Consider the following 144,179-nt stretch of genomic DNA (forward strand, 5'->3'; position numbering starts at 1 on the left):
TATTATATACTATACATGAAATATCAAAGTACACCAAGTATATATTAAACACAGCACATAAAATATCAAAGCACACCAAATATATATTATATATTTTACATAAAATATCAAAATACACCAAAAATATATTATATACTGTACACAAAATATCCAAGTACACCAAATATATATTATATACAGTACAGAAAATGTCAAAATATACCAACTATTTATTTTATACTGTACATAAAATATCAAAGTATACCTAATATATATTATATACTGTACAGAAAATAACAAAGTATGCCTGATATACATTATATACTGTACATAAAATATCAAAGCATATCAAATATTTATTATATACTGTACATAATATATCAAAATATTCTGAATATTTATTATATAGTGTACCTAAAATTGCAAAGTAAACAAAATATATATTATACACTGCACATAAAATATCAAAGCACACCAAATATATTCTATATACTGAACATAAAATATAAAGTACACCAAAAATATATTATATACTGTACATAAAATATCAAAGTAAACCAAATATACATTAAATACTGTAGATAAAATTTAAAAGTACACCAAAGATATATTATATACTGTACGTAATATATCAAAGTATACCTAATATATATTACATACTGTACACGAAATATCAAAGAATACCAAATATTTATTATAAACTGTACATAAAATATCAAAGTACACCAAATATATATTATACACTGCACATAAATTATCAAAGCACACCAAATATGTATTATATACTGTACTTAAAATATCAAAGTACACCAAATATATATTATGTACTGTACATAAAATCTCAAAGTACATCACACATATATTATATACTGTACATAAAATATCAAAGTACACCAAAAATCTATTATATACAGTACATAATATACAGTACAGTCCATTCCATTCGATTCCATTCGATTCCATTCCATTCCATTCCATTCCATTCCATTCCATTCCATTCTATTCTATCGAATTCCATTCCATTCCATTCCACTCCATTCCATTCCATTCCATTCCAATCCATTCCATTCTACTCGGGTTGATTGCATTCCATTCCATTCCATTCCATTCCATTCCATTCCATTCCATTCCATTCCATTCCAATCCATTCCATTCTACTCTGGTCGATTCCATTCCATTCCATTACATTCCATTCCATTCCCTTCCTTTCCATTCCCTTCGGTTCCATTCGATTCCATTCGAATCCATTCCATTTCACTCCATTCCATTCCATTCCGTTCCATTCCGTTCGAATCCATTCCATTCCATTCCATTCTACTCGGGTTGATTCAATTCCATTCCATTCCATTCCATTTGATTCCCTTCGTTTCCATTCGATTCCATTCCATTCCATTCCATTCCATTCCATTCCATTCCATTCCAATCCATTCCATTCTACTCGGGTTGATTCCATTTCATTCCATTCCATTCCATTCCATTCCCTTCCATTCCATTCCATTCGATTCCATTCGATTCCATTCGATTCCATTCCATTTCACTCCATTCCATTCCATTCCGTTCCATTCCGTTCCGTTCCGTTCCATTCTATTCGGGTTGATTCCATTCCATTCCATTCCATTCCATTCCATTCCATTCCATTCCCTTCCATTCCATTCCATTCCATTTCATTCGATTCCATTCGATTCCATTCGATTCCATTCCATTCCATTCCATTCCATTCCATTCCATTCCAATCCATTCGATTCTACTCGGGTTCATTCCATTCCATTCCATTGCATTCCATTCCATTCCATTCCATTCCATTCCATTCCCTTCCATTGCATTCCATTCTGTTCCATTCGATTCCATTCGATTCCATTCCATTTCACTGCATTCCATTCCATTCTGTTGCGTTCCGTTCCGTTCCATTCCGTTCCGTTCTATTCGGGTTCATTCCATTCTATTCCACTCCATTCCATTCGATTCCATTCGATTCCATTCCATTCCATTCCATTCCATTCCATTCCATTCCTTTCCATTCCATTCTATTCTATTGAATTCCATTCCATTCCATTCCATTCCATTCGATTCCAATCCATTCCATTCTACTCGGGTTGATTCCATTCCATTCCGTTCCATTCCATTCCATTCCATTCCATTCCATTCCATTCCATTCCATTCCATTCCAATCCATTCCATTCCACTCGGGTTCATTCCATTCCATTCCATTCCATTCCATTCCATTCCATTACATTCCATTCCGTTCTACTCGGGTTGATTCCATTCCATTCCATTCCATTCCATTCCATTCGATTCCATTCGATTCCATTCGAATCCATTCCTTTCCATTCCATTCCATTCCATTCCATTCCATTCCAATCCATTCCGTTCTACTCGGGTTGATTCCATTCCATTCCATTCCATTCCATTCAATTCCATTCCCTTCCATTCCATTCCATTCGGTTCCATTCGATTCCATTCGATTCCATTCCATTTCACTCCATTCCATTCCATTCCGTTCCGTTCCGATCCGTTCCGTTCCGTTCCCTTCTATTCGGGTTGATTCCATTCTATTCCACTCCATTCCATTTGATTCCATTCGATTCCATTCCATTCCATTCCATTCCATTCCGTTCCTTTCCATTCCATTCTATTCTATTGAATTCCATTCCATTCCATTCCATTCCATTCCAATCCATTCCATTCTACTCGGGTTGATTCCATTCCATTCCATTCCATTCCATTCCATTCCATTCCATTCCATTCCATTCCATTCCATTCCATTCCATTCCATTCCATTCCATTCCATTCCACTCGGGTTCATTCCATTCCATTCCATTCCATTCCATTCCATTCCATTCCATTCCATTCCATTCCAATCCATTCCATTCTACTCAGGTTGATTCCATTCCATTCCATTCCATTCCATTCCATTCCATTCCATTCGATTCCATTCCATTCCATTCCATTCCTTTCCATTCCATTCCATTCCAATCCATTCCATTCTACTCAGGTTGATTCCATTCCATTCCATTCCATTCCATTCCATTCTATTCTTTGAATTCCATTCCATTCCATTCCATTCCATTCCATTCCATTCCATTCCATTCCATTCCATTCCATTCCATTCCATTCCGTTCTACTCGGGTTGATTCCATTCCATTCCATTCCATTCCATTCCATTTCATTCGATTCCATTCGATTCCATTCCATTCCATTCCATTCCGTTCCATTCCATTCCAATCCATTCCATTCTACTCGGGTTGATTCCATTCCATTCCATTCCATTCCATTCTACTCGGGTTAATTGCATTCCATTCCATTCCATTCCATTCGATTCCTTTCGACTCCATTCGATTCCATTCCATTCCATTCCATTCCATTCCATTCCATTCCAATCCATTCCATTCTACTCGGGTTGACTCCATTTCATTCCATTCCATTCCATTCCATTCCCTTCCATTCCATTCCATTCGGTTCCATTCGATTCCATTCGATTCCATTCCATTTCACTCCATTCCATTCAATTCCGTTCCATTCCGTTCCGTTCCATTCCATTCTATTCGGGTTGATTCCATTCCATTCCATTCCATTCCAATCCATTCCATTCCATTCCCTTCCATTCCGTTCCATTCGGTTTCAGTCGATTCCATTCGATTCCATTCCATTTCACTCCATTCCATTCCATTCCATTCCATTCCCTTCCGTTCCATTCCGTTCCCTTCTATTCGGGTTGATTCCATTCTATTCCACTCCATTCCATTCGATTCCATTCGATTCCATTCGATTCCATTCCATTCCATTCCATTCCATTCCATTCCTTTCCATTCTATTCTATTGAATTCCATTCCATTCCATTCCATTCCATTCCAATCCATTCCATTCTACTCGGGTTGATTCCATTCCATTCCATTCCATTCCATTCCATTCCATTTCATTCCATTCCATTCCAATCCATTCCACTCGGGTTCAATCCATTGCATTCCATTCCATTCCATTCTATTCCATGGAATTCCATTCCATTCCATTCCATTACATTCCATTCCATTCCACTCCATTCCATTCCATTCCATTCCATTCCGTTCTACCCGGGTTGATTCCATTCCATTCCATTCCATTCCATTCCATTTCATTCGATTCCATTCGATTCCATTCCATTCCATTCCATTCCGTTCCATTCCATTCCAATCCATTCCATTCTACTCGGGTTGATTCCATTCCATTCCATTCCATTCCATTCTACTCGGGTTGATTCCATTCCATTGCATTCCATTCCATTCGATTCCTTTCGACTCCATTCGATTCCATTCCATTCCATTCCATTCCATTCCATTCCATTCCATTCCAATCCATTCCATTCTACTCGGGTTGACTCCATTTCATTCCATTCCATTCCATTCCATTCCCTTCCATTCCATTCCATTCGGTTCCATTCGATTCCATTCGATTCCATTCCATTTCACTCCATTCCATTCCATTCCGTTCCATTCCGTTCCGTTCCATTCCATTCTATTCGGGTTGATTCCATTCCATTCCATTCCATTCCATTCCATTCCAATCCATTCCATTCCATTCCCTTCCATTCCGTTCCATTCGGTTCCAGTCGATTCCATTCGATTCCATTCCATTTCACTCCATTCCATTCCATTCCCTTCCGTTCCATTCCGTTCCCTTCTATTCGGGTTGATTCCATTCTATTCCACTCCATTCCATTCGATTCCATTCGATTCCATTCGATTCCATTCCATTCCATTCCATTCCATTCCATTCCTTTCCATTCTATTCTATTGAATTCCATTCCATTCCATTCCATTCCATTCCAATCCATTCCATTCTACTCGGGTTGATTCCATTCCATTCCATTCCATTCCATTTCATTCCATTCCATTCCATTCCATTCCACTCGGGTTCAATCCATTCCATTCCTTTCCATTCCATTCTATTCCATGGAATTCCATTCCATTCCATTCCATTACATTCCATTCCATTCCACTCCATTCCATTCCATTCCATTCCATTCCCTTCTACTCGGGTTGATTCCATTCCATTCCATTCCATTCCATTCCATTTCATTCGATTCCATTCGATTCCATTCGATTCCATTCTATTCCTTTCCATTCCATTCCATTCCAATCCATTCCATTCTACTCGGGTTGATTCCATTCCATTCCATTCCATTCCATTCCATTCCATTCCCTTCCATTCCATTCCATTCCATTCCATTCCATACCCTTCCATTCCATTCCATTCTGTTCCATTCGATTCCATACGATTCCATTCCATTTCACTCCATTCCATTCCATTCTGCTGCATTCCGTTCCGTTCCATTCTGTTCCGTTCTATTCGGGTTGATTCCATTCTATTCCACTCCATTCCATTCGATTCCATTCGATTCCATTCCATTCCATTCCATTCCGTTCTACTCGGGTTGATTCCATTCCATTCCATTCCATTCCATTCCATACCAATCCACTCCATTCCACTCGGGTTCATTCCATTCCATTCCATTCCATTCCATTCCATTCCATTCCCTTCTACCCGGGTTGATTCCATTCCATTCCATTCCATTCCATTCCATTCCATTCCATTCGAATCCATTCCTTTCCATTCCATTCCATTCCATTCCATTCAAATCCATTCCGTTCTACTCGGGTTGATTCCATTCCATTCCATTCCATTCCATTCCATTCCATTCCATTCCATTGGCTTCCATTCCATTCCATTCTGTTCCACTCGATTCCATTCGATTCCATTCCATTTCACTCCATTCCATTCCATTCCGTTCCGTTCTGTTCCGTTCTGTTCCGTTCTATTCGGGTTGATTCCATTCTATTCCACTCCATTCCATTTGATTCCATTCGATTCCATTCGATTCCATTCAATTCCATTCCATTCCCTTCCATTCTATTCAATTGAATTCCATTCCATTCCATTCCATTCCATTCCAATCCATTCCATTCTACTCGGGTTGATTCCATTCCATTCCATTCCATTGCATTCCATTCCATTCCATTCCATTCCATTCCATTCCATTCCATTCCATTCCATTCCATTCCATTCCAGTCTATTCCATTGAATTCCATTCCATTCCATTCCATTCCATTCCATTCCAATCCTTTCCATTCTACTCGGGTTGATTCCATTCCATTCCATTTCACTCCATTCCATTCCGTTCCATTCCATTCCGTTCCATTCCGTTCCGTTCTACTCGGGTTCATTCCATTCCATTCCATTCCATTCCGATCTATTCGTGTTGATTCCATTCTATTCCCCTCCATCCCATTCGATTCCATTCAATTCCATTCGATTCCATTCCATTCCATTCCATTCCATTCCATTCCATTCCATTCCATTCCATTCCATTCCCTTCCATTCCATTCCATTCCATTCCGTTCTACTCGGGTCCATTCCATTCCATTCCATTTCATTCCATTCCATTCCATTCCATTCCATTCCATTCGATTCCATTCCATTCCATTCCAATCCATTCCATTCTACTCGTGTTGATTCCATTCCATTCCATTCCATTCCAGTCCATTCCATTCCATTCCTTTCCATTCTATTCTATTGAATTCCATTCCATTCCATTCCATTCCATTCCAATCCATTCCATTCTACTCGGGTTGATTCCATTCCATTCCATTCCATTCCATTCCATTCCATTTCATTCCATTCCATTCCAATCCATTCCACTCGGGTTCAATCCATTCCATTCCATTCCATTCCATTCTATTCCATGGAATTCCATTCCATTCCATTCCATTACATTCCATTCCATTCCACTCCATTCCATTCCATTCCATTCCATTCCCTTCTACTCGGGTTGATTCCATTCCATTCCATTCCATTCCATTCCATTTCATTCGATTCCATTCGATTCCATTCGATTCCATTCTATTCCTTTCCATTCCATTCCATTCCAATCCATTCCATTCTACTCGGGTTGATTCCATTCCATTCCATTCCATTCCATTCCATTCCATTCCATTCCATCCCCTTCCATTCCATTCCATTCTGTTCCATTCGATTCCATACGATTCCATTCCATTTCACTCCATTCCATTCCATTCTGCTGCATTCCGTTCCGTTCCATTCTGTTCCGTTCTATTCGGGTTGATTCCATTCTATTCCACTCCATTCCATTCGATTCCATTCGATTCCATTCCATTCCATTCCATTCCGTTCTACTCGGGTTGATTCCATTCCATTCCATTCCATTCCATTCCATACCAATCCACTCCATTCCACTCGGGTTCATTCCATTCCATTCCATTCCATTCCATTCCATTCCATTCCATTCCGTTCTACCCGGGTTGATTCCATTCCATTCCATTCCATTCCATTCCATTTCATTCGATTCCATTCGATTCCATTCCATTCCATTCCATTCCGTTCCATTCCATTCCAATCCATTCCATTCTACTCGGGTTGATTCCATTCCATTCCATTCCATTCCATTCTACTCGGGTTGATTCCATTCCATTGCATTCCATTCCATTCGATTCCTTTCGACTCCATTCGATTCCATTCCATTCCATTCCATTCCATTCCATTCCATTCCAATCCATTCCATTCTACTCGGGTTGACTCCATTTCATTCCATTCCATTCCATTCCATTCCCTTCCATTCCATTCCATTCGGTTCCATTCGATTCCATTCGATTCCATTCCATTTCACTCCATTCCATTCCATTCCGTTCCATTCCGTTCCGTTCCATTCCATTCTATTCGGGTTGATTCCATTCCATTCCATTCCATTCCATTCCATTCCAATCCATTCCATTCCATTCCCTTCCATTCCGTTCCATTCGGTTCCAGTCGATTCCATTCGATTCCATTCCATTTCACTCCATTCCATTCCATTCCCTTCCGTTCCATTCCGTTCCCTTCTATTCGGGTTGATTCCATTCTATTCCACTCCATTCCATTCGATTCCATTCGATTCCATTCGATTCCATTCCATTCCATTCCATTCCATTCCATTCCTTTCCATTCTATTCTATTGAATTCCATTCCATTCCATTCCATTCCATTCCATTCCAATCCATTCCATTCTACTCGGGTTGATTCCATTCCATTCCATTCCATTCCATTCCATTCCATTTCATTCCATTCCATTCCATTCCATTCCACTCGGGTTCAATCCATTCCATTCCTTTCCATTCCATTCTATTCCATGGAATTCCATTCCATTCCATTCCATTACATTCCATTCCATTCCACTCCATTCCATTCCATTCCATTCCATTCCCTTCTACTCGGGTTGATTCCATTCCATTCCATTCCATTCCATTCCATTTCATTCGATTCCATTCGATTCCATTCGATTCCATTCTATTCCATTCTATTCCTTTCCATTCCATTCCATTCCAATCCATTCCATTCTACTCGGGTTGATTCCATTCCATTCCATTCCATTCCATTCCATTCCATTCCATTCCATTCCATTCCATACCCTTCCATTCCATTCCATTCTGTTCCATTCGATTCCATACGATTCCATTCCATTTCACTCCATTCCATTCCATTCTGCTGCATTCCGTTCCGTTCCATTCTGTTCCGTTCTATTCGGGTTGATTCCATTCTATTCCACTCCATTCCATTCGATTCCATTCGATTCCATTCCATTCCATTCCATTCCGTTCTACTCGGGTTGATTCCATTCCATTCCATTCCATTCCATTCCATACCAATCCACTCCATTCCACTCGGGTTCATTCCATTCCATTCCATTCCATTCCATTCCATTCCATTCCGTTCTACCCGGGTTGATTCCATTCCATTCCATTCCATTCCATTCCATTCCATTCCATTCCATTCGAATCCATTCCTTTCCATTCCATTCCATTCCATTCCATTCAAATCCATTCCGTTCTACTCGGGTTGATTCCATTCCATTCCATTCCATTCCATTCCATTCCATTCCATTCCATTCCATTCCATTGGCTTCCATTCCATTCCATTCTGTTCCATTCGATTCCATTCGATTCCATTCCATTTCACTCCATTCCATTCCATTCCGTTCCGTTCCGTTCCGTTACGTTCCGTTCTATTCGGGTTGATTCCATTCTATTCCACTCCATTCCATTTGATTCCATTCGATTCCATTCGATTCCATTCAATTCCATTCCATTCCCTTCCATTCTATTCAATTGAATTCCATTCCATTCCATTCCATTCCATTCCAATCCATTCCATTCTACTCGGGTTGATTCCATTCCATTCCATTCCATTGCATTCCATTCCATTCCATTCCATTCCATTCCATTCCATTCCATTCCATTCCATTCCATTCCATTCCATTCCAGTCTATTCCATTGAATTCCATTCCATTCCATTCCATTCCATTCCATTCCAATCCTTTCCATTCTACTCGGGTTGATTCCATTCCATTCCATTTCACTCCATTCCATTCCGTTCCATTCCGTTCCGTTCCATTCCGTTCCGTTCTACTCGGGTTCATTCCATTCCATTCCATTCCATTCCGATCTATTCGTGTTGATTCCATTCTATTCCCCTCCATCCCATTCGATTCCATTCAATTCCATTCGATTCCATTCCATTCCATTCCATTCCATTCCATTCCATTCCATTCCATTCCCTTCCATTCCATTCCATTCCATTCCGTTCTACTCGGGTCCATTCCATTCCATTCCATTTCATTCCATTCCATTCCATTCCATTCGAATCAACTCCATTCCATTCCATTTCATTGCATTCCATTCCATTCCATTCCATTCCATTCCATTCCGTTCCGTTCCATTCTATTCGGGTTGATTCCATTCCATTCCATTCCATTCCATTCCATTCCATTCAATTCCATTCCATTCCATTCCATTCCGTTCCATTCGATTCCATACGATTCCATTCCATTTCACTCCATTCCATTCCATTCTGTTGCATTCCGTTCCGTTCCATTCCGTTCCGTTCTATTCGGGTTGATTCCATTCTATTCCACTCCATTCCATTCGATTCCATTCGATTCCATTCCATTCCATTCCATTCCATTCCATTCCATTCCATTCCATTCCATTACATTCCATTCCATTCCTTTCCATTCCATTCTATTCTATTGAATTCCATTCCATTCCATTCCATTCCATTCAAATCCATTCCATTCTACTCGGGTTGATTCCATTCCATTCCATTCCATTCCATTCCATTCCATTCCAATCCATTCCATTCCACTCGGGTTCATTCCATTCCATTCCATTCCATTCCATTCCATTCCATTCCATTCCGTTCTACTCGGGTTGATTCCATTCAATTCCATTCCATTCCATTCCATTCCATTCCATTCCATTCCATTCGATTCCATTCGAATCCATTCCTTTCCATTCCATTCCATTCCATTCCATTCCATTCCAATCCATTACGTTCTACTCGGGTTGATTCCATTCCATTCCATTCCATTACATTCCATTCCCTTCCATTCCATTCCATTCGGTTCCATTCGATTCCATTCGATTCCATTCCATTTCACTCCATTCCATTCCATTCCGTTCCGTTCCGTTCCGTTCCGTTCCGTTCCATTCTATTCGGGTTGATTCCATTCTATTCCACTCCATTCCATTCGATTCCATTCGATTCCATTCGATTCCATTCCATTCCATTCCATTCCATTCCATTCTATTCTATTGAATTCCATTCCATTCCATTCCATTCCAATCCATTCCATTCTACTCGGGTTGATTCCATTCCATTCCATTCCATTCCATTCCATTCCATTCCATTCCATTCCATTCCATTCCATTCCATTCCATTCCAGTCTATTCCATTGAATTCCATTCCATTCCATTCCATTCCATTCGAATCCTTTCCATTCTACTCGGGTTGATTCCACTCCATTCCATTTCACTCCATTCCATTCCGTTCCGTTCCGTACCGTTCCGTTCCGTTCCGTTCTACTCAGGTTCATTCCATTCCATTCCATTCCATTCCGTTCTATTCGGGTTGATTCCATTCTATTCCCCTCCATCCCATTCGATTCCATTCAATTCCATTCGATTCCATTCCATTCCATTCCATTCCATTCCATTCCATTCCATTCTATTCTATTGAATTCCATTCCATTCCATTCCTTTCCATTGCTATCCATTCCATTCTACTCGGGTTGATTCCATTCCATTCCATTCCATTCCATTCCATTCCATTCCATTCCATTCCATTCCATTCCATTCCATTCCATTCCGTTCTACTCGGGTCCATTCCATTCCATTCCATTCCATTCGATTCCATTCCATTCCATTCGATTCCATTCCATTCCATTCCAATCCATTCCATTCTACTCGGGTTGATTCCATTCCATTCCATTCCATTCCGTTCCAGTCCATTCCATTCGAATCAACTCCATTCCATTCCATTTCATTGCATTCCATTCCATTCCATTCCATTCCATTCCATTCCATTCCATTCCATTCCATTCCATTCCATTCCATTCCATTCCATTCCATTCCGTTCTACTCGGGTTGATTCCATTCTATTCCATTCCATTCCATTCCATTCCATTCGATTCTATTCGATTCCATTCCATTCCATTCGATTCCATTTGATTCCATTCGAGTCCATTCCATTCCATTCCATTCCATTCCATTCCATTCCATTCCATTCCATTCCATTCCATTCCTTTCCGTTCTACTCGGGTTGTTTCCATTCTATTCCATTCCATTCCATTCGATTCCATTCGATTCCATTCCATTCCATTCCATTCCATTCCATTCCATTCCATTCCATTCCATTCCATTCCATTCCATTCTATTCCATTGAACTCCATTCCATTCCATTCCATTCCATTCCATTCCATTCCATTCCATTCCATTCCATTCCGTTCTACTCGGGTTGATTCCATTCCATTCCAATCCATTCCATTCTATTCCATTCCATTCCATTCCATTCGATTCCACTCGATTCCATTCCATTCCATTCCATTCCATTCCATTCCAATCCATTCCATTCTACTCGGGTTGATTCCTTTCCATTCCATTCCATTCCATTCCATTCCATTCCATCCCATCCCATCCCATCCCATCCCATCACATCCCATCCCACCCCACCCCACCCCACCCCACCCCACCCCTCCCCAACCCACCCCAACCCACCCCACCCCACCCCACTCCACTCCACTCGGGTTGATTCCATTCCATTCCATTCCATTCCATTCCATTCCATTCCATTCCATTCCATTCCATTCCATTCGATTCCATTCGATTCCATTCCATTCCATTCCATTCCATCCCATTCCATTCCGTTCCATTCCATTCCGTTCTACTCGGGTTCATTCCATTCCATTCCATTCCATTCCATTCTATTCCATTGAATTCCATTCCATTCCATTCCATTCCATTCCATTCCATTCCGTTCCATTCCATTCCGTTCTACTCGGGTTGATTCCATTCCATTCCATACCATTGCATTCTATTGCATTCCATTCGATTCCATTCGATTCCATTCGATTCCATTCCATTCCATTCCATTCCATTCCATTCCATTCCATTCCATTCCAATCCATTCCATTCTACTCGGGTTGATTCCATTCCATTGCATTCCATTCCATTCCATTCCATGCCATTCCCTTCCATTCCATTCCATTCGGTTCCATTCGATTCCATTCGATTCCATTCCATTTCACTCCATTCAATTCCGTTCCGTTCCGTTCCGTTCCGTTCTATTCGGGTTGATTCCATTCTATTCCACTCCATTCGATTCCATTCCATTCCATTCCATTCCATTCCATTCCATTCCATTCCATTCCATTCCATTCCATTCCCTTCCATTCTATGCTATTGAATTCCATTCCATTCCATTCCATTCCATTCCTATCCATTCCATTCTACTCGGGTTGATTCCATTCCATTCCATTCCATTCCGTTCCAGTCCATTCCATTCGAATCAACTCCATTCCATTCCATTTCATTGCATTCCATTCCATTCCATTCCATTCCATTCCATTCCATTCCATTCCATTCCATTCCATTCCATTCCATTCCATTCCATTCCATTCCGTTCTACTCGGGTTGATTCCATTCTATTCCATTCCATTCCATTCCATTCCATTCGATTCTATTCGATTCCATTCCATTCCATTCGATTCCATTTGATTCCATTCGAGTCCATTCCATTCCATTCCATTCCATTCCATTCCATTCCATTCCATTCCATTCCATTCCATTCCTTTCCGTTCTACTCGGGTTGTTTCCATTCTATTCCATTCCATTCCATTCGATTCCATTCGATTCCATTCCATTCCATTCCATTCCATTCCATTCCATTCCATTCCATTCCATTCCATTCCATTCTATTCCATTGAACTCCATTCCATTCCATTCCATTCCATTCCATTCCATTCCATTCCATTCCATTCCATTCCGTTCTACTCGGGTTGATTCCATTCCATTCCAATCCATTCCATTCTATTCCATTCCATTCCATTCCATTCGATTCCACTCGATTCCATTCCATTCCATTCCATTCCATTCCATTCCAATCCATTCCATTCTACTCGGGTTGATTCCTTTCCATTCCATTCCATTCCATTCCATTCCATTCCATCCCATCCCATCCCATCCCATCCCATCACATCCCATCCCACCCCACCCCACCCCACCCCACCCCACCCCTCCCCAACCCACCCCAACCCACCCCACCCCACCCCACTCCACTCCACTCGGGTTGATTCCATTCCATTCCATTCCATTCCATTCCATTCCATTCCATTCCATTCCATTCCATTCCATTCCATTCGATTCCATTCGATTCCATTCCATTCCATTCCATTCCATCCCATTCCATTCCGTTCCATTCCATTCCGTTCTACTCGGGTTCATTCCATTCCATTCCATTCCATTCCATTCTATTCCATTGAATTCCATTCCATTCCATTCCATTCCATTCCATTCCATTCCGTTCCATTCCATTCCGTTCTACTCGGGTTGATTCCATTCCATTCCATACCATTGCATTCTATTGCATTCCATTCGATTCCATTCGATTCCATTCGATTCCATTCCATTCCATTCCATTCCCTTCCATTCTATGCTATTGAATTCCATTCCATTCCATTCCATTCCATTCCTATCCATTCCATTCTACTCGGGTTGATTCCATTCCATTCCATTCCATTCCATTCCATTCCATTCCATTCCATTCCATTCCATTCCATTCCATTCCATTCCGCTCCACTCAGGTTCATTCCATTCCATTCCATTCCATTCCATTCCATTCCATTCCATTCCGCTCCACTCAGGTTCATTCCATTCCATTCCATTCCATTCCATTCCATTCCATTCCATTCCATTCCATTCCGTTCTACTCGGGCTGATTCCATTCCATTCCATTCCATTCCATTCCATTCCATTCCATTCCATTCCATTCCATTCCATTTGATTCCATTCGAATCCATTCCTTTCCATTCCATTCCATTCCATTCCATTCCAATCCATTCCGTTCTACTCGGCTTGATTCCATTCCATTCAATTCCATTCCGTTCCGTTCAGTTCCGTTCCGTTCCGTTCCGTTCTATTCGTGTTGATTCCATTCTATTCCACTCCATTCCATTCGATTCCATTCGATTCCATTCGATTCCATTCCATTCCATTCCATTCCATTCCATTCCATTCCATTCCATTCCATTCCATTCCATTCCAGAGTATTCCATTGGATTCCATACCATTCCATTCCATTCCATTCCAATCCTTTCCATTCTACTCGGGTTGATTCCATTCCATTCCATTTCACTCCATTCCATTCCGTTCCGTTCCTTTCCGTTCCGTTCCGTTCTACTCGGGTTCATTCCATTCCATTCCATTCCATTCCATTCTATTCGGGTTGATTCCATTCTATTCCCCCCCATTCCATTCGATTCCATTCGATTCCATTCGATTCCATTCCATTCCATTCCATTCCATTCCATTCCATTCCATTCCATTCTATTCTATTGAATTCCATTCCATTCCATTCCATTCTATTCTATTGAATTCCATTCCATTCCATTCCATTCCATTCCTATCCATTCCATTCTACTCGGGTTGATTCCATTCCATTCCATTGCACTCCGTTCTACTCGGGTCCATTCCATTCCATTCCATTCCATTCGATTCCGTTCCATTCCATTCGATTCCATTCCATTCCATTCCAATCCATTCCATTCTACTCGGGTTGATTCCATTCCATTCCATTCCATTCCATTCCATTCCAGTCCATTCCATTCGATTCAACTCCTTTCCATTCCATTTCATTGCATTCCATTCCATTCCATTCCATTCGATTCCATTCCATTCCATTCCATTCCATTCCATTCCATTCCATTCCATTCCATTCCATTCCATTCCGTTCTACTCGGGTTGATTCCATTCTATTCAATTCCATTCCATTCCATTCCATTTGATTCCATTCGATTCCATTCGATTCCATTCCATTCCATTCCATTCCATTCCATTCCATTCCATTCCATTTCGTTCTACTCGGGTTGATTCCATTCTATTCCATTCCATTCCATTCGATTCCATTCGATTCCATTGAATTCCATTCCATTCCATTCCATTCCATTCCATTCCATTCCATTCCATTCCATTCCATTCCATTCTATTCCATTGAATTCCATTCCATTCCATTCCATTCCATTCCATTCCATTCCATTCCGTTCCATTCCATTCCGTTCTACTCGGGTTGATTCCATTCCATTCCATACCATTGCATTCTATTGCATTCCATTCGATTCCATTCGATTCCATTCGATTCCATTCCATTCCATTCCATTCCATTCCATTCCAATCCATTCCATTCTACTCGGGTTGATTCCATTCCATTGCATTCCATTCCATTCCATTCCATGCCATTCCCTTCCATTCCATTCCATTCGGTTCCATTCGATTCCATTCGATTCCATTCCATTTCACTCCATTCAATTCCGTTCCGTTCCGTTCCGTTCCGTTCTATTCGGGTTGAGTCCATTCTATTCCACTCCATTCCATTCAATTCCATTCGATTCCATTCCATTCCATTCCATTCCATTCCATTCCATTCCATTCCATTCCATTCCATTCTATGCTATTGAATTCCATTCCATTCCATTCCATTCCATTCCTATCCATTCCATTCTACTCGGGTTGATTCCATTCCATTCCATTCCATTCCATTCCATTCCATTCCATTCCATTCCATTCCATTCCATTCCATTCCATTCCGCTCCACTCAGGTTCATTCCATTCCATTCCATTCCATTCCATTCCATTCCATTCCATTCCATTCCATTCCATTCCATTCCATTCCATTCCATTCCGTTCTACTCGGGCTGATTCCATTCCATTCCATTCCATTCCATTCCATTCCATTCCATTCCATTCCATTCCATTTGATTCCATTCGAATCCATTCCTTTCCATTCCATTCCATTCCATTCCATTCCAATCCATTCCGTTCTACTCGGCTTGATTCCATTCCATTCAATTCCATTCCGTTCCGTTCAGTTCCGTTCCGTTCCGTTCCGTTCTATTCGTGTTGATTCCATTCTATTCCACTCCATTCCATTCGATTCCATTCGATTCCATTCGATTCCATTCCATTCCATTCCATTCCATTCCATTCCATTCCATTCCATTCCATTCCATTCCATTCCAGAGTATTCCATTGGATTCCATACCATTCCATTCCATTCCATTCCAATCCTTTCCATTCTACTCGGGTTGATTCCATTCCATTCCATTTCACTCCATTCCATTCCGTTCCGTTCCTTTCCGTTCCGTTCCGTTCTACTCGGGTTCATTCCATTCCATTCCATTCCATTCCATTCCATTCTATTCGGGTTGATTCCATTCTATTCCCCCCCATTCCATTCGATTCCATTCGATTCCATTCGATTCCATTCCATTCCATTCCATTCCATTCCATTCCATTCCATTCCATTCTATTCTATTGAATTCCATTCCATTCCATTCCATTCTATTCTATTGAATTCCATTCCATTCCATTCCATTCCATTCCTATCCATTCCATTCTACTCGGGTTGATTCCATTCCATTCCATTGCACTCCGTTCTACTCGGGTCCATTCCATTCCATTCCATTCCATTCGATTCCGTTCCATTCCATTCGATTCCATTCCATTCCATTCCAATCCATTCCATTCTACTCGGGTTGATTCCATTCCATTCCATTCCATTCCATTCCATTCCAGTCCATTCCATTCGATTCAACTCCTTTCCATTCCATTTCATTGCATTCCATTCCATTCCATTCCATTCGATTCCATTCCATTCCATTCCATTCCATTCCATTCCATTCCATTCCATTCCATTCCATTCCATTCCGTTCTACTCGGGTTGATTCCATTCTATTCAATTCCATTCCATTCCATTCCATTTGATTCCATTCGATTCCATTCCATTCCATTCCATTCCATTCCATTCCATTCCATTCCATTCCATTCCATTCCATTCCATTCCATTTCGTTCTACTCGGGTTGATTCCATTCTATTCCATTCCATTCCATTCGATTCCATTCGATTCCATTGAATTCCATTCCATTCCATTCCATTCCATTCCATTCCATTCCATTCCATTCCATTCCATTCCATTCCATTCCATTCCATTCCGTTCTACTCGGGTTGATTCCATTCCATTCCATACCATTCCATTCCATTCCATTCCATTCCATTCCATTCTATTCCATTCCCTTCCATTCCATTCGATTCCACTCGATTCCATTCCATTCCATTCCATTCCATTCCAATCCATTCCATTATACTCAGGTTGATTCCTTTCCATTCCATTCCATTCCATTCCATTCCATCCCATCCCATCCCATCCCATCCCATCCCAACCCACCCCACCCAACCCCAACCCACCCCACCCCACCCAACCCCACCCCACCCCACTCCACTCCACTCGGGTTGATTCCATTCCATTCCATTCCATTCCATTCCATTCCATTCCATTCCATTCCATTCCATTCCATACCATTCCATTCCATTCCATTCCATTCCATTCCATTCCATTCCATTCCATTCCATTGGATTCCATTCCATTCCATTCCATTCCATTCCATTCCATTCCATTCCATTCCATTCCATTCCATTCCGTTCTACTCGTGTTCATTCCATTCCATTCCATTCCATTCCATTCTATTCCATTGAATTCCATTCCATTCCATTCCATTCCATTCCATTCCGTTCCATTCCAATCCGTTCTACTCGGGTTGATTCCATTCCATTCCATACCATTCCATTCCATTCCATTCCATTCGATTCCATTCGATTCCATTCGATTCCATTCCATTCCATTCCATTCCATTCTAATCCATTCCATTCTACTTGGGTTGATTCCATTCCATTCCATTCCATTCCATTCCTTTCCATTCCATTCCATTCCATTCCATTCCATTCCATTCCGTTCCATTCGGTTCCGTTCGATTCCATTCGATTCCATTCCATTTCACTCCGTTCCATTCCGTTCCGTTCCGTTCCGTTCCGTTCCGTTCTATTCGGGTTGATTCCATTCTATTCCACTCCATTCCATTCGATTCCATTCGATTCCATTCCATTCCATTCCATTCCATTCCATTCCATTCCCTTCCATTCTATGCTATTGAATTCCATTCCATTCCATTCCATTCCTTTCCTATCCATTCAATTCTACTCGGGTTGATTCCATTCCATTCCATTCCATTCCATTCCATTCCATACCGCTTTACTCGGGTTCATTCCATTCCATTCCATTCCATTCCATTCCATTCCATTCCATTCCATTCCATTCCATTCCATTCCGTTCTACTCGGGTCCTTTCCATTCCATTCCATTCCATTCGATTCCCTCCCATTCCATTCTATTCAATTCCATTCCATTCCAATCCATTCCATTCTACTCGGGTTGATTCCATTCCATTCCATTCCATTCCATTCCATTCCATTCCATTCCATTCCATTCCGTTCTACTCGGGTCCATTCCATTCAATTCCATTCCATTCGATTCCATTCCATTCCATTCGATTCCATTCCATTCCATTCCAATCCATTCCATTCTACTCGGTTTGATTCCATTCCATTCCATTGCATTCCATTCCTGTCCATTCCATTCGATTCAACTCCATTCCATTCCATTTCATTGCATTCCATTCCATTCCATTCCATTCCATTCCATTCCATTCCATTCCATTCCATTCCATTCCATTCCATTCCATTCCATTCCATTCCATTCCATTCCGTTCTACTCGGGTTGATTCCATTCTATTCCATTCCATTCCATTCCATTCCATTCCATTCCATTTGATTCCATTCGATTCCATTCGATTCCATTCCATTCCATTCCATTCCATTCCATTCCATTCCATTCCATTCCGTTCTACTCGGGTTGATTCCATTCTATTCCATTCCATTCCATTCGATTCCATTCGATTCCATTCGATTCCATTCCATTCCATTCCATTCCATTCCATTCCATTCCATTCCATTCTATTCCATTGAATTCCATTCCATTCCATTCCATTCCATTCCATTCCATTCCATTCCATTCCATTCCGTTCTACTCGGGTTGATTCCATTCCATTCCATTCCATTCCATTCCATTCCATCGTATTCCATTCCATTCCATTCCATTCGATTCCACTCGATTCCATTCCATTCCATTCCATTCCATTCCATTCCATTCCATTCCAATCCATTCCACTATACTCGGGTTGACTCCTTTCCATTCCATTCCATTCCATTCCATTCCATCCCATCCCATCCCATCCCATCCCATCCCAACCCACCCCACCCCACCCCACCCCACCCCACCCCACCCCACCCCACTCCACTCCACTCGGGTTGATTCCATTCCATTTCATAAAATTCCATTCCATTCCATTCCATTCCATTCAATTCAATTCCATTCCATTCCATTCCATACCATTCCATTCCATTCCATTCCATTCCATTCCATTCCATTCGATTCCATTCGATTCCATTCCATTCCCTTCCATTCCATTCCATTCCATTCCATTCCATTCCATTCCATTCCGTTCTACTCGGGTTCATTCCATTCCATTCCATTCCATTCCATTCTATTCCATTGAATTCCATTCCATTCCATTCCATTCCATTCCATTACTTTCCGTTCCATTCCATTCCGTTCTACTCGGGTTGATTCCATTCCATTCCATACCATTCCATTCCATTCCATTCCATTCCATTCCATTCCATTCCATCCCATTCCATTCCATTCCATTCCATTCCATTCGGTTCCATACGATTCCATTCGATTCCATTCCATTTCACTCCATTCCGTTCCGTTCCGTTCCGTTCCGTTCCGTTCCGTTCCGTTCTATTCAGGTTGATTCCATTCTATTCCACTCCATTCCATTCGATTCCATTCGATTCCATTCCATTCCATTCCATTCCATTCCATTCCATTCCCATCCATTCTATGCTATTGAATTCCATTCCATTCCATTCCATTCCATTCCATTCCATTCCTACCAATTCAGTTCTACTCGGGTTGATTCCATTCCATTCCATTCCATTCCATTCCATTCCATACCGCTCTACTCGGGTTCATTCCATTCCATTCCATTCCATTCCATTCCATTCCATTCCATTCCATTCCGTTCTACTCGAGTCCATTCCATTCCATTCCATTCCATTCCATTCGATTCCCTCCCATTCCATTCGATTCAATTCCATTCCATTCCAATCTATTCCATTCTACTCGGGTTGATTCCATTCCATTCCTTTCCATTCCATTCCATTCCATTCCATTCCATTCCATTCCATTCCAATCCTTTCCATTCTACTCGGGTTGATTCCATTCCATTCCATTTCACTCCATTCCATTCCGTTCCGTTCCGTTACGTTCCGTTCCGTTCCGTTCTACTCGGGTTCATTCCATTCCATTCCATTCCATTCCGTTCTATTCGGGTTGATTCCATTCTACTCCCCTCCATCCCATTCGATTCCATTCAATTCCATTCGATTCCATTCCATTCCTTTCCATTCCATTCCATTCCATTCCCTTCCATTCTATTCTATTGAATTCCATTCCATTCCATTCCATTCCATTCCATTCCATTCCTATCCATTCCATTCTACTCGGGTTGATTCCATTCCATTCCATTCCATTCCATTCCATTCCATTCGATTCCATTCGATTCCATTCCATTCCATTCCATTCCGTTCTACTCGGGTTCATTCCATTCGATTCCATTCCATTCCATTCCATTCCATTCCATTCCATTCCATTCCATTCCATTCCATTCCATTCCGTTCTACTCGGGTCCATTCCATTCCATTCCATTCCATTCGATTCCATTCCATTCCATTCGATTCCATTCCATTCCATTCCAATCCATTCCATTCTACTCGGGTTGATTCCATTCCATTCCATTCCATTACATTCCAGTCCATTCCATTCGAATAAACTCCATTCCATTCCATTTCATTGCATTCCATTCCATTCCATTCCATTCCATTCCATTCCATTCCATTCCATTCCATTCCATTCCGTTCTACTCGGGTTGATTCCATTCTATTCCATTCCATACCATTCGATTCCATTCGATTCCATTCGATTCCATTCCATTCCATTCCATTCTATTCCATTGAACTCCATTCCATTCCATTCCATTCCGTTCCATTTCATTCCATTCCATTCCATTCCATTCCGTTCTACTCGGGTTGATTCCATTCCATTCCATTCCATTCCATTCCATTCCATTCCATTCCATTCTATTCCTTTCCATTCCATTCCATTCGATTCCACTCGATTCCATTCCATTCCATTCCATTCCATTCCATTCCAATCCATTCCATTCTACTCGGGTTGATTCCTTTCCATTCCATTCCATTCCATTCCATTCCATTCCATTCCATCCCATCCCATCCCATCCCATCACATCCCATCCCACCCCACCCCACCCCACCCCACACCACCCCACCCCACCCCACCCCACCCCACTCCACTCCACTCGGGTTGATTCCATTCCATTCCATTCCATTCCATTCCATTCCATTCCATTCCATTCCATTCCATTCCATTCCATTCCATTCCATTCCATTTGATTCCATTCCATTCCATTCCATTCCATTCCGTTCTACTCGGGTTGTTTCCATTCCATTCCATTCCATTCCATTCCATTCTATTCGATTCCATTCGATTCCATTCGATTCCATTCCATTCCATTCCATTCCATTCCATTCCATTCCAATCCATTCCATTCTACTCGTGTTGATTCCATTCCATTCCATTCCATTCCATTCCATTCCATTCCATTCCATTCCATTCCATTCCATTCCATTCCATTCCATTCCATTCTGTTCCATTCGATTCCATACGATTCCATTCCATTTCACTCCATTCCATTCCATTCTGTTGCATTCCGTTCCATTCCATTCCATTCCATTCCTTTCCATTCCATTCTATTCTATTGAATTCCATTCCATTCCATTCCATTCCATTCAAATCCATTCCATTCTACTCGGGTTGATTCCATTCCATTCCATTCCATTCCATTCGATTCCATTCCATTCCATTCCATTCCGTTCTACTCGGGTTGATTCCATTCCATTCCATTCCATTCCATTCCATTACATTCCAATCCATTCCATTCCACTCGGGTTAATTCCATTCCATTCCATTCCATTCCATTCCATTCCATTCCATTCCATTCCATTCCATTCCATTCTACTTGGGTTGATTCCATTCCATTCCATTCCATTCCATTCCATTCCATTCTACTCGGGTTGATTCCATTCCATTCCATTCCATTCCATTCCATTCCATTCCATTCCATTCCATTCCATTCCATTCCATTCGATTCCATTCGAATCCATTCCTTTCCATTCCATTCCATTCCATTCCATTCCATTCCAATCCATTCCGTTATACTCGGGTTGATTCCATTCATTCCATTCCATTCCATTGCATTCCATTCCCTTCCATTCCATTCCATTCGGTTCCATTCGATTCCATTCGATTCCATTCCATTTCACTCCATTCCATTCCATTCCGTTCCGTTCCGTTCTGTTCCATTCCGTTCCGTTCTATTCGGGTTGATTCCATTCTATTCCACTCCATTCCATTCGATTCCATTCGATTCCATTCGATTCCATTCCATTCCATTCCATTCCCTTCCATTCTATTCTGTTGAATTCCATTCCATTCCATTCCATTCCATTACAATCCATTCCATTCTACTCGGGTTGATTCCATTCCATTCCATTCCATTCCATTCCATTCCATTCCATTCCATTCCATTCCATTCCGTTCCAGTCTATTCCATTGAATTCCATTCCATTCCATTCCATTCCATTCCAATCCTTTCCATTCTACTCGGGTTGATTCCATTCCATTCCATTTCACTCCATTCCATTCCGTTCCTTTCCGTTCCGTTCCGTTCCCTTCTACTCGGGTTCATTCCATTCCATTCCGTTCTATTCGGTTTGATTCCATTCTATTAACCTCCATTCCATTCGATTCCATTCAATTCCATTCGATTCCATTCCATTCCATTCCATTCCATTCCATTCCATTCCATTCCATTCCCTTCCATTCTATTCTATTGAATTCCATTCCATTCCATTCCATTCCTTTCCTATCCATTCCATTCTACTCGGGTTGATTCCATTCCACTCGGGTTGATTCCATTCCATTCCATTCCATTCCATTCCATTCCATTCCATTTCTTTCCATTCCATTCCGTTCTACTCGGGTTCATTCCATTCCATTCCATTCCATTCCATTCCATTCCATTCCATTCCATTCCATTCCATTCCAATCCGTTCTACTCGGGTCCATTCCATTCCATTCCATTCCATTAGATTCCATTCCATTCCATTCGATTCCATTCCATTCCATTCCAATCCATTCCATTCTACTCGTGTTGATTCCATTCCATTCCATTCCATTCCATTCCATTCCAGTCCATTCCATTTGAATCAACTCCATTACATTCCATTTCATTGCATTCCATTCCATTCCATTCCATTCCATTCCGTTCCGTTCCGTTCCATTCTATTCGGGTTAAGTCCATTCCATTCCATTCCGTTCCGTTCCGTTCCATTCTATTCGGGTTGATTCCATTCCATTCCATTCCATTCCATTCCATTCCATTCCATTCCATTCCATTCCATTCCATTCCATTCCATTCCATTCCATTTCATTCAGTTCCATTCGATTCCATTCGATTCCATTCCATTTCACTCCATTCCATTCCATTCCATTCCATTCCGTTCCGTTCCATTCCGTTCCCTTCTATTCGGGTTGATTCCATTCTATTCCACTCCATTCCATTTGATTCCATTCGATTCCATTCGATTCCATTCCATTCCATTCCATTCCATTCCATTCCAATCCATTCCATTCTACTCGGGTTGATTCCATTCCATTCCATTCCATTCCATTCTATTCCATTCCATTCCATTCCATTCCATTCCATTCCATTCCACTCGGGTTCATTCCATTCCATTCCATTCCATTCCATTCTATTCCATGGAATTCCATTCCATTCCATTCCATTCCATTCCATTCCATTCCATTCCATTCCATTCCATTCCATTCCATTCCATGGAATTCCATTCCATTCCATTCCATTCCATTCCATTCCATTCCATTCCATTCCATTCCATTCCATTCCATTCCATTCCGTTCTACTCGGGTTCATTCCATTCCATTCCATTCCATTCCATTCCATTCCATTCTATTCCATTGAATTCCATTCCATTCCATTCCATTCCATTCCATTACTTTCCGTTCCATTCCATTCCGTTCTACTCGGGTTGATTCCATTCCATTCCATACCATTCCATTCCATTCCATTCCATTCCATTCCATTCCATTCCATTCCATTCCATTCCATTCCATCCCATTCCATTCCATTCCATTCCGTTCCATTCGGTTCCATTCAATTCCATTCGATTCCATTCCATTTCACTCCATTCCATTCCGTTCCGTTCCGTTCCGTTCAGTTCCGTTCCGTTACGTTCTATTCGTGTTGATTCCATTCTATTCCACTCCATTCCATTCGATTCCATTCGATTCCATTCCATTCCATTCCATTCCATTCCATTCCATTCCATTCCCATCCATTCTATGCTATTGAATTCCATTCCATTCCATTCCATTCCATTCCTACCAATTCAGTTCTACTCGGGTTGATTCCATTCCATTCCACTCCATTCCATTCCATTCCATACCGCTCTACTCGGGTTCATTCCATTCCATTCCATTCCATTCCATTCCATTATATTCCATTCCATTCCATTCCATTCCGTTCTACTCGAGTCCATTCCATTCCATTCCATTCCATTCCATTCGATTCCCTCCCATTCCATTCGATTCAATTCCATTCCATTCCAATCCATTCCATTCTACTCGGGTTGATTCCATTCCATTCCTTTCCATTCCATTCCATTCCATTCCATTCCATTCCATTCCATTCCAATCCTTTCAATTCTACTCGGGTTGATTCCATTCCATTCCATTTCACTCCATTCCATTCCGTTCCGTTCCGTTACGTTCCGTTCCGTTCCGTTCTACTCGGGTTCATTCCATTCCATTCCATTCCATTCCGTTCTATTCGGGTTGATTCCATTCTATTCCCCTCCATCCCATTCGATTCCATTCAATTCCATTCGATTCCATTCCATTCCTTTCCATTCCATTCCATTCCATTCCCTTCCATTCTATTCTATTGAATTCCATTCCATTCCATTCCATTCCATTCCATTCCATTCCATTCCATTCCTATCCATTCCATTCTACACGGGTTGATTCCATTCCATTCCATTCCATTCCATTCCATTCCATTCCATTCCATTCCATTCCATTCCATTCCATTCCGTTCTACTCGGGTTCATTCCATTCCATTCCATTCCATTCCATTCCATTCCATTCCATTCCATTCCATTCCATTCCATTCCATTCCATTCCATTCTGTTCTACTCGGGTCCATTCCATTCCATTCCATTCCATTCGATTCCATTCCATTCCATTCGATTCCATTCCATTCCATTCCAATCCATTCCATTCTACTCGGGTTGATTCCATTCCATTCCATTCCATTACATTCCAGTCCATTCCATTCGAATCAACTCCATTCCATTCCATTTCATTGCATTCCATTCCATTCCATTCCATTCCATTCCATTCCATTCCATTCCATTCCATTCCATTCCATTCCATTCCATTCCATTCCATTCCATTCCATTCCATTCCATTCCTTTCTACTCGGGTTGATTCCATTCTATTCCATTCCATTCCATTCGATTCCATTCGATTCCATTCGATTCCATTCCATTCCATTCGATTCCATTTGATTCCATTCGATTCCATTCCATTCCATTCCATTCCATTCCATTCCATTCCATTCCATTCCATTCCATTCCATTCCATTCCATTCCATTCCATTCCATTCCATTCTCCTCGGGTTGATTCCATTCTATTCCATTCCATTCCATTCGATTCCATTCGATTCCATTCGATTCCATTCCATTCCATTCCATTCCATTCCATTCCATTCCATTCCATTCCATTCTATTCCATTGAACTCCATTCCATTCCATTCCATTCCATTCCATTTCATTACATTCCATTCCATTCCATTCCGTTCTACTCGGGTTGATTCCATTCCATTCCATTCCATTCCATTCCATTCCATTCCATTCTATTCCTTTCCATTCCATTCCATTCGATTCCACTCGATTCCATTCCTTTCCCTTCCATTCCATTCCATTCCAATCCATTCCATTCTACTCGGGTTGATTCCTTTCCATTCCATTCCATTCCATTCCATTCCATCCCATCCCATCCCATCCCATCCCATCACATCCCATCCCACCCCACCCCACCCCACCCCACACCACCCCACCCCACCCCACCCCACCCCACTCCACTCCACTCGGGTTGATTCCATTCCATTCCATTCCATTCCATTCCATTCCATTCCATTCCATACCATTCCATTCCATTCCATTCCATTCCATTCGTTTCCATTCGATTCCATTCGATTCCATTCGATTCCATTCCAATCCATTCCATTCCATTCCATGCCATTCCAATCCATTCCATTCTACTCGGGTTGATTCCATTCCATTCCATTCCATTCCATTCCATTCCATTCCATTCCCTTCCATTCCATTCCATTTGGTTCCATTCGATTCCATTCGATTCCATTCCATTTCACTCCAATCCATTCCGTTCTGTTCCGTTCCGTTCCGTTCCGTTCCGTTCTATTCGGGTTGATTCCATTCTATTCCACTCCATTCCATTCGATTCCATTCGATTCCATTCCATTCCATTCCATTCCATTCCATTCCATTCCATTTAATTCCATTCCATTCCATTCTGTTGCGTTCCGTTCCGTTCCATTCCGTTCCGTTCTATTCGGGTTCATTCCATTCTATTCCACTCCATTCCATTCGATTCCATTCGATTCCATTCCATTCCATTCCATTCCATTCCATTCCATTCCATTCCTTTCCATTCCATTCTATTCTATTGAATTCCATTCCATTCCTTTCCATTCCATTCCATTCCAATCCATTCCATTCTACTCGGGTTGATTCCATTCCATTCCATTCCATTCCATTCCTTTCCATTCCATTCCATTCCATAACAATCCATTCCATTCCACTCGGGTTCATTCCATTCCATTCCATTCCATTCCATTCCATTCCGTTCTACTCGGGTTGATTCCATTCCATTCCATTCCATTCCATTCCATTCCATTCCATTCCATTCGATTCCATTCGATTCCATTCGAAACCATTCCTTTCCATTCCATTCCATTCCATTCCATTCCATTCCAATCCATTCCGTTCTACTCGGGTTGATTCCATTCCATTCCATTCCATTCCCTTCCATTCCATTCCATTCCATTCGGTTCCATTCGATTCCATTCGATTCCATTCCATTTCACTCCATTCCATTCCATTCCGTTCCGTTCCGTTTCGTTCCGTTCCGTTCCGTTCTATTCGGGTTGATTCCATTCTATTCCACTCCATTCCATTCGATTCCATTCGATTCCATTCCATTCCATTCGATTCCATTCCGTTCCTTTCCATTCCATTATATTCTATTGAATTCCATTCCATTCCATTCCATTCCAATCCAATCCATTCCATTCTACTCGGGTTGATTCCATTCCATTCCATTCCATTCCATTCCATTCCATTCCATTCCATTCCATTCCATTCCATTCCATTCCATTCCATTCCATTCCATTCCATTCCATTCGATTCCATTTGATTCCATTCCATTCCATTCCATTCCATTCCATTCCATTCCATTCCATTCCTTTCCATTCCATTCTATTCTATTGAATTCCATTCCATTCCATTCCATTCCATTCAAATCCATTCCATTCTACTCAGGTTGATTATATTCCATTCCATTCAATTCCATTCGATTCCATTCCATTTCTTTCCATTCCAATCCATTCCATTCCACTCGGGTTCATTCCATTCCATTCCATTCCATTCCATTCCATTCCATTCCGTTCTACTCGGGTTGATTCCATTCCATTCCATTCCATTCCATTCCATTCCATTCCATTCCAATCCATTCCATTCCAGTCGGGTTCATTCAATTCCATTCCATTCCAATCCATTCCATTCCAGTCGGGTTCATTCCATTCCATTCCATTCCATTCCATTCCAATCCATTCCGTTCTACTCGGGTTGATTCCATTCCATTCCATTCCATTCCATTCCATTCCATTCCATTCCATTCCATTCCATTCCATTCCATTCCATTCCAATCCATTCCGTTCTACTCGGGTTGATTCCATTCCATTCCATTCCATTCCATTCCATTCCATTCCCTTCCATTCCATTCCATTCGGTTCCATTCGATTCCATTCGATTCCATTCCATTTCACTCCATTCCATTCCATTCCTTTCCGTTCCGTTCCGTTCCATTCCGTTCCGTTCTATTCGGGTTGATTCCATTCTATTCCACTCCATTCCATTCGATTCCATTCGATTCCATTCGATTCCATTCCATTCCATTCCATTCCCTTCCATTCTATTCTATTGAATTCCATTCCATTCCATTCCATTCCATTCCAATCCATTCCATTCTACTCGGGTTGATTCCATTCCATTCCATTCCATTCCATTCCATTCCATTCCATTCCATTCCATTCCATTCCAGTCTATTCCATTGAATTCCATTCCATTCCATTCCATTCCATTCCATTCCAGTCCTTTCCATTCTACTCGGGTTGATTCCATTCCATTCCATTTCACTCCATTCCATTCCGTTCCTTTCCGTTCCGTTCCGTTCCGTTCTACTCGGGTTCATTCCATTCCATTCCATTCCATTCCGTTCTATTCGGTTTGATTCCATTCTATTCCCCTCCATTCCATTCTATTCCATTCAATTCCGTTCGATTCCATTCCATTCCATTCCATTCAATTCCATTCCATTCCATTCCCTTCCATTCTATTCTATTGAATTCCATTCCATTCCATTCCATTCCATTCCATTCCTATCCATTCCATTCTACTCGGGTTGATTCCATTCCACTCGGGTTGATTCCATTCCATTCCATTCCATTCCATTCCATTCCATTCCATTCCTTTCCATTCCATTCCGTTCTACTCGGGTTCATTCTATTCCATTCCATTCCATTCCATTCCATTCCATTCCATTCCGTTCTACTCGGGTCCATTCTATTCCATTCCATTCCATTCCATTCCATTCCATTCCATTCCATTCCATTCCATTCCATTCCATTCGATTCCATTCCATTCCATTCCAATCCATTCCATTCTACTCGTGTTGATTCCATTCCATTCCATTCCATTCCATTCCAGTCCATTCCATTCGAATCAACTCCATTCCATTCCATTTCATTGCATTCCATTCCATTCCATTCCATTCCATTCCGTTCCGTTCCGTTCCATTCTATTCGGGTTGATTCCATTCCATTGTATTCCATTCTATTCCATTCCATTCCATTCCATTCCATTCCATTCCATTCCATTCCATTCCATTCCATTCGGTCCCATTCGATTCTATTCGATTCCATTCCATTTCACTCCATTCCATTCCATTCCATTCCATTCCGTTCCGTTCCATTCCGTTCCCTTCTATTCGTGTTGATTCCATTCTATTCCACTCCATTCCATTCGATTCCTTTTGACTCCATTCGATTCCATTCAATTCCATTCCATTCCATTCCATTCCAATCCATTCCATTCTACTCGGGTCGATTCCATTCCATTCCATTCCATTCCATTCCATTCCATTCCCTTCCTTTCCATTCCCTTCGGTTCCATTCGATTCCATTCGATTCCATTCCATTTCATTCCATTCCATTCCATTCCGTTCCATTCCGTTCCAATCCATTCCATTCCATTCCATTCCATTCTACTCGGGTTGATTCCATTCCATTCCATTAAATTCCATTCGATTCCTTTCGACTCCATTCGATTCCATTCCATTCCATTCCATTCCATTCCATTCCATTCCAATCCATTCCATTGTACTCGGGTTGACTCCATTTCATTCCATTCCATTCCATTCCATTCCCTTCCATTCCGTTCCATTCGGTTCCATTCGATTCCATTCGATTCCATTCCATTTCACTCCATTCCATTCCATTCCGTTCCATTCCGTTCCGTTCAGTTCCATTCTATTCGGGTTGATTCCACTCCATTCCATTCCATTCCATTCCATTCCATTCCATTCCATTCCATTCCATTCCATTCCATTCCATTCGGTTCCATTCGATTCCATTCGATTCCATTCCATTTCACTCCATTCCATTCCATTCCATTCCATTCTGTTCCGTTCCATTCCGTTCCCTTCTATTCGGGTTGATTCCATTCTATTCCACTCCATTCCATTCGATTCCATTCGATTCCATTCGATTCCATTCCATTCCATTCCATTCCATTCCATTCCATTCCATTCCATTCCATTCCTTTCCATTCTATTCTATTGAACTCCATTCCATTCCATTCCATTCCATTCCAATCCATTCCATTCTACTCGGGTTGATTCCATTCCATTCCATTCCGTTCCATTCCGTTCCATTCCATTCCATTCCATTCCATTCCATTCCATTCCATTCCATTCCATTCCATTCCACTCGGGTTCATTCCATTCCATTCCATTCCATTCCATTCCATTCTATTCCATGGAATTCCATTCCACTCCATTCCATTCCATTCCATTCCATTCCATTCCATTCCATTCCATTCCATTCCATTCCATTCCATTCCATTCCTTTCCGTTCTACTCGGGTTGTTCCATTCCATTCCATTCCATTCCATTCCATTCCATTCGATTCCATTCGATTCCATTCGATTCCATTCCATTCCATTCCATTCCATTCCATTCCATTCCAATCCATTCCATTCTACTCGGGTTGATTCCATTCCATTCCATTCCATTCCATTCCATTCCATTCCATTCCATTCCATTCCATTCCCTTCTATTCCATTCCATTCTGTTCCATTCGATTCCATACGATTCCATTCCATTTCACTCCATTCCATTCCATTCTGTTGCATTCCATTCCATTCCATTCCATTCCATTCCTTTCCATTCCATTCAATTCTACTGAATTCCATTCCATTCCATTCCATTCCATTCAAATCCATTCCATTCTACTCGGGTTGATTCCATTCCATTCCATTCCATTCCATTCGATTCCATTCCATTCCATCCCATTCCGTTCTACTCGGGTTGATTCCATTCCATTCCATTCCATTCCATTCCATTCCATTCCAATCCATTCCATTCCACTCGGGTTAATTCCATTCCATTCCATTCCATTCCATTCCATTCCATTCCATTCCATTCCATTCCATTCCATTCTACTCAGGTTGATTCCATTCCATTCCATTCCATTCCGTTCCATTCCATTCCATTCCATTCCATTCCATTCCATTCGAATCCATTCCTTTTCATTCCATTCCATTCCATTCCATTCCATTCCAATCCATTCCGTTATACTCGGGTTGATTCCATTACATTCCATTCCATTCCATTCCATTCCATTCCCTTCCATTCCATTCCATTCGGTTCCATTCGATTCCATTCGATTCCATTCCATTTCACTCCATTCCATTCCATTCCGTTCCGTTCCGTTCTGTTCCATTCCGTTCCGTTCTATTCGGGTTGATTCCATTCTATTCCACTCCATTCCATTCGATTCCATTCGATTCCATTCCATTCCATTCCATTCCATTCCATTCCCTTCCATTCTATTCTATTGAATTCCATTCCATTCCATTCCATTCCATTACAATCCATTCCATTCTACTCGGGTTGATTCCATTCCATTCCATTCCATTCCATTCCATTCCATTCCATTCCATTCCATTCCATTCCATTCCATTCCATTCCAGTCTATTCCATTGAATTCCATTCCATTCCATTCCATTCCATTCCAATCCTTTCCATTCTACTCGGGTTGATTCCATTCCGTTCCATTTCACTCCATTCCATTCCGTTCCTTTCCGTTCCGTTCCGTTCCGTTCTACTCGGGTTCATTCCATTCCATTCCATTCCATTCCGTTCTATTCGGTTTGATTCCATTCTATTCCCCTCCATTCCATTCGATTCCATTCAATTCCATTAGATTCCATTCCATTCCATTCCATTCCATTCCATTCCATTCCATTCCATTCCATTCCCTTCCATTCTATTCTATTGAATTCCATTCCATTCCATTCCATTCCATTCCTATCCATTCCATTCTACTCGGGTTGATTCCATTCCACTCGGGTTGATTCCATTCCATTCCATTCCATTCCATTCCATTCCATTTCTTTCCATTCCATTCCGTTCTACTCGGGTTCATTCCATTCCATTCCATTCCATTCCATTCCATTCCATTCCATTCCATTCCATTCCATTCCATTCCATTCCCTTCCTTTCCATTCCCTTCGGTTCCATTCGATTCCATTCGATTCCATTCCATTTCACTCCATTCCATTCCATTCCGTTCCATTCCGTTCCAATCCATTCCATTCCATTCCATTCCATTCTACTCGGGTTGATTCCATTCCATTCCATTCCATTCCATTCGATTCCTTTCGACTCCATTCGATTCCATTCCATTCCATTCCATTCCATTCCATTCCATTCCATTCCAATCCATTCCATTGTACTCGGGTTGACTCCATTTCATTCCATTCCATTCCATTCCATTCCCTTCCATTCCGTTCCATTCGGTTCCATTCGATTCCATTCGATTCCATTCCATTTCACTCCATTCCATTCCATTCCGTTCCATTCCGTTCCGTTCCGTTCCATTCTATTCGGGTTGATTCCACTCCATTCCATTCCATTCCATTCCATTCCATTCCATTCCATTCCATTCCATTCCATTCGGTTCCATTCGATTCCATTCGATTCCATTCCATTTCACTCCATTCCATTCCATTCCATTCCATTCTGTTCCGTTCCATTCCGTTCCCTTCTATTCGGGTTGATTCCATTCTATTCCACTCCATTCCATTCGATTCCATTCGATTCCATTCGATTCCATTCCATTCCATTCCATTTCATTCCATTCCATTCCATTCCATTCCATTCCTTTCCATTCTATTCTATTGAACTCCATTCCATTCCATTCCATTCCATTCCAATCCATTCCATTCTACTCGGGTTGATTCCATTCCATTCCATTCCGTTCCATTCCGTTCCATTCCATTCCATTCCATTCCATTCCATTCCATTCCATTCCATTCCATTCCATTCCACTCGGGTTCATTCCATTCCATTCCATTCCATTCCATTCCATTCTATTCCATGGAATTCCATTCCACTCCATTCCATTCCATTCCATTCCATTCCATTCCATTCCATTCCATTCCATTCCATTCCATTCCATTCCATTTTTTTCCTTTCCGTTCTACTCGGGTTGTTCCATTCCATTCCATTCCATTCCATTCCATTCCATTCGATTCCATTCGATTCCATTCGATTCCATTCCATTCCATTCCATTCCATTCCATTCCATTCCAATCCATTCCATTCTACTCGGGTTGATTCGATTCCATTCCATTCCATTCCATTCCATTCCATTCCATTCCATTCCATTCCATTCCATTCCCTTCCATTCCATTCCATTCTGTTCCATTCGATTCCATACGATTCCATTCCATTTCACTCCATTCCATTCCATTCTGTTGCATTCCATTCCATTCCATTCCATTCCATTCCTTTCCATTCCATTCAATTCTACTGAATTCCATTCCATTCCATTCCTTTCCATTCAAATCCATTCCATTCTACTCGGGTTGATTCCATTCCATTCCATTCCATTCCATTCGATTCCATTCCATTCCATCCCATTCCGTTCTACTCGGGTTGATTCCATTCCATTCCATTCCATTCCATTCCATTCCATTCCATTCCAATCCATTCCATTCCACTCGGGTTAATTCCATTCCATTCCATTCCATTCCATTCCATTCCATTCCATTCCATTCCATTCCATTCCATTCCATTCCATTCTACTCAGGTTGATTCCATTCCATTCCATTCCATTCCGTTCCATTCCATTCCATTCCATTCCATTCCATTCCATTCGAATCCATTCCTTTTCATTCCATTCCATTCCATTCCATTCCATTCCATTCCATTCCATTCCATTCCAATCCATTCCATTCCACTCGGGTTAATTCCATTCCATTCCATTCCATTCCATTCCATTCCATTCCATTCCATTCCATTCCATTCCATTCTACTCAGGTTGATTCCATTCCATTCCATTCCATTCCGTTCCATTCCATTCCATTCCATTCCATTCCATTCCATTCGAATCCATTCCTTTTCATTCCATTCCATTCCATTCCATTCCATTCCAATCCATTCCGTTATACTCGGGTTGATTCCATTACATTCCATTCCATTCCATTCCATTCCATTCCCTTCCATTCCATTCCATTCGGTTCCATTCGATTCCATTCGATTCCATTCCATTTCACTCCATTCCATTCCATTCCGTTCCGTTCCGTTCTGTTCCATTCCGTTCCGTTCTATTCGGGTTGATTCCATTCTATTCCACTCCATTCCATTCGATTCCATTCGATTCCATTCGATTCCATTCCATTCCATTCCATTCCCTTCCATTCTATTCTATTGAATTCCATTCCATTCCATTCCATTCCATTACAATCCATTCCATTCTACTCGGGTTGATTCCATTCCATTCCATTCCATTCCATTCCATTCCATTCCATTCCATTCCATTCCATTCCATTCCATTCCATTCCATTCCATTCCATTCCATTCCAGTCTATTCCATTGAATTCCATTCCATTCCATTCCATTCCATTCCAATCCTTTCCATTCTACTCGGGTTGATTCCATTCCATTCCATTTCACTCCATTCCATTCCGTTCCTTTCCGTTCCGTTCCGTTCCGTTCTACTCGGGTTCATTCCATTCCATTCCATTCCATTCCGTTCTATTCGGTTTGATTCCATTCTATTCCCCTCCATTCCATTCGATTGCATTCAATTCCATTAGATTCCATTCCATTCTATTCCATTCCATTCCATTCCATTCCATTCCATTCCATTCCCTTCCATTCTATTCTATTGAATTCCATTCCATTCCATTCCATTCCATTCCTATCCATTCCATTCTACTCGGGTTGATTCCATTCCACTCGGGTTGATTCCATTCCATTCCATACCATTCCATTCCATTCCATTCCATTCCATTTCTTTCCATTCCATTCCGTTCTACTCGGGTTCATTCCATTCCATTCCATTCCATTCCATTCCATTCCATTCCATTCCATTCCATTCCATTCCTTTCCATTCCAATCCGTTCTACTCGGGTCCATTCCATTCCATTCCATTCCATTCCATTCCATTCCATTCCATTCCATTCGATTCCATTCCATTCGATTCCATTCCATTCCATTCCATTCCATTCTATTCTATCGAATTCCATTCCATTCCATTCCACTCCATTCCATTCAATTCCAATCCATTCCATTCTACTCGGGTTGATTGCATTCCATTCCATTCCATTCCATTCCATTCCATTCCATTCCAATCCTTTCCATTCTACTCGGGTCGATTCCATTCCATTCCATTACATTCCATTCCATTCCCTTCCTTTCCATTCCCTTCGGTTCCATTCGATTCCATTCCATTCCATTCCATTTCACTCCATTCCATTCCATTCCGTTCCATTCTGTTCCAATCCATTCCATTCCATTCCATTCTACTCGGGTTGATTCCATTCCATTCCATTCCATTCCATTCGATTCCTTTCGATTCCATTCGATTCCATTCCATTCGATTCCATTCCATTCCATTCCATTCCAATCCATTCCATTCTACTCGGGTTGATTCCATTTCATTCCATTCCATTCCATTCCATTCCCTTCCATTCCATTCCATTCGGTTCCATTTGATTCCATTCGATTCCATTCCATTTCACTCCATTCCATTCCATTCCTTTCGATTCCGTTCCGTTCCGTTCCATTCTATTCTGTTTGATTCCATTCCATTCCATTCCATTCCATCCCATTCCCTTCCATTCCATTCCATTCCATTTCATTCGATTCCATTCGATTCCATTCGATTCCATTCCATTCCATTCCATTCCATTCCATTCCATTCCATTCCATTCCTTTCGATTCTACTCGGGTTGATTCCATTCCATTCCATTCCATTCCATTCCATTCCATTCCATTCCATTCCATTCCCTTCCATTGTATTCCATTCTGTTCCATTCGATTCCATTCGATTCCATTCCATTTCACTGCATTCCATTCCATTCTGTTGCGTTCCGTTCCGTTCCATTCCGTTCCGTTCTATTCGGGTTCATTCCATTCTATTCCACTCCATTCCATTCGATTCCATTCGATTCCATTCCATACCATTCCATTCCATTCCACTCCGTTCCATTCCTTTTCTTTCCATTCTGTTCTATTGAATTCCATTCCATTCCATTCCATTCCTTTCCATTCCAATCCATTCCATTCTACTCGGGTTGATTCCATTCCATTCCGTTCCATTCCATTCCATTCCATTCCGTTCCATTCCATTCCATTCCATTCCATTCCATTCCATTCCAATCCATTCCATTCCACTCGGGTTCATTCCATTCCATTCCATTCCATTCCATTCCATTCCATTCCATTCCATTCCATTCCATTCCGTTCTACTCGGGTTGATTCCATTCCATTCCATTCCATTCCATTCCATTCCATTCCATTCCATTCCATTCGAATCCATTCCTTTCCATTCCATTCCATTCCATTCCATTCCATTCCAATCCATTCTGTTCTACTCGGGTTGATTCCATTCCGTTCCATTCCATTCCATTCCATTCCATTCCCTTCGATTCCATTCCATTCGGTTCCATTCGATTCCATTCGATTCCATTCCATTTCACTCCATTCCATTCCATTCCGTTCCGTTCCGTTCCGTTCCGTTCCGTTCCGTTCCCTTCTATTCGGGTTGATTCCATTCTATTCCACTCCGTTCCATTCGATTCCTTTCGATTCCATTCGATTCCATTCCATTCCATTCCGTTCCTTTCCATTCCATTCGATTCTATTAAATTCCATTCCATTCCACTCCATTCCATTCCAATCCATTCCATTCTACTCGGGTTGATTCCATTCCATTCCATTCCATTCAATTCCATTCCATTCCATTCCATTCCATTCCTTTCCATTCCATTGCATTCCATTCCACTCAGGTTCATTCCATTCCATTCCATTACATTCCATTCTATTCCATGGAATTCCATTCCATTCCATTCCATTCCATTCCATTCCATTCCATTCCATTCCATTCCATTCCATTCCGTTCTACTCGGGTTGATTCCATTCCATTCCATTCCATTCCATTCCATCCCATTTCATTCGATTCCATTCGATTCCATTCGATTCCATTCTATTCCTTTCCATTCCATTCCATTCCAATCCATTCCATTCTACTCGGGTTGATTCCATTCCATTCCATTCCATTCCATTCCATTCCATACCCTTCCATTCCATTCCATTCTGTTCCATTCGATTCCAAATGATTCCATTCCATTTAACTCCATTCCATTCCATTCTGTTGCATTCCGTTCCGTTCCATTCCGTTCCGTTCTATTCAGGTTGATTCCATTCTATTCCCCTCCATCCCATTCGATTCCATTCAATTCCATTCGATTCCATTACTTTCCATTCCAATCCATTCCATTCCACTCGGGTTCATTCCATTCCATTCCATTCCATTCCATTCCATTCCATTCCGTTCTACACGGGTTGATTCCATTCCATTCCATTCCATTCCATTCCATTCCATTCCATTCCATTCCATTCCATTCGAATCCATTCCTTTCCATTCCATTCCATTCCATTCCATTCCATTCCAATCCATTCCGTTCTACTCGGGTTGATTCCATTCCGTTCCATTCCATTCCATTCCATTCCATTCCCTTCCATTCCATTCCATTCGGTTCCATTCGATTCCATTCGATTCCAATCCATTTCACTCCATTCCATTCCATTCCGTTCCGTTCCTTTCCGTTCCGTTCCGTTCCCTTCTATTCGGGTTGATTCCATTCTGTTCCACTCCATTCCATTCGATTCCATTCGATTCCATTCGATTCCATTCCATTCCATTCCGTTCCTTTCCATTCCATTCTATTCTATTAAATTCCATTCCATTCCATTCCATTCCATTCCAATCCATTCCATTCTACTCGGGTTGATTCCATTCCATTCCATTCCATTCAATTAAATTCCATTCCATTCCATTCAATTCCTTTCAATTCCATTCCATTCCATTCCATTCCTTTCCATTCCATTCCATTCCATTCCACTCAGGTTCATTCCATTCCATTGCATTCCATTCCATTCCATTCCATGGAATTCCATTCCATTCCATTCCATTCCATTCCATTCCATTCCATTCCATTCCATTCCATTCCATTCCATTCCGTTCCATTCCGTTCTACTCGGGTTGATTCCATTCCATTCCATTCCATTCCATTCCATTCCATTTCATTCGATTCCATTCGATTCCATTCGATTCCATTCTATTCCTTTCCATTCCAATCCATTCCAATCCATTCAATTACATTCCATTCAATTCCATTCCATTCCATTCCATTCCATTCCATTCCATTCCATTCCATTCCATTCCGTTCTACTCGGGTTCATTCCATTCCATTCCATTCCATTCCATTCCATTCTATTCCGTTGAATTCCATTCCATTCCATTCCATTCCATTCCATTCCATTCCTTTCCATTCCATTCCATTCCATTCCGTTCTACTCGGGTTGATTCCATTCCATTCCATTCCATTCCATTCCATTCCATTCCATTCCATTCCATTTCATTCGATTCCATTCGATTCCATTCGATTCCATTCCATTCCTTTCCATTCCATTCCATTCCAATCCATTCCATCTTCCTCAGGTTGATTCCATTCCATTCCATTCCATTCCATTCCATTCCATTCCATTCCATTCCATTCCATTCGATTCCTTTCGATTCCATTCGATTCCATTCCATTCCATTCCATTCCATTAAATTCCATTCCATTCCATTCCCTTCCATTCTATTCTATTGAATTCCATTCCATTCCATTCCATTCCTTTCCTATCCATTCCATTCTACTCGGGTTGATTCCATTCCACTCGGGTTGATTCCATTCCATTCCATTCCATTCCATTCCATTCCATTCCATTTCTTTCCATTCCATTCCGTTCTACTCGGGTTCATTCCATTCCATTCCATTCCATTCCATTCCATTCCATTCCATTCCATTCCATTCCATTCCAATCCGTTCTACTCGGGTCCATTCCATTCCATTCCATTCCATTAGATTCCATTCCATTCCATTCGATTCCATTCCATTCCATTCCAATCCATTCCATTCTACTCGTGTTGATTCCATTCCATTCCATTCCATTCCATTCCAGTCCATTCCATTTGAATCAACTCCATTCCATTCCATTTCATTGCATTCCATTCCATTCCATTCCATTCCATTCCGTTCCGTTCCGTTCCATTCTATTCGGGTTAAGTCCATTCCATTCCATTCCGTTCCGTTCCGTTCCATTCTATTCGGGTTGATTCCATTCCATTCCATTCCATTCCATTCCATTCCATTCCATTCCATTCCATTCCATTCCATTTCATTCAGTTCCATTCGATTCCATTCGATTCCATTCCATTTCACTCCATTCCATTCCATTCCATTCCATTCCGTTCCGTTCCATTCCGTTCCCTTCTATTCGGGTTGATTCCATTCTATTCCACTCCATTCCATTTGATTCCATTCGATTCCATTCGATTCCATTCCATTCCATTCCATTCCATTCCATTCCAATCCATTCCATTCTACTCGGGTTGATTCCATTCCATTCCATTCCATTCCATTCTTTTCCATTCCATTCCATTCCATTCCATTCCATTCCACTCGGGTTCATTCCATTCCATTCCATTCCATTCCATTCTATTCCATGGAATTCCATTCCATTCCATTCCATTCCATTCTATTCCATGGAATTCCATTCCATTCCATTCCATTCCATTCCATTCCATTCCATTCCATTCCATTCCATTCCATTCCATGGAATTCCATTCCATTCCATTCCATGGAATTCCATTCCATTCCATTCCATTCCATTCCATTCCATTCCATTCCATTCCATTCCATTCCATTCCATTCCATTCCATTCCATTCCATTCCATTCCATTCCATTCCGTTCTACTCGGGTTCATTCCATTCCATTCCATTCCATTCCATTCCATTCCATTCTATTCCATTGAATTCCATTCCATTCCATTCCATTCCATTCCATTCCATTCCATTCCATTACTTTCCGTTCCATTCCATTCCGTTCTACTCGGGTTGATTCCATTCCATTCCATACCATTCCATTCCATTCCATTCCATTCCATTCCATTCCATTCCATTCCATTCCATTCCACCCATTCCATTCCATTCCATTCCATTCCATTCGGTTCCATTCGATTCCATTCGATTCCATTCCATTTCACTCCATTCCGTTCCGTTCCGTTCCGTTCCGTTCCGTTACGTTCTATTCGTGTTGATTCCATTCTATTCCACTCCATTCCATTCGATTCCATTCGATTCCATTCCATTCCATTCCATTCCATTCCATTCCATTCCATTCCCATCCATTCTATGCTATTGAATTCCATTCCATTCCATTCCATTCCATTCCATTCCGTTCTACTCGGGTTCATTCCATTCCATTCCATTCCATTCCATTCCATTCCATTCCATTCCATTCTATTCCATTGAATTCCATTCCATTCCATTCCATTCCATTCCATTCCATTACTTTCCGTTCCATTCCATTCCGTTCTACTCGGGTTGATTCCATTCCATTCCACTCCATTCCATTCCATTCCATACCGCTCTACTCGGGTTCATTCCATTCCATTCCATTCCATTCCATTCCATTCCATTATATTCCATTCCATTCCATTCCATTCCGTTCTACTCGAGTCCATTCCATTCCATTCCATTCCATTCCATTCGATTCCCTCCCATTCCATTCGATTCAATTCCATTCCATTCCAATCCATTCCATTCTACTCGGGTTGATTCCATTCCATTCCTTTCCATTCCATTCCATTCCATTCCATTCCATTCCATTCCATTCCAATCCTTTCAATTCTACTCGGGTTGATTCCATTCCATTCCATTTCACTCCATTCCATTCCGTTCCGTTCCGTTACGTTCCGTTCCGTTCCGTTCTACTCGGGTTCATTCCATTCCATTCCATTCCATTCCGTTCTATTCGGGTTGATTCCATTCTATTCCCCTCCATCCCATTCGATTCCATTCAATTCCATTCGATTCCATTCCATTCCTTTCCATTCCATTCCATTCCATTCCCTTCCATTCTATTCTATTGAATTCCATTCCATTCCATTCCATTCCATTCCATTCCATTCCATTCCATTCCTATCCATTCCATTCCATTCCATTCCGTTCTACTCGGGTTCATTCCATTCCATTCCATTCCATTCCATTCCATTCCATTCCATTCCATTCCATTCCATTCCATTCCGTTCTACTCGGGTCCATTCCATTCCATTCCATTCCATTCGATTCCATTCCATTCCATTCGATTCCATTCCATTCCATTCCAATCCATTCCATTCTACTCGGGTTGATTCCATTCCATTCCATTCCATTACATTCCAGTCCATTCCATTCGAGTCAACTCCATTCCATTCCATTTCATTGCATTCCATTCCATTCCATTCCATTCCATTCCATTCCGTTCCGTTCCGTTCCATTCTATTCGGGTTAAGTCCATTCCATTCCATTCCGTTCCGTTCCGTTCCATTCTATTCGGGTTGATTCCATTCCATTCCATTCCATTCCATTCCATTCCATTCCATTCCATTCCATTCCATTCCATTTCATTCAGTTCCATTCGATTCCATTCGATTCCATTCCATTTCACTCCATTCCATTCCATTCCATTCCATTCCGTTCCGTTCCATTCCGTTCCCTTCTATTCGGGTTGATTCCATTCTATTCCACTCCATTCCATTTGATTCCATTCGATTCCATTCGATTCCATTCCATTCCATTCCATTCCATTCCATTCCAATCCATTCCATTCTACTCGGGTTGATTCCATTCCATTCCATTCCATTCCATTCTTTTCCATTCCATTCCATTCCATTCCACTCGGGTTCATTCCATTCCATTCCATTCCATTCCATTCTATTCCATGGAATTCCATTCCATTCCATTCCATTCCATTCTATTCCATGGAATTCCATTCCATTCCATTCCATTCCATTCCATTCCATTCCATTCCATTCCATTCCATTCCATTCCATTCCATTCCATTCCATTCCATTCCATTCCATTCCATTCCATTCCATTCCATTCCATTCCATTCCATTCCATTCCGTTCTACTCGGGTTCATTCCATTCCATTCCATTCCATTCCATTCCATTCCATTCTATTCCATTGAATTCCATTCCATTCCATTCCATTCCATTCCATTCCATTACTTTCCGTTCCATTCCATTCCGTTCTACTCGGGTTGATTCCATTCCATTCCATACCATTCCATTCCATTCCATTCCATTCCATTCCATTCCATTCCATTCCATTCCATTCCATTCCATTCCATCCCATTCCATTCCATTCCATTCCATTCCATTCGGTTCCATTCGATTCCATTCGATTCCATTCCATTTCACTCCATTCCGTTCCGTTCCGTTCCGTTCCGTTCCGTTCCGTTCCGTTACGTTCTATTCGTGTTGATTCCATTCTATTCCACTCCATTCCATTCGATTCCATTCGATTCCATTCCATTCCATTCCATTCCATTCCATTCCATTCCATTCCCATCCATTCTATGCTATTGAATTCCATTCCATTCCATTCCATTCCATTCCATTCCGTTCTACTCGGGTTCATTCCATTCAATTCCATTCCATTCCATTCCATTCCATTCCATTCCATTCTATTCCATTGAATTCCATTCCATTCCATTCCATTCCATTCCATTCCATTACTTTCCGTTCCATTCCATTCCGTTCTACTCGGGTTGATTCCATTCCATTCCACTCCATTCCATTCCATTCCATACCGCTCTACTCGGGTTCATTCCATTCCATTCCATTCCATTCCATTCCATTCCATTCCATTATATTCCATTCCATTCCATTCCATTCCGTTCTACTCGAGTCCATTCCATTCCATTCCATTCCATTCCATTCGATTCCCTCCCATTCCATTCGATTCAATTCCATTCCATTCCAATCCATTCCATTCTACTCGGGTTGATTCCATTCCATTCCTTTCCATTCCATTCCATTCCATTCCATTCCATTCCATTCCATTCCAATCCTTTCAATTCTACTCGGGTTGATTCCATTCCATTCCATTTCACTCCATTCCATTCCGTTCCGTTCCGTTACGTTCCGTTCCGTTCCGTTCTACTCGGGTTCATTCCATTCCATTCCATTCCATTCCGTTCTATTCGGGTTGATTCCATTCTATTCCCCTCCATCCCATTCGATTCCATTCAATTCCATTCGATTCCATTCCATTCCTTTCCATTCCATTCCATTCCATTCCCTTCCATTCTATTCTATTGAATTCCATTCCATTCCATTCCATTCCATTCCATTCCATTCCATTCCTATCCATTCCATTCTACACGGGTTGATTCCATTCCATTCCATTCCATTCCATTCCATTCCATTCCATTCCATTCCATTCCATTCCATTCCATTCCATTCCATTCCGTTCTACTCGGGTTCATTCCATTCCATTCCATTCCATTCCATTCCATTCCATTCCATTCCATTCCATTCCATTCCATTCCATTCCATTCTGTTCTACTCGGGTCCATTCCATTCCATTCCATTCCATTCGATTCCATTCCATTCCATTCGATTCCATTCCATTCCATTCCAATCCATTCCATTCTACTCGGGTTGATTCCATTCCATTCCATTCCATTACATTCCAGTCCATTCCATTCGAATCAACTCCATTCCATTCCATTTCATTGCATTCCATTCCATTCCATTCCATTCCATTCCATTCCATTCCATTCCATTCCATTCCATTCCATTCCTTTCTACTCGGGTTGATTCCATTCTATTCCATTCCATTCCATTCGATTCCATTCGATTCCATTCGATTCCATTCCATTCCATTCGATTCCATTTGATTCCATTCGATTCCATTCCATTCCATTCCATTCCATTCCATTCCATTCCATTCCATTCCATTCCATTCCATTCCATTCTCCTCGGGTTGATTCCATTCTATTCCATTCCATTCCATTCGATTCCATTCGATTCCATTCGATTCCATTCCATTCCATTCCATTCCATTCCATTCCATTCCATTCCATTCTATTCCATTGAACTCCATTCCATTCCATTCCATTCCATTCCATTTCATTACATTCCATTCCATTCCATTCCGTTCTACTCGGGTTGATTCCATTCCATTCCATTCCATTCCATTCCATTCCATTCCATTCTATTCCTTTCCATTCCATTCCATTCGATTCCACTCGATTCCATTCCTTTCCCTTCCATTCCATTCCATTCCAATCCATTCCATTCTACTCGGGTTGATTCCTTTCCATTCCATTCCATTCCATTCCATTCCATCCCATCCCATCCCATCCCATCCCATCACATCCCATCCCACCCCACCCCACCCCACCCCACACCACCCCACCCCACCCCACCCCACCCCACTCCACTCCACTCGGGTTGATTCCATTCCATTCCATTCCATTCCATTCCATTCCATTCCATTCCATTCCATACCATTCCATTCCATTCCATTCCATTCCATTCGTTTCCATTCGATTCCATTCGATTCCATTCGATTCCATTCCAATCCATTCCATTCCATTCCATTCCATTCCATTCCATTCCATTCTATTCCATTGAATTCCATTCCATTCCATTCCATTCCATTCCATTCCATTACTTTCCGTTCCATTCCATTCCGTTCTACTCGGGTTGATTCCATTCCATTCCACTCCATTCCATTCCATTCCATACCGCTCTACTCGGGTTCATTCCATTCCATTCCATTCCATTCCATTCCATTCCATTCCATTATATTCCATTCCATTCCATTCCATTCCGTTCTACTCGAGTCCATTCCATTCCATTCCATTCCATTCCATTCGATTCCCTCCCATTCCATTCGATTCAATTCCATTCCATTCCAATCCATTCCATTCTACTCGGGTTGATTCCATTCCATTCCTTTCCATTCCATTCCATTCCATTCCATTCCATTCCATTCCATTCCATTCCAATCCTTTCAATTCTACTCGGGTTGATTCCATTCCATTCCATTTCACTCCATTCCATTCCGTTCCGTTCCGTTACGTTCCGTTCCGTTCCGTTCTACTCGGGTTCATTCCATTCCATTCCATTCCATTCCGTTCTATTCGGGTTGATTCCATTCTATTCCCCTCCATCCCATTCGATTCCATTCAATTCCATTCGATTCCATTCCATTCCTTTCCATTCCATTCCATTCCATTCCCTTCCATTCTATTCTATTGAATTCCATTCCATTCCATTCCATTCCATTCCATTCCATTCCATTCCTATCCATTCCATTCTACACGGGTTGATTCCATTCCATTCCATTCCATTCCATTCCATTCCATTCCATTCCATTCCATTCCATTCCGTTCTACTCGGGTTCATTCCATTCCATTCCATTCCATTCCATTCCATTCCATTCCATTCCATTCCATTCCATTCCATTCCATTCCATTCCATTCTGTTCTACTCGGGTCCATTCCATTCCATTCCATTCCATTCGATTCCATTCCATTCCATTCGATTCCATTCCATTCCATTCCAATCCATTCCATTCTACTCGGGTTGATTCCATTCCATTCCATTCCATTACATTCCAGTCCATTCCATTCGAATCAACTCCATTCCATTCCATTTCATTGCATTCCATTCCATTCCATTCCATTCCATTCCATTCCATTCCATTCCATTCCATTCCATTCCATTCCATTCCATTCCATTCCATTCCATTCCATTCCTTTCTACTCGGGTTGATTCCATTCTATTCCATTCCATTCCATTCGATTCCATTCGATTCCATTCGATTCCATTCCATTCCATTCGATTCCATTTGATTCCATTCGATTCCATTCCATTCCATTCCATTCCATTCCATTCCATTCCATTCCATTCCATTCCATTCCATTCCATTCTCCTCGGGTTGGTTCCATTCTATTCCATTCCATTCCATTCGATTCCATTCGATTCCATTCGATTCCATTCCATTCCATTCCATTCCATTCCATTCCATTCCATTCCATTCCATTCCATTCTATTCCATTGAACTCCATTCCATTCCATTCCATTCCATTCCATTTCATTACATTCCATTCCATTCCATTCCGTTCTACTCGGGTTGATTCCATTCCATTCCATTCCATTCCATTCCATTCCATTCCATTCTATTCCTTTCCATTCCATTCCATTCGATTCCACTCGATTCCATTCCTTTCCCTTCCATTCCATTCCATTCCAATCCATTCCATTCTACTCGGGTTGATTCCTTTCCATTCCATTCCATTCCATTCCATTCCATCCCATCCCATCCCATCCCATCCCATCACATCCCATCCCACCCCACCCCACACCACCCCACACCACCCCACCCCACCCCACCCCACCCCACTCCACTCCACTCGGGTTGATTCCATTCCATTCCATTCCATTCCATTCCATTCCATTCCATTCCATTCCATTCCATACCATTCCATTCCATTCCATTCCATTCCATTCGTTTCCATTCGATTCCATTCGATTCCATTCGATTCCATTCCAATCCATTCCATTCCATTCCATGCCATTCCAATCCATTCCATTCTACTCGGGTTGATTCCATTCCATTCCATTCCATTCCATTCCATTCCATTCCATTCCCTTCCATTCCATTCCATTTGGTTCCATTCGATTCCATTCGATTCCATTCCATTTCACTCCAATCCATTCCGTTCTGTTCCGTTCCGTTCCGTTCCGTTCCGTTCTATTCGGGTTGATTCCATTCTATTCCACTCCATTCCATTCGATTCCATTCGATTCCATTCCATTCCATTCCATTCCATTCCATTCCATTCCATTCCATTTAATTCCATTCCATTCCATTCTGTTCCATTCGATTCCATTCGATTCCATTCCATTTCACTCCATTCCATTCCATTCTGTTGCGTTCCGTTCCGTTCCATTCCGTTCCGTTCTATTCGGGTTCATTCCATTCTATTCCACTCCATTCCATTCGATTCCATTCGATTCCATTCCATTCCATTCCATTCCATTCCATTCCATTCCATTCCTTTCCATTCCATTCTATTCTATTGAATTCCATTCCATTCCTTTCCATTCCATTCCATTCCAATCCATTCCATTCTACTCGGGTTGATTCCATTCCATTCCATTCCATTCCATTCCTTTCCATTCCATTCCATTCCATAACAATCCATTCCATTCCACTCGGGTTCATTCCATTCCATTCCATTCCATTCCATTCCATTCCGTTCTACTCGGGTTGATTCCATTCCATTCCATTCCATTCCATTCCATTCCATTCCATTCCATTCGATTCCATTCGATTCCATTCGAAACCATTCCTTTCCATTCCATTCCATTCCATTCCATTCCATTCCAATCCATTCCGTTCTACTCGGGTTGATTCCATTCCATTCCATTCCATTCCCTTCCATTCCATTCCATTCCATTCGGTTCCATTCGATTCCATTCGATTCCATTCCATTTCACTCCATTCCATTCCATTCCGTTCCGTTCCGTTTCGTTCCGTTCCGTTCCGTTCTATTCGGGTTGATTCCATTCTATTCCACTCCATTCCATTCGATTCCATTCGATTCCATTCCATTCCATTCGATTCCATTCCGTTCCTTTCCATTCCATTATATTCTATTGAATTCCATTCCATTCCATTCCATTCCAATCCAATCCATTCCATTCTACTCGGGTTGATTCCATTCCATTCCATTCCATTCCATTCCATTCCATTCCATTCCATTCCATTCCATTCCATTCCATTCCATTCCATTCCATTCCATTCCATTCGATTCCATTTGATTCCATTCCATTCCATTCCATTCCATTCCATTCCATTCCATTCCATTCCATTCCATTCCTTTCCATTCCATTCTATTCTATTGAATTCCATTCCATTCCATTCCATTCCATTCAAATCCATTCCATTCTACTCAGGTTGATTATATTCCATTCCATTCAATTCCATTCGATTCCATTCCATTTCTTTCCATTCCAATCCATTCCATTCCACTCGGGTTCATTCCATTCCATTCCATTCAATTCCATTCCATTCCATTCCATTCCATTCCATTCCATTCCGTTCTACTCGGGTTGATTCCATTCCATTCCATTCCATTCCATTCCATTCCAATCCATTCCATTCCAGTCGGGTTCATTCCATTCCATTCCATTCCATTCCATTCCAATCCATTCCGTTCTACTCGGGTTGATTCCATTCCATTCCATTCCATTCCATTCCATTCCATTCCATTCCATTCCATTCCAATCCATTCCGTTCTACTCGGGTTGATTCCATTCCATTCCATTCCATTCCATTCCATTCCATTCCCTTCCATTCCATTCCATTCGGTTCCATTCGATTCCATTCGATTCCATTCCATTTCACTCCATTCCATTCCATTCCTTTCCGTTCCGTTCCGTTCCATTCCGTTCCGTTCTATTCGGGTTGATTCCATTCTATTCCACTCCATTCCATTCGATTCCATTCGATTCCATTCGATTCCATTCCATTCCATTCCATTCCCTTCCATTCTATTCTATTGAATTCCATTCCATTCCATTCCATTCCATTCCAATCCATTCCATTCTACTCGGGTTGATTCCATTCCATTCCATTCCATTCCATTCCATTCCATTCCATTCCATTCCATTCCATTCCATTCCATTCCAGTCTATTCCATTGAATTCCATTCCATTCCATTCCATTCCATTCCATTCCAGTCCTTTCCATTCTACTCGGGTTGATTCCATTCCATTCCATTTCACTCCATTCCATTCCGTTCCTTTCCGTTCCGTTCCGTTCCGTTCTACTCGGGTTCATTCCATTCCATTCCATTCCATTCCGTTCTATTCGGTTTGATTCCATTCTATTCCCCTCCATTCCATTCTATTCCATTCAATTCCGTTCGATTCCATTCCATTCCATTCCATTCAATTCCATTCCATTCCATTCCCTTCCATTCTATTCTATTGAATTCCATTCCATTCCATTCCATTCCATTCCATTCCATTCCTATCCATTCCTTTCTACTCGGGTTGATTCCATTCCACTCGGGTTGATTCCATTCCATTCCATTCCATTCCATTCCATTCCATTCCATTCCTTTCCATTCCATTCCGTTCTACTCGGGTTCATTCTATTCCATTCCATTCCATTCCATTCCATTCCATTCCATTCCGTTCTACTCGGGTCCATTCCATTCCATTCCATTCCATTCCATTCCATTCCATTCCATTCCATTCCATTCGATTCCATTCCATTCCATTCCAATCCATTCCATTCTACTCGTGTTGATTCCATTCCATTCCATTCCATTCCATTCCAGTCCATTCCATTCGAATCAACTCCATTCCATTCCATTTCATTGCATTCCATTCCATTCCATTCCATTCCATTCCATTCCGTTCCGTTCCGTTCCATTCTATTCGGGTTGATTCCATTCCATTGTATTCCATTCTATTCCATTCCATTCCATTCCATTCCATTCCATTCCATTCCATTCCATTCCATTCCATTCGGTCCCATTCGATTCTATTCGATTCCATTCCATTTCACTCCTTTCCATTCCATTCCATTCCATTCCGTTCCGTTCCATTCCGTTCCCTTCTATTCGTGTTGATTCCATTCTATTCCACTCCATTCCATTCGATTCCTTTTGACTCCATTCGATTCCATTCAATTCCATTCCATTCCATTCCATTCCAATCCATTCCATTCTACTCGGGTCGATTCCATTCCATTCCATTCCATTCCATTCCATTCCATTCCCTTCCTTTCCATTCCCTTCGGTTCCATTCGATTCCATTCGATTCCATTCCATTTCATTCCATTCCATTCCATTCCGTTCCATTCCGTTCCAATCCATTCCATTCCATTCCATTCCATTCTACTCGGGTTGATTCCATTCCATTCCATTAAATTCCATTCGATTCCTTTCGACTCCATTCGATTCCATTCCATTCCATTCCATTCCATTCCATTCCATTCCAATCCATTCCATTGTACTCGGGTTGACTCCATTTCATTCCATTCCATTCCATTCCATTCCCTTCCATTCCGTTCCATTCGGTTCCATTCGATTCCATTCGATTCCATTCCATTTCACTCCATTCCATTCCATTCCGTTCCATTCCGTTCCGTTCAGTTCCATTCTATTCGGGTTGATTCCACTCCATTCCATTCCATTCCATTCCATTCCATTCCATTCCATTCCATTCCATTCCATTCGGTTCCATTCGATTCCATTCGATTCCATTCCATTTCACTCCATTCCATTCCATTCCATTCCATTCTGTTCCGTTCCATTCCGTTCCCTTCTATTCGGGTTGATTCCATTCTATTCCACTCCATTCCATTCGATTCCATTCGATTCCATTCGATTCCATTCCATTCCATTCCATTTCATTCCATTCCATTCCATTCCATTCCATTCCTTTCCATTCTATTCTATTGAACTCCATTCCATTCCATTCCATTCCATTCCAATCCATTCCATTCTACTCGGGTTGATTCCATTCCATTCCATTCCGTTCCATTCCGTTCCATTCCATTCCATTCCATTCCATTCCATTCCATTCCATTCCATTCCATTCCACTCGGGTTCATTCCATTCCATTCCATTCCATTCCATTCCATTCTATTCCATGGAATTCCATTCCACTCCATTCCATTCCATTCCATTCCATTCCATTCCATTCCATTCCATTCCATTCCATTCCATTCCATTCCATTCTTTTCCGTTCTACTCGGGTTGTTCCATTCCATTCCATTCCATTCCATTAAATTGCATTCCATTCGATTCCATTCGATTCCATTCGATTCCATTCCATTCCATTCCATTCCATTCCATTCCATTCCAATCCATTCCATTCTACTCGGGTTGATTCCATTCCATTCCATTCCATTCCATTCCATTCCATTCCATTCCATTCCATTCCCTTCTATTCCATTCCATTCTGTTCCATTCGATTCCATACGATTCCATTCCATTTCACTCCATTCCATTCCATTCTGTTGCATTCCATTCCATTCCATTCCATTCCATTCCTTTCCATTCCATTCAATTCTACTGAATTCCATTCCATTCCATTCCATTCCATTCAAATCCATTCCATTCTACTCGGGTTGATTCCATTCCATTCCATTCCATTCCATTCGATTCCATTCCATTCCATCCCATTCCGTTCTACTCGGGTTGATTCCATTCCATTCCATTCCATTCCATTCCATTCCATTCCAATCCATTCCATTCCACTCGGGTTAATTCCATTCCATTCCATTCCATTCCATTCCATTCCATTCCATTCCATTCCATTCCATTCTACTCAGGTTGATTCCATTCCATTCCATTCCATTCCGTTCCATTCCATTCCATTCCATTCCATTCCATTCCATTCGAATCCATTCCTTTTCATTCCATTCCATTCCATTCCATTCCATTCCAATCCATTCCGTTATACTCGGGTTGATTCCATTACATTCCATTCCATTCCATTCCATTCCATTCCCTTCCATTCCATTCCATTCGGTTCCATTCGATTCCATTCGATTCCATTCCATTTCACTCCATTCCATTCCATTCCGTTCCGTTCCGTTCTGTTCCATTCCGTTCCGTTCTATTCGGGTTGATTCCATTCTATTCCACTCCATTCCATTCGATTCCATTCGATTCCATTCCATTCCATTCCATTCCATTCCATTCCCTTCCATTCTATTCTATTGAATTCCATTCCATTCCATTCCATTCCATTCCAATCCATTCCATTCTACTCGGGTTGATTCCATTCCATTCCATTCCATTCCATTCCATTCCATTCCATTCCATTCCATTCCATTCCACTCCATTCCAGTCTATTCCATTGAATTCCATTCCATTCCATTCCATTCCATTCCAATCCTTTCCATTCTACTCGGGTTGATTCCATTCCATTCCATTTCACTCCATTCCATTCCGTTCCTTTCCGTTCCGTTCCGTTCCGTTCTACTCGGGTTCATTCCATTCCATTCCATTCCATTCCGTTCTATTCGGTTTGATTCCATTCTATTCCCCTCCATTCCATTCGATTCCATTCAATTCCATTAGATTCCATTCCATTCCATTCCATTCCATTCCATTCCATTCCATTCCATTCCATTCCCTTCCATTCTATTCTATTGAATTCCATTCCATTCCATTCCATTCCATTCCTATCCATTCCATTCTACTCGGGTTGATTCCATTCCACTCGGGTTGATTCCATTCCATTCCATTCCATTCCATTCCATTCCATTTCTTTCCATTCCATTCCGTTCTACTCGGGTTCATTCCATTCCATTCCATTCCATTCCATTCCATTCCATTCCATTCCATTCCATTCCATTCCCTTCCCTTCCTTTCCATTCCCTTCGGTTCCATTCGATTCCATTCGATTCCATTCCATTTCACTCCATTCCATTCCATTCCGTTCCATTCCGTTCCAATCCATTCCATTCCATTCCATTCCATTCTACTCGGGTTGATTCCATTCCATTCCATTCCATTCCATTCGATTCCTTTCGACTCCATTCGATTCCATTCCATTCCATTCCATTCCATTCCATTCCATTCCATTCCAATCCATTCCATTGTACTCGGGTTGACTCCATTTCATTCCATTCCATTCCATTCCATTCCCTTCCATTCCGTTCCATTCGGTTCCATTCGATTCCATTCGATTCCATTCCATTTCACTCCATTCCATTCCATTCCGTTCCATTCCATTCCATTCCATTCCATTCCATTCCATTCGGTTCCATTCGATTCCATTCGATTCCATTCCATTTCACTCCATTCCATTCCATTCCATTCCATTCTGTTCCGTTCCATTCCGTTCCCTTCTATTCGGGTTGATTCCATTCTATTCCACTCCATTCCATTCGATTCCATTCGATTCCATTCGATTCCATTCCATTCCATTCCATTTCATTCCATTCCATTCCATTCCATTCCATTCCTTTCCATTCTATTCTATTGAACTCCATTCCATTCCATTCCATTCCATTCCAATCCATTCCATTCTACTCGGGTTGATTCCATTCCATTCCATTCCGTTCCATTCCGTTCCATTCCATTCCATTCCATTCCATTCCATTCCATTCCATTCCATTCCATTCCACTCGGGTTCATTCCATTCCATTCCATTCCATTCCATTCCATTCTATTCCATGGAATTCCATTCCACTCCATTCCATTCCATTCCATTCCATTCCATTCCATTCCATTCCATTCCATTCCATTCCATTCCATTTTTTTCCTTTCCGTTCTACTCGGGTTGTTCCATTCCATTCCATTCCATTCCATTCCATTCCATTCGATTCCATTCGATTCCATTCGATTCCATTCCATTCCATTCCATTCCATTCCATTCCATTCCATTCCAATCCATTCCATTCTACTCGGGTTGATTCGATTCCATTCCATTCCATTCCATTCCATTCCATTCCATTCCATTCCATTCCATTCCATTCCCTTCCATTCCATTCCATTCTGTTCCATTCGATTCCATACGATTCCATTCCATTTCACTCCATTCCATTCCATTCTGTTGCATTCCATTCCATTCCATTCCATTCCATTCCTTTCCATTCCATTCAATTCTACTGAATTCCATTCCATTCCATTCCTTTCCATTCAAATCCATTCCATTCTACTCGGGTTGATTCCATTCCATTCCATTCCATTCCATTCGATTCCATTCCATTCCATCCCATTCCGTTCTACTCGGGTTGATTCCATTCCATTCCATTCCATTCCATTCCATTCCATTCCATTCCAATCCATTCCATTCCACTCGGGTTAATTCCATTCCATTCCATTCCATTCCATTCCATTCCATTCCATTCCATTCCATTCCATTCCATTCCATTCTACTCAGGTTGATTCCATTCCATTCCATTCCATTCCGTTCCATTCCATTCCATTCCATTCCATTCCATTCCATTCCATTCGAATCCATTCCTTTTCATTCCATTCCATTCCATTCCATTCCATTCCATTCCATTCCATTCCATTCCATTCCAATCCATTCCATTCCACTCGGGTTAATTCCATTCCATTCCATTCCATTCCATTCCATTCCATTCCATTCCATTCCATTCCATTCCATTCCATTCCATTCTACTCAGGTTGATTCCATTCCATTCCATTCCATTCCGTTCCATTCCATTCCATTCCATTCCATTCCATTCCATTCGAATCCATTCCTTTTCATTCCATTCCATTCCATTCCATTCCATTCCAATCCATTCCGTTATACTCGGGTTGATTCCATTCCATTCCATTCCATTCCATTCCATTCCATTCCCTTCCATTCCATTCCATTCGGTTCCATTCGATTCCATTCGATTCCATTCCATTTCACTCCATTCCATTCCATTCCGTTCCGTTCCGTTCTGTTCCATTCCGTTCCGTTCTATTCGGGTTGATTCCATTCTATTCCACTCCATTCCATTCGATTCCATTCGATTCCATTCGATTCCATTCCATTCCATTCCATTCCCTTCCATTCTATTCTATTGAATTCCATTCCATTCCATTCCATTCCATTACAATCCATTCCATTCTACTCGGGTTGATTCCATTCCATTCCATTCCATTCCATTCCATTCCATTCCATTCCATTCCATTCCATTCCATTCCATTCCATTCCAGTCTATTCCATTGAATTCCATTCCATTCCATTCCATTCCATTCCAATCCTTTCCATTCTACTCGGGTTGATTCCATTCCATTCCATTTCACTCCATTCCATTCCGTTCCTTTCCGTTCCGTTCCGTTCCGTTCTACTCGGGTTCATTCCATTCCATTCCATTCCATTCCGTTCTATTCGGTTTGATTCCATTCTATTCCCCTCCATTCCATTCGATTCCATTCAATTCCATTAGATTCCATTCCATTCCATTCCATTCCATTCCATTCCATTCCATTCCATTCCATTCCCTTCCATTCTATTCTATTGAATTCCATTCCATTCCATTCCATTCCATTCCTATCCATTCCATTCTACTCGGGTTGATTCCATTCCACTCGGGTTGATTCCATTCCATTCCATACCATTCCATTCCATTCCATTCCATTCCATTTCTTTCCATTCCATTCCGTTCTACTCGGGTTCATTCCATTCCATTCCATTCCATTCCATTCCATTCCATTCCATTCCATTCCATTCCATTCCTTTCCATTCCAATCCGTTCTACTCGGGTCCATTCCATTCCATTCCATTCCATTCCATTCCATTCCATTCCATTCCATTCCATTCGATTCCATTCCATTCGATTCCATTCCATTCCATTCCATTCCATTCTATTCTATCGAATTCCATTCCATTCCATTCCACTCCATTCCATTCCATTCCAATCCATTCCATTCTACTCGGGTTGATTGCATTCCATTCCATTCCATTCCATTCCATTCCATTCCATTCCAATCCTTTCCATTCTACTCGGGTCGATTCCATTCCATTCCATTACATTCCATTCCATTCCCTTCCTTTCCATTCCCTTCGGTTCCATTCGATTCCATTCCATTCCATTCCATTTCACTCCATTCCATTCCATTCCGTTCCATTCTGTTCCAATCCATTCCATTCCATTCCATTCTACTCGGGTTGATTCCATTCCATTCCATTCCATTCCATTCGATTCCTTTCGATTCCATTCGATTCCATTCCATTCGATTCCATTCCATTCCATTCCATTCCAATCCATTCCATTCTACTCGGGTTGATTCCATTTCATTCCATTCCATTCCATTCCATTCCCTTCCATTCCATTCCATTCGGTTCCATTTGATTCCATTCGATTCCATTCCATTTCACTCCATTCCATTCCATTCCTTTCGATTCCGTTCCGTTCCGTTCCATTCTATTCTGTTTGATTCCATTCCATTCCATTCCATTCCATCCCATTCCCTTCCATTCCATTCCATTCCATTTCATTCGATTCCATTCGATTCCATTCGATTCCATTCCATTCCATTCCATTCCATTCCATTCCATTCCATTCCTTTCGATTCTACTCGGGTTGATTCCATTCCATTCCATTCCATTCCATTCCATTCCATTCCATTCCATTCCCTTCCATTGTATTCCATTCTGTTCCATTCGATTCCATTCGATTCCATTCCATTTCACTGCATTCCATTCCATTCTGTTGCGTTCCGTTCCGTTCCATTCCGTTCCGTTCTATTCGGGTTCATTCCATTCTATTCCACTCCATTCCATTCGATTCCATTCGATTCCATTCCATACCATTCCATTCCATTCCACTCCGTTCCATTCCTTTTCTTTCCATTCTGTTCTATTGAATTCCATTCCATTCCATTCCATTCCTTTCCATTCCAATCCATTCCATTCTACTCGGGTTGATTCCATTCCATTCCGTTCCATTCCATTCCATTCCATTCCGTTCCATTCCATTCCATTCCATTCCATTCCATTCCATTCCAATCCATTCCATTCCACTCGGGTTCATTCCATTCCATTCCATTCCATTCCATTCCATTCCATTCCATTCCGTTCTACTCGGGTTGATTCCATTCCATTCCATTCCATTCCATTCCATTCCATTCCATTCCATTCCATTCGAATCCATTCCTTTCCATTCCATTCCATTCCATTCCATTCCATTCCAATCCATTCTGTTCTACTCGGGTTGATTCCATTCCGTTCCATTCCATTCCATTCCATTCCATTCCCTTCGATTCCATTCCATTCTGTTCCATTCGATTCCATTCGATTCCATTCCATTTCACTCCATTCCATTCCATTCCGTTCCGTTCCGTTCCGTTCCGTTCCGTTCCGTTCCCTTCTATTCGGGTTGATTCCATTCTATTCCACTCCGTTCCATTCGATTCCTTTCGATTCCATTCGATTCCATTCCATTCCATTCCGTTCCTTTCCATTCCATTCGATTCTATTAAATTCCATTCCATTCCACTCCATTCCATTCCAATCCATTCCATTCTACTCGGGTTGATTCCATTCCATTCCATTCCATTCCATTCCATTCCATTCCATTCCATTCCATTCCTTTCCATTCCATTGCATTCCATTCCACTCAGGTTCATTCCATTCCATTCCATTACATTCCATTCTATTCCATGGAATTCCATTCCATTCCATTCCATTCCATTCCATTCCATTCCATTCCATTCCATTCCATTCCATTCCATTCCGTTCTACTCGGGTTGATTCCATTCCATTCCATTCCATTCCATTCCATCCCATTTCATTCGATTCCATTCGATTCCATTCGATTCCATTCTATTCCTTTCCATTCCATTCCATTCCAATCCATTCCATTCTACTCGGGTTGATTCCATTCCATTCCATTCCATTCCATTCCATTCCATACCCTTCCATTCCATTCCATTCTGTTCCATTCGATTCCAAATGATTCCATTCCATTTAACTCCATTCCATTCCATTCTGTTGCATTCCGTTCCGTTCCATTCCGTTCCGTTCTATTCAGGTTGATTCCATTCTATTCCCCTCCATCCCATTCGATTCCATTCAATTCCATTCGATTCCATTACTTTCCATTCCAATCCATTCCATTCCACTCGGGTTCATTCCATTCCATTCCATTCCATTCCATTCCATTCCATTCCGTTCTACACGGGTTGATTCCATTCCATTCCATTCCATTCCATTCCATTCCATTCCATTCCATTCCATTCCATTCGAATCCATTCCTTTCCATTCCATTCCATTCCATTCCATTCCATTCCAATCCATTCCGTTCTACTCGGGTTGATTCCATTCCGTTCCATTCCATTCCATTCCATTCCATTCCCTTCCATTCCATTCCATTCGGTTCCATTCGATTCCATTCGATTCCAATCCATTTCACTCCATTCCATTCCATTCCGTTCCGTTCCGTTCCGTTCCGTTCCGTTCCCTTCTATTCGGGTTGATTCCATTCTGTTCCACTCCATTCCATTCGATTCCATTCGATTCCATTCGATTCCATTCCATTCCATTCCGTTCCTTTCCATTCCATTCTATTCTATTAAATTCCATTCCATTCCATTCCATTCCATTCCAATCCATTCCATTCTACTCGGGTTGATTCCATTCCATTCCATTCCATTCAATTAAATTCCATTCCATTCCATTCAATTCCTTTCAATTCCATTCCATTCCATTCCATTCCTTTCCATTCCATTCCATTCCATTCCACTCAGGTTCATTCCATTCCATTGCATTCCATTCCATTCCATTCCATGGAATTCCATTCCATTCCATTCCATTCCATTCCATTCCATTCCATTCCATTCCATTCCATTCCATTCCATTCCGTTCCATTCCGTTCTACTCGGGTTGATTCCATTCCATTCCATTCCATTCCATTCCATTCCATTTCATTCGATTCCATTCGATTCCATTCGATTCCATTCTATTCCTTTCCATTCCAATCCATTCCAATCCATTCAATTACATTCCATTCATTTCCATTCCATTCCATTCCATTCCATTCCATTCCATTCCATTCCATTCCATTCCATTCCGTTCTACTCGGGTTCATTCCATTCCATTCCATTCCATTCCATTCCATTCTATTCCGTTGAATTCCATTCCATTCCATTCCATTCCATTCCATTCCATTCCTTTCCATTCCATTCCATTCCATTCCGTTCTACTCGGGTTGATTCCATTCCATTCCATTCCATTCCATTCCATTCCATTCCATTCCATTCCATTTCATTCGATTCCATTCGATTCCATTCGATTCCATTCCATTCCTTTCCATTCCATTCCATTCCAATCCATTCCATCTTCCTCAGGTTGATTCCATTCCATTCCATTCCATTCCATTCCATTCCATTCCATTCCATTCCATTCCATTCCATTCCATTCGATTCCTTTCGATTCCATTCGATTCCATTCCATTCCATTCCATTCCATTCCATTCCATTCCATTCCATTCCCTTCCATTCTATTCTATTGAATTCCATTCCATTCCATTCCATTCCTTTCCTATCCATTCCATTCTACTCGGGTTGATTCCATTCCACTCGGGTTGATTCCATTCCATTCCATTCCATTCCATTCCATTCCATTCCATTCCATTTCTTTCCATTCCATTCCGTTCTACTCGGGTTCATTCCATTCCATTCCATTCCATTCCATTCCATTCCATTCCATTCCATTCCATTCCATTCCAATCCGTTCTACTCGGGTCCATTCCATTCCATTCCATTCCATTAGATTCCATTCCATTCCATTCGATTCCATTCCATTCCATTCCAATCCATTCCATTCTACTCGTGTTGATTCCATTCCATTCCATTCCATTCCATTCCAGTCCATTCCATTTGAATCAACTCCATTCCATTCCATTTCATTGCATTCCATTCCATTCCATTCCATGCCATTCCGTTCCGTTCCGTTCCATTCTATTCGGGTTAAGTCCATTCCATTCCATTCCGTTCCGTTCCGTTCCATTCTATTCGGGTTGATTCCATTCCATTCCATTCCATTCCATTCCATTCCATTCCATTCCATTCCATTCCATTCCATTTCATTCAGTTCCATTCGATTCCATTCGATTCCATTCCATTTCACTCCATTCCATTCCATTCCATTCCATTCCGTTCCGTTCCATTCCGTTCCCTTCTATTCGGGTTGATTCCATTCTATTCCACTCCATTCCATTTGATTCCATTCGATTCCATTCGATTCCATTCCATTCCATTCCATTCCATTCCATTCCAATCCATTCCATTCTACTCGGGTTGATTCCATTCCATTCCATTCCATTCCATTCTTTTCCATTCCATTCCATTCCATTCCATTCCATTCCACTCGGGTTCATTCCATTCCATTCCATTCCATTCCATTCTATTCCATGGAATTCCATTCCATTCCATTCCATTCCATTCTATTCCATGGAATTCCATTCCATTCCATTCCATTCCATTCCATTCCATTCCATTCCATTCCATTCCATTCCATTCCATGGAATTCCATTCCATTCCATTCCATGGAATTCCATTCCATTCCATTCCATTCCATTCCATTCCATTCCATTCCATTCCATTCCATTCCATTCCATTCCATTCCATTCCATTCCATTCCGTTCTACTCGGGTTCATTCCATTCCATTCCATTCCATTCCATTCCATTCCATTCTATTCCATTGAATTCCATTCCATTCCATTCCATTCCATTCCATTCCATTACTTTCCGTTCCATTCCATTCCGTTCTACTCGGGTTGATTCCATTCCATTCCATACCATTCCATTCCATTCCATTCCATTCCATTCCATTCCATTCCATTCCATTCCATTCCATCCCATTCCATTCCATTCCATTCCATTCCATTCGGTTCCATTCGATTCCATTCGATTCCATTCGATTCCATTCCATTTCACTCCATTCCGTTCCGTTCCGTTCCGTTCCGTTCCGTTCCGTTCCGTTACGTTCTATTCGTGTTGATTCCATTCTATTCCACTCCATTCCATTCGATTCCATTCGATTCCATTCCATTCCATTCCATTCCATTCCATTCCATTCCATTCCCATCCATTCTATGCTATTGAATTCCATTCCATTCCATTCCATTCCATTCCATTCCGTTCTACTCGGGTTCATTCCATTCCATTCCATTCCATTCCATTCCATTCCATTCCATTCCATTCTATTCCATTGAATTCCATTCCATTCCATTCCATTCCATTCCATTCCATTACTTTCCGTTCCATTCCATTCCGTTCTACTCGGGTTGATTCCATTCCATTCCACTCCATTCCATTCCATTCCATACCGCTCTACTCGGGTTCATTCCATTCCATTCCATTCCATTCCATTCCATTCCATTATATTCCATTCCATTCCATTCCATTCCGTTCTACTCGAGTCCATTCCATTCCATTCCATTCCATTCCATTCGATTCCCTCCCATTCCATTCGATTCAATTCCATTCCATTCCAATCCATTCCATTCTACTCGGGTTGATTCCATTCCATTCCTTTCCATTCCATTCCATTCCATTCCATTCCATTCCATTCCATTCCAATCCTTTCAATTCTACCCGGGTTGATTCCATTCCATTCCATTTCACTCCATTCCATTCCGTTCCGTTCCGTTACGTTCCGTTCCGTTCCGTTCTACTCGGGTTCATTCCATTCCATTCCATTCCATTCCGTTCTATTCGGGTTGATTCCATTCTATTCCCCTCCATCCCATTCGATTCCATTCAATTCCATTCGATTCCATTCCATTCCTTTCCATTCCATTCCATTCCATTCCCTTCCATTCTATTCTATTGAATTCCATTCCATTCCATTCCATTCCATTCCATTCCATTCCATTCCATTCCTATCCATTCCATTCTACACGGGTTGATTCCATTCCATTCCATTCCATTCCATTCCATTCCATTCCATTCCATTCCATTCCATTCCATTCCATTCCATTCCATTCCGTTCTACTCGGGTTCATTCCATTCCATTCCATTCCATTCCATTCCATTCCATTCCATTCCATTCCATTCCATTCCGTTCTACTCGGGTCCATTCCATTCCATTCCATTCCATTCGATTCCATTCCATTCCATTCGATTCCATTCCATTCCATTCCAATCCATTCCATTCTACTCGGGTTGATTCCATTCCATTCCATTCCATTACATTCCAGTCCATTCCATTCGAATCAACTCCATTCCATTCCATTTCATTGCATTCCATTCCATTCCATTCCATTCCATTCCATTCCATTCCATTCCATTCCATTCCATTCCATTCCATTCCTTTCTACTCGGGTTGATTCCATTCTATTCCATTCCATTCCATTCGATTCCATTCGATTCCATTCGATTCCATTCCATTCCATTCCATTCGATTCCATTTGATTCCATTCGATTCCATTCCATTCCATTCCATTCCATTCCATTCCATTCCATTCCATTCCATTCCATTCCATTCCGTTCTCCTCGGGTTGATTCCATTCTATTCCATTCCATTCCATTCGATTCCATTCGATTCCATTCGATTCCATTCCATTCCATTCCATTCCATTCCATTCCATTCCATTCTATTCCATTGAACTCCATTCCATTCCATTCCATTCCATTCCATTTCATTACATTCCATTCCATTCCATTCCGTTCTACTCGGGTTGATTCCATTCCATTCCATTCCATTCCATTCCATTCCATTCCATTCCATTCCATTCCATTCTATTCCTTTCCATTCCATTCCATTCGATTCCACTCGATTCCATTCCATTCCCTTCCATTCCATTCCATTCCAATCCATTCCATTCTACTCGGGTTGATTCCTTTCCATTCCATTCCATTCCATTCCATTCCATCCCATCCCATCCCATCCCATCCCATCACATCCCATCCCACCCCACCCCACCACACCCCACACCACCCCACCCCACCCCACCCCACCCCACTCCACTCCACTCGGGTTGATTCCATTCCATTCCATTCCATTCCATTCCATTCCATTCCATTCCATTCCATTCCATTCCATTCCATTCCATACCATTCCATTCCATTCCATTCCATTCCATTCGTTTCCATTCGATTCCATTCGATTCCATTCGATTCCATTCCAATCCATTCCATTCCATTCCATGCCATTCCAATCCATTCCATTCTACTCGGGTTGATTCCATTCCATTCCATTCCATTCCATTCCATTCCATTCCATTCCCTTCCATTCCATTCCATTTGGTTCCATTCGATTCCATTCGATTCCATTCCATTTCACTCCAATCCATTCCGTTCTGTTCCGTTCCGTTCCGTTCCGTTCCGTTCTGTTCGGGATGATTCCATTCTATTCCACTCCATTCCATTCGATTCCATTCGATTCCATTCCATTCCATTCCATTCCATTCCATTCCATTCCATTCCATTTAATTCCATTCCATTCCATTCTGTTCCATTCGATTCCATTCGATTCCATTCCATTTCACTCCATTCCATTCCATTCTGTTGCGTTCCGTTCCGTTCCATTCCGTTCCGTTCTATTCGGGTTCATTCCATTCTATTCCACTCCATTCCATTCGATTCCATTCGATTCCATTCCATTCCATTCCATTCCATTCCATTCCATTCCATTCCTTTCCATTCCATTCTATTCTATTGAATTCCATTCCATTCCTTTCCATTCCATTCCATTCCAATCCATTCCATTCTACTCGGGTTGATTCCATTCCATTCCATTCCATTCCATTCCTTTCCATTCCATTCCATTCCATTACAATCCATTCCATTCCACTCGGGTTCATTCCATTCCATTCCATTCCATTCCATTCCATTCCGTTCTACTCGGGTTGATTCCATTCCATTCCATTCCATTCCATTCCATTCCATTGCATTCCATTCGATTCCATTCGATTCCATTCGAAACCATTCCATTCCATTCCATTCCCTTCCATTCCATTCCATTCCATTCGGTTCCATTCGATTCCATTCGATTCCATTCCATTTCACTCCATTCCATTCCATTCCGTTCCGTTCCGTTTCGTTCCGTTCCGTTCCGTTCTATTCGGGTTGATTCCATTCTATTCCACTCCATTCCATTCGATTCCATTCGATTCCATTCGATTCCATTCGATTCCATTCCGTTCCTTTCCATTCCATTCTATTCTATTAAATTCCATTCCATTCCATTCCATTCCATTCCAATCCATTCCATTCTACTCGGGTTGATTCCATTCCATTCCATTCCATTCAATTAAATTCCATTCCATTCCATTCAATTCCTTTCAATTCCATTCCATTCCATTCCATTCCTTTCCATTCCATTCCATTCCATTCCACTCAGGTTCATTCCATTCCATTGCATTCCATTCCATTCCATTCCATGGAATTCCATTCCATTCCATTCCATTCCATTCCATTCCATTCCATTCCATTCCATTCCATTCCGTTCCATTCCGTTCTACTCGGGTTGATTCCATTCCATTCCATTCCATTCCATTCCATTCCATTTCATTCGATTCCATTCGATTCCATTCGATTCCATTCTATTCCTTTCCATTCCAATCCATTCCAATCCATTCAATTACATTCCATTCAATTCCATTCCATTCCATTCCATTCCATTCCATTCCATTCCATTCCATTCCATTCCATTCCGTTCTACTCGGGTTCATTCCATTCCATTCCATTCCATTCCATTCCATTCTATTCCGTTGAATTCCATTCCATTCCATTCCATTCCATTCCATTCCATTCCTTTCCATTCCATTCCATTCCATTCCGTTCTACTCGGGTTGATTCCATTCCATTCCATTCCATTCCATTCCATTCCATTCCATTCCATTCCATTTCATTCGATTCCATTCGATTCCATTCGATTCCATTCCATTCCTTTCCATTCCATTCCATTCCAATCCATTCCATCTTCCTCAGGTTGATTCCATTCCATTCCATTCCATTCCATTCCATTCCATTCCATTCCATTCCATTCCATTCGATTCCTTTCGATTCCATTCGATTCCATTCCATTCCATTCCATTCCATTCCATTCCATTCCATTCCATTCCCTTCCATTCTATTCTATTGAATTCCATTCCATTCCATTCCATTCCTTTCCTATCCATTCCATTCTACTCGGGTTGATTCCATTCCACTCGGGTTGATTCCATTCCATTCCATTCCATTCCATTCCATTCCATTCCATTCCATTTCTTTCCATTCCATTCCGTTCTACTCGGGTTCATTCCATTCCATTCCATTCCATTCCATTCCATTCCATTCCATTCCATTCCATTCCATTCCAATCCGTTCTACTCGGGTCCATTCCATTCCATTCCATTCCATTAGATTCCATTCCATTCCATTCGATTCCATTCCATTCCATTCCAATCCATTCCATTCTACTCGTGTTGATTCCATTCCATTCCATTCCATTCCATTCCAGTCCATTCCATTTGAATCAACTCCATTCCATTCCATTTCATTGCATTCCATTCCATTCCATTCCATTCCATTCCGTTCCGTTCCGTTCCATTCTATTCGGGTTAAGTCCATTCCATTCCATTCCGTTCCGTTCCGTTCCATTCTATTCGGGTTGATTCCATTCCATTCCATTCCATTCCATTCCATTCCATTCCATTCCATTCCATTCCATTCCATTTCATTCAGTTCCATTCGATTCCATTCGATTCCATTCCATTTCACTCCATTCCATTCCATTCCATTCCATTCCGTTCCGTTCCATTCCGTTCCCTTCTATTCGGGTTGATTCCATTCTATTCCACTCCATTCCATTTGATTCCATTCGATTCCATTCGATTCCATTCCATTCCATTCCATTCCATTCCATTCCAATCCATTCCATTCTACTCGGGTTGATTCCATTCCATTCCATTCCATTCCATTCTTTTCCATTCCATTCCATTCCATTCCATTCCATTCCACTCGGGTTCATTCCATTCCATTCCATTCCATTCCATTCTATTCCATGGAATTCCATTCCATTCCATTCCATTCCATTCTATTCCATGGAATTCCATTCCATTCCATTCCATTCCATTCCATTCCATTCCATTCCATTCCATTCCATTCCATTCCATTCCATTCCATGGAATTCCATTCCATTCCATTCCATGGAATTCCATTCCATTCCATTCCATTCCATTCCATTCCATTCCATTCCATTCCATTCCATTCCATTCCATTCCATTCCATTCCATTCCATTCCATTCCATTCCGTTCTACTCGGGTTCATTCCATTCCATTCCATTCCATTCCATTCCATTCCATTCTATTCCATTGAATTCCATTCCATTCCATTCCATTCCATTCCATTCCATTACTTTCCGTTCCATTCCATTCCGTTCTACTCGGGTTGATTCCATTCCATTCCATACCATTCCATTCCATTCCATTCCATTCCATTCCATTCCATTCCATTCCATTCCATTCCATACCATTCCATTCCATTCCATTCCATTCCATTCGTTTCCATTCGATTCCATTCGATTCCATTCGATTCCATTCCAATCCATTCCATTCCATTCCATGCCATTCCAATCCATTCCATTCTACTCGGGTTGATTCCATTCCATTCCATTCCATTCCATTCCATTCCATTCCATTCCCTTCCATTCCATTCCATTTGGTTCCATTCGATTCCATTCGATTCCATTCCATTTCACTCCAATCCATTCCGTTCTGTTCCGTTCCGTTCCGTTCCGTTCCGTTCTGTTCGGGATGATTCCATTCTATTCCACTCCATTCCATTCGATTCCATTCGATTCCATTCCATTCCATTCCATTCCATTCCATTCCATTCCATTCCATTTAATTCCATTCCATTCCATTCTGTTCCATTCGATTCCATTCGATTCCATTCCATTTCACTCCATTCCATTCCATTCTGTTGCGTTCCGTTCCGTTCCATTCCGTTCCGTTCTATTCGGGTTCATTCCATTCTATTCCACTCCATTCCATTCGATTCCATTCGATTCCATTCCATTCCATTCCATTCCATTCCATTCCATTCCATTCCTTTCCATTCCATTCTATTCTATTGAATTCCATTCCATTCCTTTCCATTCCATTCCATTCCAATCCATTCCATTCTACTCGGGTTGATTCCATTCCATTCCATTCCATTCCATTCCTTTCCATTCCATTCCATTCCATTACAATCCATTCCATTCCACTCGGGTTCATTCCATTCCATTCCATTCCATTCCATTCCATTCCGTTCTACTCGGGTTGATTCCATTCCATTCCATTCCATTCCATTCCATTCCATTGCATTCCATTCGATTCCATTCGATTCCATTCGAAACCATTCCTTTCCATTCCATTCCATTCCATTCCATTCCATTCCAATCCATTCCGTTCTACTCGGGTTGATTCCATTCCATTCCATTCCATTCCCTTCCATTCCATTCCATTCCATTCGGTTCCATTCGATTCCATTCGATTCCATTCCATTTCACTCCATTCCATTCCATTCCGTTCCGTTCCGTTTCGTTCCGTTCCGTTCCGTTCTATTCGGGTTGATTCCATTCTATTCCACTCCATTCCATTCGATTCCATTCGATTCCATTCGATTCCATTCGATTCCATTCCGTTCCTTTCCATTCCATTCTATTCTATTAAATTCCATTCCATTCCATTCCATTCCATTCCAATCCATTCCATTCTACTCGGGTTGATTCCATTCCATTCCATTCCATTCAATTAAATTCCATTCCATTCCATTCAATTCCTTTCAATTCCATTCCATTCCATTCCATTCCTTTCCATTCCATTCCATTCCATTCCACTCAGGTTCATTCCATTCCATTGCATTCCATTCCATTCCATTCCATGGAATTCCATTCCATTCCATTCCATTCCATTCCATTCCATTCCATTCCATTCCATTCCATTCCATTCCATTCCGTTCCATTCCGTTCTACTCGGGTTGATTCCATTCCATTCCATTCCATTCCATTCCATTCCATTCCATTTCATTCGATTCCATTCGATTCCATTCGATTCCATTCTATTCCTTTCCATTCCAATCCATTCCAATCCATTCAATTACATTCCATTCAATTCCATTCCATTCCATTCCATTCCATTCCATTCCATTCCATTCCATTCCATTCCATTCCGTTCTACTCGGGTTCATTCCATTCCATTCCATTCCATTCCATTCCATTCTATTCCGTTGAATTCCATTCCATTCCATTCCATTCCATTCCATTCCATTCCTTTCCATTCCATTCCATTCCATTCCGTTCTACTCGGGTTGATTCCATTCCATTCCATTCCATTCCATTCCATTCCATTCCATTCCATTCCATTTCATTCGATTCCATTCGATTCCATTCGATTCCATTCCATTCCTTTCCATTCCATTCCATTCCAATCCATTCCATCTTCCTCAGGTTGATTCCATTCCATTCCATTCCATTCCATTCCATTCCATTCCATTCCATTCCATTCCATTCCATTCGATTCCTTTCGATTCCATTCGATTCCATTCCATTCCATTCCATTCCATTCCATTCCATTCCATTCCATTCCCTTCCATTCTATTCTATTGAATTCCATTCCATTCCATTCCATTCCTTTCCTATCCATTCCATTCTACTCGGGTTGATTCCATTCCACTCGGGTTGATTCCATTCCATTCCATTCCATTCCATTCCATTCCATTCCATTCCATTCCATTTCTTTCCATTCCATTCCGTTCTACTCGGGTTCATTCCATTCCATTCCATTCCATTCCATTCCATTCCATTCCATTCCATTCCATTCCATTCCAATCCGTTCTACTCGGGTCCATTCCATTCCATTCCATTCCATTAGATTCCATTCCATTCCATTCGATTCCATTCCATTCCATTCCAATCCATTCCATTCTACTCGTGTTGATTCCATTCCATTCCATTCCATTCCATTCCAGTCCATTCCATTTGAATCAACTCCATTCCATTCCATTTCATTGCATTCCATTCCATTCCATTCCATTCCATTCCGTTCCGTTCCGTTCCATTCTATTCGGGTTAAGTCCATTCCATTCCATTCCGTTCCGTTCCGTTCCATTCTATTCGGGTTGATTCCATTCCATTCCATTCCATTCCATTCCATTCCATTCCATTCCATTCCATTCCATTCCATTTCATTCAGTTCCATTCGATTCCATTCGATTCCATTCCATTTCACTCCATTCCATTCCATTCCATTCCATTCCGTTCCGTTCCATTCCGTTCCCTTCTATTCGGGTTGATTCCATTCTATTCCACTCCATTCCATTTGATTCCATTCGATTCCATTCGATTCCATTCCATTCCATTCCATTCCATTCCATTCCAATCCATTCCATTCTACTCGGGTTGATTCCATTCCATTCCATTCCATTCCATTCTTTTCCATTCCATTCCATTCCATTCCATTCCATTCCACTCGGGTTCATTCCATTCCATTCCATTCCATTCCATTCTATTCCATGGAATTCCATTCCATTCCATTCCATTCCATTCTATTCCATGGAATTCCATTCCATTCCATTCCATTCCATTCCATTCCATTCCATTCCATTCCATTCCATTCCATGGAATTCCATTCCATTCCATTCCATTCCATTCCATTCCATTCCATTCCATTCCATTCCATTCCATTCCATTCCATTCCATTCCATTCCATTCCATTCCATTCCATTCCATTCCATTCCATTCCGTTCTACTCGGGTTCATTCCATTCCATTCCATTCCATTCCATTCCATTCCATTCTATTCCATTGAATTCCATTCCATTCCATTCCATTCCATTCCATTCCATTACTTTCCGTTCCATTCCATTCCGTTCTACTCGGGTTGATTCCATTCCATTCCATACCATTCCATTCCATTCCATTCCATTCCATTCCATTCCATTCCATTCCATTCCATTCCATTCCATCCCATTCCATTCCATTCCATTCCATTCCATTCGGTTCCATTCGATTCCATTCGATTCCATTCGATTCCATTCCATTTCACTCCATTCCGTTCCGTTCCGTTCCGTTCCGTTCCGTTCCGTTCCGTTACGTTCTATTCGTGTTGATTCCATTCTATTCCACTCCATTCCATTCGATTCCATTCGATTCCATTCCATTCCATTCCATTCCATTCCATTCCATTCCATTCCCATCCATTCTATGCTATTGAATTCCATTCCATTCCATTCCATTCCATTCCATTCCGTTCTACTCGGGTTCATTCCATTCCATTCCATTCCATTCCATTCCATTCCATTCCATTCCATTCTATTCCATTGAATTCCATTCCATTCCATTCCATTCCATTCCATTCCATTACTTTCCGTTCCATTCCATTCCGTTCTACTCGGGTTGATTCCATTCCATTCCACTCCATTCCATTCCATTCCATACCGCTCTACTCGGGTTCATTCCATTCCATTCCATTCCATTCCATTCCATTCCATTATATTCCATTCCATTCCATTCCATTCCGTTCTACTCGAGTCCATTCCATTCCATTCCATTCCATTCCATTCGATTCCCTCCCATTCCATTCGATTCAATTCCATTCCATTCCAATCCATTCCATTCTACTCGGGTTGATTCCATTCCATTCCTTTCCATTCCATTCCATTCCATTCCATTCCATTCCATTCCATTCCAATCCTTTCAATTCTACCCGGGTTGATTCCATTCCATTCCATTTCACTCCATTCCATTCCGTTCCGTTCCGTTACGTTCCGTTCCGTTCCGTTCTACTCGGGTTCATTCCATTCCATTCCATTCCATTCCGTTCTATTCGGGTTGATTCCATTCTATTCCCCTCCATCCCATTCGATTCCATTCAATTCCATTCGATTCCATTCCATTCCTTTCCATTCCATTCCATTCCATTCCCTTCCATTCTATTCTATTGAATTCCATTCCATTCCATTCCATTCCATTCCATTCCATTCCATTCCATTCCTATCCATTCCATTCTACACGGGTTGATTCCATTCCATTCCATTCCATTCCATTCCATTCCATTCCATTCCATTCCATTCCATTCCATTCCATTCCGTTCTACTCGGGTTCATTCCATTCCATTCCATTCCATTCCATTCCATTCCATTCCATTCCATTCCATTCCATTCCGTTCTACTCGGGTCCATTCCATTCCATTCCATTCCATTCGATTCCATTCCATTCCATTCGATTCCATTCCATTCCATTCCAATCCATTCCATTCTACTCGGGTTGATTCCATTCCATTCCATTCCATTACATTCCAGTCCATTCCATTCGAATCAACTCCATTCCATTCCATTTCATTGCATTCCATTCCATTCCATTCCATTCCATTCCATTCCATTCCATTCCATTCCATTCCATTCCATTCCATTCCTTTCTACTCGGGTTGATTCCATTCTATTCCATTCCATTCCATTCGATTCCATTCGATTCCATTCGATTCCATTCCATTCCATTCCATTCGATTCCATTTGATTCCATTCGATTCCATTCCATTCCATTCCATTCCATTCCATTCCATTCCATTCCATTCCATTCCATTCCATTCCGTTCTCCTCGGGTTGATTCCATTCTATTCCATTCCATTCCATTCGATTCCATTCGATTCCATTCGATTCCATTCCATTCCATTCCATTCCATTCCATTCCATTCCATTCTATTCCATTGAACTCCATTCCATTCCATTCCATTCCATTCCATTTCATTACATTCCATTCCATTCCATTCCGTTCTACTCGGGTTGATTCCATTCCATTCCATTCCATTCCATTCCATTCCATTCCATTCCATTCCATTCTATTCCTTTCCATTCCATTCCATTCGATTCCACTCGATTCCATTCCATTCCCTTCCATTCCATTCCATTCCAATCCATTCCATTCTACTCGGGTTGATTCCTTTCCATTCCATTCCATTCCATTCCATTCCATCCCATCCCATCCCATCCCATCCCATCACATCCCATCCCACCCCACCCCACCACACCCCACACCACCCCACCCCACCCCACCCCACCCCACTCCACTCCACTCGGGTTGATTCCATTCCATTCCATTCCATTCCATTCCATTCCATTCCATTCCATTCCATTCCATTCCATTCCATTCCATACCATTCCATTCCATTCCATTCCATTCCATTCGTTTCCATTCGATTCCATTCGATTCCATTCGATTCCATTCCAATCCATTCCATTCCATTCCATGCCATTCCAATCCATTCCATTCTACTCGGGTTGATTCCATTCCATTCCATTCCATTCCATTCCATTCCATTCCATTCCCTTCCATTCCATTCCATTTGGTTCCATTCGATTCCATTCGATTCCATTCCATTTCACTCCAATCCATTCCGTTCTGTTCCGTTCCGTTCCGTTCCGTTCCGTTCTGTTCGGGATGATTCCATTCTATTCCACTCCATTCCATTCGATTCCATTCGATTCCATTCCATTCCATTCCATTCCATTCCATTCCATTCCATTCCATTTAATTCCATTCCATTCCATTCTGTTCCATTCGATTCCATTCGATTCCATTCCATTTCACTCCATTCCATTCCATTCTGTTGCGTTCCGTTCCGTTCCATTCCGTTCCGTTCTATTCGGGTTCATTCCATTCTATTCCACTCCATTCCATTCGATTCCATTCGATTCCATTCCATTCCATTCCATTCCATTCCATTCCATTCCATTCCTTTCCATTCCATTCTATTCTATTGAATTCCATTCCATTCCTTTCCATTCCATTCCATTCCAATCCATTCCATTCTACTCGGGTTGATTCCATTCCATTCCATTCCATTCCATTCCTTTCCATTCCATTCCATTCCATTACAATCCATTCCATTCCACTCGGGTTCATTCCATTCCATTCCATTCCATTCCATTCCATTCCGTTCTACTCGGGTTGATTCCATTCCATTCCATTCCATTCCATTCCATTCCATTGCATTCCATTCGATTCCATTCGATTCCATTCGAAACCATTCCTTTCCATTCCATTCCATTCCATTCCATTCCATTCCAATCCATTCCGTTCTACTCGGGTTGATTCCATTCCATTCCATTCCATTCCCTTCCATTCCATTCCATTCCATTCGGTTCCATTCGATTCCATTCGATTCCATTCCATTTCACTCCATTCCATTCCATTCCGTTCCGTTCCGTTTCGTTCCGTTCCGTTCCGTTCTATTCGGGTTGATTCCATTCTATTCCACTCCATTCCATTCGATTCCATTCGATTCCATTCCATTCCATTCGATTCCATTCCGTTCCTTTCCATTCCATTATATTCTATTGAATTCCATTCCATTCCATTCCTTTCCAATCCAATCCATTCCATTCTACTCGGGTTGATTCCATTCCATTCCATTCCATTCCATTCCATTCCATTCCATTCCATTCCATTCCATTCCATTCCATTCCATTCCATTCCATTCGATTCCATTTGATTCCATTCCATTCCATTCCATTCCATTCCATTCCATTCCATTCCATTCCATTCCATTCCTTTCCATTCCATTCTATTCTATTGAATTCCATTCCATTCCATTCCATTCCATTCAAATCCATTCCATTCTACTCAGGTTGATTCCATTCCATTCCATTCCATTCCATTCGATTCCATTCCATTTCTTTCCATTCCAATCCATTCCATTCCACTCGGGTTCATTCCATTCCATTCCATTCCATTCCATTCCATTCCATTCCGTTCTACTCGGGTTGATTCCATTCCATTCCATTCCATTCCATTCCATTCCATTCCATTCCAATCCATTCCATTCCAGTCGGGTTCATTCCATTCCATTCCATTCCATTCCATTCCATTCCATTCCGTTCTACTCGGGTTGATTCCATTCCATTCCATTCCATTCCATTCCATTCCATTCCATTCCATTCCATTCCAATCCATTCCGTTCTACTCGGGTTGATTCCATTCCATTCCATTCCATTCCATTCCATTCCATTCCCTTCCATTCCATTCCATTCGGTTCCATTCGATTCCATTCGATTCCATTCCATTTCACTCCATTCCATTCCATTCCTTTCCGTTCCGTTCCGTTCCATTCCGTTCCGTTCTATTCGGGTTGATTCCATTCTATTCCACTCCATTCCATTCGATTCCATTCGATTCCATTCGATTCCATTCCATTCCATTCCATTCCCTTCCATTCTATTCTATTGAATTCCATTCCATTCCATTCCATTCCATTCCAATCCATTCCATTCTACTCGGGTTGATTCCATTCCATTCCATTCCATTCCATTCCATTCCATTCCATTCCATTCCAGTCTATTCCATTGAATTCCATTCCATTCCATTCCATTCCATTCCATTCCAATCCTTTCCATTCTACTCGGGTTGATTCCATTCCATTCCATTTCACTCCATTCCATTCCGTTCCTTTCCGTTCCGTTCCGTTCCGTTCTACTCGGGTTCATTCCATTCCATTCCATTCCATTCCGTTCTATTCGCTTTGATTCCATTCTATTCCCCTCCATTCCATTCGATTCCATTCAATTCCGTTCGATTCCATTCCATTCCATTCCATTCAATTCCATTCCATTCCATTCCCTTCCATTCTATTCTATTGAATTCCATTCCATTCCATTCCATTCCATTCCATTCCTATCCATTCCATTCTACTCGGGTTGATTCCATTCCACTCGGGTTGATTCCATTCCATTCCATTCCATTCCATTCCATTCCATTCCTTTCCATTCCATTCCGTTCTACTCGGGTTCATTCTATTCCATTCCATTCCATTCCATTCCATTCCATTCCATTCCGTTCTACTCGGGTCCATTCTATTCCATTCCATTCCATTCCATTCCATTCCATTCCATTCCATTCCATTCCATTCCATTCCATTCCATTCGATTCCATTCCATTCCATTCCAATCCATTCCATTCTACTCGTGTTGATTCCATTCCATTCCATTCCATTCCATTCCAGTCCATTCCATTCGAATCAACTCCATTCCATTCCATTTCATTGCATTCCATTCCATTCCATTCCATTCCATTCCGTTCCGTTCCGTTCCATTCTATTCGGGTTGATTCCATTCCATTCTATTCCATTCCATTCCATTCCATTCCATTCCATTCCATTCCATTCCATTCCATTCCATTCGGTCCCATTCGATTCTATTCGATTCCATTCCATTTCACTCCATTCCATTCCATTCCATTCCATTCCGTTCCGTTCCATTCCGTTCCCTTCTATTCGTGTTGATTCCATTCTATTCCACTCCATTCCATTCGATTCCTTTTGACTCCATTCGATTCCATTCAATTCCATTCCATTCCATTCCATTCCAATCCATTCCATTCTACTCGGGTCGATTCCATTCCATTCCATTCCATTCCATTCCATTCCATTCCATTCCATTCCATTCGATTCCATTCGATTCCATTCTATTCCATTCGATTCCATTCCATTCCATTCCATTGCATTCCATTCCATTCCAATCCATTCCATTCTACTCGGGTTGATTCCTTTCCATTCCATTCCATTCCATTCCATTCCTTTCCCTTCCATTCCATTCCATTCGGTTCCATTCGATTCCATTCGATTCCATTCCATTTCACTCCATTCCATTCCATTCCGTTCCATTCCGTTCCAATCCATTCCATTCCATTCCATTCCATTCTACTCGGGTTGATTCCATTCCATTCCATTCCATTCCATTCGATTCCTTTCGACTCCATTCGATTCCATTCCATTCCATTCCATTCCATTCCATTCCATTCCAATCCATTCCATTGTACTCGGGTTGACTCCATTTCATTCCATTCCATTCCATTCCATTCCAATCCATTCCATTGTACTCGGGTTGACTCCATTTCATTCCATTCCATTCCATTCCATTCCCTTCCATTCCGTTCCATTCGGTTCCATTCGATTCCATTCGATTCCATTCCATTTCACTCCATTCCATTCCATTCCGTTCCATTCCGTTCCGTTCCGTTCCATTCTATTCGGGTTGATTCCACTCCATTCCATTCCATTCCATTCCATTCCATTCCATTCCATTCCATTCCATTCCATTCCATTCCATTCCATTCGGTTCCATTCGATTCCATTCGATTCCATTCCATTTCACTCCATTCCATTCCATTCCATTCCATTCTGTTCCGTTCCATTCCGTTCCCTTCTATTCGGGTTGATTCCATTCTATTCCCCTCCATTCCATTCGATTCCATTCGATTCCATTCGATTCCATTCCATTCCATTCCATTTCATTCCATTCCATTCCATTCCATTCCATTCCTTTCCATTCTATTCTATTGAACTCCATTGCATTCCATTCCATTCCATTCCAATCCATTCCATTCTACTCGGGTTGATTCCATTCCATTCCATTCCGTTCCATTCCGTTCCATTCCATTCCATTCCATTCCATTCCATTCCACTCGGGTTCATTCCATTCCATTCCATTCCATTCCATTCCATTCTATTCCATGGAATTCCATTCCACTCCATTCCATTCCATTCCATTCCATTCCATTCCATTCCATTCCATTCCATTCCATTCCTTTCCGTTCTACTCGGGTTGTTCCATTCCATTCCATTCCATTCCATTCCATTCCATTCGATTCCATTCGATTCCATTCGATTCCATTCCATTCCATTCCATTCCATTCCATTCCATTCCAATCCATTCCATTCTACTCGGGTTGATTCCATTCCATTCCATTCCATTCCATTCCATACCATTCCATTCCATTCCCTTCCATTCCATTCCATTCTGTTCCATTCGATTCCATACGATTCCATTCCATTTCACTCCATTCCATTCCATTCTGTTGCATTCCATTCCATTCCATTCCATTCCATTCCTTTCCATTCCATTCAATTCTACTGAATTCCATTCCATTCCATTCCATTCCATTCAAATCCATTCCATTCTACTCGGGTTGATTCCATTCCATTCCATTCCATTCCATTCGATTCCATTCCATTCCATCCCATTCCGTTCTACTCGGGTTGATTCCATTCCATTCCATTCCATTCCATTCCATTCCATTCCATTCCAATCCATTCCATTCCACTCGGGTTAATTCCATTCCATTCCATTCCATTCCATTCCATTCCATTCCATTCCATTCCATTCCATTCCATTCTACTCAGGTTGATTCCATTCCATTCCATTCCATTCCGTTCCATTCCATTCCATTCCATTCCATTCCATTCCATTCGAATCCATTCCTTTCCATTCCATTCCATTCCATTCCATTCCATTCCAATCCATTCCGTTATACTCGGGTTGATTCCATTCCATTCCATTCCATTCCATTCCATTCCATTCCCTTCCATTCCATTCCATTCGGTTCCATTCGATTCCATTCGATTCCATTCCATTTCACTCCATTCCATTCCATTCCGTTCCGTTCCGTTCTGTTCCATTCCGTTCCGTTCTATTCGGGTTGATTCCATTCTATTCCACTCCATTCCATTCGATTCCATTCGATTGCATTCTATTCCATTCCATTCCATTCCATTCCATTCCATTCCATTCCATTCCATTCCATTCCATTCCCTTCCATTCTATTCTATTGAATTCCATTCCATTCCATTCCATTCCATTACAATCCATTCCATTCTACTCGGGTTGATTCCATTCCATTCCATTCCATTCCATTCCATTCCATTCCATTCCATTCCATTCCATTCCATTCCATTCCATTCCAGTCTATTCCATTGAATTCCATTCCATTCCATTCCATTCCATTCCAATCCTTTCCATTCTACTCGGGTTGATTGCATTCCATTCCATTTCACTCCATTCCATTCCGTTCCTTTCCGTTCCGTTCCGTTCCGTTCTACTCGGGTTCATTCCATTCCATTCCATTCCATTCCGTTCTATTCGGTTTGATTCCATTCTATTCCCCTCCATTCCATTCGATTCCATTCAATTCCATTAGATTCCATTCCATTCCATTCCATTCCATTCCATTCCATTCCATTCCATTCCATTCCCTTCCATTCTATTCTATTGAATTCCATTCCATTCCATTCCATTCCATTCCTATCCATTCCATTCTACTCGGGTTGATTCCATTCCACTCGGGTTGATTCCATTCCATTCCATTCCATTCCATTCCATTCCATTTCTTTCCATTCCATTCCGTTCTACTCGGGTTCATTCCATTCCATTCCATTCCATTCCATTCCATTCCATTCCATTCCATTCCATTCCATTCCTTTCCATTCCAATCCGTTCTACTCGGGTCCATTCCATTCCATTCCATTCCATTCCATTCCATTCCATTCCATTCGATTCCATTCCATTCCATTCCATTCCATTCTATTCTATCGAATTCCATTCCATTCCATTCCACTCCATTCCATTCCATTCCAATCCATTCCATTCTACTCGGGTTGATTGCATTCCATTCCATTCCATTCCATTCCATTCCATTCCATTCCAATCCTTTCCATTCTACTCGGGTCGATTCCATTCCATTCCATTACATTCCATTCCATTCCCTTCCTTTCCATTCCCTTCGGTTCCATTCGATTCCATTCCATTCCATTCCATTTCACTCCATTCCATTCCATTCCGTTCCATTCTGTTCCAATCCATTCCATTCCATTCCATTCTACTCGGGTTGATTCCATTCCATTCCATTCCATTCCATTCGATTCCTTTCGATTCCATTCGATTCCATTCCATTCGATTCCATTCCATTCCATTCCATTCCAATCCATTCCATTCTACTCGGGTTGATTCCATTTCATTCCATTCCATTCCATTCCATTCCCTTCCATTCCATTCCATTCGGTTCCATTTGATTCCATTCGATTCCATTCCATTTCACTCCATTCCATTCCATTCCTTTCGATTCCGTTCCGTTCCGTTCTATTCTGTTTGATTCCATTCCATTCCATTCCATTCCATCCCATTCCCTTCCATTCCATTCCATTCCATTTCATTCGATTCCATTCGATTCCATTCGATTCCATACCATTCCATTCCATTCCATTCCATTCCATTCCTTTCGATTCTACTCGGGTTGATTCCATTCCATTCCATTCCATTCCATTCCATTCCATTCCATTCCATTCCATTCCATTCCATTCCCTTCCATTGTATTCCATTCTGTTCCATTCGATTCCATTCGATTCCATTCCATTTCACTGCATTCCATTCCATTCTGTTGCGTTCCGTTCCGTTCCATTCCGTTCCGTTCTATTCGGGTTCATTCCATTCTATTCCACTCCATTCCATTCGATTCCATTCGATTCCATTCCATACCATTCCATTCCATTCCACTCCGTTCCATTCCTTTTCTTTCCATTCTGTTCTATTGAATTCCATTCCATTCCATTCCATTCCTTTCCATTCCAATCCATTCCATTCTACTCGGGTTGATTCCATTCCATTCCGTTCCATTCCATTCCATTCCATTCCGTTCCATTCCATTCCATTCCATTCCATTCCATTCCATTCCATTCCAATCCATTCCATTCCACTCGGGTTCATTCCATTCCATTCCATTCCATTCCATTCCATTCCATTCCATTCCATTCCGTTCTACTCGGGTTGATTCCATTCCATTCCATTCCATTCCATTCCATTCCATTCCATTCCATTCCATTCGAATCCATTCCTTTCCATTCCATTCCATTCCATTCCATTCCATTCCATTCCAATCCATTCCGTTCTACTCGGGTTGATTCCATTCCGTTCGATTCCATTCCATTCCATTCCATTCCCTTCGATTCCATTCCATTCGGTTCCATTCGATTCCATTCGATTCCATTCCATTTCACTCCATTCCATTCCATTCCATTCCGTTCCGTTCCGTTCCGTTCCGTTCCGTTCCCTTCTATTCGGGTTGATTCCATTCTATTCCACTCCGTTCCATTCGATTCCATTCGATTCCATTCGATTCCATTCCATTCCATTCCGTTCCTTTCCATTCCATTCGATTCTATTAAATTCCATTCCATTCCACTCCATTCCATTCCAATCCATTCCATTCTACTCGGGTTGATTCCATTCCATTCCATTCCATTCAATTCCATTCCATTCCATTCCATTCCATTCCTTTCCATTCCATTGCATTCCATTCCACTCAGGTTCATTCCATTCCATTCCATTACATTCCATTCTATTCCATGGAATTCCATTCCATTCCATTCCATTCCATTCCATTCCATTCCATTCCATTCCATTCCATTCCCTTCCATTCTATTCTATTGAATTCCATTCCATTCCATTCCATTCCATTCCTATCCATTCCATTCTACTCGGGTTGATTCCATTCCACTCGGGTTGATTCCATTCCATTCCATTCCATTCCATTCCATTCCATTTCTTTCCATTCCATTCCGTTCTACTCGGGTTCATTCCATTCCATTCCGTTCCATTCCATTCCATTCCATTCCATTCCATTCCATTCCATTCCATTCCATTCCATTCCTTTCCATTCCAATCCGTTCTACTCGGGTCCATTCCATTCCATTCCATTCCATTCCATTCCATTCCATTCCATTCGATTCCATTCCATTCCATTCCATTCCATTCTATTCTATCGAATTCCATTCCATTCCATTCCACTCCATTCCATTCCATTCCAATCCATTCCATTCTACTCGGGTTGATTGCATTCCATTCCATTCCATTCCATTCCATTCCATTCCATTCCAATCCTTTCCATTCTACTCGGGTCGATTCCATTCCATTCCATTACATTCCATTCCATTCCCTTCCTTTCCATTCCCTTCGGTTCCATTCGATTCCATTCCATTCCATTCCATTTCACTCCATTCCATTCCATTCCGTTCCATTCTGTTCCAATCCATTCCATTCCATTCCATTCTACTCGGGTTGATTCCATTCCATTCCATTCCATTCCATTCGATTCCTTTCGATTCCATTCGATTCCATTCCATTCGATTCCATTCCATTCCATTCCATTCCAATCCATTCCATTCTACTCGGGTTGATTCCATTTCATTCCATTCCATTCCATTCCATTCCCTTCCATTCCATTCCATTCGGTTCCATTTGATTCCATTCGATTCCATTCCATTTCACTCCATTCCATTCCATTCCTTTCGATTCCGTTCCGTTCCGTTCTATTCTGTTTGATTCCATTCCATTCCATTCCATTCCATCCCATTCCCTTCCATTCCATTCCATTCCATTTCATTCGATTCCATTCGATTCCATTCGATTCCATACCATTCCATTCCATTCCATTCCATTCCATTCCTTTCGATTCTACTCGGGTTGATTCCATTCCATTCCATTCCATTCCATTCCATTCCATTCCATTCCATTCCATTCCATTCCATTCCCTTCCATTGTATTCCATTCTGTTCCATTCGATTCCATTCGATTCCATTCCATTTCACTGCATTCCATTCCATTCTGTTGCGTTCCGTTCCGTTCCATTCCGTTCCGTTCTATTCGGGTTCATTCCATTCTATTCCACTCCATTCCATTCGATTCCATTCGATTCCATTCCATACCATTCCATTCCATTCCACTCCGTTCCATTCCTTTTCTTTCCATTCTGTTCTATTGAATTCCATTCCATTCCATTCCATTCCTTTCCATTCCAATCCATTCCATTCTACTCGGGTTGATTCCATTCCATTCCGTTCCATTCCATTCCATTCCATTCCGTTCCATTCCATTCCATTCCATTCCATTCCATTCCATTCCATTCCAATCCATTCCATTCCACTCGGGTTCATTCCATTCCATTCCATTCCATTCCATTCCATTCCATTCCATTCCATTCCATTCCGTTCTACTCGGGTTGATTCCATTCCATTCCATTCCATTCCATTCCATTCCATTCCATTCCATTCGAATCCATTCCTTTCCATTCCATTCCATTCCATTCCATTCCATTCCATTCCAATCCATTCCGTTCTACTCGGGTTGATTCCATTCCGTTCCATTCCATTCCATTCCATTCCATTCCCTTCGATTCCATTCCATTCGGTTCCATTCGATTCCATTCGATTCCATTCCATTTCACTCCATTCCATTCCATTCCATTCCGTTCCGTTCCGTTCCGTTCCGTTCCGTTCCCTTCTATTCGGGTTGATTCCATTCTATTCCACTCCGTTCCATTCGATTCCATTCGATTCCATTCGATTCCATTCCATTCCATTCCGTTCCTTTCCATTCCATTCGATTCTATTAAATTCCATTCCATTCCACTCCATTCCATTCCAATCCATTCCATTCTACTCGGGTTGATTCCATTCCATTCCATTCCATTCAATTCCATTCCATTCCATTCCATTCCATTCCTTTCCATTCCATTGCATTCCATTCCACTCAGGTTCATTCCATTCCATTCCATTACATTCCATTCCATTCCATGGAATTCCATTCCATTCCATTCCATTCCATTCCATTCCATTCCATTCCATTCCATTCCATTCCATTCCATTCCATTCCGTTCTACTCGGGTTGATTCCATTCCATTCCATTCCATTCCATTCCATCCCATTTCATTCGATTCCATTCGATTCCATTCGATTCCATTCTATTCCTTTCCATTCCATTCCATTCCAATCCATTCCATTCTACTCGGGTTGATTCCATTCCATTCCATTCCATTCCATTCCATTCCATTCCATACCCTTCCATTCCATTCCATTCTGTTCCATTCGATTCCAAATGATTCCATTCCATTTCACTCCATTCCATTCCATTCTGTTGCATTCCGTTCCGTTCCATTCCGTTCCGTTCTATTCGGGTTGATTCCATTCTATTCCCCTCCATCCCATTTGATTCCATTCAATTCCATTCGATTCCATTACTTTCCATTCCAATCCATTCCATTCCACTCGGGTTCATTCCATTCCATTCCATTCCATTCCATTCCATTCCATTCCGTTCTACACGGGTTGATTCCATTCCATTCCATTCCATTCCATTCCATTCCATTCCATTCCATTCCATTCCATTCGAATCCATTCCTTTCCATTCCATTCCATTCCATTCCATTCCATTCCAATCCATTCCGTTCTACTCGGGTTGATTCCATTCCGTTCCATTCCATTCCATTCCATTCCATTCCCTTCCATTCCATTCCATTCGGTTCCATTCGATTCCATTCGATTCCAATCCATTTCACTCCATTCCATTCCATTCCGTTCCGTTCCGTTCCGTTCCGTTCCGTTCCCTTCTATTCGGGTTGATTCCATTCTGTTCCACTCCATTCCATTCGATTCCATTCGATTCCATTCGATTCCATTCCATTCCATTCCGTTCCTTTCCATTCCATTCTATTCTATTAAATTCCATTCCATTCCATTCCATTCCATTCCAATCCATTCCATTCTACTCGGGTTGATTCCATTCCATTCCATTCCATTCAATTCCATTCCATTCCATTCCATTCAATTCCTTTCAATTCCATTCCATTCCATTCCATTCCTTTCCATTCCATTCCATTCCATTCCACTCAGGTTCATTCCATTCCATTGCATTCCATTCCATTCTATTCCATGGAATTCCATTCCATTCCATTCCATTCCATTCCATTCCATTCCATTCCATTCCATTCCATTCCATTCCGTTCCATTCCGTTCTACTCGGGTTGATTCCATTCCATTCCATTCCATTCCATTCCATTCCATTCCATTCCATTTCATTCGATTCCATTCGATTCCATTCGATTCCATTCTATTCCTTTCCATTCCAATCCATTCCAATCCATTCAATTACAATCCATTCAATTCCATTCCATTCCATTCCATTCCATTCCATTCCATTCCATTCCATTCCGTTCTACTCGGGTTCATTCCATTCCATTCCATTCCATTCCATTCCGTTCTATTCCGTTGAATTCCATTCCATTCAATTCCATTCCATTCCATTCCATTCCTTTCCATTCCATTCCATTCCATTCCGTTCTACTCGGGTTGATTCCATTCCATTCCATTCCATTCCATTCCATTCCATTCCATTCCATTCCATTCCATTTCATTCGATTCCATTCGATTCCATTCGATTCCATTCCATTCCTTTCCATTCCATTCCATTCCAATCCATTCCATCCTCCTCAGGTTGATTCCATTCCATTCCATTCCATTCCATTCCATTCCATTCCATTCCATTCGATTCCATTCCATTCCATTCCATTCCTTTCCATTCCATTCCATTCCAATCCATTCCGTTCTACTCTGGTTCATTCCATTCCATTCCATTCCATTCCATTCTATTCCATTGAATTCCATTCCATTCCATTCCATTCCATTCCATTCCATTCCATTCCATTCCATTCCATTCCTTTCTACTCGGTTTGATTCCATTCCATTCCATTCCATTCCATTCTATTCCATGGAATTCCATTCCATTCCATTCCATTCCATTCCATTCCATTCCATTCCATTCCATTCCATTCCATTCCATTCCATTCGATTCCATTCCATTCCATTCCATTCCATTCCGTTCCATTCCATTCCAATCCATTCCATTCTACTCGGGTTGATTCCATTCCATTCCATTCCATTCCATTCCATTCTATTCCCTTCCATTCCATTCCATTCGGTTCCATTCGATTCCATTCGTTTCCATTCCTTTTCAATCCATTCCATTCCTTTCCGTTCCGTTCCGTTCCGTTCCGTTCGTTCCGTTCTATTCGGTATGATTCCTTTCTATTCCACTCCATTCCATTCGATTCCATTCGATTCCATTCGACTCCATTCCATTCCATTCCTTTCCATTCCATTCCATTCTATTCTATCGAATTCCATTCCATTCCATTCCATTCCATTCCTATCCATTCCATTTTACTCGGGTTGATTCCATTGCATTCCACTCCATTCCATTCCATTCCATTCCATTCCATTCCAATCCATTCCATTCTACTCGGGTCGATTCCATTCCATTCCATTCCATTCCATTCCATTCCATTCCATTCCATTCCATTCCATTCCAATCCATTCCATTCTACTCGGGTCGATTCCATTCCATTCCATTCCATTCCATTGCATTCCATTCCATTCCCTTCCTTTCCATTCCCTTCGGTTCCATTTGATTCCATTTGATTCCATTCCATTTCACTCCATTCCATTCTATTCCGTTCCATTCCGTTCCAATCCATTCCATTCCATTCCATTCCATGCTACTCGGGTTGATTCCATTCCATTCCATTCCATTCCATTCCATTCCATTCCATTCCATTCCATTCCATTCCATTCCTTTCCATTCCATTCCTTTCGATTCCATTAGATTCCATTCCATACCATTCCATTCCATTCCATTCCATTCCATTCCCATCCATTCCATTCTACTCGTGTTGATTCCATTTCATTCCATTCCATTCCATTCCATTCCTTTCCATTCCATTCCATTCGGTTCCATTCGATTCCATTCGATTCCATTCCATTTCACTCCATTCCATTCCATTCCGTTCCATTCCGTTCCGCTCCATTCCGTTCCATTCTATTCGGGTTGATTCCATTCTATTCCACTCCATTCCATTCGATTCCATTCGATTGCATTCTATTCCATTCGATTCCATTCCATTCCATTCCATTCCATTCCATTCCATTCCTTTCCATTCTATTCTATTGAATTCCATTCCATTCCATTCCATTCCATTCCATTCCATTCCAATCCATTCCATTCTACTCGGGTTCATTCCATTCCATTCCATTCCATTACATTCCAGTCCATTCTATTCCATTGAATTCCATTCCATTCCATTCCATTCCATTCCATTCCATTCCATTCCATTCCATTCCATTCCATTCCGTTCTAGTCGGGTTGATTCCATTCCATTCCATTCCATTCCATTCCATTCCATTCCATTCCATTCCATTCCATTCCATTCTATTCCATTCCATTCCATTCCATTCCATTCGATTCCACTCGATTCCATTCCATTCCATTCCATTCCATTCCATTCCATTCCATTCCAATCCATTCCATTATACTCGGGTTGATTCCTTTCCATTCCATTCCATTCCATTCCATTCCATCCCATCCCATCCCATCCCATCCCATCCCAACCCACCCCACCCCACCCCACCCCACCCCACCCCACCCCACCCCACCCCACCCCACTCCACTCCACTCAGGTTGATTCCATTCCATTCCATTCCATTCCATTCCATTCCATTCCATTCCATTCCATTCCATTCCATTCCATACCATTCCATTCCATTCCATTCCATTCCATTCCATTCCATTCCATTCCATTCCATTCGATTCCATTCCATTCCATTCCATTCCATTCCATTCCATTCCATTCCATTCCATTCCATTCCATTCCATTCCATTCCGTTCTACTCGGGTTCATTCCATTCCATTCCATTCCATTCCATTCTATTCCATTGAATTCCATTCCATTCCATTCCATTCCATTCCATTCTGTTCCATTCCATTCCGTTCTACTCGGGTTGATTCCATTCCATTCCACACCATTCCATTCCATTCCATTCCATTCGATTCCATTCGATTCCATTCGATTCCATTCCATTCCATTCCATTCCTTTCCAATCCATTCCATTCCAATCCATTCCGTTCTACACTGGTTCATTCCATTCCATTCCATTCCATTCCATTCCATTCTATTCCATTGAATTCCATTCCATTCCATTCCATTCCATTCCATTCCATTCCATTCCATTCCATTCCATTCCATTCCGTTCTACTCGGGTTGATACCATTCCATTCCATTCCATTCCATTCCATTCCATTCCATTCCATTCCATTCGATTCCATTCCATTCCATTCCATTCCATTCCGTTCCATTCCATTCCAATCCATTCCATTCTACTCGGGTTGATTCCATTCCATTCCATTCCATTCCATTCTATTCCCTTCCATTCCATTCCATTCGGTTCCATTCGATTCCATTCGATTCCATTCCATTTCAATCCTTTCCATTCCTTTCCGTTCCGTTCCGTTCCGTTCCGTTCGTTCCGTTCTATTCGGGTTGATTCCATTCTATTCCACTCCATTCCATTCGATTCCATTCGATTCCATTCGACTCCATTCCATTCCATTCCATTCTATTCTATTGAATTCCATTCCATTCCATTCCATTCCATTCCTATCCATTCCATTCTACTCGGGTTGATTCCATTGCATTCCACTCCATTCCATTCCATTCCATTCCATTCCATTCCATTCCAATCCATTCCATTCTACTCGGGTCGATTCCATTCCATTCCATTCCATTCCATTCCATTCCATTCCATTCCAATCCATTCCATTCTACTCGGGTCGATTCCATTCCATTCCATTCCATTCCATTGCATTCCATTTCATTCCCTTCCTTTCCATTCCCTTCGGTTCCATTTGATTCCATTCGATTCCATTCCATTTCACTCCATTCCATTCTATTCCGTTCCATTCCGTTCCAATCCATTCCATTCCATTCCATTCCATGCTACTCGTGTTGATTCCATTCCATTCCATTCCATTCCATTCCATTCCATTCCATTCCATTCCATTCCATTCCATTCCATTCCATTCCTTTCGATTCCATTAGATTCCATTCCATACCATTCCATTCCATTCCATTTCATTCCCATCCATTCCATTCCTTTCGATTCCATTAGATTCCATTCCATACCATTCCATTCCATTCCATTCCATTCCCATCCATTCCATTCTACTCGTGTTGATTCCATTTCATTCCATTCCATTCCATTCCATTCCTTTCCATTCCATTCCATTCGGTTCCATTCGATTCCATTCGATTCCATTCCATTTCACTCCATTCCATTCCATTCCGTTCCATTCCGTTCCGTTCCATTCCGTTCCATTCTATTCAGGTTGATTCCATTCTATTCCACTCCATTCCATTCGATTCCATTCGATTGCATTCTATTCCATTCCATTCCATTCCATTCCATTCCATTCCATTCCATTCCATTCCATTCCTTTCCATTCTATTCTATTGAATTCCATTCCATTCCATTCCATTCCATTCCATTCCAATCCATTCCATTCTACTCGGGTTCATTCCATTCCATTCCATTCCATTCCATTCCATTCCATTCTATTGCATTGAATTCCATTCCATTCCATTCCATTCCATTCCATTCCATTCCATTCCATTCCGTTCTAGTCGGGTTGATTCCATTCCATTCCATTCCATTCCATTCCATTCCATTCCATTCCATTCCATTCCATTCCATTCCATTCCATTCCATTCTATTCCATTCCATTCCATTCCATTCGATTCCACTCGATTCCATTCCATTCCATTCCATTCCATTCCATTCCAATCCATTCCATTATACTCGGGTTGATTCCTTTCCATTCCATTCCATTCCATTCCATTCCATCCCATCCCATCCCATCCCATCCCATCCCAACCCACCCCACCCCACCCCACCCCACCCCACCCCACCCCACCCCACCCCACCCCACTCCACTCCACTCGGGTTGATTCCATTCCATTCCATTCCATTCCATTCCATTCCATTCCATTCCATTCCATTCCATTCCATACCATTCCATTCCATTCCATTCCATTCCATTCCATTCCATTCCATTCCATTCGATTCCATTCCATTCCATTTCATTCCATTCCATTCCATTCCATTCCATTCCATTCCATTCCATTCCGTTCTACTCGGGTTCATTCCATTCCATTCCATTCCATTCCATTCTATTCCATTGAATTCCATTCCATTCCATTCCATTCCATTCCATTCCGTTCCATTCCATTCCGTTCTACTCGGGTTGATTCCATTCCATTCCACACCATTCCATTCCATTCCATTCCATTCGATTCCATTCGATTCCATTCGATTCCATTCCATTCCATTCCATTCCATTCCAATCCATTCCTTTCTACTCAGGTTGATTCCATTCCATTCCATTCCATTCCATTCCATTCCATTCCATTCCCTTCCATTCCATTCCATTCTGTTCCATTCGATTCCATTCGATTCCATTCCATTTCACTCCATTCCATTCCGTTCCGTTCCGTTCCGTTCCATTCCGTTCCGTTCCGTTCCGTTCTATTCGGGTTGATTCCATTCTATTCCACTCCATTCCATTCGATTCCATTCGATTCCATTCCATTCCATTCCATTCCATTCCATTCCATTCCATTCCATTCCATTCCCTTCCATTCTATGCTATTGAATTCCATTCCATTCCGTTCCATTCCATTCCTATCCATTCAATTCTACTCGGGTTGATTCCATTCCATTCCATTCCATTCCATTCCATTCCATTCCATACCGCTTTACTCGGGTTCATTCCATTCCATTCCATTCCATTCCATTCCATTCCATTCCATTCCATTCCATTCCATTCCATTCCATTCCATTCTACTCGGGTCCTTTCCATTCCATTCCATTCCATTCGATTCCCTCCCATTCTATTCGATTCAATTCCATTCCATTCCAATCAATTCCATTCTACTCGGGTTGATTCCATTCCATTCCATTCCATTCCATTCCATTCCATTCCATTCCATTCCATTCTATTCGATTCCATTCCATTCCATTCCATTCCATTCCATTTCTTTCCATTCCATTCCATTCCATTCCGTTCTACTCGGGTTCATTCCATTCCATTCCATTCCATTGCATTCTATTCCATTGAATTCCATTCCATTCTATTCCATTCCATTCCATTCCATTCCATTCCATTCCATTCCATTCCATTCCATTACATTCCATTCCGTTCTACTCGGGTTGATTCCATTCTTTTCCATTCCATTCCATTCGATTCCATTTGATTCCATTCGATTCCATTCCATTCCATTCCATTCCATTCCATTCCATTCCATTCCATTCCATTCCATTCCATTCCGTTCTACTCGGGTTGATTCCATTCTATTCCATTCCATTCCATTCGATTCCATTCGATTCCATTCGATTCCATTCCATTCCATTCCATTCCATTCCATTCCATTCCATTCCATTCCATTCTATTCCATTGAATTCCATTCCATTCCATTCCATTCCATTCCATTCCATTCCATTCCATTCCATTCCATTCCGTTCTAGTCGGGTTGATTCCATTCCATTCCATTCCATTCCATTCCATTCCATTCCATTCCATTCCATTCCATTCCATTCCATTCCATTCCTTTCCATTCCATTGCATTCCATTCCACTCAGGTTCATTCCATTCCATTCCATTACATTCCATTCTATTCCATGGAATTCCATTCCATTCCATTCCATTCCATTCCATTCCATTCCATTCCATTCCATTCCATTCCATTCCATTCCATTCCATTCCGTTCTACTCGGGTTGATTCCATTCCATTCCATTCCATTCCATTCCATCCCATTTCATTCGATTCCATTCGATTCCATTCGATTCCATTCTATTCCTTTCCATTCCATTCCATTCCAATCCATTCCATTCTACTCGGGTTGATTCCATTCCATTCCATTCCATTCCATTCCATTCCATACCCTTCCATTCCATTCCATTCTGTTCCATTCGATTCCAAATGATTCCATTCCATTTCACTCCATTCCATTCCATTCTGTTGCATTCCGTTCCGTTCCATTCCGTTCCATTCTATTCGGGTTGATTCCATTCTATTCCCCTCCATCCCATTCGATTCCATTCAATTCCTTTCGATTCCATTACTTTCCATTCCAATCCATTCCATTCCACTCGGGTTCATTCCATTCCATTCCATTCCATTCCATTCCATTCCATTCCGTTCTACACGGGTTGATTCCATTCCATTCCATTCCATTCCATTCCATTCCATTCCATTCCATTCCATTCGAATCCATTCCTTTCCATTCCATTCCATTCCATTCCATTCCATTCCAATCCATTCCGTTCTACTCGGGTTGATTCCATTCCGTTCCATTCCATTCCATTCCATTCCATTCCCTTCCATTCCATTCCATTCGGTTCCATTCGATTCCATTCGATTCCAATCCATTTCACTCCATTCCATTCCATTCCGTTCCGTTCCGTTCCGTTCCGTTCCGTTCCCTTCTATTCGGGTTGATTCCATTCTGTTCCACTCCATTCCATTCGATTCCATTCGATTCCATTCGATTCCATTCCATTCCATTCCGTTCCTTTCCATTCCATTCTATTCTATTAAATTCCATTCCATTCCATTCCATTCCATTCCAATCCATTCCATTCTACTCGGGTTGATTCCATTCCATTCCATTCCATTCCATTCCATTCCATTCCATTCCATTCAATTCCTTTCAATTCCATTCCATTCCATTCCATTCCTTTCCATTCCATTCCATTCCATTCCACTCAGGTTCATTCCATTCCATTGCATTCCATTCCATTCTATTCCATGGAATTCCATTCCATTCCATTCCATTCCATTCCATTCCATTCCATTCCATTCCATTCCATTCCATTCCATTCCATTCCGTTCCATTCCGTTCTACTCGGGTTGATTCCATTCCATTCCATTCCATTCCATTCCATTCCATTCCATTTCATTCGATTCCATTCGATTCCATTCGATTCCATTCTATTCCTTTCCATTCCAATCCATTCCAATCCATTCAATTACATTCCATTCAATTCCATTCCATTCCATTCCATTCCATTCCATTCCATTCCATTCCATTCCATTCCGTTCTACTCGGGTTCATTCCATTCCATTCCATTCCATTCCATTCCATTCTATTCCGTTGAATTCCATTCCATTCCATTCCATTCCATTCCATTCCATTCCTTTCCATTCCATTCCATTCCATTCCGTTCTACTCGGGTTGATTCCATTCCATTCCATTCCATTCCATTCCATTCCATTCCATTCCATTCCATTTCATTCGATTCCATTCGATTCCATTCGATTCCATTCCATTCCTTTCCATTCCATTCCATTCCAATCCATTCCATCCTCCACAGGTTGATTCCATTCCATTCCATTCCATTCCATTCCATTCCATTCCATTCCATTCCATTCGATTCCATTCCATTCCATTCCATTCCTTTCCATTCCATTCCATTCCAATCCATTCCGTTCTACTCTGGTTCATTCCATTCCATTCCATTCCATTCCATTCTATTCCATTGAATTCCATTCCATTCCATTCCATTCCATTCCATTCCATTCCATTCCATTCCATTCCATTCCTTTCTACTCGGTTTGATTCCATTCCATTCCATTCCATTCCATTCTATTCCATGGAATTCCATTCCATTCCATTCCATTCCATTCCATTCCATTCCATTCCATTCCATTCCATTCCATTCCATTCCATTCGATTCCATTCCATTCCATTCCATTCCATTCCGTTCCATTCCATTCCAATCCATTCCATTCTACTCGGGTTGATTCCATTCCATTCCATTCCATTCCATTCCATTCTATTCCCTTCCATTCCATTCCATTCGGTTCCATTCGATTCCATTCGATTCCATTCCTTTTCAATCCATTCCATTCCTTTCCGTTCCGTTCCGTTCCGTTCCGTTCGTTCCGTTCTATTCGGTTTGATTCCTTTCTATTCCACTCCATTCCATTCGATTCCATTCGATTCCATTCGACTCCATTCCATTCCATTCCTTTCCATTCCATTCCATTCTATTCTATCGAATTCCATTCCATTCCATTCCATTCCATTCCTATCCATTCCATTCTACTCGGGTTGATTCCATTGCATTCCACTCCATTCCATTCCATTCCATTCCATTCCATTCCAATCCATTCCATTCTACTCGGGTCGATTCCATTCCATTCCATTCCATTCCATTCCATTCCATTCCATTCCATTCCAATCCATTCCATTCTACTCGGGTCGATTCCATTCCATTCCATTCCATTCCATTGCATTCCATTCCATTCCCTTCCTTTCCATTCCCTTCGGTTCCATTTGATTCCATTCGATTCCATTCCATTTCACTCCATTCCATTCTATTCCGTTCCATTCCGTTCCAATCCATTCCATTCCATTCCATTCCATGCTACTCGGGTTGATTCCATTCCATTCCATTCCATTCCATTCCATTCCATTCCATTCCATTCCATTCCATTCCATTCCTTTCCATTCCATTCCTTTCGATTCCATTAGATTCCATTCCATACCATTCCATTCCATTCCATTCCATTCCATTCCCATCCATTCCATTCTACTCGTGTTGATTCCATTTCATTCCATTCCATTCCATTCCATTCCTTTCCATTCCATTCCATTCGGTTCCATTCGATTCCATTTGATTCCATTCCATTTCACTCCATTCCATTCCATTCCGTTCCATTCCGTTCCGCTCCATTCCATTCCATTCTATTCGGGTTGATTCCATTCTATTCCACTCCATTCCATTCGATTCCATTCGATTGCATTCTATTCCATTCGATTCCATTCCATTCCATTCCATTCCATTCCATTCCATTCCTTTCCATTCTATTCTATTGAATTCCATTCCATTCCATTCCATTCCATTCCATTCCATTCCATTCCAATCCATTCCATTCTACTCGGGTTCATTCCATTCCATTCCATTCCATTACATTCCAGTCCATTCTATTCCATTGAATTCCATTCCATTCCATTCCATTCCATTCCATTCCATTCCATTCCATTCCATTCCATTCCGTTCTAGTCGGGTTGATTCCATTCCATTCCATTCCATTCCATTCCATTCCATTCCATTCCATTCCATTCTATTCCATTCCATTCCATTCCATTCGATTCCACTCGATTCCATTCCATTCCATTCCATTCCATTCCATTCCATTCCAATCCATTCCATTATACTCGGGTTGATTCCTTTCCATTCCATTCCATTCCATTCCATTCCATCCCATCCCATCCCATCCCATCCCATCCCAACCCACCCCACCCCACCCCACCCCACCCCACCCCACCCCACCCCACCCCACCCCACTCCACTCCACTCGGGTTGATTCCATTCCATTCCATTCCATTCCATTCCATTCCATTCCATTCCATTCCATTCCATTCCATTCCATTCCATTCCATACCATTCCATTCCATTCCATTCCATTCCATTCCATTCCATTCCATTCCATTCCATTCCATTCCATTCGATTCCATTCCATTCCATTCCATTCCATTCCATTCCATTCCATTCCATTCCATTCCATTCCATTCCATTCCGTTCTACTCGGGTTCATTCCATTCCATTCCATTCCATTCCATTCTATTCCATTGAATTCCATTCCATTCCATTCCATTCCATTCCATTCTGTTCCATTCCATTCCGTTCTACTCGGGTTGATTCCATTCCATTCCACACCATTCCATTCCATTCCATTCCATTCCATTCCATTCGATTCCATTCGATTCCATTCCATTCCATTCCATTCCTTTCCAATCCATTCCATTCCAATCCATTCCGTTCTACTCTGGTTCATTCCATTCCATTCCATTCCATTCCATTCCATTCTATTCCATTGAATTCCATTCCATTCCATTCCATTCCATTCCATTCCATTCCATTCCATTCCATTCCATTCCGTTCTACTCGGGTTGATACCATTCCATTCCATTCCATTCCATTCCATTCCATTCCATTCCATTCCATTCGATTCCATTCCATTCCATTCCATTCCATTCCGTTCCATTCCATTCCAATCCATTCCATTCTACTCGGGTTGATTCCATTCCATTCCATTCCATTCCATTCTATTCCCTTCCATTCCATTCCATTCGGTTCCATTCGATTCCATTCGATTCCATTCCATTTCAATCCTTTCCATTCCTTTCCGTTCCGTTCCGTTCCGTTCCGTTCGTTCCGTTCTATTCGGGTTGATTCCATTCTATTCCACTCCATTCCATTCGATTCCATTCGATTCCATTCGACTCCATTCCATTCCATTCCATTCTATTCTATTGAATTCCATTCCATTCCATTCCATTCCATTCCTATCCATTCCATTCTACTCGGGTTGATTCCATTGCATTCCACTCCATTCCATTCCATTCCATTCCATTCCATTCCATTCCAATCCATTCCATTCTACTCGGGTCGATTCCATTCCATTCCATTCCATTCCATTCCATTCCATTCCATTCCAATCCATTCCATTCTACTCGGGTCGATTCCATTCCATTCCATTCCATTCCATTGCATTCCATTTCATTCCCTTCCTTTCCATTCCCTTCGGTTCCATTTGATTCCATTCGATTCCATTCCATTTCACTCCATTCCATTCTATTCCGTTCCATTCCGTTCCAATCCATTCCATTCCATTCCATTCCATGCTACTCGTGTTGATTCCATTCCATTCCATTCCATTCCATTCCATTCCATTCCATTCCATTCCATTCCATTCCTTTCGATTCCATTAGATTCCATTCCATACCATTCCATTCCATTCCATTTCATTCCCATCCATTCCATTCCTTTCGATTCCATTAGATTCCATTCCATACCATTCCATTCCATTCCATTCCATTCCCATCCATTCCATTCTACTCGTGTTGATTCCATTTCATTCCATTCCATTCCATTCCATTCCTTTCCATTCCATTCCATTCGGTTCCATTCGATTCCATTCGATTCCATTCCATTTCACTCCATTCCATTCCATTCCGTTCCATTCCGTTCCGTTCCATTCCGTTCCATTCTATTCGGGTTGATTCCATTCTATTCCACTCCATTCCATTCGATTCCATTCGATTGCATTCTATTCCATTCCATTCCATTCCATTCCATTCCATTCCATTCCATTCCATTCCATTCCATTCCTTTCCATTCTATTCTATTGAATTCCATTCCATTCCATTCCATTCCATTCCATTCCAATCCATTCCATTCTACTCGGGTTCATTCCATTCCATTCCATTCCATTCCATTCCATTCCATTCTATTGCATTGAATTCCATTCCATTCCATTCCATTCCATTCCATTCCATTCCATTCCATTCCGTTCTAGTCGGGTTGATTCCATTCCATTCCATTCCATTCCATTCCATTCCATTCCATTCCATTCTATTCCATTCCATTCCATTCCATTCCATTCCACTCGATTCCATTCCATTCCATTCCATTCCATTCCATTCCATTCCAATCCATTCCATTATACTCGGGTTGATTCCTTTCCATTCCATTCCATTCCATTCCATTCCATCACATCCCATCCCATCCCATCCCATCCCAACCCACCCCACCCCACCCCACCCCACCCCACCCCACCCCACCCCACTCCACTCCACTCGGGTTGATTCCATTCCATTCCATTCCATTCCATTCCATTCCATTCCATTCCATTCCATTCCATTCCATTCCATACCATTCCATTCCATTCCATTCCATTCCATTCCATTCCATTCCATTCCATTCGATTCCATTCCATTCCATTTCATTCCATTCCATTCCATTCCATTCCATTCCATTCCATTCCATTCCATTCCATTCCATTCCATTCCATTCCGTTCTACTCAGGTTCATTCCATTCCATTCCATTCCATTCCATTCTATTCCATTGAATTCCATTCCATTCCATTCCATTCCATTCCATTCCGTTCCATTCCATTCCGTTCTACTCGGGTTGATTCCATTCCATTCCACACCATTCCATTCCATTCCATTCCATTCGATTCCATTCGATTCCATTCGATTCCATTCCATTCCATTCCATTCCATTCCAATCCATTCCATTCTACTCAGGTTGATTCCATTCCATTCCATTCCATTCCATTCCATTCCATTCCATTCCCTTCCATTCCATTCCATTCTGTTCCATTCGATTCCATTCGATTCCATTCCATTTCACTCCATTCCATTCCGTTCCGTTCCGTTCCGTTCCATTCCGTTCCGTTCCGTTCCGTTCTATTCGGGTTGATTCCATTCTATTCCACTCCATTCCATTCGATTCCATTCGATTCCATTCCATTCCATTCCATTCCATTCCATTCCATTCCATTCCATTCCCTTCCATTCTATGCTATTGAATTCCATTCCATTCCGTTCCATTCCATTCCTATCCATTCAATTCTACTCGGGTTGATTCCATTCCATTCCATTCCATTCCATTCCATTCCATTCCATACCGCTTTACTCGGGTTCATTCCATTCCATTCCATTCCATTCCATTCCATTCCATTCCATTCCATTCCATTCCATTCCATTCTACTCGGGTCCTTTCCATTCCATTCCATTCCATTCGATTCCCTCCCATTCTATTCGATTCAATTCCATTCCATTCCAATCAATTCCATTCTACTCGGGTTGATTCCATTCCATTCCATTCCATTCCATTCCATTCCATTCCATTCCATTCCATTCCATTCCATTCCATTCCATTCCATTCTATTCGATTCCATTCCATTCCATTCCATTCCATTCCATTTCTTTCCATTCCATTCCATTCCATTCCGTTCTACTCGGGTTCATTCCATTTCATTCCATTCCATTGCATTCTATTCCATTGAATTCCATTCCATTCTATTCCATTCCATTCCATTCCATTCCATTCCATTCCATTCCATTCCATTCCATTCCATTCCATTCCATTCCATTCCGTTCTACTCGGGTTGATTCCATTCTTTTCCATTCCATTCCATTCGATTCCATTTGATTCCATTCGATTCCATTCCATTCCATTCCATTCCATTCCATTCCATTCCATTCCATTCCATTCCATTCCGTTCTACTCGGGTTGATTCCATTCTATTCCATTCCATTCCATTCGATTCCATTCGATTCCATTCGATTCCATTCCATTCCATTCCATTCCATTCCATTCCATTCCATTCCATTCTATTCCATTGAATTCCATTCCATTCCATTCCATTCCATTCCATTCCATTCCATTCCATTCCGTTCTAGTCGGGTTGATTCCATTCCATTCCATTCCATTCCATTCCATTCCATTCCATTCCATTCCATTCCATTCCATTCTATTCCATTCCATTCCATTCCATTCGATTCCACTCGATTCCATTCCATTCCATTCCATTCCATTCCATTCCATTCCAATCCATTCCATTATTCTCGGGTTGATTCCTTTCCATTCCATTCCATTCCATTCCATTCCATCCCATCCCATCCCATCCCATCCCATCCCAACCCACCCCACCCCACCCCACCCCACCCCACCCCACCCCACCCCACCCCACCCCACTCCACTCCACTCAGGTTGATTCCATTCCATTCCATTCCATTCCATTCCATTCCATTCCATTCCATTCCATTCCATTCCATTCCATTCCATTCCATTCCATTCCATTCCATTCCATTCCGTTCTACTCGGGTTCATTCCATTCCATTCCATTCCATTCCATTCTATTCCATTGAATTCCATTCCATTCCATTCCATTCCATTCCATTCCATTCCGTTCCATTCCATTCCGTTCTACTCGGGTTGATTCCATTCCATTCCACACCATTCCATTCCATTCCATTCCATTCGATTCCATTCGATTCCATTCGATTCCATTCCATTCCATTCCATTCCATTCCATTCCATTAAATTCCATTCCAATCCATTCCATTCTACTCGGGTTGATTCCATTCCATTCCATTCCATTCCATTCCATTCCATTCCATTCCATTCCCTTCCATTCTATGCTATTGAATTCCATTCCATTCCATTCCATTCCATTGAATTCCATTCCATTGAATTCCATTCCATTCCATTGAATTCCATTCCATTCCATTCCATTCCAGTCCATTCCACTCCACTCCACTCCACTCCACTCCACTCCACTCCATTCCATTCCATTGAATTCCATTGAATTCCATTGAATTCCATTCCATTCCATTCCATTCCATTCCATTCCATTCCATTCCATTCCATACCGCTTTACTCGGGTTCATTCCATTCCATTCCATTCCATTCCATTCCATTCCATTCCATTCCATTCTACTCGGGTCCTTTCCATTCCATTCCATTCCATTCGATTCCCTCCCATTCCATTCGATTCAATTCCATTCCATTCCAATCCATTCCATTCTACTCGGGTTGATTCCATTCCATTCCATTCCATTCCATTCCATTCCATTCCATTCCATTCCATTCTATTCGATTCCATTCCATTCCATTCCATTCCATTCCATTTCTTTCCATTCCATTCCATTGCATTCCGTTCTACTCGGGTTCATTCCATTCCATTCCATTCCATTGCATTCTATTCCATTGAATTCCATTCCATTCTATTCCATACCATTCCATTCCATTCCATTCCATTCCATTCCATTCCATTCCATTCCATTCCATTCCTTTCTACTCGGGTTGATTCCATTCCATTCCATTCCATTCCATTCCATTCCATTCGATTCCATTCGATTCCATTCGATTCCATTCCATTCCATTCCATTCAATTCCAATCCATTCCATTCTACTCGGGTTCATTCCATTCCATTCCATTCCATTCCATTCCATTCCATTCCATTCCATTCCCTTCCATTCCATTCCATTCGGTTCCATTCGGTTCCATTCGAATCCATTCCATTTCAATCCATTCCATTCCATTCCGTTCCGTTCGGTTCGTTCCGTTCTATTCGGGTTGATTCCATTCTATTCCACTCCATTCCATTCGATTCCATTCGATTCCATTCGATTCCATTCCATTACATTCCATTCCATTCCATTCTATTCTATTGAATTCCATTCCATTCCATTCCATTCCATTGCATTCCAATCCATTCCATTCTACTCGGGTTGATTCCTTTCCATTCCATTCCATTCCATTCCATTCCATTCCATTCCATTCCATTCCATTTCATTTCATTCCATTTCAATCCATTCCATTCTAATCGGGTTGATTCCATTCCATTCCATTCCATTCCATTCCATTCCATTCCATTCCATTTCATTCTATTCCATTGAATTCCATTCCATTCCATTCCATTCCATTCCATTCCAATCCATTCCATTCTACTCGGGATGATTCCATTCCATTCCATTCCATTCCATTCCATTCCATTCCATTCCATTCCATTCCATTCCATTCCATTCCATTAGATTCCATTCCATTCCATTGCATTCCATTCCGTTCTACTCGGGTTGATTCCATTCCATTCCATTCCATTCCATTCCATTCCATGGAATTCCATTCCATTCCATTCCATTCCATGGAATTCCATTCCATTCCATTCCATTCCATTCCATTCCATCCCATTCCATTCCAATCCATTCCATTCTACTCGGGTTGATTCCATTAAATTGCATTCCATTCCATTCCATTCCATTCCATTCCATTCCATTCCATTCCATTCCATTCCATTCCATTCCATTCCATTCTATTCCATTGAATTCCATTCCATTCCATTCCATTCCATTCCATTCTGTTCGATTATATTCGATTCCATTCCATTCCATTCCATTCCATTCCATTCCATTCCATTCCATTCCAATCCATTCCATTCTACTCGGGTTGATTCAATTCCATTCCATTCCATTCCATTCCATTCTATTCCATTGAATTCCATTCCATTCCATTCCATTCCATTCCATTCTGTTCGATTATATTCGATTCCATTCCATTCCATTCCATTCCATTCCATTCCATTCCATTCCATTCCATTCCATTCCATTCCGTTCTACTCGGGTTCATTCCATTCCATTCCATTCCATTCCATTCCATTCCATTCCATTCCATTCCATTCCATTCCATTCCATTCCATTCCATTCCATTCCGTTCCACTCGGGTTGATTCCATTCCATTCCATTCCATTCCATTCCATTCCATTCCATTCCATTCGATTCCATTCGATTCCATTCCATTCCATTCCATTCCATTCCATTCCATTCCATTCCAATCCATTCCATTCTACTCGGGTTGATTCCATTCCATTCCATTCCATTCCATTCCATTCCATTCCATTCCATTCCATTCCATTCCATTGCATTCCATTCCATTCCATTCCACTCGGGTTCATTCCATTCCATTCCATTCCATTCTATTCCGTTTAATTCCATTCCATTCCATTCCATTCCATTCCATTCCATTCGATTCCATTCCATTCCATTCCATTCCATTCCATTCCATTCCATTCCATTCAATTCCATTCCATTTCATTCCATTCCGTTCTACTCGTGTTCATTCCATTCCATTCCATTACATTCCATTCCAATCCATTCCATTCTACTCGGGTTCATTCCATTCCATTCCATTCTATTCCATTCCATTCCATTCCATTCCAATCCATTCCATTCTACTCGGGTCGATTCCATTCCATTCCATTCCATTCCACTCCATTCCCTTCCTTTCCATTCCCTTCGGTTCCATTCAATTCCATTCGATTCCATTCCATTTCACTCCATTCCATTCTATTCCGTTCCATTCCGTTCCAATCCATTCCATTCCATTCCATTCCATTCTACTCGGGTTGATTCCATTACATTCCATTCCATTCCATTCGATTCCTTTCGACTCCATTCGATTCCATTCCATTCCATTCCATTCCATTCCATTCCCTACCATTCCATTCCAATCCATTCCATTCTACTCGGGTTGACTCCATTTCATTCCATTCCATTCCATTCCATTCCCTTCCATTCCATTCCATTCGGTTCCATTCGATTCCATTCGATTCCATTCCATTTCACTCCGTTCCATTCCATTCCGTTTCATTCCGTTCCGTTCCGTTCCATTCTATACGGGTTGATTCCATTCCATTCCATTCCATTCCATTCCATTCCATTCCATTCCATTCCATTCCCTTCCATTCCATTCCATTCGGTTCCATTCGATTCCATTCGATTCCATTCCATTTCACTCCATTCCATTCCATTCCGTTCCGTTCCGTTCCGTTCCGTTCCGTTCTATTCGGGTTGATTCCATTCTATTCCACTCCATTCCATTCGATTCCATTCCATTTCACTCCATTCCATTCCGTTCCGTTCCGTTCCGTTCCGTTCCGTTCCGTTCTATTCGGGTTGATTACATTCTATTCCACTCCATTCCATTCGATTCCATTCGATTCCATTCCATTCCATTCCATTCCATTCCATTCCATTCCATTCCATTCCCTTCCATTCTATGCTATTGAATTCCATTCCATTCCATTCCATTCCATTCCTATCCATTCAATTCTACTCGGGTTGATTCCATTCCATTCCATTCCATTCCATTCCATTCCATTCCATACCGCTTTACTCGGATTCATTCCATTCCATTCCATTCCATTCCATTCCATTCCATTCCATTCCATTCCATTCCATTCCATTCCGTTCTACTCGGGTCCTTTCCATTCCATTCCATTCCATTCGATTCCCTCCCATTCCATTCTATTCAATTCCATTCCATTCCAATCCATTCCATTCTACTCGGGTTGATTCCATTCCATTCCATTCCATTCCATTCCATTCCATTCCATTCCATTCCATTCCATTCCATTCCGTTCTACTCGGGTCCATTCCATTCCATTCCATTCCATTCGATTCCATTCCATTCCATTCGATTCCATTCCATTCCGTTCCAATCCATTCCATTCTACTCGGGTTGATTCCATTCCATTCCATTCCATTCCACTCCATTCCATTCCATTCGATTCCATTCGATTCCATTCCATTCCATTCCATTCCATTCCATTCCATTCATTTCCAATCCATTCCGTTCTACTCGGGTTCAATCCATTCCATTCCATTCCATTCCATTCTATTCCATTGAATTCCATTCCATTCCATTCCATTCCATTCCATTCCGTTCCATTCCATTCCGTTCTACTCAGGTTGATTCCATTCCATTCCATACCATTGCATTCTATTGCATTCCATTCGATTCCATTCGATTCCATTCGATTCCATTTGATTCCATTCCATTCCATTCCATTCCATTCCATTCCATTCCATTCCATTCCATTCCATTCCATTCGGTTCCATTCGATTCCATTCGATTCCATTCCATTTCACTCCATTCAATTCCGTTCCGTTCCGTTCCGTTCCGTTCTATTCGGGTTGATTCCATTCTATTCCACTCCATTCCATTCAATTCCATTCGATTCCATTCCATTCCATTCCATTCCATTCCCTTCCATTCCATTCCATTCCATTCCATTCCCTTCCATTCTATGCTATTGAATTCCTTTCCATTCCATTCCATTCCATTCCTATCCATTCCATTCTACTCGGGTTGATTCCATTCCATTCCATTCCATTCCATTCCATTCCTTTCCATTCCATTCCGCTCTACTCGGGTTCATTCCATTCCATTCCATTCCATTCCATCCCATTCCGTTCTACTCGGGTCCATTCCATTCCATTCCATTCCATTCCATTCCATTCCATTCCATTCCATTCCATTCCATTCGGTTCCATTCGATTCCATTCGATTCCATTCCATTTCACTCCATTCAATTCCGTTCCGTTCCGTTCGGTTCCGTTCTATTCGGGTTGATTCCATTCTATTCCACTCCATTCCATTCAATTCCATTCGATTCCATTCCATTCCATTCCATTCCATTCCATTCCATTCCATTCCATTCCCTTCCATTCTATGCTATTGAATTCCTTTCCATTCCATTCCATCCCATTCCTATCCACTCCATTCTACTCGGGTTGATTCCATTCCATTCCATTCCATTCCATTCCATTCCATTCCATTCCATTCCATTCCATTCCATTCCGCTCTACTCGGGTTCATTCCATTCCATTCCATTCCATTCCATTCCATTCCATTCCATTCCATTCCATTCCATTCCATTCCGTTCTACTCGGGCTGATTCCATTCCATTCCATTCCATTCCATTCCATTCCATTCCATTCCATTCCATTCCATTCCATTCCATTCCATTCCATTCCATTTGATTCCATTCGAATCCATTCCTTTCCATTCCATTCCATTCCATTCCATTCCATTCCATTCCATTCCATTCCAATCCATTCCGTTCTACTCGGGTTGATTCCATTAAATTCCATTCCATTCCGTTCCGTTCAGTTCCGTTCCGTTACGTTCCGTTATATTCGGGTTGATTCCATTCTATTCCACTCCATTCCATTCGATTCCATTAGATTCCATTCGATTCCATTCCATTCCATTCCATTCCATTCCATTCTATTCTATTGAATTCCATTCCATTCCATTCCATTCCATTCCAATCCATTCCATTCTACTCGGGTTGATTCCATTCCATTCCATTCCATTCCATTCCATTCCATTCCATTCCATTCCATTCCAGAGTATTCCATTGAATTCCATACCATTCCATTCCATTCCATTCCAATCCTTTCCATTCTACTCGGGTTGATTCCATTCCATTCCATTTCACTCCATTCCATTCCTTTCCGTTCCGTTCCGTTCCGTTCTACTCGGGTTCATTCCATTCCATTCCATTCCATTCCATTCTATTCGGGTTGATTCCATTCTATTCCCCCCCATTCCATTCGATTCCATTCGATTCCATTCGATTCCATTCCATTCCATTCCATTCCATTCCATTCCATTCCATTCTATTCTATTGAATTCCATTCCATTCCATTCCATTCCATTCCTATCCATTCCATTCTACTCGGGTTGATTCCATTCCATTCCATTCCATTCCATTCCATTCCATTCCGTTCTACTCGGGTCCATTCCATTCCATTCCATTCCATTCGATTCCATTCCATTCCATTCGATTCCATTCCATTCCATTCCAATCCATTCCATTCTACTCGATTTGATTCCATTCCATTCCATTCCATTCCATTCCATTCCAGTCCATTCCATTCGATTCAACTCCTTTCCATTTCATTTCATTGCATTCCATTCCATTCCATTCCATTCGATTCCATTCCATTCCATTCCATTCCAATCCATTCCATTCCATTCCATTCCGTTCTACTCGGGTTGATTCCATTCTATTCCATTCCATTCCATTCCATTCCATTCCATTCCATTCCATTCCACTCCATTCCATTCCGTTCTACTCGGGTTGATTCCATTCTATTCCATTCCATTCCATTCGATTCCATTCGATTCCATTCGATTCCATTCCATTCCATTCCATTCCATTCCATTCCATTCTATTCCATTGAATTCCATTCCATTCCATTCCATTCCATTCCATTCCGTTCTACTCGGGTTGATTCCATTCCATTCCATTCCATTCCATTCCATTCCATTCCATTCCATTCCATTTCATTCTATTCCATTCCATTTCATTCCATTCCATTCCACTCGATTCCATTCCATTCCATTCCATTCCATTCCATTCCATTCCATTCCATTCCAATCCATTCTATTATACTCGGGTTGATTCCTTTCCATTCCATTCCATTCCATTCCATTCCATCCCATCCCATCCCATCCCATCCCATCCCAACCCACCCCACCCCACACCACCCCACCCCACCCCACCCAACCCCACCCCACCCCACTCCACTCCACTCGGGTTGATTCCATTCCATTCCATTCTGTTCCATTCCATTCCATTCCATTCCATTCCATTCCATTCCATTCAATTCCATTCCATTCCATTCCATACCATTCCATTCCATTCCATTCCATTCCATTCCATTCCATTCCATTCCATTGGATTCCATTCCATTCCATTCCATTCCATTCCATTCCATTCCATTCCATTCCATTCCATTCCATTCCATTCCATTCCATTCCATTCCGTTCTACTCGGGTTCATTCCATTCCATTCCATTCCATTCCATTCTATTCCATTGAATTCCATTCCATTCCATTCCATTCCATTCCATTCCATTCCATTCCGTTCCATTCCAATCCGTTCTACTCGGGTTGATTCCATTCCATTCCATACCATTCCATTCCATTCCATTCCATTCCATTCCATTCCATTCCATTCCCTTCCATTCCATTCCATTCGGTTCCATTCGATTCCATTCGATTCCATTCCATTTCACTCCATTCCATTCCGTTCCGTTCCGTTCCGTTCCGTTCTGTTCCGTTCCTTTCCGTTCTATTCGGGTTGATTACATTCTATTCCACTCCATTCCATTCGATTCCATTCGATTCCATTACATTCCATTCCATTCCATTCCATTCCCTTCCATTCTATGCTATTGAATTCCATTCCATTCCATTCCATTCCATTCCTATCCATTCAATTCTACTCGGGTTGATTCCATTCCATTCCATTCCATTCCATTCCATTCCATTCCATACCGTTTTACTCGGGTTCATTCCATTCCATTCCATTCCATTCCATTCCATTCCATTCCATTCCATTCCATTCCATTCCATTCCGTTCTACTCGGGTCCTTTCCATTCCATTCCATTCCATTCGATTCCCTCCCATTCCATTCTATTCAATTCCATTCCATTCCAATCCATTCCATTCTACTCGGGTTGATTCCATTCCATTCCATTCCATTCCATTACACTCCATTCCATTCCATTCCATTCCATTCCATTCCATTCCGTTCTACTCGGGTCCATTCCATTCCATTCCATTCCATTCGATTCCATTCCATTCCATTCGATTCCATTCCATTCCATTCCAATCCATTCCATTCTACTCGGGTTGATTCCATTCCATTCCATTCCATTCCATTCTATTCCATTCCATTCCATTCCATTCGATTCCACTCGATTCCATTCCATTCCATTCCATTCCATTCCATTCCAATCCATTCCATTATACTCGGGTTGATTCCTTTCCATTCCATTCCATTCCATTCCATTCCATCCCATCCCATCCCATCCCATCCCATCCCAACCAACCCCACCCCACCCCACCCCACCCCACCCCACCCCACCCCACCCCACTCCACTCCACTCGGGTTGATTCCATTCCATTTCATTAAATTCCATTCCATTCCATTCCATTCCATTGCATTCCATTCCATTCCATTCAATTCAATTCCATTCCATTCCATTCCATACCATTCCATTCCATTCCATTCCATTCCATTCCATTCCATTCGATTCCATTCTACTCCACTCCATTCCATTCGATTCCATTCGATTCCATTCGATTCCATTCGATTCCATTCCATTCCATTCCATTCCATTCCATTCCATTCCATTCCATTTCATTCTATTCCATTCCATTCCATTCTATTCCATTCCATTGCATTCCATTCGATTCCACTCGATTCCATTCCATTCCATTCCATTCCATTCCATTCCAATCCATTCCATTCTACTCGGGTTGATTCCTTTCCATTCCATTCCATTCCATTCCATTCCATTCCATCCCATCCCATGCCATCCCATCCCATCCCAACCCACCCCACCCCACACCACCCCACCCCACCCCACCCAACCCCACCCCACCCCACTCCACTCCACTCGGGTTGATTCCATTCCATTCCATTCTATTCCATTCCATTCCATTCCATTCCATTCCATTCCATTCAATTCCATTCCATTCCATTCCATACCATTCCATTCCATTCCATTCCATTCCATTCCATTCCATTCCATTCCATTCCATTCCATTGGATTCCATTCCATTCCATTCCATTCCATTCCATTCCATTCCATTCCATTCCATTCCATTCCATTCCGTTCTACTCGGGTTCATTCCATTCCATTCCATTCCATTCCATTCTATTCCATTGAATTCCATTCCATTCCATTCCATTCCATCCCATTCCATTCCATTCCATTCCGTTCCATTCCAATCCGTTCTACTCGGGTTGATTCCATTCCATTCCATACCATTCCATTCCATTCCATTCCATTCGATTCCATTCCTTTCCATTCCATTCCATTCCAATCCATTCCATTCTACTCGGGTTGATTCCATTCCATTCCATTCCATTCCATTCCATTCCATTCCATTCCCTTCCATTCCATTCCATTCGGTTCCATTCGATTCCATTCGATTCCATTCCATTTCACTCCATTCCATTCCGTTCCGTTCCGTTCCGTTCCGTTCCGTTCCGTTCCGTTCCTTTCCGTTCTATTCGGGTTGATTACATTCTATTCCACTCCATTCCATTCGATTCCATTCGATTCCATTACTTTCCATTCCATTCCATTCCATTCCCTTCCATTCTATGCTATTGAATTCCATTCCATTCCATTCCATTCCATTCCTATCCATTCAATTCTACTCGGGTTGATTCCATTCCATTCCATTCCATTCCATTCCATTCCATTCCATACCGTTTTACTCGGGTTCATTCCATTCCATTCCATTCCATTCCATTCCATTCCATTCCATTCCATTCCATTCCATTCCATTCCATTCCGTTCTACTCGGGTCCATTCCATTCCATTCCATTCCATTCGATTCCATTCCATTCCATTCGATTCCATTCCATTCGATTCCAATCCATTCCATTCTACTCGGGTTGATTCCATTCCATTCCATTCCATTACATTCCAGTCCATTCCATTCGAATCAACTCCATTCCATTCCATTTCATTGCATTCCATTCCATTCCATTCCATTCCATTCCATTCCATTCCATTCCATTCCATTCCATTCCATTCCATTCCATTCCATTCCATTCCATTCCATTCCATTCCATTCCTTTCTACTCGGGTTGATTCCATTCTATTCCATTCCATTCCATTCGATTCCATTCGATTCCATTCGATTCCACTCCATTCCATTCGATTCCATTTGATTCCATTCGATTCCATTCCATTCCATTCCATTCCATTCCATTCCATTCCATTCCATTCCATTCAATTCCGTTCTATTCGGGTTGATTCCATTCTATTCCATTCCATTCCATTCGATTCCATTCGATTCCATTCGATTCCATTCCATTCCATTCCATTCCATTCCGTTCTACTCGGGTTGATTCCATTCCATTCCATTCCATTCCATTCCATTCCATTCCATTCCATTCTATTCCTTTCCATTCCATTCCATTCGATTCCACTCGATTCCATTCCATTCCCTTCCATTCCATTCCATTCCAATCCATTCCATTCTACTCGGGTTGATTCCTTTCCATTCCATTCCATTCCATTCCATTCCATTCCATCCCATCCCATCCCATCCCATCCCATCACATCCCATCCCACCCCACCCCACCCCACCCGACACCACCCCACCCCACCCCACCCCACCCCACTCCACTCCACTCGGGTTGATTCCATTCCATTCCATTCCATTCCATTCCATTCCATTCCATTCCATTCCATTCCATTCCATTCCATTCCATTCCATTCCATTCCATTCCATTCCATTCCATTCCATTTGATTCCATTCCATTCCATTCCATTCCATTCCATTCCATTGCGTTCTACTCGGGTTGTTTCCATTCCATTCCATTCCATTCCATTCCATTCCATTCGATTCCATTCGATTCCATTCGATTCGATTCCATTCCATTCCATTCCATTCCATTCCATTCCAATCCATTCCATTCTACTCGTGTTGATTCCATTCCATTCCATTCCATTCCATTCCATTCCATTCCATTCCATTCCCTTCCATTCCATTCCATTCTGTTCCATTCGATTCCATACGATTCCATTCCATTTCACTCCATTCCATTCCATTCTGTTGCATTCCATTCCATTCCATTCCATTCCATTCCTTTCCATTCCATTCTATTCTATTGAATTCCATTCCATTCCATTCCATTCCATTCAAATCCATTCCATTCTACTCTGGTTGATTCCATTCCATTCCATTCCATTCCATTCGATTCCATTCCATTCCATTCCATTCCGTTCTACTCGTGTTGATTCCATTCCATTCCATTCCATTCCATTCCATTCCATTCCAATCCATTCCATTCCACTCGGGTTAATTCCATTCCATTCCATTCCATTCCATTCCATTCCATTCCATTCCATTCCATTCTACTCGGGTTGATTCCATGACATTCCATTCCATTCCATTCCATTCCATTCCATTCCATTCCATTCCATTCCATTCCATTCCATTCCATTCCATTCGAATCCATTCCTTTCCATTCCATTCCATTCCATTCCATTCCATTCCATTCCAATCCATTCCGTTATACTCGGGTTGATTCCATTCCATTCCATTCCATTCCATTCCATTCCATTCCCTTCCATTCCATTCCATTCGGTTCCATTCGATTCCATTCGATTCCATTCCATTTCACTCCATTCCATTCCATTCCGTTCCGTTCCGTTCCATTCCGTTCCGTTCTATTCGGGTTGATTCCATTCTATTCCACTCCATTCCATTCGATTCCATTCGATTCCATTCGATTCCATTCCATTCCATTCCATTCCCTTCCATTCTATTCTGTTGAATTCCATTCCATTCCATTCCATTCCATTACAATCCATTCCATTCTACTCGGGTTGATTCCATTCCATTCCATTCCATTCCATTCCATTCCATTCCATTCCATTCCTTTCCATTCCATTCCATTCCATTCCATTCCTGTCTATTCCATTGAATTCCGTTCCATTCCATTCCATTCCATTCCATTCCAATCCTTTCCATTCTACTCGGGTTGATTCCATTCCATTCCATTTCACTCCATTCCATTCCGTTCCTTTCCGTTCCGTTCCGTTCCGTTCTACTCGGGTTCATTCCATTCCATTCCATTCCATTCCCTTCTATTCGCTTTGATTCCATTCTATTAACCTCCATTCCATTCGATTCCATTCAATTCCATTCGATTCAATTCCATTCCATTCCATTCCATTCCATTCCATTCCATTCCATTCCATTCCATTCCCTTCCATTCTATTCTATTGAATTCCATTCCATTCCATTCCATTCCATTCCTATCCATTCCATTCTACTCGGGTTGATTCCATTCCACTCGGGTTGATTCCATTCCATTCCATTCCATTCCATTCCATTCCATTTCTTTCCATTCCATTCCGTTCTACTCGGGTTCATTCCATTCCATTCCATTCCATTCCATTCCATTCCATTCCATTCCATTCGAATCCATTCCTTTCCATTCCATTCCATTCCATTCCATTCCATTCCATTCCAATCCATTCCGTTATACTCGGGTTGATTCCATTCCATTCCATTCCATTCCATTCCATTCCATTCCCTTCCATTCCATTCCATTCGGTTCCATTCGATTCCATTCGATTCCATTCCATTTCACTCCATTCCATTCCATTCCGTTCCGTTCCGTTCCATTCCGTTCCGTTCTATTCGGGTTGATTCCATTCTATTCCACTCCATTCCATTCGATTCCATTCGATTCCATTCGATTCCATTCCATTCCATTCCATTCCCTTCCATTCTATTCTGTTGAATTCCATTCCATTCCATTCCATTCCATTACAATCCATTCCATTCTACTCGGGTTGATTCCATTCCATTCCATTCCATTCCATTCCATTCCATTCCATTCCATTCCTTTCCATTCCATTCCATTCCATTCCATTCCTGTCTATTCCATTGAATTCCGTTCCATTCCATTCCATTCCATTCCATTCCAATCCTTTCCATTCTACTCGGGTTGATTCCATTCCATTCCATTTCACTCCATTCCATTCCGTTCCTTTCCGTTCCGTTCCGTTCCGTTCTACTCGGGTTCATTCCATTCCATTCCATTCCATTCCCTTCTATTCGCTTTGATTCCATTCTATTAACCTCCATTCCATTCGATTCCATTCAATTCCATTCGATTCCATTCCATTCCATTCCATTCCATTCCATTCCATTCCATTCCATTCCATTCCCTTCCATTCTATTCTATTGAATTCCATTCCATTCCATTCCATTCCATTCCTATCCATTCCATTCTACTCGGGTTGATTCCATTCCACTCGGGTTGATTCCATTCCATTCCATTCCATTCCATTCCATTCCATTTCTTTCCATTCCATTCCGTTCTACTCGGGTTCATTCCATTCCATTCCATTCCATTCCATTCCATTCCATTCCATTCCATTCCATTCCATTCCATTCCATTCCATTCCAATCCGTTCTACTCGGGTCCATTCCATTCCATTCCATTCCATTCGATTCCATTCCATTCCATTCGATTCCATTCCATTCCATTCCAATTCATTCCATTCTACTCGTGTTGATTCCATTCCATTCCATTCCATTCCATTCCATTCCAGTCCATTCCATTTGAATCAACTCCATTCCATTCCATTTCATTGCATTCCATTCCATTCCATTCCATTCCATTCCGTTCCGTTCCGTTCCATTCTATTCGGGTTAAGTCCATTCCATTCCATTCCGTTCCGTTCCGTTCCATTCTATTCGGGTTGATTCCATTCCATTCCATTCCATTCCATTCCATTCCATTCCATTCCATTTCATTCAGTTCCATTCGATTCCATTCGATTCCATTCCATTTCACTCAATTCCATTCCATTCCATTCCATTCCGTTCCGTTCCATTCCGTTCCCTTCTATTCGGGTTGATTCCATTCTATTCCACTCCATTCCATTTGATTCCATTCGATTCCATTCGATTCCATTCCATTCCATTCCATTCCATTCCATTCCATTCCAATCCATTCCATTCTACTCGGGTTGATTCCATTCCATTCCATTCCATTCCATTCTATTCCATTCCATTCCATTCCATTCCATTCCATTCCACTCGGGTTCATTCCATTCCATTCCATTCCATTCCATTCTATTCCATGGAATTCCATTCCATTCCATTCCATTCCATTCCATTCCATTCTATTCCATGGAATTCCATTCCATTCCATTCCATTCCATTCCATTCCATTCCATTCCATTCCATTCCATTCCATTCCATTCCATTCCGTTCTACTCGGGTTCATTCCATTCCATTCAATTCCATTCCATTCCATTCCATTCTATTCCATTGAATTCCATTCCATTCCATTCCATTCCATTCCATTACTTTCCGTTCCATTCCATTCCGTTCTACTCGGGTTGATTCCATTCCATTCCATACCATTCCATTCCATTCCATTCCATTCCATTCCATTCCATTCCATTCCATTCCATCCCATTCCATTCCATGCCATTCCATTCCATTCGGTTCCATTCGATTCCATTCGATTCCATTCCATTTCACTCCATTCCGTTCCGTTCCGTTCCGTTCCGTTCCGTTCCGTTCCGTTCCGTTCTACTCGGGTTCATTCCATTCCATTCCATTCCATTCCGTTCTATTCGGTTTGATTCCATTCTATTCCCCTCCATTCCATTCGATTCCATTCAATTCCGTTCGATTCCATTCCATTCCATTCCATTCAATTCCATTCCATTCCATTCCCTTCCATTCTATTCTATTGAATTCCATTCCATTCCATTCCATTCCATTCCATTCCTATCCATTCCATTCTACTCGGGTTGATTCCATTCCACTCGGATTGATTCCATTCCATTCCATTCCATTCCATTCCATTCCATTCCATTCCATTCCATTCCATTCCATTCCGTTCTACTCGGGTCCATTCTATTCCATTCCATTCCATTCCATTCCATTCCATTCCATTCCATTCCATTCCATTCCATTCGATTCCATTCCATTCCATTCCAATCCATTCCATTCTACTCGTGTTGATTCCATTCCATTCCATTCCATTCCATTCCATTCCGGTCCATTCCATTCGAATCAACTCCATTCCATTCCATTTCATTGCATTCAATTCCATTCCATTCCATTCCATTCCATTCCGTTCCGTTCCCTTCCATTCTATTCGGGTTGATTCCATTCCATTCTATTCCATTCCATTCCATTCCATTCCATTCCATTCCATTCCATTCCATTCCATTCCATTCGGTCCCATTCGATTCTATTCGATTCCATTCCATTTCACTCCATTCCATTCCATTCCATTCCATTCCATTCCGTTCCGTTCCATTCCGTTCCCTTCTATTCGGGTTGATTCCATTCTATTCCACTCCATTCCATTCGATTCCTTTTGACTCCATTCGATTCCATTCAATTCCATTCCATTCCATTCCATTCCAATCCATTCCATTCTACTCGGGTCGATTCCATTCCATTCCATTCCATTCCATTCCATTCCATTCCCTTCCTTTCCATTCCCTTCGGTTCCATTCGATTCCATTCGATTCCATTCCATTTCACTCCATTCCATTCCATTCCGTTCCATTCCGTTCCAATCCATTCCATTCCATTCCATTCCATTCTACTCGGGTTGATTCCATTCCATTCCATTCCATTCCATTCTATTCCATTCCATTCCATTCCATTCCATTCCATTCCACTCGGGTTCATTCCATTCCATTCCATTCCATTCCATTCTATTCCATGGAATTCCATTCCATTCCATTCCATTCCATTCCATTCCATTCCATTCCATTCCATTCCATGGAATTCCATTCCATTCCATTCCATTCCATTCCATTCCATTCCATTCCATTCCATTCCATTCCATTCCATTCCATTCCATTCCGTTCTACTCGGGTTCATTCCATTCCATTCCATTCCATTCCATTCTATTCCATTGAATTCCATTCCATTCCATTCCATTACTTTCCGTTCCATTCCATTCCGTTCTACTCGGGTTGATTCCATTCCATTCCATACCATTCCATTCCATTCCATTCCATTCCATTCCATTCCATCCCATTCCATTCCATTCCATTCCATTCCATTCGGTTCCATTCGATTCCATTCGATTCCATTCCATTTCACTCCATTCCGTTCCGTTCCGTTCCGTTCCGTTCCGTTCCGTTCCGTTCCGTTCTATTCGGGTTTATTCCATTCTATTCCACTCCATTCCATTCGATTCCATTCGATTCCATTCCATTCCATTCCATTCCATTCCATTCCATTCCATTCCATTCCCATCCATTCTATGCTATTGAATTCCATTCCATTCCATTCCATTCCATTCCTACCAATTCAGTTCTACTCGGGTTGATTCCATTCCATTCCATTCCATTCCATTCCATTCCATACCGCTCTACTCGGGTTCATTCCATTCCATTCCATTCCATTCCATTCCATTCCATTCCATTCCATTCCGTTCTACTCGAGTCCATTCCATTCCATTCCATTCCATTCCATTCGATTCCCTCCCATTCCATTCGATTCAATTCCATTCCATTCCAATCCATTCCATTCTACTCGGGTTGATTCCATTCCATTCCTTTCCATTCCATTCCATTCCATTCCATTCCAATCCTTTCAATTCTACTCGGGTTGATTCCATTCCATTCCATTTCACTCCATTCCATTCCGTTCCGTTCCGTTACGTTCCGTTCCGTTCCGTTCTACTCGGGTTCATTCCATTCCATTCCATTCCATTCCGTTCTATTCGGGTTGATTCCATTCTATTCCCCTCCATCCCATTCGATTCCATTCAATTCAATTCGATTCCATTCCATACCTTTCCATTCCATTCCATTCCATTCCCTTCCATTCTATTCTATTGAATTCCATTCCATTCCATTCCATTCCATTCCATTCCATTCCTATCCATTCCATTCTACTCGGGTGGATTCCATTCCATTCCATTCCATTCCATTCCATTCCATTCCATTCCATTCCATTCCATTCCATTCCATTCCATTCCGTTCTACTCGGGTTCATTCCATTCCATTCCATTCCATTCCATTCCATTCCATTCCATTCCATTCCATTCCATTCCATTCCATTCCGTTCTACTCGGGTCCATTCCATTCCATTCCATTCCATTCCATTCGATTCCATTCCATTCGATTCCATTCCATTCCATTCCAATCCATTCCATTCTACTCGGGTTGATTCCATTCCATTCCATTCCATTACATTCCAGTCCATTCCATTCGAATCAACTCCATTCCATTCCATTTCATTGCATTCCATTCCATTCCATTCCATTCCATTCCATTCCATTCCATTCCATTCCATTCCAATCCATTCCATTCCATTCCTTTCTACTCGGGTTGATTGCATTCTATTCCATTCCATTCCATTCGATTCCATTCGATTCCATTCCATTCCATTCCATTCCATTCAAATCCATTCCATTCTACTCGGGTTTATTCCATTCCATTCCATTCCATTCCATTCCATTCCATTCCATTCCATTCTATTCCATTGAACTCCATTCCATTCCATTCCATTCCATTCCATTTCATTACATTCCATTCCATTCCATTCCGTTCTACTCGGGTTGATTCCATTCCATTGCATTCCATTCCATTCCATTCCATTCCATTCCATTCTATTCCTTTCCATTCCATTCCATTCGATTCCACTCGATTCCATTCCATTCCCTTCCATTCCATTCCATTCCAATCCATTCCATTCTACTCGGGATGATTCCTTTCCATTCCATTCCATTCCATTCCATTCCATTCCATCCCATCCCATCCCATCCCATCCCATCACATCCCATCCCACCCCACCCCACCCCACCCCACACCACCCCACCCCACCCCACCCCACACCACTCCACTCCACTCGGGTTGATTCCATTCCATTCCATTCCATTCCATTCCATTCCATTCCATTCCATTCCATTCCATTCCATTCCATTTGATTCCATTCCATTCCATTCCATTCCATTCCATTCCATTCCATTCCATTCCGTTCTACTCGGGTTGTCTCCATTCCATTCCATTCCATTCCACTCCATTCCATTCGATTCCATTCGATTCCATTCGATTCCATTCCATTCCATTCCATTCCATTCCATTCCATTCCATTCAAATCCATTCCATTCTACTCGTGTTGATTCCATTCCATTCCATTCCATTCCATTCCATTCCATTCCATTCCATTCCATTCCCTTCCATTCCATTCCATTCTGTTCCATTCGATTCCATACGATTCCATTCCATTTCACTCCATTCCATTCCATTCTGTTGCATTCCATTCCATTCCATTCCATTCCATTCCTGTCCATTCCATTCTATTCTATTGAATTCCATTCCATTCCATTCCATTCCATTCAAATCCATTCCATTCTACTCGGGTTGATTCCATTCCATTCCATTCCATTCCATTCCATTCGATTCCATTCCATTCCATTCCATTCCGTTCTACTCGGGTTGATTCCATTCCATTCCATTCCATTCCATTCCATTCCATTCCAATCCATTCCATTCCACTCGGGTTAATTCCATTCCATTCCATTCCATTCCATTCCATTCCATTCCATTCTACTCGGGTTGATTCCATTCCATTCCATTCCATTCCATTCCATTCCATTCCATTCCATTCCATTCCATTCCATTCGAATCCATTCCTTTCCATTCCATTCCATTCCATTCCATTCCATTCCAATCCATTCCGTTATACTCGGGTTGATTCCATTCCATTCCATTCCATTCCATTCCATTCCATTCCCTCCCATTCCATTCCATTCGGTTCCATTCGATTCCATTCGATTCCATTCCATTTCACTCCATTCCATTCCATTCCGTTCCGTTCCTTTCTGTTCCATTCCGTTCTGTTCTATTCGGGTTGATTCCATTCTATTCCACTCCATTCCATTCGATTCCATTCGATTCCATTCGATTCCATTCCATTCCATTCCATTCCCTTCCATTCTATTCTGTTGAATTCCATTCCATTCCATTCCATTCCATTACAATCCATTCCATTCTACTCGGGTTGATTCCATTCCATTCCATTCCATTCCATTCCATTCCATTCCATTCCATTCCATTCCATTCCATTCCATTCCATTCCATTCCATTCCAGTCTATTCCATTGAATTCCATTCCATTCCATTCCATTCCATTCCATTCCAATCCTTTCCATTCTACTCGGGTTGATCCAATTCCATTCCATTTCACTCCATTCCATTCCGTTCCTTTCCGTTCCGTTCCGTTCCGTTCCGTTCTACTCGGGTTCATTCCATTCCATTCCATTCCATTCCGTTCTATTCGGTTTGATTCCATTCTATTAACCTCCATTCCATTCGATTCCATTCAATTCCATTCGATTCCATTGTATTCCGTTCCATTCCTTTCCATTCCATTCCATTCCATTCCATTCCATTCCCTTCCATTCTATTCTATTGAATTCCATTCCATTCCATTCCATTCCATTCCTATCAATTCCATTCTACTCGGGTTGATTCCATTCCACTCGGGTTGATTCCATTCCATTCCATTCCATTCCATTCCATTCCATTTCTTTCCATTCCATTCCGTTCTACTCGGGTTCATTCCATTCCATTCCATTCCATTCCCTTCCATTCCATTCCATTCCATTCCATTCCATTCCAATCCGTTCTACTCGGGTCCATTCCATTCCATTCCATTCCATTCCATTCCATTCCATTCCATTCGATTCCATTCCATTCCATTCCAATCCATTCCATTCTACTCGTGTTGATTCCATTCCATTCCATTCCATTCCATTCCAGTCCATTCCATTTGAATCAACTCCATTCCATTCCATTTCATTGCATTCCATTCCATTCCATTCCATTCCATTCCGTTCCGTTCCGTTCCATTCTATTCGGGTTAAGTCCATTCCATTCCATTCCGTTCCGTTCCGTTCCATTCTATTCGGGTTGATTCCATTCCATTCCATTCCATTCCATTCCATTCCATTCCATTCCATTCCATTTCATTCAGTTCCATTCGATTCCATTCGATTCCATTCCATTTCACTCCATTCCATTCCATTCCATTCCATTCCGTTCCGTTCCATTCCGTTCCCTTCTATTCAGGTTGATTCCATTCTATTCCACTCCATTCCATTTGATTGCATTCGATTCCATTCGATTCCATTCCATTCCATTCCATTCCATTCCATTCCATTCCAATCCAATCCATTCCATTCTACTCGGGTTGATTCCATTCCATTCCATTCCATTCCATTCCATTCTATTCCATTCCATTCCATTCCATTCCATTCCATTCCATTCCACTCGGGTTCATTCCATTCCATTCCATTCCATTCCATTCTATTCCATGGAATTCCATTCCATTCCATTCCATTCCATTACATTCCATTACATTCCATTCCATTACATTCCATTCCATGGAATTCCATTCCATTCCATTCCATTCCATTCCATTCCATTCCATTCCATTCCATTCCATTCCATTCCATTCCATTCCATTCCGTTCTACTCTGGTTCATTCCATTCCATTCCATTCCATTCCATTCTATTCCATTGAATTCCATTCCATTCCATTCCATTCCATTCCATTACTTTCCGTTCCATTCCATTCCGTTCTACTCGGGTTGATTCCATTCCATTCCATACCATTCCATTCCATTCCATTCCATTCCATTCCATTCCATTCCATTCCATTCCATTCCATCCCATTCCATTCCATTCCATTCCATTCCATTCGGTTCCATTCGATTCCATTCGATTCCATTCCATTTCACTCCATTCCGTTCCGTTCCGTTCCATTCCGTTCCGTTCCGTTCCGTTCCGTTCCGTTCTACTCGGGTTCATTCCATTCCATTCCATTCCATTCCGTTCTATTCGGTTTGATTCCATTCTATTCCCCTCCATTCCATTCGATTCCATTCAATTCCGTTCGATTCCATTCCATTCCATTCCATTCAATTCCATTCCATTCCATTCCCTTCCATTCTATTCTATTCAATTCCATTCCATTCCATTCCATTCCATTCCATTCCTATCCATTCCATTCTACTCGGGTTGATTCCATTCCACTCGGGTTGATTCCATTCCATTCCATTCCATTCCATTCCATTCCATTCCTTTCCATTCCATTCCGTTCTACTCGGGTTCATTCTATTCCATTCCATTCCATTCCATTCCATTCCATTCCATTCCATTCCATTCCATTCCATTCCATTCCGTTCTACTCGGGTCCATTCTATTCCATTCCATTCCATTCCATTCCATTCCATTCCATTCCATTCCATTCCATTCCATTCGATTCCATTCCATTCCATTCCAATCCATTCCATTCTACTCGTGTTGATTCCATTCCATTCCATTCCATTCCATTCCATTCCATTCCAGTCCATTCCATTCGAATCAACTCCATTCCATTCCATTTCTTTGCATTCCATTCCATTCCATTCCATTCCATTCCATTCCGTTCCGTTCCGTTCCATTCTATTCGGGTTGATTCCATTCCATTCCATTCCATTCCATTCCATTCCATTCCATTCCATTCCATTCCATTCCATTCCATTCCATTGCATTCCATTCGGTCCCATTCGATTCTATTCGATTCCATTCCATTTCACTCCATTCCATTCCATTCCATTCCATTCCGTTCCGTTCCATTCCGTTCCCTTCTATTCGGGTTGATTCCATTCTATTCCACTCCATTCCATTCGATTCCTTTTGACTCCATTCGATTCCATTCAATTCCATTCCATTCCATTCCATTCCAATCCATTCCATTCTACTCGGGTCGATTCCATTCCATTCCATTCCATTCCATTCCTTTCCATTCCATTCCCTTCCTTTCCATTCCCTTTGGTTCCATTCGATTCCATTCGATTCCATTCCATTTCACTCCATTCCATTCCATTCCGTTCCATTCCGTTCCAATCCATTCCATTCCATTCCATTCCATTCTACTCGGGTTGATTCCATTCCATTCCATTCCATACCATTCGATTCCTTTCGACTCCATTCGATTCCACTCCATTCCATTCCATTCCATTCTATTCCATTCCAATCCATTCCATTGTACTCGGGTTGACTCCATTTCATTCCATTCCATTCCATTCCATTCCCTTCCATTCCGTTCCATTCATTTCCATTCGATTCCATTCGATTCCATTCCATTTCACTCCATTCCATTCCATTCCGTTCCATTCCGTTCCGTTCCGTTCCATTCTATTCGGGTTGATTCCACTCCATTCCATTCCATTCCATTCCATTCCATTCCATTCCATTCCATTCCATTCCATTCCATTCGGTTCCATTCGATTCCATTCGATTCCATTCCATTTCACTCCATTCCATTCCATTCCATTCCATTCTGTTCCGTTCCATTCCGTTCCCTTCTATTCGGGTTGATTCCATTCTATTCCACTCTATTCCATTCGATTCCATTCGATTCCATTTGATTCCATTCCATTCCATTCCATTCCATTCCATTCCATTCCATTCCATTCCATTCCTTTCCATTCTATTCTATTGAACTCCATTCCATTCCATTCCATTCCATTCCAATCCATTCCATTCTACTCGGGTTGATTCCATTCCATTCCATTCCGTTCCATTCCGTTCCATTCCATTCCATTCCATTCCATTCCATTCCATTCCATTCTATTCCATTCCATTCCACTCGGGTTCATTCCATTCCATTCCATTCCATTCCATTCCATTCCATTCTATTCCATGGAATTCCATTCCACTCCATTCCATTCCATTCCATTCCATTCCATTCCATTCCATTCCATTCCATTCCATTCCATTCCATTCCGTTCTACTCGGGTTGTTCCATTCCATTCCATTCCATTCCATTCCATTCCATTCGATTGCATTCGATTCCATTCGATTCCATTCCATTCCATTCCATTCCATTCCATTCCATTCCATTCCATTCCATTCCAATCCATTCCATTCTACTCGGGTTGATTCCATTCCATTCCATTCCATTCCATTGCATTCCATTCCATTCCATTCCATTCCCTTCCATTCCATTCCATTCTGTTCCATTCGATTCCATACGATTCCATTCCATTTCACTCCATTCCATTCCATTCTGTTGCATTCCATTCCATTCCATTCCATTCCATTCCTTTCCATTCCATTCTATTCTATTGAATTCCATTCCATTCCATTCCATTCCGTTCAAATCCATTCCATTCTACTCGGGTTGATTCCATTCCATTCCATTCCATTCCATTCGATTCCATTCCATTCCATTCCATTCCGTTCTACTCGGGTTGATTCCATTCCATTCCATTCCATTCCATTCCATTCCAATCCATTCCATTCCACTCGGGTTAATTCCATTCCATTCCATTCCATTCCATTCCATTCCATTCCATTCCATTCCATTCCATTCCATTCCATTCCATTCCATTCTACTCGGGTTGATTCCATTCCATTCCATTCCATTCAGTTCCATTCCATTCCATTCCATTCCATTCCATTCCATTCGAATCCATTCCTTTCCATTCCATTCCATTCCATTCCATTCCATTCCAATCCATTCCGTTATACTCGGGTTGATTCCATTCCATTCCATTCCATTCCATTCCATTCCCTTCCATTCCATTCCATTCGGTTCCATTCGATTCCATTCGATTCCATTCCATTTCACTCCATTCCATTCCATTCCGTTCCGTTCCGTTCTGTTCCATTCCGTTCCGATCTATTCGGGTTGATTCCATTCTATTCCACTCCATTCCATTCGATTCCATTTGATTCCATTCGATTCCATTCCATTCCATTCCATTCCCTTCCATTCTATTCTATTGAATTCCATTCCATTCCATTCCATTCCATTACAATCCATTCCATTCTACTCGGGTTGATTCCATTCCATTCCATTCCATTCCATTCCATTCCATTCCATTCCATTCCATTCCATTCCATTCCATTCCATTCCAGTCTATTCCATTGAATTCCATTCCATTCCATTCCATTCCATTCCAATCCTTTCCATTCTACTCGGGTTGATTCCATTCCATTCCATTTCACTCCATTCCATTCCGTTCCTTTCCGTTCCGTTCCGTTCCGTTCTACTCGGGTTCATTCCATTCCATTCCATTCCATTCCTTTCTATTCGGTTTGATTCCATTCTATTCCCCTCCATTCCATTCGATTCCATTCAATTCCATTCGATTCCATTCCATTCCATTCCATTCCATTCCATTCCATTCCATTCCTTTCCATTCTATTCTATTGAATTCCATTCCATTCCATTCCATTCCATTCCTATCCATTCCATTCTACTCGGGTTGATTCCATTCCACTCGGGTTGATTCCTTTCCATTCCATTCCATTCCATTCCATTCCATTTCTTTCCATTCCATTCCGTTCTACTCGGGTTCATTCCATTCCATTCCATTCCATTCCATTCCATTCCATTCCATTCCATTCCATTCCATTCCATTCCAATCCGTTCTACTCGGGTCCATTCCATTCCATTCCATTCCATTCCATTCCATTCCATTCCATTCGATTCCATTCCATTCCATTCCAATCCATTCCATTCTACTCGTGTTGATTCCATTCCATTCCATTCCATTCCATTCCATTCCAGTCCATTCCATTCGAATCAACTCCATTCCATTCCATTTCATTGCATTCCATTCCATTCCATTCCATTCCATTCCGTTCCGTTCCGTTCCATTCTATTCGGGTTGAGTCCATTCCATTCCATTCCGTTCCGTTCCGTTCCATTCTATTCGGGTTGATTCCATTCCATTCCATTCCATTCCATTCCATTCCATTCCATTCCATTCCATTCCATTTCATTCGGTTCCATTCGATTCCATTCGATTCCATTCCATTTCACTCCATTCCATTCCATTCCATTCCATTCCATTCCGTTCCGTTCCATTCCGTTCCCTTCTATTCGGGTTGATTCCATTCTATTCCACTCCATTCCATTTGATTCCATTCGATTCCATTCGATTCCATTCCATTCCATTCCATTCCATTCCATTCCATTCCAATCCATTCCATTCTACTCGGGTTGATTCCATTCCATTCCATTCCATTCCATTCTATTCCATTCCATTCCATTCCATTCCATTCCATTCCACTCGGTTTCATTCCATTCCATTCCATTCCATTCCATTCTATTCCATGGAATTCCATTCCATTGCATTCCATTCCATTCCATTCCATTCCATTCCATTCCATTCCATTCCATTCCATTCCATTCTATTCCATGGAATTCCATTCCATTCCATTCCATTGCATTCCATTCCATTCCATTCCGTTCTACTCGGGTTCATTCCATTCCATTCCATTCCATTCCATTCCATTCCATTCCATTCCATTCCATTCCATTCCATTCCATTCTATTCCGTTCGATTCCATTCAAATCCATTCCTTTCCATTCCATTCCATTCCATTCCATTCCATTCCAATCCATTCCTTTCTACTCGGGTTGATTCCATTCCATTCCATTCCATTCCATTCCATTCCATTCCCTTCCATTTTATTCTATTCGGTTCCATTCGATTCCATTCGATTCCACTCCATTTCACTCCATTCCATTCCATTCCGTTCCGTTCCGTTCCGTTCCGTTCCGTTCTATTCGGGTTGATTCCATTCTATTCCACTCCATTCCATTCGATTCCATTCGATTCCATTCGATTCCATTCCATTCCATTCCATTCTATTCTATTGAATTCCATTCCATTCCATTCCATTCCATTCCAATCCATTCCATTCTACTCGGGTTGATTCTATTCCATTCCATTCCATTCCATTCCATTCCATTCGATTCCATTCCAGTCTATTCCATTGAATTCCATTCCATTCCATTCCATTCCTTTCCAATCCTTTCCATTCTACTCGGGTTGATTCCATTCCATTCCATTTCACTCCATTCCATTCAGTTCCGTTCCGTTCCGTTCCGTTCCGTTCCGTTCCGTTCTACTCGGGTTCATTCCATTCCATTCCATTCCGTTCTATTTGGGTTGATTCCATTCTATTCCCCTCCATCCCATTCGATTCCATTCAATTCCATTCGATTCCATTCCATTCCATTCCATTCCATTCCATTCCGTTCCACTCGGGTTCATGCCATTCCATTCCATTCCATTCCATTCCATTCTATTCCATTGAATTCCATTCCATTCCATTCCATTCCATTCCATTCCATTCCATTCCATTCCATTCCATTCCATTCCATTTCATTCCATTCCATTCCGTTCTACTCGGGTTCATTCCATTCCATTTCATTCCATTCCATTCCATTCTATTCCGTTGAATTCCATTCCATTCCATTCCATTCCATTCCATTCCATTCCATTCCATTCCATTCCATTCCATTCCGTTCTACTCGGGTTGATTCCATTCCATTCCATTCCATTCCATTCCATTCCATTCCATTCCATTTCATTCGATTCCATTCGATTCCATTCGATTCCATTCCATTCCTTTCCATTCCATTCCATTCCAATCCATTCCATCCTCCTCAGGTTGATTCCATTCCATTCCATTCCATTCCATTCCATTCCATTCCATTCCATTCCATTCCGTTCCATTCCATTCCAATCCATTCCATTCTACTCGGGTTGATTCCATTCCATTCCATTCCATTCCGTTCTATTCCCTTCCATTCCATTCCATTCGGTTCCATTCGATTCCATTCGATTCCATTCCATTTCAATCCATTCCATTCCTTTCCGTTCCGTTCCGTTCGTTCCGTTCTATTCGGGTTGATTCCATTCTATTCCACTCCATTCCATTCGATTCCATTCGATTCCATTCGACTCCATTCCATTCCATTCCATTCCATTCCATTCTATTCTATCGAATTCCATTCCATTCCATTCCCTTCCATTCCTATCCATTCCATTCTACTCGGGTTGATTCCATTCCATTCCATTCCATTCCATTCCATTCCATTCCATTCCAATCCATTCCATTCTACTCGGGTCGATTCCATTCCATTCCATTCCATTCCATTCCATTCCATTCCATTCCATTCCATTCCAATCCATTCCATTCTACTCGGGTCGATTCCATTCCTTTCCATTCCATTCCATTCCATTCCATTCCATTGCCTTCCTTTCCATTCCCTTCGGTTCCATTTGATTCCATTCGATTCCATTCCATTTCACTCCATTCCATTCTATTCCGTTCCATTCCGTTCCAATCCATTCCATTCCATTCCATTCCATGCTACTCGGGTTGATTCCATTCCATTCCATTCCATTCCATTCCATTCCATTCCATTCCATTCCTTTCGATTCCATTAGATTCCATTCCATACCATTCCATTCCATTCCATTCCATTCCCATCCATTCCATTCTACTCGTGTTGATTCCATTTCATTAAATTCCATTCCATTCCATTCCTTTCCATTCCATTCCATTCGGTTCCATTCGATTCCATTCGATTCCATTCCATTTCACTCCATTCCATTCCATTCCGTTCCATTCCGTTCCGTTCCATTCCATTCTATTCGGGTTGATTCCATTCCATTCCGTTCCATTCCATTCCATTCCCTCCCATTCCATTCCATTCGGTTCCATTCGATTCCATTCGATTCCATTCCATTTCACTCCATTCCATTCCATTCCGTTCCATTCCGTTCTGTTCCATTCCGTTCCATTCTATTCGGGTTGATTCCATTCTATTCCACTCCATTCCGTTCGATTCCATTCGATTCCATTCTATTCCATTCGATTCCATTCCATTCCATTCCATTCCATTCCATTCCATTCCATTCCATTCCATTCCATTCCATTCCATTCCTTTCCATTCTAATCTATTGAATTCCATTCCATTCCATTCCATTCCATTCCATACCATTCCAATCCATTCCATTCTACTCGGGTTCATTCCATTCCATTCCATTCCATTCCATTCCTTTCCATTCCATTCCATTCCATTCCATTCCATTCCATTCCATTCCACTCGGGTTCATTCCATTCCATTCCATTCCATTCCATTCCATTCCATTCCATGGAATTCCATTCCATTCCATTCCATTCCATGGAATTCCATTCCATTCCATTCCATTCCATGGAATTCCATTCCATTCCATTCCATTCCATTCCATTCCATTCCATTCCATTCCATTCCAATCCATTCCATTCTACTCGGGTTGATTCCATTCCATTCCATTCCATTCCATTCCATTCATTTCCATTCCCTTCCATTCCATTCCATTCTGTTCAATTCGATTCCATTAGATTCCATTCCATTTCACTCCAATCCATTCCATTCTGTTGCGTTCCATTCCGTTCCATTCCGTTCCGTTCTATTCGGTTTGATTCCATTCTATTCCACTCCATTCCATTCCTTTCCATTCGATACCATTCCATTCCATTCCATTCCATTCCATTCCTTTCCATTCCATTCGTGTTGATTCCATTCTATTCCACTCCATTCCATTCGATTCCATTCGATACCATTCCATTCCATTCCATTCCATTCCATTCCTTTCCATTCCATTCTATTGTATTGAATTCCATTCCATTCCATTCCATTCCTTTCCAATCCATTCCATTCTACTCGAGTTGATTCCATTCCATTCCATTCCATTCCATTCCATTCCATTCCATTCCATTCCATTCCAATCCATTCTATTCCACTCGGGTTCATTCCATTCCATTCCATTCTATTCCATTCCATTCCATTCCGTTCTACTCGGGTTGATTCCATTCCATTCCATTCTATTCCATTCCATTCGATTCCATTCGATTCCACTCGAATCCATTCCTTTCCATTAAATTCCATTCCATTCCATTCCATTCCAATGCATTCCGTTCTACTCGGATTGATTCCATTCCATTCCATTACATTCCATTCCATTCCCTTCCATTCCATTCCATTCGGTTCCATTCGATTCCATTCGATTCCATTCCATTTCACTCCATTCCATTCCATTCCGTTCCGTTCCGTTCCGTTCCCTTCCGTTCCATTCTATTCGGGTGGATTCCATTCTATTCCACTCCATTCCATTCGATTCCATTCGATTCCATTCCATTCCATTCCATTCCTTTCCATTCCACTCGGGTTCATTCCATTCCATTCCATTCCATTCCATTCCGTTCTACTCGGGTTGATTCCATTCTATTCCACTCCATTCCATTCCATTCCATTCCATTCCATTCGATTCCATTCCATTCCATTCCATTCCATTCCATTCCATTCCATTCCAATCCATTCCATTCTACTCAGGTTGATTCCATTCCATTCCATTCCATTCCATTCCATTCCATTCCTTTCCATTCTATTCCTTTCATTTCCATTCCATTCCATTCCAATCCATTCCATTCTACTCGGTTTCATTCCATTCCATTCCATTCCATTCCATTGTATTCCATTGAATTCCATTCCATTCCATTCCATTCCATTCCATTCCATTCCATTCCATTCCATTCCATTCCATTCCTTTCCATTCCATTCCATTCCAATCCATTCCGTTCTACTCGGGTTCATTCCATTCCATTCCATTCCATTCCATTGTATTCCATTGAATTCCATTCCATTCCATTCCATTCCATTCCATTCCATTCCATTCCATTCCATTCCATTCCATTCCTATCCATTCCATTCCATTCCATTCCATTCCATTCCATTCCATTCCATTCCATTCCTTTCCATTCCATTCCATTCCAATCCATTCCGTTCTACTCGGGTTCATTCCATTCCATTCCACTCCATTCCATTCGATTCCATTCGATTCCATTCGATTCCATTCCATTCCATTCCGTTGTACTCGGGTCCATTCCATTCCATTCCATTCCATTCGATTCCATTCCATTCGATTCCATTCCATTCCATTCCATTCCATTCTATTCTATCGAATTCCATTCCATTCCATTCCACTCCATTCCATTCCATTCCAATCCATTCCATTCTACTCGGGTTGATTGCATTCCATTCCATTCCATTCCATTCCATTCCATTCCAATCCTTTCCATTCTACTCGGGTCGATTCCATTCCATTCCATTACATTCCATTCCATTCCCTTCCTTTCCATTCCCTTCGGTTCCATTCGATTCCATTCCATTCCATTCCATTTCACTCCATTCCATTCCATTCCGTTCCATTCTGTTCCAATCCATTCCATTCCATTCCATTCTACTCGGGTTGATTCCATTCCATTCCATTCCATTCCATTCGATTCCTTTCGATTCCATTCGATTCCATTCCATTCGATTCCATTCCATTCCATTCCATTCCAATCCATTCCATTCTACTCGGGTTGATTCCATTTCATTCCATTCCATTCCATTCCATTCCCTTCCATTCCATTCCATTCGGTTCCATTTGATTCCATTCGATTCCATTCCATTTCACTCCATTCCATTCCATTCCTTTCGATTCCGTTCCGTTCCGTTCCATTCTATTCTGTTTGATTCCATTCCATTCCATTCCATTCCATCCCATTCCCTTCCATTCCATTCCATTCCATTTCATTCGATTCCATTCGATTCCATTCGATTCCATTCCATTCCATTCCATTCCATTCCATTCCATTCCTTTCGATTCTACTCGGGTTGATTCCATTCCATTCCATTCCATTCCATTCCATTCCATTCCATTCCATTCCATTCCCTTCCATTGTATTCCATTCTGTTCCATTCGATTCCATTCGATACCATTCCATTTCACTGCATTCCATTCCATTCTTTTGCGTTCCGTTCCTTTCCATTCCGTTCCGTTCTATTCGGGTTCATTCCATTCTATTCCACTCCATTCCATTCGATTCCATTCGATTCCATTCCATTCCATTCCATTCCATTCCACTCCGTTCCATTCCTTTCCTTTCCATTCTGTTCTATTGAATTCCATTCCATTCCATTCCATTCCTTTCCATTGCAATCCATTCCATTCTACTCGGGTTGATTCCATTCCATTCCGTTCCATTCCATTCCATTCCATTCCGTTCCATTCGATTCCATTCCATTTCACTCCATTCCATTCCATTCCGTTCCGTTCCGTTCCGTTCCGTTCCCTTCTATTCGGGTTGATTCCATTCTATTCCACTCCGTTCCATTCGATTCCATTCGATTCCATTCGATTCCATTCCATTCCATTCCGTTCCTTTCCATTCCATTCTATTCTATTAAATTCCATTCCATTCCATTCCATTCCATTCCAATCCATTCCATTCTACTCGGGTTGATTCCATTCCATTCCATTCCATTCAATTCCATTCCATTCCATTCCATTCCATTCCTTTCCATTCCATTGCATTCCATTCCACTCAGGTTCATTCCATTCCATTCCATTACATTCCATTCTATTCCATGGAATTCCATTCCATTCCATTCCATTCCATTCCATTCCATTCCATTCCATTCCATTCCATTCCATTCCATTCCATTCCGTTCTACTCGGGTTGATTCCATTCCATTCCATTCCATTCCATTCCATTCCATTCCATTCCATTCCATTCCATTCCATTCCATTCCATTCCGTTCTACTCGGGTTGATTCCATTCCATTCCATTCCATTTCATTCGATTCCATTCGATTCCATTCGATTCCATTCTATTCCTTTCCATTCCATTCAATTCCAATCCATTCCATTCTACTCGGGTTGATTCCATTCCATTCCATTCCATTCCATTCCATTCCATACCCTTCCATTCCATTCCATTCTGTTCCATTCGATTCCATATGATTCCATTCCATTTCACTCCATTCCATTCCATTCTGTTGCATTCCGTTCTGTTCCATTCCGTTCTGTTCTATTCGGGTTGATTCCATTCTATTCCCCTCCATCCCATTCGATTCCATTCAATTCCATTCGATTCCATTCCATTCCATTCCAATTCATTCCATTCCACTCGGGTTCATTCCATTCCATTCCATTCCATTCCATTCCATTCCATTCCATTCCATTCCATTCCATTCCATTCCGTTCTACACGGGTTGATTCCATTCCATTCCATTCCATTCGATTCCATTCAATTCCATTCTATTCGAATCCATTCCTTTCCATTCCATTCCATTCCATTCCATTCCATTCCAATCCATTCCGTTCTACTCGGGTTGATTCCATTCCGTTCCATTCCATTCCATTCCATTCCATTCCCTTCCATTCCATTCCACTCGGTTCCATTCGATTCCATTCGATTCCATTCCATTTCACTCCATTCCATTCCATTCCGTTCCGTTCCGTTCCGTTCCGTTCCGTTCCCTTCTATTCGGGTTGATTCCATTCTGTTCCACTCCATTCCATTCGATTCCATTCGATTCCATTCGATTCCATTCCATTCCATTCCGTTCCTTTCCATTCCATTCTATTCTATTAAATTCCATTCCATTCCATTCCAATCCATTCCATTCTACTCGGGTTGATTCCATTCCATTCCATTCCATTCAATTCCATTCCATTCCATTCCATTCCATTCCTTTCCATTCCATTCCATTCCATTCCACTCAGGTTCATTCCATTCCATTGCATTCCATTCCATTCTATTCCATTCCATTCCATTCCATTCCATTCCATTCCATTCCATTCCGTTCCATTCCATTCCATTCCATTCCATTCCATTCCATTCCGTTCCATTCCGTTCTACTCGGGTTGATTCCATTCCATTCCATTCCATTCCATTCCATTCCATTCCATTCCGTTCCATTCCATTCCGATCCATTCCGTTCTACTCGGGTTGATTCCATTCCAATCCATTCCAATCCATTCCATTCCATTCCATTCAATTCCATTCCATTCCATTCCATTCCATTCCATTCCATTCCATTCCATTCCATTCCATTCCATTCCATTCCATTCCGTTCTACTCGGGTTGATTCCATTCCATTCCATTCCATTCCATTCCATTCCATTCCATTCCATTCCATTCCATTCCATTCCATTCCATTCCGTTCTACTCGGGTTGATACCATTCCATTCCATTCCATTCCATTCCATTCCATTCCATTCCATTCCATTCGATTCCATTCCATTCCATTCCATTCCATTCCGTTCCATTCCATTCCAATCCATTCCATTCTACTCGGGTTGATTCCATTCCATTCCATTCCATTCCATTCCATTCTGTTCCCTTCCATTCCATTCCATTCGGTTCCATTCGATTCCATTCGATTCCATTCCATTTCAATCCATTCCATTCCTTTCCGTTCCGTTCCGTTCCGTTCCGTTCGTTCCGTTCTATTCGGGTTGATTCCATTCTATTCCACTCCATTCCATTCGATTCCATTCGATTCCATTCGACTCCATTCCATTCCATTCCATTCCATTCCATTCTATTCTATCGAATTCCATTCCATTCCATTCCATTCCATTCCTATCCATTCCATTCTACTCGGGTTGATTCCATTGCATTCCACTCCATTCCATTCCATTCCATTCCATTCCATTCCATTCCAATCCATTCCATTCTACTCGGGTCGATTCCATTCAATTCCATTCCATTCCATTCCATTCCATTCCATTCCATTCCATTCCATTCCATTCCAATCCATTCCATTCTACTCGGGTCGATTCGATTCCATTCCATTCCATTCCATTGCATTCCATTCCATTCCCTTCCTTTCCATTCCCTTCGGTTCCTTTTGATTCCATTCGATTCCATTCCATTTCACTCCATTCCATTCTATTCCGTTCCATTCCGTTCCAATCCATTCCATTCCATTCCATTCCATGCTACTCGGGTTGATTCCATTCCATTCCATTCCATTCCATTCCATTCCATTCCATTCCATTCCATTCCTTTCCATTCCATTCCTTTCGATTCCATTAGATTCCATTCCATACCATTCCATTCCATTCCATTCCATTCCCATCCATTCCATTCTACTCGTGTTGATTCCATTTCATTCCATTCCATTCCATTCCATTCCTTTCCATTCCATTCCATTCGGTTCCTTTCGATTCCATTCGATTCCATTCCATTTCACTCCATTCCATTCCATTCCGTTCCATTCCATTCCGTTCCATTCCATTCTATTCGGGTTGATTCCATTCCATTCCATTCCATTCCATTCCATTCCATTCCCTTCCATTCCATTCCATTCGGTTCCATTCGATTCCATTCGATTCCATTCCATTTCACTCCATTCCATTCCATTCCGTTCCATTCCGTTCTGTTCCATTCCGTTCCATTCTATTCGGGTTGATTCCATTCTATTCCACTCCATTCCATTCGATTCCATTCGATTGCATTCTATTCCATTCGATTTCATTCCATTCCATTCCATTCCATTCCATTCCATTCCATTCCATTCCATTCCTTTCCATTCTATTCTATTGAATTCCATTCCATTCCATTCCATTCCATTCCATTCCAATCCATTCCATTCTACTCGGGTTCATTCCATTCCATTCCATTCCATTCCATTCCATTCCATTCCATTCCATTCTATTCCATTGAATTCCATTCCATTCCATTCCATTCCATTCCATTCCGTTCTAGTCGGGTTGATTCCATTCCATTCCATTCCATTCCATTCCATTCCATTCCATTCTATTCCATTCCATTCCATTCCATTCGATTCCACTCGATTCCATTCCATTCCATTCCATTCCATTCCATTCCAATCCTTTCCATTATACTCGGGTTGATTCCTTTCCATTCCATTCCATTCCATTCCATTCCATCCCATCCCATCCCATCCCATCCCATCCCAACCCACCCCACCCCACCCCACCCCACCCCACCCCACCCCACCCCACCCCACTCCACTCCACTCGGGTTGATTCCATTCAATTCCATTCCATTCCATTCCATTCCATTCCATTCCATTCCATTCCATTCCATTCCATTCCATTCCATTCAATTCCATTCCATTCCGTTCTACTCGGGTTCATTCCATTCCATTCCTTTCCATTCCATTCTATTCCATTGAATTCCATTCCATTCCATTCCATTCCATTCCATTCCGTTCCATTCCATTCCGTTCTTCTCGGGTTGATTCCATTCCATTCCACACCATTCCATTCCATTCCATTCCATTCGATTCCATTCGATTCCATTCGATTCCATTCCATTCCATTCCATTCCATTCCATTCCATTCCAATCCATTCCATTCTACTCGGGTTGATTCCATTCCATTCCATTCCATTCCATTCCATTCCATTCCATTCCATTCCCTTGCATTCCATTCCATTCTGTTCCATTCAATTCCATTCGATTCCATTCCATTTCACTCCATTCCATTCCGTTCCGTTCCGTTCCATTCCGTTCCGTTCCGTTCCGTTCTATTCGGGTTGATTCCATTCTATTCCACTCCATTCCATTCGATTCCATTCGATTCCATTCCATTCCATTCCATTCCATTCCATTCCCTTCCATTCTATGCTATTGAATTCCATTCCATTCCATTCCATTCCATTCCTATCCATTCAATTCTACTCGGGTTGATTCCATTCCATTCCATTCCATTCCATTCCATTCCATTCCATACCGCTTTACTCGGGTTCATTCCATTCCATTCTATTCCATTCCATTCCATTCCATTCCATTCCATTCCATTCTACTCGGGTCCTTTCCATTCCATTCCATTCCATTCGATTCCCTCCCATTCCATTCGATTCAATTCCATTCCATTCCAATCCATTCCATTCTACTCGGGTTGATTCCATTCCATTCCATTCCATTCCATTCCATTCCATTCCATTCCATTCCATTCTATTCGATTCCATTCCATTCCATTCCATTCCATTCCATTTCTTTCCATTCCATTCCATTCCATTCCGTTCTACTCGGGTTCATTCCATTCCATTCCATTCCATTGCATTCTATTCCATTGAATTACATTCCATTCTATTCCATTCCATTCCATTCCATTCCATTCCATTCCATTCCATTCCTTTCTACTCGGGTTGATTCCATTCCATTCCATTCCCTTCCATTCCATTCCATTCGGTTCCATTCGGTTCCATTCGATTCCATTCCATTTCAATCCATTCCATTCCATTCCGTTCCGTTCCGTTCGTTCCGTTCTATTCGGGTTGATTCCATTCTATTCCACTCCATTCAATTCGATTCCATTCGATTCCATTCGATTCCATTCCATTACATTCCATTCCATTCCATTCTATTCTATTGAATTCCATTCCATTCCATTCCATTCCATTGCATTCCAATCCATTCCATTCTACTCGGGTTGATTCCTTTCCATTCCATTCCATTCCATTCCATTCCATTCCATTCCATTCCATTCCATTTCATTCCATTTCAATCCATTGCATTCTACTCGGGTTGATTCCATTCCATTCCATTCCATTCCATTCCATTCCATTCCATTCCATTCCATTCCATTCCATTTCATTCTATTCCATTGAATTCCATTCCATTCCATTCCATTCCATTCCATTCCAATCCATTCCATTCTACTCGGGTTGATTCCATTCCATTCCATTCCATTCCATTCCATTCCATTCCATTCCATTCCATTCTATTCCATTCCATTCCATTAGATTCCATTCCATTCCATTGCATTCCATTCCGTTCTACTCGGGTTGATTCCATTCCATTCCATGGAATTCCATTCCATTCCATGGAATTCCATTCCATTCCATTCCATTCCATTCCATTCCATGGAATTCCATTCCATTCCATTCCATTCCATTCCATTCCATTCCATTCCATTCCATTCCAATCCATTCCATTCTACTCGGGTTGATTCCATTAAATTGCATTCCATTCCATTCCATTCCATTCCATTCCATTCCATTCCATTCCATTCCATTCCATTCCATTCCATTCCACTCGGGTTCATTCCATTCCATTCCATTCCATTCTATTCCATTGAATTCCATTCCATTCCATTCCATTCCATTCCATTCTGTTCGATTATATTCGATTCCATTCCATTCCATTCCATTCCATTCCATTCCATTCCATTCCATTCCATTCCATTGCATTCCATTCCGTTCTACTCGGGTTGATTCCATTCCATTCCATTCCTTTCCATTCCATTCCATTTGATTCCATTCGATTCCATTCGATTCCATTCCATTCCATTCCATTCCATTCCATTCCATTCCATTCCATTCCATTCCATTCCAATCCATTCCATTCTACTCGGGTTGATTCCATTCCATTCCATTCCATTCCATTCCATTCCATTCCATTCCATTCCATTCCATTCCCTTCCATTCCGTTCCATTCTTTTCCATTCGGTTCCATTCGATTCCATTCCATTTCAATCCTTTCCATTCCATTCCGTTCCGTTCCGTTCCGTTCCGTTCGGTTCGTTCCGTTCTATTCGTGTTGATTCCATTCTATTCCACTCCATTCCATTCGATTCCATTCGATTCCACTCGATTCCATTCCATTCCATTCCATTCCATTCCATTCTATTCTATTGAATTCCATTCCATTCCTTTCCATTCCACTCCATTTCATTGCATTCCATTCCATTCCATTCCATTCCATTCCATTCCATTCCATTCCGTTCCACTCAGGTTGATTCCATTCCATTCCATTCCATTCCATTCCATTCCATTCCATTCCATTCGATTCCATTCGATTCCATTCCATTCCATTCCATTCCATTCCATTCCATTCCAATCCATTCCATTCTACTCGGGTTGATTACATTCCATTCCATTCCATTCCATTCCATTCCATTCCATTCCATTCCATTCCATTCCATTGCATTCCATTCCATTCCATTCCACTCGGGTTCATTCCATTCCATTCCATTCCATTCTATTCCATTTAATTCCATTCCATTCCATTCCATTCCATTCCATTCCATTCCATTCGATTCCATTCCATTCCATTCCATTCCATTCCATTCCATTCCATTCCATTCCATTCCATTCCATTCCATTCCATTCCGTTCTACTCGGGTTCATTCCATTCCATTCCATTACATTCCATTCCAATCCATTCCATTCTACTCGGGTTCATTCCATTCCATTCCATTCCATTCCATTCCATTCCATTCCATTCCAATCCATTCCATTCTACTCGGGTCGATTCCATTCCATTCCATTCCATTCCACTCCATTCCCTTCCTTTCCATTCCCTTCGGTTCCATTCGATTCCATTCGATTCCATTCCATTTCACTCCATTCCATTCTATTCCGTTCCATTCCGTTCCAATCCATTCCATTCCATTCCATTCCATTCTACTCGGGTTGATTCCATTCCATTCCATTCCATTCCATTCGATTCCTTTCGACTCCATTCGATTCCATTCCATTCCATTCCATTCCATTCCATACCATTCCATTCCAATCCATTCCATTCTACTCGGGTTGACTCCATTTCATTCCATTCCATTCCATTCCATTCCCTTCCATTCCATTCCATTCGGTTCCATTCGATTCCATTCGATTCCATTCCATTTCACTCCATTCCATTCCATTCCGTTTCATTCCGTTCCGTTCCGTTCCATTCTATTCGGGTTGATTCCATTCCATTCCATTCCATTCCCTTCCATTCCATTCCATTCGGTTCCAGTCGATTCCATTCGATTCCATTCCATTTCACTCCATTCCTTTCCATTCCATTCCATTCCCTTCCGTTCCATTCCATTCCCTTCTATTCGGGTTGACTCCATTCTATTCCACTCCATTCCATTCGATTCCATTCGATTCCATTCCATTCCATTCCATTCCATTCCATTCCATTCCATTCCATTCCATACCATTCCATTCCATTCCATTCCATTCCTTTCCATTCTATTCTATTGAATTCCATTCCATTCCATTCCATTCCATTCCAATCCATTCCATTCTACTCGGGTTGATTCCATTCCATTCCATTCAATTCCATTCCATTCCATTCCATTCCATTCCACTCGGGTTCATTCCATTCCATTCCATTACATTCCATTCTATTCCATGGAATTCCATTCCATTCCATTCCATTCCATTCCATTCCATTCCATTCCATTCCATTCCATTCAATTCCATTCCATTCCATTCCATTCCCTTCTACTGGGGTTGATTCCATTCCATTCCATTCCACTCCATTCCATTTCATTCGATTCCATTCGATTCCATTCGATTCCATTCTATTCCTTTCCATTCCATTCCATTCCAATCCATTCCATTTTACTCGGGTTGATTCCATTCCATTCCATTCCATTCCATTCCATTCCATACCCTTCCATTCCATTCCATTCTGTTCCATTCGATTCCATATGATTCCATTCCATTTCACTCCATTCCATTCCATTCTGCTGCATTCCGTTCCGTTCCATTCCGTTCCGTTCTATTCGGGTTGATTCCATTCTATTCCACTCCATTCCATTCGATTCCATTCGATTCCATTCCATTCCATTCCATTCCGTTCTACTCGGGTTGATTCCATTCCATTCCATTCCATTCCATCCATTCCAATCCATTCCATTCCACTCGGGTTCATTCCATTCCATTCCATTCCATTCCATTCCATTCCGTTCTACTCGGGTTGATTCCATTCCATTCCATTCCATTCCATTCCATTCGAATCCATTCCTTTCCATTCCATTCCATTCCATTCCATTCAAATCCATTCCGTTCTACTCGGGTTGATTCCATTCCATTCCATTCCATTCCATTCCATTGGCTTCCATTCCATTCCATTCGGTTCCATTCGATTCCATTCGATTCCATTCCATTTCACTCCATTCCATTCCATTCCGTTCCGTTCCGTTCCGTTCCGTTCCGTTCTATTCGGGTTGATTCCATTCTATTCCACTCCATTCCATTCGATTCCATTCCATTTCACTCCTTTCCATTCCGTTCCGTTCCGTTCCGTTCCGTTCCGTTCCGTTCCTTTCTATTCGGGTTGATTACATTCTATTCCACTCCATTCCATTCGATTCCATTCGATTCCATTCCATTCCATTCCATTCCATTCCATTCCATTCCCTTCCATTCTATGCTATTGAATTCCATTCCATTCCATTCCATTCCATTCCTATCCATTCAATTCTACTCGGGTTGATTCCATTCCATTCCATTCCATTCCATTCCATTCCATTCCATACCGCTTTACTCGGGTTGATTCCATTCCATTCCATTCCATTCCATTCCATTCCATTCCATTCCGTTCTACTCGGGTCCTTTCCATTCCATTCCATTCCATTCGATTCCCTCCCATTCCATTCTATTCAATTCCATTCCATTCCAATCCATTCCATTCTACTCGGGTTGATTCCATTCCATTCCATTCCATTCCATTCCATTCCATTCCATTCCATTCCATTCCATTCCATTCCATTCCATTCCATTCCATTCCGTTCTACTCGGGTCCATTCCATTCCATTCCATTCCATTCGATTCCATTCCATTCCATTCGATTCCATTCCATTCCGTTCCAATCCATTCCATTCTACTCGGGTTGATTCCATTCCATTCCATTCCATTCCACTCCATTCCATTCCATTCCATTCGATTCCATTCGATTCCATTCCATTCCATTCCATTCCATTCCATTCCATTCCATTCCATTCCAATCCATTCCGTTCTACTCGGGTTCTATCCATTCCATTCCATTCCATTCCATTCTATTCCATTGAATTCCATTCCATTCCATTCCATTCCATTCCATTCCGTTCCATTCCATTCCGTTCTACTCAGGTTGATTTCGTTCCATTCCATACCATTGCATTCTATTGCATTCCATTCGATTCCATTCGATTCCATTCGATTCCATTTGATTCCATTCCATTCCATTATATTCCATTCCATTCCATTCCATTCCATTCCATTCCATTCCATTCCATTCCATTCCATTCCATTCGGTTCCATTCGATTCCATTCGATTCCATTCCATTTCACTCCATTCAATTCCGTTCCGTTCCGTTCCGTTCCGTTCTATTCGGGTTGATTCCATTCTATTCCACTCCATTCCATTCAATTCCATTCGATTCCATTCCATTCCATTCCATTCCATTCCATTCCATTCCATTCCATTCCATTCCATTCTATGTTATTGAATTCCATTCCATTCCATTCCATTCCATTCCTATCCATTCCATTCTACTCGGGTTGATTCCATTCCATTCCATTCCATTCCATTCCATTCCATTCCATTCCATTCCATTCCGCTCTACTCGGGTTCATTCCATTCCATTCCATTCCATTCCATTCCATTCCATTCCATTCCATTCCATTCCGTTCTACTCGGGCTGATTCAATTCCATTCCATTCCATTCCATTCCATTCCATTCCATTCCATTCCATTCCATTTGATTCCATTCGAATCCATTCCTTTCCATTCCATTCCATTCCATTCCATTCCATTCCATTCCATTCCATTCCAATCCATTCCGTTCTACTCGGGTTGATTCCATTCCATTCCATTCCATTCCGTTCCGTTCAGTTCCGTTCCGTTACGTTCCGTTCTATTCGGGTTGATTCCATTCTATTCCACTCCATTCCATTCGATTCCATTCGATTCCATTCGATTCCATTCCATTCCATTCCATTCCATTCCATTCCATTCCATTCCATTCTATTCTATTGAATTCCATTCCATTCCATTCCATTCCATTCCATTCCAATCCATTCCATTGTACTCGGGTTGATTCCATTCCATTCCATTCCATTCCATTCCATTCCATTCCATTCCATTCCATTCCATTCCAGAGTATTCCATTGAATTCCATACCATTCCATTCCATTCCATTCCAATCCTTTCCATTCTACTCGAGTTGATTCCATTCCATTCCATTTCACTCCATTCCATTCCTTTCCGTTCCTTTCCGTTCCGTTCTACTCGGGTTCATTCCATTCCATTCCATTCCATTCCATTCTATTCGGGTTGATTCCATTCTATTCCCCCCCATTCCATTCGATTCCATTCGATTCCATTCGATTCCATTCCATTCCATTCCATTCCATTCCATTCCATTCCATTCCATTCCATTCTATTCTATTGAATTCCATTCCATTCCATTCCATTCCATTCCTATCCATTCCATTCTACTCGGGTTGATTCCATTCCATTCCATTCCATTCCATTCCATTCCATTCCGTTCTACTCGGGTCCATTCCATTCCATTCCATTCCATTCGATTCCATTCCATTCCATTCGATTCCATTCCATTCCATTCCAATCCATTCCATTCTACTCGATTTGATTCCATTCCATTCCATTCCATTCCATTCCAGTCCATTCCATTTAATTCAACTCCTTTCCATTCCATTTCATTGCATTCCATTCCATTCCATTCCATTCCATTCCATTCCATTCCATTCCATTCCATTCCATTCCAATCCATTCCATTCCATTCCATTCCGTTCTACTCGGGTTGATTCCATTCTATTCCATTCCATTCCATTCCATTCCATTCCATTCCATTCCATTCCACTCCATTCCATTCCGTTCTACTCGGGTTGATTCCATTCTATTCCATTCCATTCCATTCGATTCCATTCGATTCCATTCGATTCCATTCCATTCCATTCCATTCCATTCCATTCCATTCCATTCCATTCCATTCCATTCTATTCCATTGAATTCCATTCCATTCCATTCCATTCCATTCCATTCCATTCCATTCCGTTCTACTCGGGTTGATTCCATTCCATTCCATTCCATTCCATTCCATTCCATTTCATTCTATTCCATTCCATTTCATTCCATTCCATTCCACTCGATTCCATTCCATTCCATTCCATTCCATTCCATTCCATTCCATTCCATTCCAATCCATTCTATTATACTCGGGTTGATTCCTTTCCATTCCATTCCATTCCATTCCATTCCATCCCATCCCATCCCATCCCATCCCATCCCAACCCACCCCACCCCACACCACCCCACCCCACCCCACCCAACCCCACCCCACCCCACTCCACTCCACTCGGGTTGATTCCATTCCATTCCATTCTATTCCATTCCATTCCATTCCATTCCATTCCATTCAATTCCATTCCATTCCATTCCATACCATTCCATTCCATTCCATTCCATTCCATTCCATTCCATTCCATTCCATTCCATTCCATTCCGTTCTACTCGGGTTCATTCCATTCCATTCCATTCCATTCCATTCTATTCCATTGAATTCCATTCCATTCCATTCCATTCCATTCCATTCCGTTCCATTCCAATCCGTTCTACTCGGGTTGATTCCATTCCATTCCATACCGTTCCATTCCATTCTATTCCATTCGATTCCATTCCTTTCCATTCCATTCCATTCCAATCCATTCCATTCTACTCGGGTTGATTCCATTCCATTCCATTCCATTCCATTCCATTCCATTCCATTCCATTCCATTCCCTTCCATTCCATTCCATTCGGTTCCATTCGATTCCATTCGATTCCATTCCATTTCACTCCATTCCATTCCGTTCCGTTCCATTCCGTTCCGTTCCGTTCCGTTCCTTTCCGTTCTATTCGGGTTGATTACATTCTATTCCACTCCATTCCATTCGATTCCATTCGATTCCATTCCATTCCATTCCATTCCATTCCCTTCCATTCTATGCTATTGAATTCCATTCCATTCCATTCCATTCCATTCCTATCCATTCAATTCTACTCGGGTTGATTCCATTCCATTCCATTCCATTCCATTCCATTCCATTCCATACCGCTTTACTCCGGTTCATTCCATTCCATTCCATTCCATTCCATTCCATTCCATTCCATTCCATTCCATTCCGTTCCGTTCTACTCGGGTCCTTTCCATTCCATTCCATTCCATTCGATTCCCTCCCATTCCATTCTATTCAATTCCATTCCATTCCAATCCATTCCATTCTACTCGGGTTGATTCCATTCCATTCCATTCCATTCCATTACACTCCATTCCATTCCATTCCATTCCATTCCATTCCATTCCATTCCATTCCGTTCTACTCGGGTCCATTCCATTCCATTCCATTCCATTCGATTCCATTCCATTCCATTCGATTCCATTCCATTCCATTCCAATCCATTCCATTCTACTCGGGTTGATTCCATTCCATTCCATTCCATTCCATTCTATTCCATTCCATTCCATTCCATTCGATTCCACTCGATTCCATTCCATTCCATTCCATTCCATTCCATTCCAATCCATTCCATTATACTCGGGTTGATTCCTTTCCATTCCATTCCATTCCATTCCATCCCATCCCATCCCATCCCATCCCATCCCAACCCACCCCACCCCACCCCACCCCACCCCACCCCACCCCACCCCACCCCACTCCACTCCACTCGGGTTGATTCCATTCCATTTCATTAAATTCCATTCCATTCCATTCCATTCCATTCCATTCCATTCCATTCCATTCCATTCCATTCAATTCCATTCCATTCCATTCCATACCATTCCATTCCATTCCATTCCATTCCATTCCATTCCATTCGATTCCATTCTACTCCACTCCATTCCATTCGATTCCATTCGATTCCATTCGATTCCATTCGATTCCATTCCATTCCATTCCATTCCATTCCATTCCATTCCATTTCATTCTATTCCATTCCATTTCTTTCTATTCCATTCCATTCGATTCCACTCGATTCCATTCCATTCCATTCCATTCCATTCCATTCCAATCCATTCCATTCTACTCGGGTTGATTCCTTTCCATTCCATTCCATTCCATTCCATTCCATTCCATTCCATCCCATCCCATCCCATCCCATCCCATCACATCCCATCCCACCCGACCCCAACCCACTCCACACCACCCCACCCCACCCCACCCCACCCCACTCCACTCCACTCGGGTTGATTCCATTCCATTCCATTCCATTCCATTCCATTCCATTCCATTCCATACCATTCCATTCCATTCCATTCCATTCCATTCCATTCCATTCCATTCCATTCGATTCCATTCGATTCCATTCCATTCCATTCCATTCCATTCCATTCCATTCCATTCCTTTCTACTCGGGTTCATTCCATTCCATTCCATTCTATTCCATTGAATTCCATTCCATTCCATTCTATTCCATTCCATTCCGTTCCATTCCATTCCGTTCTACTCGGGTTGATTCCATTCCATTCCATACCATTCCATTCCATTCTATTCCATTCGATTCCATTCGATTCCATTCGATTCCATTCCACTCCATTCCATTCCATTCCATGCCATTCCAATCCATTCCATTCTACTCGGGTTGATTCCATTCCATTCCATTCCATTCCATTCCATTCCATTCCCTTCCATTCCATTCCATTCGGTTCCATTCGATTCCATTCGATTCCATTCCATTTCACTCCAATCCATTCCGCTCTGTTCCGTTCCGTTCCGTTCCGTTCCGTTCTATTCGGGTTGATTCCGTTCTATTCCACTCCATTCCATTCGATTCCATTCGATTCCATTCGATTCCATTCCATTCCATTCCATTTCATTCCATTCCATTCCATTCCATTCCATTCCATTCCATTCCACTCGGGTTCATTCCATTCCATTCCATTCCATTCCATTCCATTCCATTCCATTCCATTCCATTCCATTCCATTCCATTCCATTCGATTCCATTCGATTCCATTCGATTCCATTCCATTCCATTCCATTCCATTCTATTCCATTCCATTCCATTCCATTCTATTCCATTGAATTCCATTCCATTCCATTCCATTCCATTCCATTCCATTCCATTCCATTCCGTTCTACTCGGGTTGATTCCATTCCATTCCATTCCATTCCATTCCATTCCATTCCATTCCATTCCATTCCATTTCATTCTATTCCATTCCATTTCATTCCATTCCATTCCACTCGATTCCACTCCATTCCATTCCATTCCATTCCATTCCATTCCATTCCAATCCATTCTATTATACTCAGGTTGATTCCTTTCCATTCCATTCCATTCCATTCCATTCCATCCCATCCCATCCCATCCCATCCCATCCCAACCCACCCCACCCCACACCACCCCACCCCACCCCACCCAACC

This window comes from Gorilla gorilla, chromosome 14, assembly GCF_029281585.2.
Source record: "Gorilla gorilla gorilla isolate KB3781 chromosome 14, NHGRI_mGorGor1-v2.1_pri, whole genome shotgun sequence".
NCBI lineage: Eukaryota > Metazoa > Chordata > Mammalia > Primates > Hominidae > Gorilla > Gorilla gorilla.